The sequence below is a fragment of the Chiloscyllium punctatum genome, unplaced genomic scaffold, assembly GCF_047496795.1.
Source record: "Chiloscyllium punctatum isolate Juve2018m unplaced genomic scaffold, sChiPun1.3 scaffold_56, whole genome shotgun sequence".
Classification (NCBI taxonomy): Eukaryota; Metazoa; Chordata; class Chondrichthyes; order Orectolobiformes; family Hemiscylliidae; genus Chiloscyllium; species Chiloscyllium punctatum.
In genome coordinates, this window is record NW_027309791.1 from 4131536 (window position 1) to 4271068 (window position 139533).

Genomic DNA, 139533 nt, shown 5'->3' on the forward strand with positions numbered 1-139533 from the left:
AGCTGAAACAGAGGGCGAGAAACAGAGAGGCTGAAACAGAGGGCGAGAAACAGAGGGGCTGAAACAGAGGGCGAGAAACAGAGGGGCTGAAACAGAGGGGCTGAAACAGAGCGGCTGAAACAGAGGGCGAGAAACAGAGGGGCTGAAACAGAGGGGCTGAAACAGAGGGCGAGAAACAGAGGGGCTGAAACAGAGGGCGAGAAACAGAGGGTCTGAAACAGAGGGGCTGAAACAGTGGGGCTGAAACAGAGGGGCTGAAACAGAGGGGCTGAAACAGAGGGCGAGAAATAGAGGGGCTGAAACAGAGGGCGAGAAACAGAGGGGCTGAAACAGAGGGCGAGAAACAGAGGGGCTGAAACAGAGGGGCTGAAACAGTGTGGCTGAAACAGAGGGGCTGAAACAGAGGGCGAGAAATAGAGGGGCTGAAACAGAGGGCTTGAAACAGAGGGGCTGAAACAGAGCGCGAGAAACAGAGGGGCTGAAACAGAGGGCGCGAAACAGAGGGGCTGAAACAGAGGGGCTGGAACAGAGGGGCTGAAATAGAGGGCAAGAAACTGAGGGGCTGAAACAGAGGGCGAGAATCAGAGGGGCTGAAACAGAGTGCGAGAAACAGAGGGGCTGAATCAGAGGGGCTGAAACAGAGGGCGAGAAACAGAAAGACTGAAACAGAGGGCGAGAAACAGAGGGGCTGAAACAGAGGGGCTGAAACAGATGGTGAGAAACAGAGGGGATTAAACAGAGGGCGAGAAACAGAGGGGCTGAAACAGAGGGGCTGAAACAGAGGGGCTGAATCAGAGGGGCTGATTCAGAGGGGCTGAAACAGAGAGGCTGAATCAGAGGGGCTGAAACAGAGGGCGAGAAACAGAGGGGCTGAAACAGAGGGCGAGAAACAGACGGGCAGAAACAGAGGGCGAGAAACAGAGGGGCTGAAACAGAGGGGCTGAAACAGAGTGCGCGAAACAGAGGGACTGAAACAGAGGGCGAGAAACAGAGGGGCTGAAACAGACGGCGAGAAACAGAGGGGCTGAAACAGAGGGCGAGAAACAGAGGGGCTGAAACAGAGGGCGAGAAACAGCGGGGCTGAAACAGAGGGCGAGAAACAGAGGGGCTGAAACAGAGGGCGAGAAACAGAGGGGCTGAAACAGAGGGCGAGAAACAGAGGGGCTGAAACAGAGGGGCTGAAACAGACGGGCTGAAACAGAGGGCAAAAAACAGAGGGGCTGAAACAGAGGGCGAGAAACAGAGGGTGAGAAACAGAGGGCGAGAAACAGAGGTGCTGAAACAGAGTGCAAAAAACAGAGGGGCTGAAACAGAGGGCGAGAAACAGAGGGTGAGAAACAGAGGGCGAGAAACAGATGGGATGAAACAGAGGGGCTGAAACAGAGGGGCTGAAATAGAGGGGCTGAAACAAAGGGGCTGAAACGGAGGGGCTGCAACAGAGGGGCTGAATCAGAGGGGCTGACACAGAGTGCGAGAAACAGAGGGGCTGAATCAGAGGGGCTGAAACAGAGGGGCTGAAACAGAGGGCTAGAAACAGAGGGGCTGAAACAGAGTGCGAGAAACAGAGGGGCTGAAACAGAGGTGCTGAAACAGAGGGGCTGAAACAGAGGGGCTGAAACAGAGGCCGAGAAACAGAGGGGCTGAAACAGAGGGCGGGAAACAGAGGGTCTGAAACAGAGGGGCTGAAACAGAGGGGCTGAAACAGAGGGCGTGAAAAAGAGGGGCTGAAACAGAGGGGCTGAAACAGAGGGCGAGAAACAGAGGGGCTGAAACTGCGGGCGAGAAACAGAGGGCAAGAAACAGAGGGGCTGAAACAGAGGAGCTGAAACAGACGGGCTGAAACAGAGAGCCTGAAACAGAGGGCGAGAAACAGAGGGGCTGAAAGAGAGGGGCTGAATCAGAGGGGCGGAAACAGAGGGGCTGTATCAGAGTGGCTGAAACAGAGGGCGAGAAACAGAGGGGCTGAAACAGAGGGCGAGAAACAGAGGGGCTGAAACAGAGGGGCTGAAACAGAGGGCGAGAAACAGAGGGGCTGAAACAGAGGGCGAGAAACAGAGGGGCTGAAACAGAGGGGCTGAAACAGAGGGGCTGTATCAGAGGGGCTGAAACAGAGGGCGAGAAACAGAGGGGCTGAAACAGAGGAGCTGAAACAGACGGGCTGAAACAGAGAGCCTGAAACAGAGGGGCTGAATCAGAGTGGCTGAATCAGAGGGGCTGAATCAGAGGGGCGGAAACAGAGGGGCTGTATCAGAGGGGCTGAAACAGAGGGCGAGAAACAGAGGGGCTGAAACAGAGGGCGAGAAACAGAGGGGCTGAAACAGAGGGGCTGAAACAGAGGGCGAGAAACAGAGGGGCTGAAACAGAGGGCGAGAAACAGAGGGGCTGAAACAGAGGGGCTGAAACAGAGGGGCTGTATCAGAGGGGCTGAAACAGAGGGCGAGAAACAGAGGGGCTGAAACAGAGGGCGAGAAACAGAGGGGCTGAATCAGAGGGGCTGAAACAGAGGGCGAGAAACAGAGGGGCTGAAACAGAGGGCGAGAAACAGAGGGGCTGAAACAGAGGGCGAGAAACCGAGGGGCTGAAACAGAGGGGCAGAAATAGAGGGCGAGAAACAGAGGGGCTGAAACAGAGGGCGAGAAACAGAGGGACTGAAACAGAGGGGCTGAAACAGAGGGGCTGAAACAGAGGGCGAGAAACAGAGGAGCTGAAACAGAGGGCAAGAAACAGAGGGGCTGAAACACGGGGCGTGAAACAGAGGGGCTGAAACAGAGGCGCGGGAAACAGAGGGGCTGAATCAGAGGGGCTGAATCAGAGGGGCTGAAACAGAGGGTGAGAAAAAGAGGGGCTGAAACAGAGGGGCTGAAACAGATGGCGAGAAACAGAGGGGCTGAATCAGAGGGGCTGAAACAGAGGGGCTGAAACAGAGGGGCTGAAACTGAGGGCGAGAAACAGAGGGGCTGAAACTGAGGGTGGGAAACAGAGGGGCTGATACAGAGGGGCTGAAACAGAGGGCGAGAAACAGGGGGGCTGACACAGAGGGGCTAAAATAGAGGGGCTGAAACAGAGGGGCTGAAACAGAGGGCGAGAAACAGAGGGGCTGAATCAGAGGGGCTGTATCAGAGTGGCTGAATCAGAGGGGCTGAAACAAAGGATGAGAAAGAGAGGGGCTGAAACAGAGGGGCTGAAACAGAGGGACTGAAACAGAGGGCGAGAAACAGAGGGGCTGAATCAGAGGGGCTGAATCAGAGGGGCTGAATCAGAGGGGCTGAAACAGAGGGGCTGAAACAGAGGGGCTGAAACAGAGGGCGAGAAACAGAGGGGCTGAAACAGAGGGCGAGAAACAGAGGGGCTGACACAGAGGGCGAGAAACCGAGGGGCTGAAACAGATGGTCTGAAACAGAGGGGCTGAAACAGAGGGCTGAATCAGAGGGGCTGATTCAGAGGGGGTGAAACAGAGGGGCTGAATCAGCGGGGCTGAAACAGAGGGCGAGAAACAGAGGGGCCGAAACAGAGGGCGAGAAACAGAGGGGCAGAAACAGAGGGCGGGAAACAGAGGGGCTGAAACAGAGGGGCTGAAACAGAGGGCGAGAAACAGAGGGGCTGAAACCGAGGGCGAGAAACAGAGGGGCTGAAACAGAGGGGCTGAAACAGAGGGGCTGAAACAGTGGGCGAGAAACAGAGTGGCTGCAACAGACGGCGAGAAACAGAGGGGCTGAAACAGAGGGCGAGAAACAGAGGGGCTGAAACAGAGGGGCTGAAACAGAGGGGCTGAAACAGAGGGGCTGAAACAGAGGGCGAGAAACTGAGCGGCTGAAACAGAGGGCGAGAAACAGAGGGGCTGAAACAGAGGGCGAGAAACAGAGGGGCTGAAACAGAGGGGCTGAAACAGAGGGGCTGAAACAGAGGGGCTGAAACAGAGGGCGTGAAACAGAGGGGCTGAAACAGAGGGCGAGAAACAGAGGGGCTCAAACAGAGGGCGAGAAACAGAGGGGCAGAAACAGAGGGGCTGAAACAGAGGGGCTGAAACAGAGGGGCTGAAACAGAGGGCGAGAAACAGAGGGGCTGTATCAGAGGGGCTGAATCAGAGGGGCTGAAACAGAGGGGCTGAAACAGAAGGCGAGAAACAAAGGGGCTGAAACAGCGGGCGACAAACAGATGGCGAGAAACAGAGGGGCTGAAACAGAGGGCGAGTAACAGAGGCGCTGAAACAGAGGGCGATAAACAGAGGGACAGAAACAAAGGGGCTGAAAGAGAAGGGCTGAAACAGAGGGACTGAAACAGAGGGCGAGAAACAGTGGGGCTGAACCAGAGGGGCTGAATCAGAGCGGCTGAAACAGAGGGGCTGAAACAGAGGGCGAGAAACAGAGGGGCTGAAACAGAGGGCGAGAAACAGAGGGGCTGAAACAGAGGGGCTGAAACAGAGGGGAAGAAATGGATGGGCTGATAAAGAGGGCGAGAAACAGAGGGCGAGAAACAGAGGGGCTGAAACAGAGGGGCTGAAACAGAGGGCGAGAAACAGAGAGGCTGAAACAGAGGGCGAGAAACAGAGGGGCTGAAACAGAGGGCGAGAAACAGAGGGGCGGAATCAGAGGGGCTGAAACAGAGGGGCTGAAACAGAGGAGCTGAAACAGAGGGCGAGAAGCAGAGGGGCGGAATCAGAGGGGCTGAAACAGAGGGGCTGAAACAGAGGGCGAGAAAAGAGGGGCTGAAACAGAGGGGCTGAAACAGAGGGCGAGAAACAGAGGGGCTGAAACAGGGGGGCTGAAACAGAGGGGCTGAAACAGAGGGGCTGAAACAGAGGGCGAGAAACAGAGGGGCTGAAACAGAGAGCGCGAAACAGAGGGGCTGATACAGTGGGCGAGAAACAGAGGGGCTGAATCAGAGGGGCTGAATCAGAGGGGCTGAAACAGACGGGCTGAAACAGAGGGCGAGAAACAGAGGGGCTGAAACAGAGGGCGAGAAACAGAGGGGCTGAAACAGAGGGCGAGAAACAGAGGGGCTGAAACAGAGGGGCTGAAACATAGGCGCTGAAAGAGAAGGGCTGAAACAGAGGGACTGAAACAGAGGGCGAGAAACAGTGGGGCTGAACCAGAGGGGCTGAATCAGAGCGGCTGAAACAGAGGGGCTGAAACAGAGGGCGAGAAACAGAGGGGCTGAAACAGAGGGCGACAAACAGAGGGGCTGAAACAGAGGGGAAGAAATGGAGGGGCTGAAACAGAGGGCGAGAAACAGAGGGCGAGAAACAGAGGGGCTGAAACAGAGGGGCTGAAACAGAGGGCGAGAGACAGAGAGGCTGAAACAGAGGGCGAGAAACAGAGGGGCTGAAACAGAGGGCGAGAAACAGAGGGGCGGAATCAGAGGGGCTGAAACAGAGGGGCTGAAACAGAGGGGCTGAAACAGAGGGCGAGAAGCAGAGGGGCTGAATCAGAGGGGCTGAAACAGAGGGGCTGAAACAGAGGGCGAGAAAAGAGGGGCTGAAACAGAGGGGCTGAAACAGAGGGCGAGAAACAGAGGGGCTGAAACAGAGGGGCTGAAACAGAGGGGCTGAAACAGAGGGGCTGAAACAGAGGGCGAGAAAACGAGGGGCTGAAACAGAGAGCGCGAAACAGAGGGGCTGAAACAGTGGGCGAGAAACAGAGGGGCTGAATCAGAGGGGCTGAAACCGAGGGCGAGAAACAGAGGGGCTGAAACAGAGGGGCTGAATCAGAGGGGCTGAAACAGAGGGGCTGAAACAGAGGGCGAGAAACAGAGGGGCTGAAACAGAGGGCGAGAAACAGAGGGGCTGAAACAGAGGGCGAGAAACAGAGGGGCTGAAACAGAGGGGCTGAAACAGAGGGGCTGAAACCGAGGGCGAGAAACAGAGGGGCTGAAACAGACGGCAAGAAACAGAGGGGCTGAAACAGAGGGGCTGAAACAAAGGGTTTGAAACAGAGGGGCTGAAACAGAGGGCGAGAAACAGAGGGGCTGAAACAGAGGGGCTGAATCAGAGGGGCTGAAACAGAGGGGCTGAAACAGAGGGCTAGAAACAGAGGGGCTGAAACAGAGTGCGAGAAACAGAGGGGCTGAAACAGAGGTGCTGAAACAGAGGGGCTGAAACAGAGGGGCTGAAACAGAGGCCGAGAAACAGAGGGGCTGAAACAGAGGGCGGGAAACAGAGGGTCTGAAACAGAGGGGCTGAAACAGAGGGGCTGAAACAGAGGGCGTGAAAAAGAGGGGCTGAAACAGAGGGGCTGAAACAGAGGGCGAGAAACAGAGGGGCTGAAACTGCGTGCGAGAAACAGAGGGCAAGAAACAGAGGGGCTGAAACAGAGGAGCTGAAACAGACGGGCTGAAACAGAGAGCCTGAAACAGAGGGCGAGAAACAGAGGGGCTGAAAGAGAGGGGCTGAATCAGAGGGGCGGAAACAGAGGGGCTGTATCAGAGTGGCTGAAACAGAGGGCGAGAAACAGAGGGGCTGAAACAGAGGGCGAGAAACAGAGGGGCTGAAACAGAGGGGCTGAAACAGAGGGCGAGAAACAGAGGGGCTGAAACAGAGGGCGAGAAACAGAGGGGCTGAAACAGAGGGGCTGAAACAGAGGGGCTGTATCAGAGGGGCTGAAACAGAGGGCGAGAAACAGAGGGGCTGAAACAGAGGAGCTGAAACAGACGGGCTGAAACATAGAGCCTGAAACAGAGGGGCTGAATCAGAGTGGCTGAATCAGAGGGGCTGAATCAGAGGGGCGGAAACAGAGGGGCTGTATCAGAGGGGCTGAAACAGAGGGCGAGAAACAGAGGGGCTGAAATAGAGGGCGAGAAACAGAGGGGCTGAAACAGAGGGGCTGAAACAGAGGGCGAGAAACAGAGGGGCTGAAACAGAGGGCGAGAAACAGAGGGGCTGAAACAGAGGGGCTGAAACAGAGGGGCTGTATCAGAGGGGCTGAAACAGAGGGCGAGAAACAGAGGGGCTGAAACAGAGGGCGAGAAACAGAGGGGCTGAATCAGAGGGGCTGAAACAGAGGGCGAGAAACAGAGGGGCTGAAACAGAGGGCGAGAAACAGAGGGGCTGAAACAGAGGGCGAGAAACCGAGGGGCTGAAACAGAGGGGCAGAAATAGAGGGCGAGAAACAGAGGGGCTGAAACAGAGGGCGAGAAACAGAGGGACTGAAACAGAGGGGCTGAAACAGAGGGGCTGAAACAGAGGGCGAGAAACAGAGGGGCTGAAACAGAGGGCAAGAAACAGAGGGGCTGAAACACGGGGCGTGAAACAGAGGGGCTGAAACAGAGGCGCGGGAAACAGAGGGGCTGAATCAGAGGGGCTGAATCAGAGGGGCTGAAACAGAGGGTGAGAAAAAGAGGGGCTGAAACAGAGGGGCTGAAACAGATGGCGAGAAACAGAGGGGCTGAATCAGAGGGGCTGAAACAGAGGGGCTGAAACAGAGGGGCTGAAACTGAGGGCGAGAAACAGAGGGGCTGAAACTGAGGGTGGGAAACAGAGGGGCTGATACAGAGGGGCTGAAACAGAGGGCGAGAAACAGGGGGGCTGACACAGAGGGGCTAAAATAGAGGGGCTGAAACAGAGGGGCTGAAACAGAGGGCGAGAAACAGAGGGGCTGAATCAGAGGGGCTGTATCAGAGTGGCTGAATCAGAGGGGCTGAAACAAAGGATGAGAAAGAGAGGGGCTGAAACAGATGGGCTGAAACAGAGGGACTGAAACCGAGGGCGAGAAACAGAGGGGCTGAATCAGAGGGGCTGAATCAGAGGGGCTGAATCAGAGGGGCTGAAACAGAGGGGCTGAAACAGAGGGGCTGAAACAGAGGGCGAGAAACAGAGGGGCTGAAACAGAGGGCGAGAAACAGAGGGGCTGACACAGAGGGCGAGAAACCGAGGGGCTGAAACAGATGGTCTGAAACAGAGGGGCTGAAACAGAGGGCTGAATCAGAGGGGCTGATTCAGAGGGGGTGAAACAGAGGGGCTGAATCAGCGGGGCTGAAACAGAGGGCGAGAAACAGAGGGGCCGAAACAGAGGGCGAGAAACAGAGGGGCAGAAACAGAGGGCGGGAAACAGAGGGGCTGAAACAGAGGGGCTGAAACAGAGGGCGAGAAACAGAGGGGCTGAAACCGAGGGCGAGAAACAGAGGGGCTGAAACAGAGGGGCTGAAACAGAGTGGCTGAAACAGTGGGCGAGAAACAGAGTGGCTGCAACAGATGGCGAGAAACAGAGGGGCTGAAACAGAGGGCGAGAAACAGAGGGGCTGAAACAGAGGGGCTGAAACAGAGGGGCTGAAACAGAGGGGCTGAAACAGAGGGCGAGAAACTGAGCGGCTGAAACAGAGGGCGAGAAACAGAGGGGCTGAAACAGAGGGCGAGAAACAGAGGGGCTGAAACAGAGGGGCTGAAACAGAGGGGCTGAAACAGAGGGGCTGAAACAGAGGGTGTGAAACAGAGGGGCTGAAACAGAGGGCGAGAAACAGAGGGGCTCAAACAGAGGGCGAGAAACAGAGGGGCAGAAACAGAGGGGCTGAAACAGAGGGGCTGAAACAGAGGGGCTGAAACAGAGGGCGAGAAACAGAGGGGCTGTATCAGAGGGGCTGAATCAGAGGGGCTGAAACAGAGGGGCTGAAACAGAAGGCGAGAAACAAAGGGGCTGAAACAGCGGGCGACAAACAGATGGCGAGAAACAGAGGGGCTGAAACAGAGGGGCTGAAACAGACGGGCTGAAACAGAGAGCCTGAAACAGAGGGCGAGAAACGGAGGGGCTGAAACAGAGGGCGAACAACAGAGGGGCTGAAACAGAGGGCGAGAAACACAGGGGCTGAAACAGAGGGTGAGAAACTGAGGGCGATAAACAGAGGGACTGAAACAGAGGGGTTGAAACAGAGGGGCTGAATCAGAGGGGCTGAAACAGAGGTGCTGAATCAGAGGGGCTGAAACAGAGGGCGAGAAACAGAGGGGCTGAAACTGAGGGCGAAAAACAGAGGGGCTGAAACAGAGGGCGAGAAACAGAGGGGCTGAAACAGAGAGCGCGATACAGAGGGGCTGAAACAGAGGGGCTGAAACAGAGGGGCTAAATCAGAGGGGCTGAAACAGAGGGCGAGAAACAGAGGGTTTGAAATAGAGGGCGAGAAACAGAGGGGCTGAAACAGAGGGGCTGAAACAGAGGGGCTGAAACAGAGGGCGAGAAACAGAGGGGCTGAAACAGAGGGCGAGTAACAGAGGGGCTGAAACAGAGGGCGATAAACAGAGGGACAGAAACAAAGGGGCTGAAAGAGAAGGGCTGAAACAGAGGGACTGAAACAGAGGGCGAGAAACAGTGGGGCTGAACCAGAGGGGCTGAATCAGAGCGGCTGAAACAGAGGGGCTGAAACAGAGGGCGAGAAACAGAGGGGCTGAAACAGAGGGCGAGAAACAGAGGGGCTGAAACAGAGGGGAAGAAATGGAGGGGCTGAAACAGAGGGCGACAAACAGAGGGCGAGAAACAGAGGGGCTGAAACAGAGGGGCTGAAACAGAGGGCGAGAAACAGAGAGGCTGAAACAGAGGGCGAGAAACAGAGGGGCTGAAACAGAGGGCGAGAAACAGAGGGGCGGAATCAGAGGGGCTGAAACAGAGGGGCTGAAACAGAGGAGCTGAAACAGAGGGCGAGAAGCAGAGGGGCGGAATCAGAGGGGCTGAAACAGAGGGGCTGAAACAGAGGGCGAGAAAAGAGGGGCTGAAACAGAGGGGCTGAAACAGAGGGCGAGAAACAGAGGGGCTGAAACAGGGGGGCTGAAACAGAGGGGCTGAAACAGAGGGGCTGAAACAGAGGGCGAGAAACAGAGGGGCTGAAACAGAGAGCGCGAAACAGAGGGGCTGAAACAGTGGGCGAGAAACAGAGGGGCTGAATCAGAGGGGCTGAATCAGAGGGGCTGAAACAGACGGGCTGAAACAGAGGGCGAGAAACAGAGGGGCTGAAACAGAGGGCGAGAAACAGAGGGGCTGAAACAGAGGGGCTGAAACAGAGGGGCTGAAACAGAGGGGCTGAAACCGAGGGCGAGAAACAGAGGGGCTGAAACAGACGGCAAGAAACAGAGGGGCTGAAACAGAGGGGCTGAAACAGAGGGGCTGAAACATAGGGGCTGAAAGAGAAGGGCTGAAACAGAGGGACTGAAACAGAGGGCGAGAAACAGTGGGGCTGAACCAGAGGGGCTGAATCAGAGCGGCTGAAACAGAGGGGCTGAAACAGAGGGCGAGAAACAGAGGGGCTGAAACAGAGGGCGAGAAACAGAGGGGCTGAAACAGAGGGGAAGAAATGGAGGGGCTGAAACAGAGGGCGAGAAACAGAGGGCGAGAAACAGAGGGGCTGAAACAGAGGGGCTGAAACAGAGGGCGAGAAACAGAGAGGCTGAAACAGAGGGCGATAAACAGAGGGGCTGAAACAGAGGGCGAGAAAAGAGGGGCTGAAACAGAGGGGCTGAAACAGAGGGCGAGAAACAGAGGGGCTGAAACAGAGGGGCTGAAACAGAGGGGCTGAAACAGAGGGCGAGAAAACGAGGGGCTGAAACAGTGGGCGAGAAACAGAGGGGCTGAATCAGAGGGGCTGAAACCGAGGGCGAGAAACAGAGGGGCTGAAACAGAGGGGCTGAATCAGAGGGGCTGAAACAGAGGGGCTGAAACAGAGGGCGAGAAACAGAGGGGCTGAAACAGAGGGCGAGAAACAGAGGGGCTGAAACAGAGGGCGAGAAACAGAGGGGCTGAAACAGAGGGGCTGAAACAGAGGGGCTGAAACCTAGGGCGAGAAACAGAGGGGCTGAAACAGACGGCAAGAAACAGAGAGGCTGAAACAGAGGGGCTGAAACAGAGGGGCTGAAACAGAGGGGCTGAAACAGAGGGCGAGAAACAGAGGGGCTGAAACAGAGGGGCTGAATCAGAGGGGCTGAAACAGAGGGGCTGAAACAGAGGGCTAGAAACAGAGGGGCTGAAACAGAGTGCGAGAAACAGAGGGGCTGAAACAGAGGTGCTGAAACAGAGGGGCTGAAACAGAGGGGCTGAAACAGAGGCCGAGAAACAGAGGGGCTGAAACAGAGGGCGAGAAACAGAGGGTCTGAAACAGAGGGGCTGAAACAGAGGGGCTGAAACAGAGGGCGTGAAAAAGAGGGGCTGAAACAGAGGGGCTGAAACAGAGGGCGAGAAACAGAGGGGCTGAAACTGCGGGCGAGAAACAGAGGGCAAGAAACAGAGGGGCTGAAACAGAGGAGCTGAAACAGACGGGCTGAAACAGAGAGCCTGAAACAGGGGGCGAGAAACAGAGGGGCTGAAAGAGAGGGGCTGAATCAGAGGGGCGGAAACAGAGGGGCTGTATCAGAGTGGCTGAAACAGAGGGCGAGAAACAGAGGGGCTGAAACAGCGGGCGAGAAACAGAGGGGCTGAAACAGAGGGGCTGAAACAGAGGGCGAGAAACAGAGGGGCTGAAACAGAGGGCGAGAAACAGAGGGGCTGAAACAGAGGGGGTGAAACAGAGGGGCTGTATCAGAGGGGCTGAAACAGAGGGCGAGAAACAGAGGGGCTGAAACAGAGGAGCTGAAACAGACGGGCTGAAACAGAGAGCCTGAAACAGAGGGCGAGAAACAGAGGGGCAGAAACAGAGGGGCTGAATCAGAGGGGCGGAAACAGAGGGGCTGTATCAGAGGGGCTGAAACAGAGGGCGAGAAACAGAGGGGCTGAAACAGCGGGCGAGAAACAGAGGGGCTGAAACAGAGGGGCTGAAACAGAGGGCGAGAAACAGAGGGGCTGAAACAGAGGGCGAGAAACAGAGGGGCTGAAACAGAGGGGCTGAAACAGAGGGGCTGTATCAGAGGGGCTGAAACAGAGGGCGAGAAACAGAGGGGCTGAAACAGAGGGCGAGAAACAGAGGGGCTGAATCAGAGGGGCTGAAACAGAGGGCGAGAAACAGAGGGGCTGAAACAGAGGGCGAGAAACAGAGGGGCTGAAACAGAGGGCGAGAAACGGAGGGGCTGAAACAGAGGGGCTGAAATAGAGGGCGAGAAACAGAGGGGCTGAAACAGAGGGCGAGAAACAGAGGGACTGAAACAGAGGGGCTGAAACAGAGGGGCTGAAACAGAGGGCGAGAAACAGAGGGGCTGAAACAGAGGGCAAGAAACAGAGGGGCTGAAACACGGGGCGTGAAACAGAGGGGCTGAAACAGAGGCCCGGGAAACAGAGGGGCTGAATCAGAGGGGCTGAATCAGAGGGGCTGAAACAGAGGGTGAGAAAAAGAGGGGCTGAAACAGAGGGGCTGAAACAGATGGCGAGAAACAGAGGGGCTGAATGAGAGGGGCTGTAACAGAGGGGCTGAATCAGAGGGGCTGAAACAGAGGGCGAGAAACAGAGGGGCTGAAACAGAGGGTGGGAAACAGAGGGGCTGATACAGAGGGGCTGAAACAGAGGGCGAGAAACAGGGGGGCTGACACAGAGGGGCTAAAATAGAGGGGCTGAAACAGAGGGGCTGAAACAGAGGGCGAGAAACAGAGGGGCTGAATCAGAGGGGCTGAATCAGAGTGGCTGAATCAGAGGGGCTGAAACAAAGGATGAGAAAGAGAGGGGCTGAAACAGATGGGCTGAAACAGAGGGACTGAAACAGAGGGCGAGAAACAGAGGGGCTGAATCAGAGGGGCTGAATCAGAGGGGCTGAATCAGAGGGGCTGAAACAGAGGGGCTGAAACAGAGGGGCTGAAACAGAGGGCGAGAAACAGAGGGGCTGAAACAGAGGGCGAGAAACAGAGGGGCTGACACAGAGGGGAAGAAACCGAGGGGCTGAAACAGATGGTCTGAAACAGAGGGGCTGAAACAGAGGGCTGAATCAAAGGGGCTGATTCAGAGGGGGTGAAACAGAGGGGCTGAATCAGCGGGGCTGAAACAGAGGGCGAGAAACAGAGGGGCCGAAACAGAGGGCGAGAAACAGAGGGGCAGAAACAGAGGGCGGGAAACAGAGGGGCTGAAACCGAGGGCGAGAAACAGAGGGGCTGAAACAGAGGGGCTGAAACAGAGGGGCTGAAACAGTGGGCGAGAAACAGAGTGGCTGCAACAGACGGCGAGAAACAGAGGGGCTGAAACAGAGGGCGAGAAACAGAGGGGCTGAAACAGAGGGGCTGAAACAGAGGGGCTGAAACAGAGGGGCTGAAACAGAGGGGCTGAAACAGAGGGGCTGAAACAGAGGGCGAGAAACAGAGGGGCTGTATCAGAGGGGCTGAATCAGAGGGGCTGAAACAGAGGGCGAGAAACAAAGGGGCTGAAACAGCGGGCGACAAACAGATGGCGAGAAACAGAGGGGCTGAAACAGAGGGGCTGAAACAGACGGGCTGAAACAGAGAGCCTGAAACAGAGGGCGAGAAACGGAGGGGCTGAAACAGAGGGCGAACAACAGAGGGGCTGAAACAGAGGGCGAGAAACACAGGGGCTGAAACAGATGGTGAGAAACTGAGGGCGAGAAACAGAGGGACTGAAACAGAGGGGTTGAAACAGAGGGGCTGAATCAGAGGGGCTGAAACAGAGGTGCTGAATCAGAGGGGCTGAAACAGAGGGCGAGAAACAGAGGGGCTGAAACTGAGGGCGAAAAACAGAGGGGCTGAAACAGAGGGCGAGAAACAGAGGGGCTGAAACAGAGAGTGCGATACAGAGGGGCTGAAACAGAGGGGCTGAAACAGAGGGGCTAAATCAGAGGGGCTGAAACAGAGGGCGAGAAACAGAGGGTTTGAAATAGAGGGCGAGAAACAGAGGGGCTGAAACAGAGGGGCTGAAACAGAGGGGCTGAAACAGAGGGCGAGAAACAGAGGGGCTGAAACAGAGGGCGAGTAACAGAGGGGCTGAAACAGAGGGCGATAAACAGAGGGACAGAAACAAAGGGGCTGAAAGAGAAGGGCTGAAACAGAGGGACTGAAACAGAGGGCGAGAAACAGTGGGGCTGAACCAGAGGGGCTGAATCAGAGCGGCTGAAACAGAGGGGCTGAAACAGAGGGCGAGAAACAGAGGGGCTGAAACAGAGGGCGAGAAACAGAGGGGCTGAAACAGAGGGGAAGAAATGGAGGGGCTGAAACAGAGGGCGAGAAACAGAGGGCGAGAAACTGAGGGGCTGAAACAGAGGGGCTGAAACAGAGGGCGAGAAACAGAGAGGCTGAAACAGAGGGCGAGAAACAGAGGGGCTGAAACAGAGGGCGAGAAACAGAGGGGCGGAATCAGAGGGGCTGAAACAGAGGGGCTGAAACAGAGGAGCTGAAACAGAGGGCGAGAAGCAGAGGGGCGGAATCAGAGGGGCTGAAACAGAGGGGCTGAAACAGAGGGCGAGAAAAGAGGGGCTGAAACAGAGGGGCTGAAACAGAGGGCAAGAAACAGAGGGGCTGAAACAGGGGGGCTGAAACAGAGGGGCTGAAACAGAGGGGCTGAAACAGAGGGCGAGAAACAGAGGGGCTGAAACAGAGAGCGCGAAACAGAGGGGCTGAAACAGTGGGCAAGAAACAGAGGGGCTGAATCAGAGGGGCTGAATCATAGGGGTTGAAACAGACGGGCTGAAACAGAGAGCGAGAAACAGAGGGGCTGAAACAGAGGGCGAGAAACAGTAGGGCTGAAACAGAGGGCGAGAAACAGAGGGGCTGAAACAGAGGGGCTGAAACAGAGGGGCTGAAACCGAGGGCGAGAAACAGAGGGGCTGAAACAGACGGCAAGAAACAGAGGGGCTGAAACAGAGGGGCTGAAACAGAGGGGCTGAAACATAGGGGCTGAAAGAGAAGGGCTGAAACAGAGGGACTGAAACAGAGGGCGTGAAACAGTGGGGCTGAACCAGAGGGGCTGAATCAGAGCGGCTGAAACAGAGGGGCTGAAACAGAGGGCGAGAAACAGAGGGGCTGAAACAGCGGGCGAGAAACAGAGGGGCTGAAACAGAGGGGAAGAAATGGAGGGGCTGAAACAGAGGGCGAGAAACAGAGGGGCTGAAACAGAGGGGCTGAAACAGAGGGGCTGAAACAGAGGGCGAGAAACAGAGGGGCTGAAACAGAGGGGCTGAGACAGAGGGGCTGAAACAGAGGGGCTGAAACAGAGGGCGAGAAAACGAGGGGCTGAAACAGAGAGCGCGAAACAGAGGGGCTGAAACAGTGGGCGAGAAACAGAGGGGCTGAAACAGAGGGGCTGAAACAGAGGGGCTGAAACCGAGGGCGAGAAACAGAGGGGCTGAAACAGACGGCAAGTAACAGAGGGGCTGAAACAGAGGGGCTGAAACAGAGGGGCTGAAACAGAGGGGCTGAAACAGAGGGCGAGAAACAGAGGGGCTGAAACAGAGGGGCTGAATCAGAGGGGCTGAAACAGAGCGGCTGAAACAGAGGGGCTGAAACAGAGGGCGAGAAAACGAGGGGCTGAAACAGAGAGCGCGAAACAGAGGGGCTGAAACAGTGGGTGAGAAACAGAGGGGCTGAATCAGAGGGGCTGAAACCGAGGGCGAGAAACAGAGGGGCTGAAACAGAGGGGCTGAATCAGAGGGGCTGAAACAGAGGGGCTGAAACAGAGGGCGAGAAACAGAGGGGCTGAAACAGAGGGCGAGAAACAGAGGGGCTGAAACAGAGGGCGAGAAACAGAGGGGCTGAAACAGAGGGGCTGAAACAGAGGGGCTGAAACCGAGGGCGAGAAACAGAGGGGCTGAAACAGACGGCAAGAAACAGAGGGGCTGAAACAGAGGGGCTGAAACAGAGGGGCTGAAACAGAGGGGCTGAAACAGAGGGCGAGAAACAGAGGGGCTGAAACAGAGGGGCTGAATCAGAGGGGCTGAAACAGAGGGGCTGAAACAGAGGGCTAGAAACAGAGGGGCTGAAACAGAGTGCGAGAAACAGAGGGGCTGAAACAGAGGTGCTGAAACAGAGGGGCTGAAACAGAGGGGCTGAAACAGAGGCCGAGAAACAGAGGGGCTGAAACAGAGGGCGAGAAACAGAGGGTCTGAAACAGAGGGGCTGAAACAGAGGGGCTGAAACAGAGGGCGTGAAAAAGAGGGGCTGAAACAGAGGGGCTGAAACAGAGGGCGAGAAACAGAGGGGCTGAAACTGCGGGCGAGAAACAGAGGGCAAGAAACAGAGGGGCTGAAACAGAGGAGCTGAAACAGACGGGCTGAAACAGAGAGCCTGAAACAGAGGGCGAGAAACAGAGGGGCTGAAAGAGAGGGGCTGAATCAGAGGGGCGGAAACAGAGGGGCTGTATCAGAGTGGCTGAAACAGAGGGCGAGAAACAGAGGGGCTGAAACAGAGGGCGAGAAACAGAGGGGCTGAAACAGAGGGGCTGAAACAGAGGGCGAGAAACAGAGGGGCTGAAACAGAGGGCGAGAAACAGAGGGGCTGAAACAGAGGGGCTGAAACAGAGGGGCTGTATCAGAGGGGCTGAAACAGAGGGCGAGAAACAGAGGGGCTGAAACAGAGGAGCTGAAACAGACGGGCTGAAACAGAGAGCCTGAAACAGAGGGAGAGAAACAGAGGGGCTGAAACAGAGGGGCTGAATCAGAGGGGCGGAAACAGAGGGGCTGTATCAGAGGGGCTGAAACAGAGGGCGAGAAACAGAGGGGCTGAAACAGAGGGCGAGAAACAGAGGGGCTGAAACAGAGGGGCTGAAACAGAGGGCGAGAAACAGAGGGGCTGAAACAGAGGGCGAGAAACAGAGGGGCTGAAACAGAGGGGCTGAAACAGAGGGGCTGTATCAGAGGGGCTGAAACAGAGGGCGAGAAACAGAGGGGCTGAAACAGAGGGCGAGAAACAGAGGGGCTGAATCAGAGGGGCTGAAACAGAGGGCGAGAAACAGAGGGGCTGAAACAGAGGGCGAGAAACAGAGGGGCTGAAACAGAGGGCGAGAAACGGAGGGGCTGAAACAGAGGGGCTGAAATAGAGGGCGAGAAACAGAGGGGCTGAAACAGAGGGCGAGAAACAGAGGGACTGAAACAGAGGGGCTGAAACAGAGGGGCTGAAACAGAGGGCGAGAAACAGAGGGGCTGAAACAGAGGGCAAGAAACAGAGGGGCTGAAACACGGGGCGTGAAACAGAGGGGCTGAAACAGAGGCCCGGGAAACAGAGGGGCTGAATCAGAGGGGCTGAATCAGAGGGGCTGAAACAGAGGGTGAGAAAAAGAGGGGCTGAAACAGAGGGGCTGAAACAGATGGCGAGAAACAGAGGGGCTGAATCAGAGGGGCTGAAACAGAGGGGCTGAATCAGAGGGGCTGAAACAGAGGGCGAGAAACAGAGGGGCTGAAACAGAGGGTGGGAAACAGAGGGGCTGATACAGAGGGGCTGAAACAGAGGGCGAGAAACAGGGGGGCTGACACAGAGGGGCTAAAATAGAGGGGCTGAAACAGAGGGGCTGAAACAGAGGGCGAGAAACAGAGGGGCTGAATCAGAGGGGCTGAATCAGAGGGGCTGAATCAGAGGGGCTGAAACAAAGGATGAGAAACAGAGGGGCTGAAACAGATGGGCTGAAACAGAGGGACTGAAACAGAGGGCGAGAAACAGAGGGGCTGAATCAGAGGGGCTGAATCAGAGGGGCTGAATCAGAGGGGCTGAAACAGAGGGGCTGAAACAGAGGGGCTGAAACAGAGGGCGAGAAACAGAGGGGCTGAAACAGAGGGCGAGAAACAGAGGGGCTGACACAGAGGGCGAGAAACCGAGGGGCTGAAACAGATGGTCTGAAACAGAGGGGCTGAAACAGAGGGCTGAATCAGAGGGGCTGATTCAGAGGGGGTGAAACAGAGGGGCTGAATCAGCGGGGCTGAAACAGAGGGCGAGAAACAGAGGGGCCGAAACAGAGGGCGAGAAACAGAGGGGCAGAAACAGAGGGCGGGAAACAGAGGGGCTGAAACCGAGGGCGAGAAACAGAGGGGCTGAAACAGAGGGGCTGAAACAGAGGGGCTGAAACAGTGGGCGAGAAACAGAGTGGCTGCAACAGACGGCGAGAAACAGAGGGGCTGAAACAGAGGGCGAGAAACAGAGGGGCTGAAACAGAGGGGCTGAAACAGAGGGGCTGAAACAGAGGGGCTGAAACAGAGGGCGAGAAACAGAGGGGCTGTATCAGAGGGGCTGAATCAGAGGGGCTGAAACAGAGGGGCTGAAACAGAGGGCGAGAAACAAAGGGGCTGAAACAGCGGGCGACAAACAGATGGCGAGAAACAGAGGGGCTGAAACAGAGGGGCTGAAACAGACGGGCTGAAACAGAGAGCCTGAAACAGAGGGCGAGAAACGGAGGGGCTGAAACAGAGGGCGAACAACAGAGGGGCTGAAACAGAGGGCGAAAAACACAGGGGCTGAAACAGATGGTGAGAAACTGAGGGCGAGAAACAGAGGGACTGAAACAGAGGGGTTGAAACAGAGGGGCTGAATCAGAGGGGCTGAAACAGAGGTGCTGAATCAGAGGGGCTGAAACAGAGGGCGAGAAACAGAGGGGCTGAAACTGAGGGCGAAAAACAGAGGGGCTGAAACAGAGGGCGAGAAACAGAGGGGCTGAAACAGAGAGTGCGATACAGAGGGGCTGAAACAGAGGGGCTGAAACAGAGGGGCTAAATCAGAGGGGCTGAAACAGAGGGCGAGAAACAGAGGGTTTGAAATAGAGGGCGAGAAACAGAGGGGCTGAAACAGAGGGGCTGAAACAGAGGGGCTGAAACAGAGGGCGAGAAACAGAGGGGCTGAAACAGAGGGCGAGTAACAGAGGGGCTGAAACAGAGGGCGATAAACAGAGGGACAGAAACAAAGGGGCTGAAAGAGAAGGGCTGAAACAGAGGGACTGAAACAGAGGGCGAGAAACAGTGGGGCTGAACCAGAGGGGCTGAATCAGAGCGGCTGAAACAGAGGGGCTGAAACAGAGGGCGAGAAACAGAGGGGCTGAAACAGAGGGCGAGAAACAGAGGGGCTGAAACAGAGGGGAAGAAATGGAGGGGCTGAAACAGAGGGCGAGAAACAGAGGGCGAGAAACAGAGGGGCTGAAACAGAGGGGCTGAAACAGAGGGCGAGAAACAGAGAGGCTGAAACAGAGGGCGAGAAACAGAGGGGCTGAAACAGAGGGCGAGAAACAGAGGGGCGGAATCAGAGGGGCTGAAACAGAGGGGCTGAAACAGAGGAGCTGAAACAGAGGGCGAGAAGCAGAGGGGCGGAATCAGAGGGGCTGAAACAGAGGGGCTGAAACAGAGGGCGAGAAAAGAGGGGCTGAAACAGAGGGGCTGAAACAGAGGGCGAGAAACAGAGGGGCTGAAACAGGGGGGCTGAAACAGAGGGGCTGAAACAGAGGGGCTGAAACAGAGGGCGAGAAACAGAGGGGCTGAAACAGAGAGCGCGAAACAGAGGGGCTGAAACAGTGGGCAAGAAACAGAGGGGCTGAATCAGAGGGGCTGAATCAGAGGGGCTGAAACAGACGGGCTGAAACAGAGGGCGAGAAACAGAGGGGCTGAAACAGAGGGCGAGAAACAGTGGGGCTGAAACAGAGGGCGAGAAACAGAGGGGTTGAAACAGAGGGGCTGAAACAGAGGGGCTGAAACCGAGGGCGAGAAACAGAGGGGCTGAAACAGACGGCAAGAAACAGAGGGGCTCAAACAGAGGGGCTGAAACAGAGGGGCTGAAACATAGGGGCTGAAAGAGAAGGGCTGAAACAGAGGGACTGAAACAGAGGGCGAGAAACAGTGGGGCTGAACCAGAGGGGCTGAATCAGAGCGGCTGAAACAGAGGGGCTGAAACAGAGGGCGAGAAACAGAGGGGCTGAAACAGAGGGCGAGAAACAGAGGGGCTGAAACAGAGGGGAAGAAATGGAGGGGCTGAAACAGAGGGCGAGAAACAGAGGGCGAGAAACAGAGGGGCTGAAACAGAGGGGCTGAAACAGAGGGCGAGAAACAGAGAGGCTGAAACAGAGGGCGATAAACAGAGGGGCTGAAACAGAGGGCGAGAAACAGAGGGGCGGAATCAGAGGGGCTGAAACAGAGGGGCTGAAACAGAGGGGCTGAAACAGACGGCAAGAAACAGAGGGGCTGAAACAGAGGGGCTGAAACAGAGGGCGAGAAACAGAGGGGCTGAAAGAGAAGGGCTGAAACAGAGGGACTGAAACAGAGGGCGAGAAACAGTGGGGCTGAACCAGAGGGGCTGAATCAGAGCAGCTGAAACAGAGGGGCTGAAACAGAGGGCGAGAAACAGAGGGGCTGAAACAGAGGGCGAGAAACAGAGGGGCTGAAACAGAGGGGAAGAAATGGAGGGGCTGAAACAGAGGGCGAGAAACAGAGGGCGAGAAACAGAGGGGCTGAAACAGAGGGGCTGAAACAGAGGGCGAGAAACAGAGAGGCTGAAACAGAGGGCGATAAACAGAGGGGCTGAAACAGAGGGCGAGAAACAGAGGGGCGGAATCAGAGGGGCTGAAACAGAGGGGCTGAAACAGAGGGGCTGAAACAGAGGGCGAGAAGCAGAGGGGCTGAATCAGAGGGGCTGAAACAGAGGGGCTGAAACAGAGGGCGAGAAAAGAGGGGCTGAAACAGAGGGGCTGAAACAGAGGGCGAGAAACAGAGGGGCTGAAACAGAGGGGCTGAAACAGAGGGGCTGAAACAGAGGGGCTGAAACAGAGGGCCAGAAAACGAGGGGCTGAAACAGAGAGCGCGAAACAGAGGGGCTGAAACAGTGGGCGAGAAACAGAGGGGCTGAATCAGAGGGGCTGAATCAGAGGGGCTGAAACAGAGGGGCTGAAACAGAGGGCGAGAAACAGAGGGGCTGAAACAGAGGGCGAGAAACAGAGGGGCTGAAACAGAGGGCGAGAAACAGAGGGGCTGAAACAGAGGGGCTGAAAGAGAAGGGCTGAAACAGAGGGACTGAAACAGAGGGCGAGAAACAGTGGGGCTGAACCAGAGGGGCTGAATCAGAGCGGCTGAAACAGAGGGGCTGAAACAGAGGTCGAGAAACAGAGGGGCTGAAACAGAGGGGAAGAAATGGAGGGGCTGAAACAGAGGGCGAGAAACAGAGGGCGAGAAACAGAGGGGCTGAAACAGAGGGGCTGAAACAGAGGGCGAGAAACAGAGAGGCTGAAACAGAGGGCGAGAAACAGAGGGGCTGAAACAGAGGGCGAGAAACAGAGGGGCGGAATCAGAGGGGCTGAAACATAGGGGCTGAAACAGAGGGGCTGAAACAGAGGGCGAGAAGCAGAGGGGCTGAATCAGAGGGGCTGAAACAGAGGGGCTGAAACAGAGGGCGAGAAAAGAGGGGCTGAAACAGAGGGGCTGAAACAGAGGGCGAGAAACAGAGGGGCTGAAACAGAGGGGCTGAAACAGAGGGGCTGAAACAGAGGGGCTGAAACAGACGGCCAGAAAACGAGGGGCTGAAACAGAGAGCGCGAAACAGAGGGGCTGAAACAGTGGGCGAGAAACAGAGGGGCTGAAACAGAGGGGCTGAAAGAGAAGGGCTGAAACAGAGGGGCTGAAACAGAGGGCGAGAAACAGTGGGGCTGAACCAGAGGGCCTGAATCAGAGCGGTTGAAACAGAGGGGCTGAAACAGAGGGCGAGAAACAGAGGGGCTGAAACAGAGGGGAAGAAATGGAGGGGCTGAAACAGAGGGCGAGAAACAGAGGGCGAGAAACAGAGGGGCTGAAACAGAGGGGCTAAAACAGAGGGCGAGAAACAGAGAGGCTGAAACAGAGGGCGAGAAACAGAGGGGCTGAAACAGAGGGCGAGAAACAGAGGGGCGGAATCAGAGGGGCTGAAACAGAGGGGCTGAAACAGAGGGGCTGAAACAGAGGGCGAGAAGCAGAGGGGCTGAATCAGAGGGGCTGAAACAGAGGGGCTGAAACAGAGGGCGAGAAAAGAGGGGCTGAAACAGAGGGGCTGAAACAGAGGGCGAGAAACAGAGGGGCTGAAACAGAGGGGCTGAAACAGAGGGGCTGAAACAGAGGGGCTGAAACAGAGGGCCAGAAAACGAGGGGCTGAAACAGAGAGCGCGAAACAGAGGGGCTGAAACAGTGGGCGAGAAACAGAGGGGCTGAATCAGAGGGGCTGAATCAGAGGGGCTGAAACAGAGGGGCTGAAACAGAGGGCGAGAAACAGAGGGGCTGAAACAGAGGGCGAGAAACAGAGGGGCTGAAACAGAGGGCGAGAAACAGAGGGGCTGAAACAGAGGGGCAGAAACAGAGGGGCTGAAACCGAGGGCGAGAAACAGAGGGGCTGAAACAGACGGCAAGAAACAGAGGGGCTGAAACAGAGGGGCTGAAACAGAGGGGCTGAAACAGAGGGCGAGAAACAGAGGGGCTGAAACAGAGGGGCTGAATCAGAGGGGCTGTAACAGAGGGGCTGAAACAGAGGGCTAGAAACAGAGGGGCTGAAACAGAGTGCGAGAAACAGAGGGGCTGAAACAGAGGTGCTGAAACAGAGGGGCTGAAACAGAGGGGCTGAAACAGAGGCCGAGAAACAGAGGGGCTGAAACAGAGGGCGAGAAACAGAGGGTCTGAAACAGAGGGGCTGAAACAGAGGGCGTGAAAAAGAGGGGCTGAAACAGAGGGGCTGAAACAGAGGGCGAGAAACAGAGGGGCTGAAACTGCGGGCGAGAAACAGAGGGCAAGAAACAGAGGGGCTGAAACAGAGGAGCTGAAACAGAAGGGCTGAAACAGAGAGCCTGAAACAGAGGGCGAGAAACAGAGGGGCTGAAAGAGAGGGGCTGAATCAGAGGGGCGGAAACAGAGGGGCTGTATCAGAGGGGCTGAAACAGAGGGCGAGAAACAGAGGGGCTGAAACAGAGGGCGAGAAACAGAGGGGCTGAAACAGAGGGGCTGAAACAGAGGGCGAGAAACAGAGGGGCTGAAACAGAGGGCGAGAAACAGAGGGGCTGAAACAGAGGGGCTGAAACAGAGGGGCTGTATCAGAGGGGCTGAAACAGAGGGCGAGAAACAGAGGGGCTGAAACAGATGGCGAGAAACAGAGGGGCTGAATCAGAGGGCGAGAAACAGAGGGGCTGAAACAGAGGGGCTGAAACAGAGGGGCTGAAACAGTGGGCGAGAAACAGAGTGGCTGCAACAGACGGCGAGAAACAGAGGGGCTGATACAGAGGGCGAGAAACAGAGGGGCTGAAACAGAGGGGCTGAAACAGAGGGGCTGAAACAGAGGGCGAGAAACTGAGCGGCTGAAACAGAGGGCGAGAAACAGAGGGGCTGAAACAGAGGGCGAGAAACAGAGGGGCTGAAACAGAGGGGCTGAAACAGAGGGGCTGAAACAGAGGGGCTGAAACAGAGGGCGTGAAACAGAGGGGCTGAAACAGAGGGCGAGAAACAGAGGGGCTCAAACAGAGGGCGAGAAACAGAGGGGCTGAAACAGAGGGGCTGAAACAGAGGGGCTGAAACAGAGGGGCTGAAACAGAGGGCGAGAAAACGAGGGGCTGAAACAGAGAGCGCGAAACAGAGGGGCTGAAACAGTGGGCGAGAAACAGAGGGGCTGAATCAGAGGGGCTGAATCAGAGGGGCTGAAACAGAGGGGCTGAAACAGAGGGCGAGAAACAGAGGGGCTGAAACAGAGGGCGAGAAACAGAGGGGCTGAAACAGAGGGCGAGAAACAGAGGGGCTGAAACAGAGGGGCTGAAAGAGAAGGGCTGAAACAGAGGGACTGAAACAGAGGGCGAGAAACAGTGGGGCTGAACCAGAGGGGCTGAATCAGAGCGGCTGAAACAGAGGGGCTGAAACAGAGGGCGAGAAACAGAGGGGCTGAAACAGAGGGCGAGAAACAGAGGGGCTGAAACAGAGGGGAAGAAATGGAGGGGCTGAAACAGAGGGCGAGAAACAGAGGGCGAGAAACAGAGGGGCTGAAACAGAGGGGCTGAAACAGAGGGCGAGAAACAGAGAGGCTGAAACAGAGGGCGAGAAACAGAGGGGCTGAAACAGAGGGTGAGAAATAGAGGGGCGGAATCAGAGGGGCTGAAACAGAGGGGCTGAAACAGAGGGGCTGAAACAGAGGGCGAGAAACAGAGGGGCTGAAAGAGAGGGGCTGAATCAGAGGGGCGGAAACAGAGGGGCTGTATCAGAGGGGCTGAAACAGAGGGCGAGAAACAGAGGGGCTGAAACAGAGGGCGAGAAAAGAGGGGCTGAAACAGAGGGGCTGAAACAGAGGGCGAGAAACAGAGGGGCTGAAACAGAGGGGCTGAAACAGAGGGGCTGAAACAGAGGGGCTGAAACAGAGGGCCAGAAAACGAGGGGCTGAAACAGAGAGCGCGAAACAGACGGGCTGAAACAGTGGGCGAGAAACAGAGGGGCTGAATCAGAGGGGCTGAATCAGAGGGGCTGAAACAGAGGGGCTGAAACAGAGGGCGAGAAACAGAGGGGCTGAAACAGAGGGCGAGAAACAGAGGGGCTGAAACAGAGGGCGAGAAACAGAGGGGCTGAAACAGAGGGGCTGAAACAGAGGGGCTGAAACCGAGGGCGAGAAACAGAGGGGCTGAAACAGACGGCAAGAAACAGAGGGGCTGAAACAGAGGGGCTGAAACAGAGGGGCTGAAACAGAGGGGCTGAAACAGAGGGCGAGAAACAGAGGGGCTGAAACAGAGGGGCTGAATCAGAGGGGCTGTAACAGAGGGGCTGAAACAGAGGGCTAGAAACAGAGGGGCGGAAACAGAGTGCGAGAAACAGAGGGGCTGAAACAGAGGTGCTGAAACAGAGGGGCTGAAACAGAGGGGCTGAAACAGAGGGCGAGAAACAGAGGGTCTGAAACACAGGGGCTGAAACAGAGGGGCTGAAACAGAGGGGCTGAAACAGAGGGTGAGAAACAGAGGGGCTGAAACAGAGGGCGAGAAACAGAGGGGCTGAAACAGAGGGCGAGAAACAGAGGGGCTGAAACAGAGGGGCTGAAAGAGAAGGGCTGAAACAGAGGGACTGAAACAGAGGGCGAGAAACAGTGGGGCTGAACCAGAGGGGCTGAATCAGAGCGGCTGAAACAGAGGGGCTGAAACAGAGGGCGAGAAACAGAGGGGCTGAAACAGAGGGCGAGAAACAGAGGGGCTGAAACAGAGGGGAAGAAATGGAGGGGCTGAAACAGAGGGCGAGAAACAGAGGGCGAGAAACAGAGGGGCTGAAACAGAGGGGCTGAAACAGAGGGCGAGAAACAGAGAGGCTGAAACAGAGGGCGAGAAACAGAGGGGCTGAAACAGAGGGCGAGAAACAGAGGAGCGGAATCAGAGGGGCTGAAACAGAGGGGCTGAAACAGAGGGGCTGAAACAGAGGGCGAGAAGCAGAGGGGCTGAATCAGAGGGGCTGAAACAGAGGGGCTGAAACAGAGGGCGAGAAAAGAGGGGCTGAAACAGAGGGGCTGAAACAGAGGGCGAGAAACAGAGGGGCTGAAACAGAGGGGCTGAAACAGAGGGGCTGAAACAGAGGGGCTGAAACAGAGGGCCAGAAAACGAGGGGCTGAAACAGAGAGCGCGAAACAGAGGGGCTGAAACAGTGGGCGAGAAACAGAGGGGCTGAATCAGAGGGGCTGAATCAGAGGGGCTGAAACAGAGGGGCTGAAACAGAGGGCGAGAAACAGAGGGGCTGAAACAGAGGGCGAGAAACAGAGGGGCTGAAACAGAGGGCGAGAAACAGAGGGGCTGAAACAGAGGGGCTGAAACAGAGGGGCTGAAACCGAGGGCGAGAAACAGAGGGGCTGAACCAGACGGCAAGAAACAGAGGGGCTGAAACAGAGGGGCTGAAACAGAGGGGCTGAAACAGAGGGCGAGAAACAGAGGGGCTGAAACAGAGGGGCTGAATCAGAGGGGCTGTAACAGAGGGGCTGAAACAGAGGGCTAGAAACAGAGGGGCGGAAACAGAGTGCGAGAAACAGAGGGGCTGAAACAGAGGTGCTGAAACAGAGGGGCTGAAACAGAGGGGCTGAAACAGAGGCCGAGAAACAGAGGGGCTGAAACAGAGGGCGAGAAACAGAGGGTCTGAAACAGAGGGGCTGAAACAGAGGGGCTGAAACAGAGGGCGTGAAAAAGAGGGGCTGAAACAGAGGGGCTGAAACAGAGGGCGAGAAACAGAGGGGCTGAAACTGCGGGCGAGAAACAGAGGGCAAGAAACAGAGGGGCTGAAACAGAGGAGCTGAAACAGACGGGCTGAAACAGAGAGCCTGAAACAGAGGGCGAGAAACAGAGGGGCTGAAAGAGAGGGGCTGAATCAGAGGGGCGGAAACAGAGGGGCTGTATCAGAGGGGCTGAAACAGAGGGCGAGAAACAGAGGGGCTGAAACAGAGGGCGAGAAACAGAGGGGCTGAAACAGTGGGGCTGAAACAGAGGGCGAGAAACAGAGGGGCTGAAACAGAGGGCGAGAAACAGTGGGGCTGAACCAGAGGGGCTGAATCAGAGCGGCTGAAACAGAGGGGCTGAAACAGAGGGCGAGAAACAGAGGGGCTGAAACAGAGGGCGAGAAACAGAGGGGCTGAAACAGAGGGGCTGAAACAGAGGGGAAGAAATGGAGGGGCTGAAACAGAGGGCGAGAAACAGAGGGCGAGAAACAGAGGGGCTGAAACAGAGGGCGAGAAACAGAGAGGCTGAAACAGAGGGCGAGAAACAGAGGGGCTGAAACAGAGGGCGAGAAACAGAGGGGCGGAATCAGAGGGGCTGAAACAGAGGGGCTGAAACAGAGGGGCTGAAACAGAGGGGCTGAAACAGAGGGCGAGAAAAGAGGGGCTGAAACAGAGGGGCTGAAACAGAGGGCGAGAAACAGAGGGGCTGAAACAGAGGGGCTGAAACAGAGGGGCTGAAACAGAGGGGCTGAAACAGAGGGCGAGAAAACGAGGGGCTGAAACAGAGAGCGCGAAACAGAGGGGCTGAAACAGTGGGCGAGAAACAGAGGGGCTGAATCAGAGGGGCTGAATCAGAGGGGCTGAAACAGAGGGGCTGAAACAGAGGGCGAGAAACAGAGGGGCTGAAACAGAGGGCGAGAAACAGAGGGGCTGAAACAGAGGGCGAGAAACAGAGGGGCTGAAACAGAGGGGCTGAAAGAGAAGGACTGAAACAGAGGGACTGAAACAGAGGGCGAGAAACAGTGGGGCTGAACCAGAGGGGCTGAATCAGAGCGGCTGAAACAGAGGGGCTGAAACAGAGGGCGAGAAACAGAGGGGCTGAAACAGAGGGCGAGAAACAGAGGGGCTGAAACAGAGGGGAAGAAATGGAGGGGCTGAAACAGAGGGCGAGAAACAGAGGGCGAGAAACAGAGGGGCTGAATCAGAGGGGCTGAAACAGAGGGCGAGAAACAGAGAGGCTGAAACAGAGGGCGAGAAACAGAGGGGCTGAAACAGAGGGCGAGAAACAGAGGGGCGGAATCAGAGGGGCTGAAACAGAGGGGCTGAAACAGAGGGCTAGAAACAGAGGGGCTGAAACAGAGGGGCTGAAACAGAGGGGCTGAAACAGAGGTGCTGAAACAGAGGGGCTGAAACAGAGGGGCTGAAACAGAGGCCGAGAAACAGAGGGGCTGAAACAGAGGGCGAGAAACAGAGGGTCTGAAACAGAGGGGCTGAAACAGAGGGGCTGAAACAGAGGGCGTGAAAAAGAGGGGCTGAAACAGAGGGGCTGAAACAGAGGGCGAGAAACAGAGGGGCTGAAACTGCGGGCGAGAAACAGAGGGCAAGAAACAGAGGGGCTGAAACAGAGGAGCTGAAACAGACGGGCTGAAACAGAGAGCCTGAAACAGAGGGCGAGAAACAGAGGGGCTGAAAGAGAGGGGCTGAATCAGAGGGGCGGAAACAGAGGGGCTGTATCAGAGGGGCTGAAACAGAGGGCGAGAAACAGAGGGGCTGAAACAGAGGGCGAGAAACAGAGGGGCTGAAACAGAGGGGCTGAAACAGAGGGCGAGAAACAGAGGGGCTGAAACAGAGGGCGAGAAACAGTGGGGCTGAACCAGAGGGGCTGAATCAGAGCGGCTGAAACAGAGGGGCTGAAACAGAGGGCGAGAAACAGAGGGGCTGAAACAGAGGGCGAGAAACAGAGGGGCTGAAACAGAGGGGCTGAAACAGAGGGGAAGAAATGGAGGGGCTGAAACAGAGGGCGAGAAACAGAGGGGCTGAAACAGAGGGGCTGAAACAGAGGGCGAGAAACAGAGAGGCTGAAACAGAGGGCGAGAAACAGAGGGGCTGAAACAGAGGGCGAGAAACAGAGGGGCGGAATCAGAGGGGCTGAAACAGAGGGGCTGAAACAGTGGGGCTGAAACAGAGGGCGAGAAGCAGAGGGGCTGAATCAGAGGGGCTGAAACAGAGGGGCTGAAACAGAGGGCGAGAAAAGAGGGGCTGAAACAGAGGGGCTGAAACAGAGGGCGAGAAACAGAGGGGCTGAAACAGAGGGGCTGAAACAGAGGGGCTGAAACAGAGGGGCTGAAACAGAGGGCGAGAAAACGAGGGGCTGAAACAGAGAGCGCGAAACAGAGGGGCTGAAACAGTGGGCGAGAAACAGAGGGGCTGAATCAGAGGGGCTGAATCAGAGGGGCTGAAACAGAGGGCGAGAAACAGAGGGGCTGAAACAGAGGGCGAGAAACAGAGGGGCTGAAACAGAGGGGCTGAAAGAGAAGGACTGAAACAGAGGGACTGAAACAGAGGGCGAGAAACAGTGGGGCTGAACCAGAGGGGCTGAATCAGAGCGGCTGAAACAGAGGGGCGGAAACAGAGGGCGAGAAACAGAGGGGCTGAAACAGAGGGCGAGAAACAGAGGGGCTGAAACAGAGGGGAAGAAATGGAGGGGCTGAAACAGAGGGCGAGAAACAAAGGGCGAGAAACAGAGGGGCTGAATCAGAGGGGCTGAAACAGAGGGCGAGAAACAGAGAGGCTGAAACAGAGGGCGAGAAACAGAGGGGCTGAAACAGAGGGCGAGAAACAGAGGGGCGGAATCAGAGGGGCTGAAACAGAGGGGCTGAAACAGAGGGGCTGAAACAGAGGGCGAGAAGCAGAGGGGCTGAATCAGAGGGGCTGAAACAGAGGGGCTGAAACAGAGGGCGAGAAAAGAGGGGCTGAAACAGAGGGGCTGAAACAGAGGGCGAGAAACAGAGGGGCTGAAACAGAGCGGCTGAAACAGAGGGGATGAAACAGAGGGGCTGAAACAGAGGGCGAGAAACAGAGGGGCTGAAACAGAGGGCGAGAAACAGAGGGGCTGAAACAGAGGGGAAGAAATGGAGGGGCTGAAACAGAGGGCGAGAAACAGAGGGCGAGAAACAGAGGGGCTGAATCAGAGGGGCTGAAACAGAGGGCGAGAAACAGAGAGGCTGAAACAGAGGGCGAGAAACAGAGGGGCTGAAACAGAGGGCGAGAAACAGAGGGGCGGAATCAGAGGGGCTGAAACAGAGGGGCTGAAACAGAGGGCTAGAAACAGAGGGGCTGAAACAGAGGGGCTGAAACAGAGGGGCTGAAACAGAGGTGCTGAAACAGAGGGGCTGAAACAGAGGGGCTGAAACAGAGGTCGAGAAACAGAGGGGCTGAAACAGAGGGCGAGAAACAGAGGGTCTGAAACAGAGGGGCTGAAACAGAGGGGCTGAAACAGAGGGCGTGAAAAAGAGGGGCTGAAACAGAGGGGCTGAAACAGAGGGCGAGAAACAGAGGGGCTGAAACTGCGGGCGAGAAACAGAGGGCAAGAAACAGAGGGGCTGAAACAGAGGAGCTGAAACAGACGGGCTGAAACAGAGAGCCTGAAACAGAGGGCGAGAAACAGAGGGGCTGAAAGAGAGGGGCTGAATCAGAGGGGCGGAAACAGAGGGGCTGTATCAGAGGGGCTGAAACAGAGGGCGAGAAACAGAGGGGCTGAAACAGAGGGCGAGAAACAGAGGGGCTGAAACAGAGGGGCTGAAACAGAGGGCGAGAAACAGAGGGGCTGAAACAGAGGGCGAGAAACAGTGGGGCTGAACCAGAGGGGCTGAATCAGAGCGGCTGAAACAGAGGGGCTGAAACAGAGGGCGAGAAACAGAGGGGCTGAAACAGAGGGCGAGAAACAGAGGGGCTGAAACAGAGGGGCTGAAACAGAGGGGAAGAAATGGAGGGGCTGAAACAGAGGGCGAGAAACAGAGGGCGAGAAACAGAGGGGCTGAAACAGAGGGCGAGAAACAGAGAGGCTGAAACAGAGGGCGAGAAACAGAGGGGCTGAAACAGAGGGCGAGAAACAGAGGGGCGGAATCAGAGGGGCTGAAACAGAGGGGCTGAAACAGTGGGGCTGAAACAGAGGGCGAGAAGCAGAGGGGCTGAATCAGAGGGGCTGAAACAGAGGGGCTGAAACAGAGGGGGAGAAAAGAGGGGCTGAAACAGAGGGGCTGAAACAGAGGGCGAGAAACAGAGGGGCTGAAACAGAGGGGCTGAAACAGAGGGGCTGAAACAGAGGGGCTGAAACAGAGGGCGAGAAAACGAGGGGCTGAAACAGAGAGCGCGAAACAGAGGGGCTGAAACAGTGGGCGAGAAACAGAGGGGCTGAATCAGAGGGGCTGAATCAGAGGGGCTGAAACAGAGGGCGAGAAACAGAGGGGCTGAAACAGAGGGCGAGAAACAGAGGGGCTGAAACAGAGGGGCTGAAAGAGAAGGACTGAAACAGAGGGACTGAAACAGAGGGCGAGAAACAGTGGGGCTGAACCAGAGGGGCTGAATCAGAGCGGCTGAAACAGAGGGGCGGAAACAGAGGGCGAGAAACAGAGGGGCTGAAACAGAGGGCGAGAAACAGAGGGGCTGAAACAGAGGGGAAGAAATGGAGGGGCTGAAACAGAGGGCGAGAAACAAAGGGCGAGAAACAGAGGGGCTGAATCAGAGGGGCTGAAACAGAGGGCGAGAAACAGAGAGGCTGAAACAGAGGGCGAGAAACAGAGGGGCTGAAACAGAGGGCGAGAAACAGAGGGGCGGAATCAGAGGGGCTGAAACAGAGGGGCTGAAACAGAGGGGCTGAAACAGAGGGCGAGAAGCAGAGGGGCTGAATCAGAGGGGCTGAAACAGAGGGGCTGAAACAGAGGGCGAGAAAAGAGGGGCTGAAACAGAGGGGCTGAAACAGAGGGCGAGAAACAGAGGGGCTGAAACAGAGCGGCTGAAACAGAGGGGATGAAACAGAGGGCGAGAAACAGAGGGGCTGAAACGGAGGGCGAGAAACAGAGGGGCTGAAACAGAGGGGAAGAAATGGAGGGGCTGAAACAGAGGGCGAGAAACAGAGGGCGAGAAACAGAGGGGCTGAAACAGAGGGGCTGAAACAGAGGGCGAGAAACAGAGAGGCTGAAACAGAGGGTGAGAAACAGAGGGGCTGAAACAGAGGGCGAGAAACAGAGGGGCGGAATCAGAGGGGCTGAAACAGAGGGGCTGAAACAGAGGGCTAGAAACAGAGGGCGAGAAGCAGAGGGGCTGAATCAGAGGGGCTGAAACAGAGGGGCTGAAACAGAGGGCGAGAAAAGAGGGGCTGAAACAGAGGGGCTGAAACAGAGGGCGAGAAACAGAGGGGCTGAAACAGAGGGGCTGAAACAGAGGGGCTGAAACAGAGGGGCTGAAACAGAGGGCCAGAAAACGAGGGGCTGAAACAGAGAGAGCGAAACAGAGGGGCTGAAACAGTGGGCGAGAAACAGAGGGGCTGAATCAGAGGGGCTGAATCAGAGGGGCTGAAACAGAGGGGCTGAAACAGAGGGCGAGAAACAGAGGGGCTGAAACAGAGGGCGAGAAACAGAGGGGCTGAAACAAAGGGCGAGAAACAGAGGGGCTGAAACAGAGGGGCTGAAACAGAGGGGCTGAAACCGAGGGCGAGAAACAGAGGGGCTGAAACAGACGGCAAGAAACAGAGGGGCTGAAACAGAGGGGCTGAAACAGAGGGGCTGAAACAGAGGGGCTGAAACAGAGGGCGAGAAACAGTGGGGCTGAAACAGAGGGGCTGAATCAGAGGGGCTGTAACAGAGGGGCTGAAACAGAGGGCTAGAAACAGAGGGGCTGAAACAGAGTGCGAGAAACAGAGGGGCTGAAACAGAGATGCTGAAACAGAGGGGCTGAAACAGAGGGGCTGAAACAGAGGGCGAGAAACAGAGGGTCTGAAACAGAGGGGCTGAAACAGAGGGGCTGAAACAGAGGGCGTGAAAAAGAGGGGCTGAAACAGAGGGGCTGAAACAGAGGGCGAGAAACAGAGGGGCTGAAACTGCGGGCGAGAAACAGAGGGCAAGAAACAGAGGGGCTGAAACAGAGGAGCTGAAACAGACGGGCTGAAACAGAGAGCCTGAAACAGAGGGCGAGAAACAGAGGGGCTGAAAGAGAGGGGCTGAATCAGAGGGGCGGAAACAGAGGGGCTGTATCAGAGTGGCTGAAACAGAGGGCGAGAAACAGAGGGGCTGAAACAGAGGGCGAGAAACAGAGGGGCTGAAACAGAGGGGCTGAAACAGAGGGCGAGAAACAGAGGGGCTGAAACAGAGGGCGAGAAACAGTGGGGCTGAACCAGAGGGGCTGAATCAGAGCGGCTGAAACAGAGGGGCTGAAACAGAGGGCGAGAAACAGAGGGGCTGAAACAGAGGGCGAGAAACAGAGGGGCTGAAACAGAGGGGAAGAAATGGAGGGGCTGAAACAGAGGGCGAGAAACAGAAGGCGAGAAACAGTGGGGCTGAAACAGAGGGGCTGAAACAGAGGGCGAGAAACAGAGAGGCTGAAACAGAGGGCGAGAAACAGAGGGGCTGAAACAGAGGGCGAGAAACAGAGGGGCGGAATCAGAGGGGCTGAAACAGAGGGGCTGAAACAGAGGGGCTGAAACAGAGGGCGAGAAGCAGAGGGGCTGAATCAGAGGGGCTGAAACAGAGGGGCTGAAACAGAGGGCGAGAAAAGAGGGGCTGAAACAGAGGGGCTGAAACAGAGGGCGAGAAACAGAGGGGCTGAAACAGAGGGGCTGAAACAGAGGTGCTGAAACAGAGGGGCTGAAACAGAGGGCGAGAAAACGAGGGGCTGAAACAGAGAGCGCGAAACAGAGGGGCTGAAACAGTGGGCGAGAAACAGAGGGGCTGAATCAGAGGGGCTGAATCAGAGGGGCTGAAACAGAGGGGCTGAAACAGAGGGCGAGAAACAGAGGGGCTGAAACAGAGGGCGAGAAACAGAGGGGCTGAAACAGAGGGGCTGAAAGAGAAGGGCTGAAACAGAGGGACTGAAACAGAGGGCGAGAAACAGTGGGGCTGAACCAGAGGGGCTGAATCAGAGCGGCTGAAACAGAGGGGCTGAAACAGAGGTCGAGAAACAGAGGGGCTGAAACAGAGGGCGAGAAACAGAGGGGCTGAAACAGAGGGGAAGAAATGGAGGGGCTGAAACAGAGGGCGAGAAACAGAGGGCGAGAAACAGAGGGGCTGAAACAGAGGGGCTGAAACAGAGGGCGAGAAACAGAGAGGCTGAAACAGAGGGCGAGAAACAGAGGGGCTGAAACAGAGGGCGAGAAACAGAGGGGCGGAATCAGAGGGGCTGAAACAGAGGGGCTGAAACAGAGGGGCTGAAACAGAGGGCGAGAAGCAGAGGGGCTGAATCAGAGGGGCTGAAACAGAGGGGCTGAAACAGAGGGCGAGAAAAGAGGGGCTGAAACAGAGGGGCTGAAACAGAGGGCGAGAAACAGAGGGGCTGAAACAGAGGGGCTGAAACAGAGGGGCTGAAACAGAGGGGCTGAAACAGAGGGCCAGAAAACGAGGGGCTGAAACAGAGAGCGCGAAACAGAGGGGCTGAAACAGTGGGCGAGAAACAGAGGGGCTGAATCAGAGGGGCTGAATTAGAGGGGCTGAAACAGAGGGGCTGAAACAGAGGGCGAGAAACAGAGGGGCTGAAACAGAGGGCGAGAAACAGAGGGGCTGAAACAGAGGGCGAGAAACAGAGGGGCTGAAACAGAGGGGCTGAAACAGAGGTGCTGAAACCGAGGGCGAGAAACAGAGGGGCTGAAACAGACGGCAAGAAACAGAGGGGCTGAAACAGAGGGGCTGAAACAGAGGGGCTGAAACAGAGGGGCTGAAACAGAGGGCGAGAAACAGAGGGGCTGAAACAGAGGGGCTGAATCAGAGGGGCTGTAACAGAGGGGCTGAAATAGAGGGCTAGAAACAGAGGGGCTGAAACAGAGTGCGAGAAACAGAGGGGCTGAAACAGAGGGCGAGAAACAGAGGGGCTCAAACAGAGGGCGAGAAACAGAGGGGCTGAAACAGAGGGGCTGAAACAGAGGGGCTGAAACAGAGGGGCTGAAACCGAGAGCGAGAAACAGAGGGGCTGAAACAGACGGCAAGAAACAGAGGGGCTGAAACAGAGGGGCTGAAACAGAGGGGCTGAAACATAGGGGCTGAAAGAGAAGGGCTGAAACAGAGGGACTGAAACAGAGGGCGAGAAACAGTGGGGCTGAACCAGAGGGGCTGAATCAGAGCGGCTGAAACAGAGGGGCTGAAACAGAGGGCGAGAAACAGAGGGGCTGAAACAGAGGGCGAGAAACAGAGTGGCTGAAACAGAGGGGAAGAAATGGAGGGGCTGAAACAGAGGGCGAGAAACAGAGGGCGAGAAACAGAGGGGCTGAAACAGAGGGGCTGAAACAGAGGGCGAGAAACAGAGAGGCTGAAACAGAGGGCGAGAAACAGAGGGGCTGAAACAGAGGGCGAGAAACAGAGGGGCGGAATCAGAGGGGCTGAAACAGAGGGGCTGAAACAGAGGGGCTGAAACAGAGGGCGAGAAGCAGAGGGGCTGAATCAGAGGGGCTGAAACAGAGGGGCTGAAACAGAGGGCGAGAAAAGAGGGGCTGAAACAGAGGGGCTGAAACAGAGGGCGAGAAACAGAGGGGCTGAAACAGAGGGGCTGAAACAGAGGGGCTGAAACAGAGGGGCTGAAACAGAGGGCCAGAAAACGAGGGGCTGAAACAGAGAGCGCGAAACAGAGGGGCTGAAACAGTGGGCGAGAAACAGAGGGGCTGAATCAGAGGGGCTGAATCAGAGGGGCTGAAACAGAGGGGCTGAAACAGAGGACGAGAAACAGAGGGGCTGAAACAGAGGGCGAGAAACAGAGGGGCTGAAACAGAGGGCGAGAAACAGAGGGGCTGAAACAGAGGGGCTGAAACAGAGGGGCTGAAACCGAGGGCGAGAAACAGAGGGGCTGAAACAGACGGCAAGAAACAGAGGGGCTGAAACAGAGGGGCTGAAACAGAGGGGCTGAAACAGAGGGGCTGAAACAGAGGGCGAGAAACAGAGGGGCTGAAACAGAGGGGCTGAATCAGAGGGGCTGTAACAGAGGGGCTGAAACAGAGGGCTAGAAACAGAGGGGCGGAAACAGAGTGCGAGAAACAGAGGGGCTGAAACAGAGGTGCTGAAACAGAGGGGCTGAAACAGAGGGGCTGAAATAGAGGCCGAGAAACAGAGGGGCTGAAACAGAGGGCGAGAAACAGAGGGTCTGAAACCGAGGGGCTGAAACAGAGGGGCTGAAACAGAGGGCGTGAAAAAGAGGGGCTGAAACAGAGGGGCTGAAACAGAGGGCGAGAAACAGATGGGCTGAAACTGCGGGCGAGAAACAGAGGGCAAGAAACAGAGGGGCTGAAACAGAGGAGCTGAAACAGAGGGGCGGAATCAGAGGGGCTGAAACAGAGGGGCTGAAACAGAGGGGCTGAAACAGAGGGTGAGAAGCAGAGGGGCTGAATCAGAGGGGCTGAAACAGAGGGGCTGAAACAGAGGGCGAGAAAAGAGGGGCTGAAACAGAGGGGCTGAAACAGAGGGCGAGAAACAGAGGGGCTGAAACAGAGGGGCTGAAACAGAGGGGCTGAAACAGAGGGGCTGAAACAGAGGGCGAGAAAACGAGGGGCTGAAACAGAGAGCGCGAAACAGAGGGGCTGAAACAGTGGGCGAGAAACAGAGGGGCTGAATCAGAGGGGCTGAATCAGCGGGGCTGAAACAGAGGGGCTCAAACAGAGGGCGAGAAACAGAGGGGCTGAAACAGAGGGCGAGAAACAGAGGGGCTGAAACAGAGGGCGAGAAACAGAGGGGCTGAAACAGAGGGGCTGAAAGAGAAGGGCTGAAACAGAGGGACTGAAACAGAGGGCGAGAAACAGTGGGGCTGAACCAGAGGGGCTGAATCAGAGCGGCTGAAACAGAGGGGCTGAAACAGAGGGCGAGAAACAGAGGGGCTGAAACAGAGGGCGAGAAACAGAGGGGCTGAAACAGAGGGGAAGAAATGGAGGGGCTGAAACAGAGGGCGAGAAACAGAGGGCGAGAAACAGAGGGGCTGAAACAGAGGGGCTGAAACAGAGGGCGAGAAACAGAGAGGCTGTAACAGAGGGCGAGAAACAGAGGGGCTGAAACAGAGGGCGAGAAACAGAGGGGCGGAATCAGAGGGGCTGAAACAGAGGGGCTGAAACAGTGGGGCTGAAACAGAGGGCGAGAAGCAGAGGGGCTGAATCAGAGGGGCTGAAACAGAGGGGCTGAAACAGAGGGCGAGAAAAGAGGGGCTGAAACAGAGGGGCTGAAACAGAGGGCGAGAAACAGAGGGGCTGAAACAGAGGGGCTGAAACAGAGGGGCTGAAACAGAGGGGCTGAAACAGAGGGCGAGAAAACGAGGGGCTGAAACAGAGAGCGCGAAACAGAGGGGCTGAAACAGTGGGCGAGAAACAGAGGGGCTGAATCAGAGGGGCTGAATCAGAGGGGCTGAAACAGAGGGGCTGAAACAGAGGGCGAGAAACAGAGGGGCTGAAACAGAGGGGCTGAAACAGAGGGGCTGAAACAGAGGGCGAGAAACAGAGGGGCTGAAACTGCGGGCGAGAAACAGAGGGCAAGAAACAGAGGGGCTGAAACAGAGGAGCTGAAACAGACGGGCTGAAACAGAGAGCCTGAAACAGAGGGCGAGAAACAGAGGGGCTGAAAGAGAGGGGCTGAATCAGAGGGGCGGAAACAGAGGGGCTGTATCAGAGGGGCTGAAACAGAGGGCGAGAAACAGAGGGGCTGAAACAGAGGGCGAGAAACAGAGGGGCTGAAACAGAGGGGCTGAAACAGAGGGCGAGAAACAGAGGGGCTGAAACAGAGGGCGAGAAACAGTGGGGCTGAACCAGAGGGGCTGAATCAGAGCGGCTGAAACAGAGGGGCTGAAACAGAGGGCGAGAAACAGAGGGGCTGAAACAGAGGACGAGAAACAGAGGGGCTGAAACAGAGGGGCTGAAACAGAGGGGAAGAAATGGAGGGGCTGAAACAGAGGGCGAGAAACAGAGGGCGAGAAACAGAGGGGCTGAAACAGAGGGCGAGAAACAGAGAGGCTGAAACAGAGGGCGAGAAACAGAGGGGCTGAAACAGAGGGCGAGAAACAGAGGGGCGGAATCAGAGGGGCTGAAACAGAGGGGCTGAAACAGAGGGGCTGAAACAGAGGGCGAGAAGCAGAGGGGCTGAATCAGAGGGGCTGAAACAGAGGGGCTGAAACAGAGGGCGAGAAAAGAGGGGCTGAAACAGAGGGGCTGAAACAGAGGGCGAGAAACAGAGGGGCTGAAACAGAGGGGCTGAAACAGAGGGGCTGAAACAGAGGGCGAGAAAACGAGGGGCTGAAACAGAGAGCGCGAAACAGAGGGGCTGAAACAGTGGGCGAGAAACAGAGGGGCTGAATCAGAGGGGCTGAATCAGAGGGGCTGAAACAGAGGGGCTGAAACAGAGGGCGAGAAACAGAGGGGCTGAAACAGAGGGCGAGAAACAGAGGGGCTGAAACAGAGGGCGAGAAACAGAGGGGCTGAAACAGAGGGGCTGAAAGAGAAGGGCTGAAACAGAGGGACTGAAACAGAGGGCGAGAAACAGTGGGGCTGAACCAGAGGGGCTGAATCAGAGCGGCTGAAACAGAGGGGCTGAAACAGAGGGCGAGAAACAGAGGGGCTGAAACAGAGGGCGAGAAACAGAGGGGCTGAAACAGAGGGGAAGAAATGGAGGGGCTGAAACAGAGTGCGAGAAACAGAGGGCGAGAAACAGAGGGGCTGAATCAGAGGGGCTGAAACAGAGGGCGAGAAACAGAGAGGCTGAAACAGAGGGCGAGAAACAGAGGGGCTGAAACAGAGGGCGAGAAACAGAGGGGCGGAATCAGAGGGGCTGAAACAGAGGGGCTGAAACAGAGGGGCTGAAACAGAGGGCGAGAAGCAGAGGGGCTGAATCAGAGGGGCTGAAACAGAGGGGCTGAAACAGAGGGCGAGAAAAGAGGGGCTGAAACAGAGGGGCTGAAACAGAGGGCGAGAAACAGAGGGGCTGAAACAGAGCGGCTGAAACAGAGGGGATGAAACAGAGGGCGAGAAACAGAGGGGCTGAAACAGAGGGCGAGAAACAGAGGGGCTGAAACAGAGGGGAAGAAATGGAGGGGCTGAAACAGAGGGCGAGAAACAGAGGGCGAGAAACAGAGGGGCTGAAACAGAGGGGCTGAAACAGAGGGCGAGAAACAGAGAGGCTGAAACAGAGGGCGAGAAACAGAGGGGCTGAAACAGAGGGCGAGAAACAGAGGGGCGGAATCAGAGGGGCTGAAACAGAGGGGCTGAAACAGAGGGGCTGAAACAGAGGGCGAGAAGCAGAGGGGCTGAATCAGAGGGGCTGAAACAGAGGGGCTGAAACAGAGGGCGAGAAAAGAGGGGCTGAAACAGAGGGGCTGAAACAGAGGGCGAGAAACAGAGGGGCTGAAACAGAGGGGCTGAAACAGAGGGGCTGAAACAGAGGGGCTGAAACAGAGGGCCAGAAAACGAGGGGCTGAAACAGAGAGCGCGAAACAGAGGGGCTGAAACAGTGGGCGAGAAACAGAGGGGCTGAATCAGAGGGGCTGAATCAGAGGGGCTGAAACAGAGGGGCTGAAACAGAGGGCGAGAAACAGAGGGGCTGAAACAGAGGGCGAGAAACAGAGGGGCTCAAACAGAGGGCGAGAAACAGAGGGGCTGAAACAGAGGGGCTGAAACAGAGGGGCTGAAACCGAGGGCGAGAAACAGAGGGGCTGAAACAGACGGCAAGAAACAGAGGGGCTGAATCAGAGGGGCTGAAACAGAGGGGCTGAAACAGAGGGGCTGAAACAGAGGGCGAGAAACAGAGGGGCTGAAACAGAGGGGCTGAATCAGAGGGGCTGTAACAGAGGGGCTGAAACAGAGGGCTAGAAACAGAGGGGCTGAAACAGAGTGCGAGAAACAGAGGGGCTGAAACAGAGGTGCTGAAACAGAGGGGCTGAAACAGAGGGGCTGAAACAGAGGCCGAGAAACAGAGGGGCTGAAACAGAGGGGGAGAAACAGAGGGTCTGAAACAGAGGGGCTGAAACAGAGGGGCTGAAACAGAGGGCGTGAAAAAGAGGGGCTGAAACAGAGGGGCTGAAACAGAGGGCGAGAAACAGAGGGGCTGAAACTGCGGGCGAGAAACAGAGGGCAAGAAACAGAGGGGCTGAAACAGAGGAGCTGAAACAGACGGGCTGAAACAGAGAGCCTGAAACAGAGGGCGAGAAACAGAGGGGCTGAAAGAGAGGGGCTGAATCAGAGGGGCGGAAACAGAGGGGCTGTATCAGAGGGGCTGAAACAGAGGGCGAGAAACAGAGGGGCTGAAACAGAGGGCGAGAAACAGAGGGGCTGAAACAGAGGGGCTGAAACAGAGGGCGAGAAACAGTGGGGCTGAACCAGAGGGGCTGAATCAGAGCGGCTGAAACAGAGGGGCTGAAACAGAGGGCGAGAAACAGAGGGGCTGAAACAGAGGGCGAGAAACAGAGGGGCTGAAACAGAGGGGAAGAAATGGAGGGGCTGAAACAGAGGGCGAGAAACAGAGGGCGAGAAACAGAGGGGCTGAAACAGAGGGGCTGAAACAGAGGGCGAGAAACAGAGAGGCTGAAACAGAGGGCGAGAAACAGAGGGGCTGAAACAGAGGGCGAGAAACAGAGGGGCGGAATCAGAGGGGCTGAAACAGAGGGGCTGAAACAGAGGGGCTGAAACAGAGGGCGAGAAGCAGAGGGGCTGAATCAGAGGGGCTGAAACAGAGGGGCTGAAACAGAGGGCGAGAAAAGAGGGGCTGAAACAGAGGGGCTGAAACAGAGGGCGAGAAACAGAGGGGCTGAAACAGAGGGGCTGAAACAGAGGTGCTGAAACAGAGGGGCTGAAACAGAGGGCGAGAAAACGAGGGGCTGAAACAGAGAGCGCGAAACAGAGGGGCTGAAACAGTGGGCGAGAAACAGAGGGGCTGAATCAGAGGGGCTGAATCAGAGGGGCTGAAACAGAGGGGCTGAAACAGAGGGTGAGAAACAGAGGGGCTGAAACAGAGGGCGAGAAACAGAGGGGCTGAAACAGAGGGCGAGAAACAGAGGGGCTGAAACAGAGGGGCTGAAAGAGAAGGGCTGAAACAGAGGGACTGAAACAGAGGGCGAGAAACAGTGGGGCTGAACCAGAGGGGCTGAATCAGAGCGGCTGAAACAGAGGGGCTGAAACAGAGGGCGAGAAACAGAGGGGCTGAAACAGAGGGCGAGAAACAGAGGGGCTGAAACAGAGGGGAAGAAATGGAGGGGCTGAAACAGAGGGCGAAAAACAGAGGGCGAGAAACAGAGGGGCTGAAACAGAGGGGCTGAAACAGAGGGCGAGAAACAGAGAGGCTGAAACAGAGGGCGAGAAACAGAGGGGCTGAAACAGAGGGCGAGAAACAGAGGGGCGGAATCAGAGGGGCTGAAACAGAGGGGCTGAAACAGAGGGGCTGAAACAGAGGGCGAGAAGCAGAGGGGCTGAATCAGAGGGGCTGAAACAGAGGGGCTGAAACAGAGGGCGAGAAAAGAGGGGCTGAAACAGAGGGGCTGAAACAGAGGGCGAGAAACAGAGGGGCTGAAACAGAGGGGCTGAAACAGAGGGGCTGAAACAGAGGGGCTGAAACAGAGGGCCAGAAAACGAGGGGCTGAAACAGAGAGCGCGAAACAGAGGGGCTGAAACAGTGGGCGAGAAACAGAGGGGCTGAATCAGAGGGGCTGAATCAGAGGGGCTGAAACAGAGGGGCTGAAACAGAGGGCGAGAAACAGAGGGGCTGAAACAGAGGGCGAGAAACAGAGGGGCTGAAACAGAGGGGCTGAAACTGAGGGGCTGAAACCGAGGGCGAGAAACAGAGGGGCTGAAACAGACGGCAAGAAACAGAGGGGCTGAAACAGAGGGGCTGAAACAGAGGGGCTGAAACAGAGGGGCTGAAACAGAGGGCGAGAAACAGAGGGGCTGAAACAGAGGGGCTGAATCAGAGGGGCTGTAACAGAGGGGCTGAAACAGAGGGCTAGAAACAGAGGGGCTGAAACAGAGTGCGAGAAACAGAGGGGCTGAAACAGAGGGCGAGAAACAGAGGGGCTGAAACAGAGGGCGAGAAACAGAGGGGCTGAAACAGAGGGCGAGAAACAGAGGGGCTGAAACAGAGGGGCTGAAACAGAGGGGCTGAAACCGAGGTCGAGAAACAGAGGGGCTGAAACAGACGGCAAGAAACAGAGGGGCTGAAACAGAGGGGCTGAAACAGAGGGGCTGAAACAGAGGGGCTGAAACAGAGGGCGAGAAACAGAGGGGCTGAAACAGAGGGGCTGAATCAGAGGGGCTGTAACAGAGGGGCTGAAACAGAGGGCTCGAAACAGAGGGGCTGAAACAGAGGGCGAGAAACAGAGGGGCTGAAACAGAGGGCGAGAAACAGAGGGGCTCAAACAGAGGGCGAGAAACAGAGGGGCTGAAACAGAGGGGCTGAAACAGAGGGGCTGAAACAGAGGGGCTGAAACCGAGGGCGAGAAACAGAGGGGCTGAAACAGACGGCAAGAAACAGAGGGGCTGAAACAGAGGGGCTGAAACAGAGGGGCTGAAACATAGGGGCTGAAAGAGAAGGGCTGAAACAGAGGGACTGAAACAGAGGGCGAGAAACAGTGGGGCTGAACCAGAGGGGCTGAATCAGAGCGGCTGAAACAGAGGGGCTGAAACAGAGGGCGAGAAACAGAGGGGCTGAAACAGAGGGCGAGAAACAGAGTGGCTGAAACAGAGGGGAAGAAATGGAGGGGCTGAAACAGAGGGCGAGAAACAGAGGGTGAGAAACAGAGGGGCTGAAACAGAGGGGCTGAAACAGAGGGCGAGAAACAGAGAGGCTGAAACAGAGGGCGAGAAACAGAGGGGCTGAAACAGAGGGCGAGAAACAGAGGGGCGGAATCAGAGGGGCTGAAACAGAGGGGCTGAAACAGAGGGGCTGAAACAGAGGGCGAGAAGAAGAGGGGCTGAATCAGAGGGGCTGAAACAGAGGGGCTGAAACAGAGGGCGAGAAAAGAGGGGCTGAAACAGAGGGGCTGAAACAGAGGGCGAGAAACAGAGGGGCTGAAACAGAGGGGCTGAAACAGAGGGGCTGAAACAGAGGGGCTGAAACAGAGGGCGAGAAAACGAGGGGCTGAAACAGAGAGCGCGAAACAGAGGGGCTGAAACAGTGGGCGAGAAACAGAGGGGCTGAATCAGAGGGGCTGAATCAGAGGGGCTGAAACAGAGGGGCTGAAACAGAGGGCGAGAAACAGAGGGGCTGAAACAGAGGGCGAGAAACAGAGGGGCTGAAACAGAGGGCGAGAAACAGAGGGGCGGAATCAGAGGGGCTGAAACAGAGGGGCTGAAACAGAGGGGCTGAAACAGAGGGCGAGAAGCAGAGGGGCTGAATCAGAGGGGCTGAAACAGAGGGGCTGAAACAGAGGGCGAGAAAAGAGGGGCTGAAACAGAGGGGCTGAAACAGAGGGCGAGAAACAGAGGGGCTGAAACAGAGGGGCTGAAACAGAGGGGCTGAAACAGAGGGGCTGAAACAGAGGGCCAGAAAACGAGGGGCTGAAACAGAGAGCGCGAAACAGAGGGGCTGAAACAGTGGGCGAGAAACAGAGGGGCTGAATCAGAGGGGCTGAATCAGAGGGGCTGAAACAGAGGGGCTGAAACAGAGGGCGAGAAACAGAGGGGCTGAAACAGAGGGCGAGAAACAGAGGGGCTGAAACAGAGGGCGAGAAACAGAGGGGCTGAAACAGAGGGGCTGAAACAGAGGGGCTGAAACCGAGGTCGAGAAACAGAGGGGCTGAAACAGACGGCAAGAAACAGAGGGGCTGAAACAGAGGGGCTGAAACAGAGGGGCTGAAACAGAGGGGCTGAAACAGAGGGCGAGAAACAGAGGGGCTGAAACAGAGGGGCTGAATCAGAGGGGCTGTAACAGAGGGGCTGAAACAGAGGGCTCGAAACAGAGGGGCTGAAACAGAGGGCGAGAAACAGAGGGGCTGAAACAGAGGGCGAGAAACAGAGGGGCTCAAACAGAGGGCGAGAAACAGAGGGGCTGAAACAGAGGGGCTGAAACAGAGGGGCTGAAACAGAGGGGCTGAAACCGAGGGCGAGAAACAGAGGGGCTGAAACAGACGGCAAGAAACAGAGGGGCTGAAACAGAGGGGCTGAAACAGAGGGGCTAAAACATAGGGGCTGAAAGAGAAGGGCTGAAACAGAGGGACTGAAACAGAGGGCGAGAAACAGTGGGGCTGAACCAGAGGGGCTGAATCAGAGCGGCTGAAACAGAGGGGCTGAAACAGAGGGCGAGAAACAGAGGGGCTGAAACAGAGGGCGAGAAACAGAGTGGCTGAAACAGAGGGGAAGAAATGGAGGGGCTGAAACAGAGGGCGAGAAACAGAGGGTGAGAAACAGAGGGGCTGAAACAGAGGGGCTGAAACAGAGGGCGAGAAACAGAGAGGCTGAAACAGAGGGCGAGAAACAGAGGGGCTGAAACAGAGGGCGAGAAACAGAGGGGCGGAATCAGAGGGGCTGAAACAGAGGGGCTGAAACAGAGGGGCTGAAACAGAGGGCGAGAAGAAGAGGGGCTGAATCAGAGGGGCTGAAACAGAGGGGCTGAAACAGAGGGCGAGAAAAGAGGGGCTGAAACAGAGGGGCTGAAACAGAGGGCGAGAAACAGAGGGGCTGAAACAGAGGGGCTGAAACAGAGGGGCTGAAACAGAGGGGCTGAAACAGAGGGCGAGAAAACGAGGGGCTGAAACAGAGAGCGCGAAACAGAGGGGCTGAAACAGTGGGCGAGAAACAGAGGGGCTGAATCAGAGGGGCTGAATCAGAGGGGCTGAAACAGAGGGGCTGAAACAGAGGGCGAGAAACAGAGGGGCTGAAACAGAGGGCGAGAAACAGAGGGGCTGAAACAGAGGGCGAGAAACAGAGGGGCTGAAACAGAGGGGCTGAAACAGAGGGGCTGAAACCGAGGGCGAGAAACAGAGGGGCTGAAACAGACGGCAAGAAACAGAGGGGCTGAAACAGAGGGGCTGAAACAGAGGGGCTGAAACAGAGGGGCTGAAACAGAGGGCGAGAAACAGAGGGGCTGAAACAGAGGGGCTGAATCAGAGGGGCTGTAACAGAGGGGCTGAAACAGAGGGCTAGAAACAGAGGGGCTGAAACAGAGTGCGAGAAACAGAGGGGCTGAAACAGAGGTGCTGAAACAGAGGGGCTGAAACAGAGGCCGAGAAACAGAGGGGCTGAAACAGACGGCGAGAAACAGAGGGTCTGAAACCGAGGGGCTGAAACAGAGGGGCTGAAACAGAGGGCGTGAAAAAGAGGGTCTGAAACAGAGGGGCTGAAACAGAGGGCGAGAAACAGATGGGCTGAAACTGCGGGCGAGAAACAGAGGGCAAGAAACAGAGGGGCTGAAACAGAGGAGCTGAAACAGAGGGGCGGAATCAGAGGGGCTGAAACAGAGGGGCTGAAACAGAGGGGCTGAAACAGAGGGCGAGAAGCAGAGGGGCTGAATCAGAGGGGCTGAAACAGAGGGGCTGAAACAGAGGGCGAGAAAAGAGGGGCTGAAACAGAGGGGCTGAAACAGAGGGCGAGAAACAGAGGGGCTGAAACAGAGGGGCTGAAACAGAGGGGCTGAAACAGAGGGGCTGAAACAGAGGGCGAGAAAACGAGGGGCTGAAACAGAGAGCGCGAAACAGAGGGGCTGAAACAGTGGGCGAGAAACAGATGGGCTGAATCAGAGGGGCTGAATCAGAGGGGCTGAAACAGAGGGGCTGAAACAGAGGGCGAGAAACAGAGGGGCTGAAACAGAGGGCGAGAAACAGAGGGGCTGAAACAGAGGGCGAGAAACAGAGGGGCTGAAACAGAGGGGCTGAAAGAGAAGGGCTGAAACAGAGGGACTGAAACAGAGGGCGAGAAACAGTGGGGCTGAACCAGAGGGGCTGAATCAGAGCGGCTGAAACAGAGGGGCTGAAACAGAGTGCGAGAAACAGAGGGGCTGAAACAGAGGGCGAGAAACAGAGGGGCTCAAACAGAGGGTGAGAAACAGAGGGGCTGAAACAGAGGGGCTGAAACAGAGGGGCTGAAACAGAGGGGCTGAAACCGAGGGCGAGAAACAGAGGGGCTGAAACAGACGGCAAGAAACAGAGGGGCTGAAACAGAGGGGCTGAAACAGAGGGGCTGAAACATAGGGGCTGAAAGAGAAGGGCTGAAACAGAGGGACTGAAACAGAGGGCGAGAAACAGTGGGGCTGAACCAGAGGGGCTGAATCAGAGCGGCTGAAACAGAGGGGCTGAAACAGAGGGCGAGAAACAGAGGGGCTGAAACAGAGGGCGAGAAACAGAGTGGCTGAAACAGAGGGGAAGAAATGGAGGGGCTGAAACAGAGGGCGAGAAACAGAGGGCGAGAAACAGAGGGGCTGAAACAGAGGGGCTGAAACAGAGGGCGAGAAACAGAGAGGCTGAAACAGAGGGCGAGAAACAGAGGGGCTGAAACAGAGGGCGAGAAACAGTGGGGCGGAATCAGAGGGGCTGAAACAGAGGGGCTGAAACCGAGGAGCTGAAACAGAGGGCGAGAAGCAGAGGGGCGGAATCAGAGGGGCTGAAACAGAGGGGCTGAAACAGAGGGCGAGAAAAGAGGGGCTGAAACAGAGGGGCTGAAACAGAGGGCGAGAAACAGAGGGGCTGAAACAGAGGGGCTGAAACAGAGGGGCTGAAACAGAGGGGCTGAAACAGAGGGCCTGAAAACGAGGGGCTGAAACAGAGAGCGCGAAACAGAGGGGCTGAAACAGTGGGCGAGAAACAGAGGGGCTGAATCAGAGGGGCTGAATCAGAGGGGCTGAAACAGAGGGGCTGAAACAGAGGGCGAGAAACAGAGGGGCTGAAACAGAGGGCGAGAAACAGAGGGGCTGAAACAGAGGGCGAGAAACAGAGGGGCTGAAACAGAGGGGCTGAAACAGAGGGGCTGAAACCGAGGGCGAGAAACAGAGGGGCTGAAACAGACGGCAAGAAACAGAGGGGCTGAAACAGAGGGGCTGAAACAGAGGGGCTGAAACAGAGGGGCTGAAACAGAGGGCGAGAAACAGAGGGGCTGAAACAGAGGGGCTGAATCAGAGGGGCTGTAACAGAGGGGCTGAAACAGAGGGCTAGAAACAGAGGGGCTGAAACAGAGTGCGAGAAACAGAGGGGCTGAAACAGAGGTGCTGAAACAGAGGGGCTGAAACAGAGGGGCTGAAACAGAGGCCGAGAAACAGAGGGGCTGAAACAGAGGGCGAGAAACAGAGGGTCTGAAACAGAGGGGCTGAAACAGAGGGGCTGAAACAGAGGGCGTGAAAAAGAGGGGCTGAAACAGAGGGGCTGAAACAGAGGGCGAGAAACAGAGGGGCTGAAACTGCGGGCGGGAAACAGAGGGCAAGAAACAGAGGGGCTGAAACAGAGGAGCTGAAACAGACGGGCTGAAACAGAGAGCCTGAAACAGAGGGCGAGAAACAGAGGGGCTGAAACAGAGGGGCTGTATCAGAGGGTCTGAAACAGAGGGCGAGAAACAGAGGGGCTGAAACAGAGGGCGAGAAACAGAGGGGCTGAAACAGAGGGGCTGAAACAGAGGGCGAGAAACAGAGGGGCTGAAACAGAGGGCGAGAAACAGTGGGGCTGAACCAGAGGGGCTGAATCAGAGCGGCTGAAACAGAGGGGCTGAAACAGAGGGCGAAAAACAGAGGGGCTGAAACAGAGGGCGAGAAACAGAGGGGCTGAAACAGAGGGGTTGAAACAGAGGGGCTGAATCAGAGGGGCTGAAACAGAGGTGCTGAATCAGAGGGGCTGAAACAGAGGGCGAGAAACAGAGGGGCTGAAACTGAGGGCGAAAAACAGAGTGGCTGAAACAGAGGGCGAGAAACAGTGGGGCTGAAACAGAGAGCGCGAAACAGAGGGGCTGAAACAGAGGGGCTGAAACAGAGGGGCTGAAACAGAGGGGCTAAATCAGAGGGGCTGAAACAGAGGGCGAGAAACAGAGGGGCTGAAATAGAGGGCGAGAAACAGAGGGGCTGAAACAGAGGGGCTGAAACAGAGGGGCTGAAACCGACGGCGAGAAACAGAGGGGCTGAAGCAGACCGCAAGAAACAGAGGAGCTGAAACAGAGGGGCTGAAACAGAGGGGCTGAAACAGAGGGCGAGAAACAGAGAGGCTGAAACAGAGGGCGAGAAACAGAGGGGCTGAAACAGAGGGCGAGAAACAGAGGGGCGGAATCAGAGGGGCTGAAACAGAGGGGCTGAAACAGAGGGGCTGAAACAGAGGGCGAGAAGCAGAGGGGCTGAATCAGAGGGGCTGAAACAGAGGGGCTGAAACAGAGGGCGAGAAAAGAGGGGCTGAAACAGAGGGGCTGAAACAGAGGGCGAGAAACAGAGGGGCTGAAACAGAGGGGCTGAAACAGAGGGGCTGAAACAGAGGGGCTGAAACAGAGGGCCTGAAAACGAGGGGCTGAAACAGAGAGCGCGAAACAGAGGGGCTGAAACAGTGGGCGAGAAACAGAGGGGCTGAATCAGAGGGGCTGAATCAGAGGGGCTGAAACAGAGGGGCTGAAACAGAGGGCGAGAAACAGAGGGGCTGAAACAGAGGGCGAGAAACAGAGGGGCTGAAACAGAGGGCGAGAAACAGAGGGGCTGAAACAGAGGGGCTGAAACAGAGGGGCTGAAACCGAGGGCGAGAAACAGAGGGGCTGAAACAGACGGCAAGAAACAGAGGGGCTGAAACAGAGGGGCTGAAACAGAGGGGCTGAAACAGAGGGGCTGAAACAGAGGGCGAGAAACAGAGGGGCTGAAACAGAGGGGCTGAATCAGAGGGGCTGTAACAGAGGGGCTGAAACAGAGGGCTAGAAACAGAGGGGCTGAAACAGAGTGCGAGAAACAGAGGGGCTGAAACAGAGGTGCTGAAACAGAGGGGCTGAAACAGAGGGGCTGAAACAGAGGCCGAGAAACAGAGGGGCTGAAACAGAGGGCGAGAAACAGAGGGTCTGAAACAGAGGGGCTGAAACAGAGGGGCTGAAACAGAGGGCGTGAAAAAGAGGGGCTGAAACAGAGGGGCTGAAACAGAGGGCGAGAAACAGAGGGGCTGAAACTGCGGGCGGGAAACAGAGGGCAAGAAACAGAGGGGCTGAAACAGAGGAGCTGAAACAGACGGGCTGAAACAGAGAGCCTGAAACAGAGGGCGAGAAACAGAGGGGCTGAAACAGAGGGGCTGTATCAGAGGGTCTGAAACAGAGGGCGAGAAACAGAGGGGCTGAAACAGAGGGCGAGAAACAGAGGGGCTGAAACAGAGGGGCTGAAACAGAGGGCGAGAAACAGAGGGGCTGAAACAGAGGGCGAGAAACAGTGGGGCTGAACCAGAGGGGCTGAATCAGAGCGGCTGAAACAGAGGGGCTGAAACAGAGGGCGAAAAACAGAGGGGCTGAAACAGAGGGCGAGAAACAGAGGGGCTGAAACAGAGGGGAAGAAATGGAGGGGCTGAAACAGAGGGCGAGAAACAGAGGGCGAGAAACAGAGGGGCTGAAACAGAGGGGCTGAAACAGAGGGCGAGAAACAGAGAGGCTGAAACAGAGGGCGAGAAACAGAGGGGCGGAATCAGAGGGGCTGAAACAGAGGGGCTGAAACAGAGGGGCTGAAACAGAGGGCGAGAAGCAGAGGGGCTGAATCAGAGGGGCTGAAACAGAGGGGCTGAAACAGAGGGCGAGAAAAGAGGGGCTGAAACAGAGGGGCTGAAACAGAGGGCGAGAAACAGAGGGGCTGAAACAGAGGGGCTGAAACAGAGGGGCTGAAACAGAGGGGCTGAAACAGAGGGCGAGAAAACGAGGGGCTGAAACAGAGAGCGCGAAACAGAGGGGCTGAAACAGTGGGCGAGAAACAGAGGGGCTGAATCAGAGGGGCTGAATCAGAGGGGCTGAAACAGAGGGGCTGAAACAGAGGGCGAGAAACAGAGGGGCTGAAACAGAGGGCGAGAAACAGAGGGGCTGAAACAGTGGGCGAGAAACAGAGGGGCTGAAACAGAGGGGCTGAATGAGAAGGGCTGAAACAGAGGGACTGAAACAGAGGGCGAGAAACAGTGGGGCTGAACCAGAGGGGCTGAATCAGAGCGGCTGAAACAGAGGGGCTGAAACAGAGGGCGAGAAACAGAGGGGCTGAAACAGAGGGCGAGAAACAGAGGGGCTGAAACAGAGGGGAAGAAATGGAGGGGCTGAAACAGAGGGCGAAAAACAGAGGGCGAGAAACAGAGGGGCTGAAACAGAGGGGCTGAAACAGAGGGCGAGAAACAGAGAGGCTGAAACAGAGGGCGAGAAACAGAGGGGCTGAAACAGAGGGCGAGAAACAGAGGGGCGGAATCAGAGGGGCTGAAACAGAGGGGCTGAAACAGAGGGGCTGAAACAGAGGGCGAGAAGCAGAGGGGCTGAATCAGAGGGGCTGAAACAGAGGGGCTGAAACAGAGGGCGAGAAAAGAGGGGCTGAAACAGAGGGGCTGAAACAGAGGGCGAGAAACAGAGGGGCTGAAACAGAGGGGCTGAAACAGAGGGGCTGAAACAGAGGGGCTGAAACAGAGGGCCAGAAAACGAGGGGCTGAAACAGAGAGCGCGAAACAGAGGGGCTGAAACAGTGGGCGAGAAACAGAGGGGCTGAATCAGAGGGGCTGAATCAGAGGGGCTGAAACAGAGGGGCTGAAACAGAGGGCGAGAAACAGAGGGGCTGAAACAGAGGGCGAGAAACAGAGGGGCTGAAACAGAGGGGCTGAAACTGAGGGGCTGAAACCGAGGGCGAGAAACAGAGGGGCTGAAACAGACGGCAAGAAACAGAGGGGCTGAAACAGAGGGGCTGAAACAGAGGGGCTGAAACAGAGGGGCTGAAACAGAGGGCGAGAAACAGAGGGGCTGAAACAGAGGGGCTGAATCAGAGGGGCTGTAACAGAGGGGCTGAAACAGAGGGCTAGAAACAGAGGGGCTGCAACAGAGTGCGAGAAACAGAGGGGCTGAAACAGAGGGCGAGAAACAGAGGGGCTCAAACAGAGGGCGAGAAACAGAGGGGCTGAAACAGAGGGGCTGAAACAGAGGGGCTGAAACAGAGGGGCTGAAACCGAGGGCGAGAAACAGAGGGGCTGAAACAGACGGCAAGAAACAGAGGGGCTGAAACAGAGGGGCTGAAACAGAGGGGCTGAAACATAGGGGCTGAAAGAGAAGGGCTGAAACAGAGGGACTGAAACAGAGGGCGAGAAACAGTGGGGCTGAACCAGAGGGGCTGAATCAGAGCGGCTGAAACAGAGGGGCTGAAACAGAGGGCGAGAAACAGAGGGGCTGAAACAGAGGGCGAGAAACAGAGTGGCTGAAACAGAGGGGAAGAAATGGAGGGGCTGAAACCGAGGGCGAGAAACAGAGGGCGAGAAACAGAGGGGCTGAAACAGAGAGGCTGAAACAGAGGGCGAGAAACAGAGGGGCTGAAACAGAGGGCGAGAAACAGAGGGGCTGAATCAGAGGGGCTGAATCAGAGGGGCTGAAACAGAGGGGCTGAAACAGAGGGCGAGAAACAGAGGGGCTGAAACAGAGGGCGAGAAACAGAGGGGCTGAAACAGAGGGCGAGAAACAGAGGGGCTGAAACAGAGGGGCTGAAACAGAGGGGCTGAAACCGAGGGCGAGAAACAGAGGGGCTGAAACAAACGGCAAGAAACAGAGGGGCTGAAACAGAGGGGCTGAAACAGAGGGGCTGAAACAGAGGGGCTGAAACAGAGGGCGAGAAACAGAGGGGCTGAAACAGAGGGGCTGAATCAGAGGGGCTGTAACAGAGGGGCTGAAACAGAGGGCTAGAAACAGAGGGGCTGAAACAGAGTGCGAGAAACAGAGGGGCTGAAACAGAGGTGCTGAAACAGAGGGGCTGAAACAGAGGGGCTGAAACAGAGGCCGAGAAACAGAGGGGCTGAAACAGAGGGCGAGAAACAGAGGGTCTGAAACAGAGGGGCTGAAACAGAGGGGCTGAAACAGAGGGCGTGAAAAAGAGGGGCTGAAACAGAGGGGCTGAAACAGAGGGCGAGAAACAGAGGGGCTGAAACTGCGGGCGAGAAACAGAGGGCAAGAAACAGAGGGGCTGAAACAGAGGAGCTGAAACAGACGGGCTGAAACAGAGAGCCTGAAACAGAGGGCGAGAAACAGAGGGGCTGAAAGAGAGGGGCTGAATCAGAGGGGCGGAAACAGAGGGGCTGTATCAGAGGGGCTGAAACAGAGGGCGAGAAACCGAGGGGCTGAAACAGAGGGCGAGAAACAGAGGGGCTGAAACAGAGGGGCTGAAACAGAGGGCGAGAAACAGAGGGGCTGAAACAGAGGGCGAGAAACAGAGGGGCTGAAACAGAGGGGCTGAAACAGAGGGGCTGTATCAGAGGGGCTGAAACAGAGGGCGAGAAACAGAGGAGCTGAAACAGAGGGCGAGAAACAGAGGGGCTGAATCAGAGGGCGAGAAACAGAGGGGCTGAAACAGAGGGGCTGAAACAGAGGGGCTGAAACAGAGGGGCTGAAACAGAGGGCGTGAAACAGAGGGGCTGAAACAGAGGGCGAGAAACAGAGGGGCTCAAACAGAGGGCGAGAAACAGAGGGGCTGAAACAGAGGGGCTGAAACAGAGGGGCTGAAACAGAGGGCGAGAAACAGAGGGGCTGTATCAGAGGGGCTGAATCAGACGGGCTGAAACAGAGGGGCTGAAACAGAGGGCGAGAAACAAAGGGGCTGAAACAGCGGGCGAGAAACAGATGGCGAGAAACAGAGGGGCTGAAACAGAGGGGCTGAAATAGACGGGCTGAAACAGAGAGCCTGAAACAGAGGGCGAGAAACGGAGGGGCTGAAACAGAGGGCGAACAACAGAGGGGCTGAAACAGAGGGCGAGAAACACAGGGGCTGAAACAGAGGGTGAGAAACTGAGGGCGAGAAACAGAGGGACTGAAACAGAGGGGTTGAAACAGAGGGGCTGAATCAGAGGGGCTGAAACAGAGGTGCTGAATCAGAGGGGCTGAAACAGAGGGCGAGAAACAGAGGGGCTGAAACTGAGGGCGAAAAACAGAGGGGCTGAAACAGAGGGCGAGAAACAGAGGGGCTGAAACAGAGAGCGCGAAACAGAGGGGCTGAAACAGAGGGGCTGAAACAGAGGGGCTGAAACAGAGGGGCTAAATCAGAGGGGCTGAAACAGAGGGCGAGAAACAGAGGGGCTGAAATAGAGGGCGAGAAACAGAGGGGCTGAAACAGAGGGGTTGAAACAGAGGGCGAGAAAGAGAGGGGCTGAAACAGAGGGCGAGTAACAGAGGGGCTGAAACAGAGGGACAGAAACAAAGGGGCTGAAAGAGAAGGGCTGAAACAGAGGGACAGAAACAGAGGGCGAGAAACAGTGGGGCTGAACCAGAGGGGCTGAATCAGAGCGGCTGAAACAGAGGGGCTGAAACAGAGTGCGAGAAACAGAGGGGCTGAAACAGAGGGGCTGAAACAGAGGGGCTGAAACAGAGGGGCTGAAACAGAGGGCCAGAAAACGAGGGGCTGAAACAGAGAGCGCGAAACAGAGGGGCTGAAACAGTGGGCGAGAAACAGAGGGGCTGAATCAGAGGGGCTGAATCAGAGGGGCTGAAACAGAGGGGCTGAAACAGAGGGCGAGAAACAGAGGGGCTGAAACAGAGGGCGAGAAACAGAGGGGCTGAAACAGAGGGCGAGAAACAGAGGGGCTGAAACAGAGGGGCTGAAACAGAGGGGCTGAAACCGAGGGCGAGAAACAGAGGGGCTGAAACAGACGGCAAGAAACAGAGGGCCTGAAACAGAGGGGCTGAAACAGAGGGGCTGAAACAGAGGGGCTGAAACAGAGGGCGAGAAACAGAGGGGCTGAAACAGAGGGGCTGAATCAGAGGGGCTGTAACAGAGGGGCTGAAACAGAGGGCTAGAAACAGAGGGGCTGAAACAGAGTGCGAGAAACAGAGGGGCTGAAACAGAGGTGCTGAAACAGAGGGGCTGAAACAGAGGGGCTGAAACAGAGGCCGAGAAACAGAGGGGCTGAAACAGAGGGCGAGAAACAGAGGGTCTGAAACAGAGGGGCTGAAACAGAGGGGCTGAAACAGAGGGCGTGAAAAAGAGGGGCTGAAACAGAGGGGCTGAAACAGAGGGCGAGAAACAGAGGGGCTGAAACTGCGGGCGAGAAACAGAGGGCAAGAAACAGAGGGGCTGAAACAGAGGAGCTGAAACAGACGGGCTGAAACAGAGAGCCTGAAACAGAGGGCGAGAAACAGAGGGGCTGAAAGAGAGGGGCTGAATCAGAGGGGCGGAAACAGAGGGGCTGTATCAGAGGGGCTGAAACAGAGGGCGAGAAACAGAGGGGCTGAAACAGAGGGCGAGAAACAGAGGGGCTGAAACAGAGGGGCTGAAACAGAGGGCGAGAAACAGAGGGGCTGAAACAGAGGGCGAGAAACAGAGGGGCTGAAACAGAGGGGCTGAAACAGAGGGGCTGTATCAGAGGGGCTGAAACAGAGGGCGAGAAACAGAGGAGCTGAAACAGAGGGCGAGAAACAGAGGGGCTGAATCAGAGGGCGAGAAACAGAGGGGCTGAAACAGAGGGGCTGAAACAGAGGGGCTGAAACAGAGGGGCTGAAACAGAGGGGCTGAAACAGAGGGCGAGAAACTGAGCGGCTGAAACAGAGGGCGAGAAACAGAGGGGCTGAAACAGAGGGCGAGAAACAGAGGGGCTGAAACAGAGGGGCTGAAACAGAGGGGCTGAAACAGAGGGGCTGAAACAGAGGGCGTGAAACAGAGGGGCTGAAACAGAGGGCGAGAAACAGAGGGGCTGAAACAGAGGGCGAGAAACAGAGGGGCTGAAACAGAGGGGCTGAAACAGAGGGGCTGAAACAGAGGGCGAGAAACAGAGGGGCTGTATCAGAGGGGCTGAATCAGAGGGGCTGAAACAGAGGGGCTGAAACAGAGGGCGAGAAACAAGGGGGCTGAAACAGCGGGCGAGAAACAGATGGCGAGAAACAGAGGGGCTGAAACAGAGGGGTTGAAACAGAGGGGCTGAATCAGAGGGGCTGAAACAGAGGTGCTGAATCAGAGGGGCTGAAACAGAGGGCGAGAAACAGAGGGGCTGAAACTGAGGGCGAAAAACAGAGGGGCTGAAACAGAGGGCGAGAAACAGAGGGGCTGAAACAGAGAGCGCGAAACAGAGGGGCTGAAACAGAGGGGCTGAAACAGAGGGGCTGAAACAGAGGGGCTAAATCAGAGGGGCTGAAACAGAGGGCGAGAAACAGAGGGGCTGAAATAGAGGGCGAGAAACAGAGGGGCTGAAACAGAGGGGCTGAAACAGAGGGGCTGAAACAGAGGGCGAGAAACAGAGGGGCTGAAACAGAGGGCGAGTAACAGAGGGGCTGAAACAGAGGGCGATAAACAGAGGGACAGAAACAAAGGGGCTGAAAGAGAAGGGCTGAAACAGAGGGACTGAAACAGAGGGCGAGAAACAGTGGGGCTGAACCAGAGGGGCTGAATCAGAGCGGCTGAAACAGAGGGGCTGAAACAGAGTGCGAGAAACAGAGGGGCTGAAACAGATGGGCTGAAACAGAGGGGCTGAAACAGAGGGGCTGAAACAGAGGGCCAGAAAACGAGGGGCTGAAACAGAGAGCGCGAAACAGAGGGGCTGAAACAGTGGGCGAGAAACAGAGGGGCTGAATCAGAGGGGCTGAATCAGAGGGGCTGAAACAGAGGGGCTGAAACAGAGGGCGAGAAACAGAGGGGCTGAAACAGAGGGCGAGAAACAGAGGGGCTGAAACAGAGGGCGAGAAACAGAGGGGCTGAAACAGAGGGGCTGAAACAGAGGGGCTGAAACCGAGGGCGAGAAACAGAGGGGCTGAAACAGACGGCAAGAAACAGAGGGCCTGAAACAGAGGGGCTGAAACAGAGGGGCTGAAACAGAGGGGCTGAAACAGAGGGCGAGAAACAGAGGGGCTGAAACAGAGGGGCTGAATCAGAGGGGCTGTAACAGAGGGGCTGAAACAGAGGGCTAGAAACAGAGGGGCTGAAACAGAGTGCGAGAAACAGAGGGGCTGAAACAGAGGTGCTGAAACAGAGGGGCTGAAACAGAGGGGCTGAAACAGAGGCCGAGAAACAGAGGGGCTGAAACAGAGGGCGAGAAACAGAGGGTCTGAAACAGAGGGGCTGAAACAGAGGGGCTGAAACAGAGGGCGTGAAAAAGAGGGGCTGAAACAGAGGGGCTGAAACAGAGGGCGAGAAACAGAGGGGCTGAAACTGCGGGCGAGAAACAGAGGGCAAGAAACAGAGGGGCTGAAACAGAGGAGCTGAAACAGACGGGCTGAAACAGAGAGCCTGAAACAGAGGGCGAGAAACAGAGGGGCTGAAAGAGAGGGGCTGAATCAGAGGGGCGGAAACAGAGGGGCTGTATCAGAGGGGCTGAAACAGAGGGCGAGAAACAGAGGGGCTGAAACAGAGGGCGAGAAACAGAGGGGCTGAAACAGAGGGGCTGAAACAGAGGGCGAGAAACAGAGGGGCTGAAACAGAGGGCGAGAAACAGAGGGGCTGAAACAGAGGGGCTGAAACAGAGGGGCTGTATCAGAGGGGCTGAAACAGAGGGCGAGAAACAGAGGAGCTGAAACAGAGGGCGAGAAACAGAGGGGCTGAATCAGAGGGCGAGAAACAGAGGGGCTGAAACAGAGGGGCTGAAACAGAGGGGCTGAAACAGTGGGCGAGAAACAGAGTGGCTGCAACAGACGGCGAGAAACAGAGGGGCTGAAACAGAGGGCGAGAAACAGAGGGGCTGAAACAGAGGGGCTGAAACAGAGGGGCTGAAACAGAGGGGCTGAAACAGAGGGCGAGAAACTGAGCGGCTGAAACAGAGGGCGAGAAACAGAGGGGCTGAAACAGAGGGCGAGAAACAGAGGGGCTGAAACAGAGGGGCTGAAACAGAGGGGCTGAAACAGAGGGGCTGAAACAGAGGGCGTGAAACAGAGGGGCTGAAACAGAGGGAGAGAAACAGAGGGGCTGAAACAGTGGGCGAGAAACAGAGTGGCTGCAACAGACGGCGAGAAACAGAGGGGCTGAAACAGAGGGCGAGAAACAGAGGGGCTGAAACAGAGGGGCTGAAACAGAGGGGCTGAAACAGAGGGGCTGAAACAGAGGGCGAGAAACTGAGCGGCTGAAACAGAGGGCGAGAAACAGAGGGGCTGAAACAGAGGGCGAGAAACAGAGGGGCTGAAACAGAGGGGCTGAAACAGAGGGGCTGAAACAGAGGGGCTGAAACAGAGGGCGTGAAACAGAGGGGCTGAAACAGAGCGTGAGAAACAGAGGGGCTCAAACAGAGGGCGAGAAACAGAGGGGCTGAAACAGAGGGGCTGAAACAGAGGGGCTGAAACAGAGGGGCTGAAACAGAGGGCGAGAAACAAAGGGGCTGAAACAGCGGGCGAGAAACAGATGGCGAGAAACAGAGGGGCTGAAACAGAGGGGCTGAAACAGACGGGCTGAAACAGAGAGCCTGAAACAGAGGGCGAGAAACGGAAGGGCTGAAACAGAGGGCGAACAACAGAGGGGCTGAAACAGAGGGCGAGAAACACCGGGGCTGAAACAGAGGGTGAGAAACTGAGGGCGAGAAACAGAGGGACTGAAACAGAGGGGTTGAAACAGAGGGGCTGAATCAGAGGGGCTGAAACAGAGGTGCTGAATCAGAGGGGCTGAAACAGAGGGCGAGAAACAGAGGGGCTGAAACTGAGGGCGAAAAACAGAGTGGCTGAAACAGAGGGCGAGAAACAGTGGGGCTGAAACAGAGAGCGCGAAACAGAGGGGCTGAAACAGAGGGGCTGAAACAGAGGGGCTGAAACAGAGGGGCTAAATCAGAGGGGCTGAAACAGAGGGCGAGAAACAGAGGGGCTGAAATAGAGGGCGAGAAACAGAGGGGCTGAAACAGAGGGGCTGAAACAGAGGGGCTGAAACAGAGGGCGAGAAAGAGAGGGGCTGAAACAGAGGGCGAGTAACAGAGGGGCTGAAACAGAGGGCGATAAACAGAGGGACAGAAACAAAGGGGCTGAAAGAGAAGGGCTGAAACAGAGGGACTGAAACAGAGGGCGAGAAACAGTGGGGCTGAACCAGAGGGGCTGAATCAGAGCGGCTGAAACAGAGGGGCTGAAACAGAGGGCGAGAAACAGAGGGGCTGAAACAGAGGGCGAGAAACAGAGGGGCTGAAACAGAGGGGAAGAAATGGAGGGGCTGAAACAGAGGGCGAGAAACAGAGGGCGAGAAACAGAGGGGCTGAAACAGAGGGGCTGAAACAGAGGGCGAGAAACAGAGAGGCTGAAACAGAGGGCGAGAAACAGAGGGGCTGAAACAGAGGGCGAGAAACAGAGGGGCGGAATCAGAGGGGCTGAAACAGAGGGGCTGAAACAGAGGAGCTGAAACAGAGGGCGAGAAGCAGAGGGGCGGAATCAGAGGGGCTGAAACAGAGGGGCTGAAACAGAGGGCGAGAAAAGAGGGGCTGAAACAGAGGGGCTGAAACAGAGGGCGAGAAACAGAGGGGCTGAAACAGGGGGGCTGAAACAGAGGGGCTGAAACAGAGGGGCTGAAACAGAGGGAGAGAAACAGAGGGGCTGAAACAGAGAGCGCGAAACAGAGGGGCTGAAACAGTGGGCGAGAAACAGAGGGGCTGAATCAGAGGGGCTGAATCAGAGGGGCTGAAACAGACGGGCTGAAACAGAGGGCGAGAAACAGAGGGGCTGAAACAGAGGGCGAGAAACAGAGGGGCTGAAACAGAGGGCGAGAAACAGAGGGGCTGAAACAGAGTGGCTGAAACAGAGGGGCTGAAACCGACGGCGAGAAACAGAGGGGCTGAAGCAGACGGCAAGAAACAGAGGAGCTGAAACAGAGGGGCTGAAACAGAGGGGCTGAAACATAGGCGCTGAAAGAGAAGGGCTGAAACAGAGGGACTGAAACAGAGGGCGAGAAACAGTGGGGCTGAACCAGAGGGGCTGAATCAGAGCAGCTGAAACAGAGGGGCTGAAACAGAGGGCGAGAAACAGAGGGGCTGAAACAGAGGGCGAGAAACAGAGGGGCTGAAACAGAGGGGAAGAAATGGAGGGGCTGAAACAGAGGGCGAGAAACAGAGGGCGAGAAACAGAGGGGCTGAAACAGAGGGGCTGAAACAGAGGGCGAGAAACAGAGAGGCTGAAACAGAGGGCGAGAAACAAAGGGGCTGAAACAGAGGGCGAGAAACAGAGGGGCGGAATCAGAGGGGCTGAAACAGAGGGGCTGAAACAGAGGGGCTGAAACAGAGGGCGAGAAGCAGAGGGGCTGAATCAGAGGGGCTGAAACAGAGGGGCTGAAACAGAGGGCGAGAAAAGAGGGGCTGAAACAGAAGGGCTGAAACAGAGGGGCTGAAACAGAGGGGCTGAAACAGAGGGGCTGAAACAGAGGGCGAGAAACAGAGGGGCTGAAACAGAGGGGCTGAATCAGAGGGGCTGAAACAGAGGGGCTGAAACAGAGGGCTAGAAACAGAGGGGCTGAAACAGAGGGCGAGAAACAGAGGGGCTGAAACAGAGGTGCTGAAACAGAGGGGCTGAAACAGAGGGGCTGAAACAGAGGCCGAGAAACAGAGGGGCTGAAACAGAGGGCGAGAAACAGAGGGGCTGAAACAGAGGGGCTGAAACAGAGGGGCTGAAAAAGAGGGCGTGAAAAAGAGGGGCTGAAACAGAGGGGCTGAAACAGAGGGCGAGAAACAGAGGGGCTGAAAATGCGGGCGAGAAACAGAGGGCGAGAAACAGAGGGGCTGAAACAGAGGAGCTGAAACAGACGGGCTGAAACAGAGAGCCTGAAACAGAGGGCGAGAAACAGAGGGGCTGAAAGAGAGGGGCTGAATCAGAGGGGCGGAAACAGAGGGGCTGTATCAGAGGGGCTGAAACAGAGGGCGAGAAACAGAGGGGCTGAAACAGAGGGCGAGAAACAGAGGGGCTGAAACAGAGGGGCTGAAACAGAGGGCGAGAAACAGGGGGGCTGAAACACGGGGCGTGAAACAGAGGGGCTGAAACAGAGGGGCGGGAAACAGAGGGGCTGAATCAGAGGGGCTGAAACAGAGGGGCTGAATCAGAGGGGCTGAAACAGAGGGCGAGAAACAGAGGGGCTGAAACAGAGGGGCTGAAACAGAGGGGCTGTATCAGAGGGGCTGAAACAGACGGGCTGAAACAGAGAGCCTGAAACAGAGGGCGAGAAACGGAAGGGCTGAAACAGAGGGCGAACAACAGAGGGGCTGAAACAGAGGGCGAGAAACACCGGGGCTGAAACAGAGGGTGAGAAACTGAGGGCGAGAAACAGAGGGACTGAAACAGAGGGGTTGAAACAGAGGGGCTGAATCAGAGGGGCTGAAACAGAGGTGCTGAATCAGAGGGGCTGAAACAGAGGGCGAGAAACAGAGGGGCTGAAACTGAGGGCGAAAAACAGAGTGGCTGAAACAGAGGGCGAGAAACAGTGGGGCTGAAACAGAGAGCGCGAAACAGAGGGGCTGAAACAGAGGGGCTGAAACAGAGGGGCTGAAACAGAGGGGCTAAATCAGAGGGGCTGAAACAGAGGGCGAGAAACAGAGGGGCTGAAATAGAGGGCGAGAAACAGAGGGGCTGAAACAGAGGGGCTGAAACAGAGGGGCTGAAACCGACGGCGAGAAACAGAGGGGCTGAAGCAGACCGCAAGAAACAGAGGAGCTGAAACAGAGGGGCTGAAACAGAGGGGCTGAAACAGAGGGCGAGAAACAGAGAGGCTGAAACAGAGGGCGAGAAACAGAGGGGCTGAAACAGAGGGCGAGAAACAGAGGGGCGGAATCAGAGGGGCTGAAACAGAGGGGCTGAAACAGAGGGGCTGAAACAGAGGGCGAGAAGCAGAGGGGCTGAATCAGAGGGGCTGAAACAGAGGGGCTGAAACAGAGGGCGAGAAAAGAGGGGCTGAAACAGAGGGGCTGAAACAGAGGGCGAGAAACAGAGGGGCTGAAACAGAAGGGCTGAAACAGAGGGGCTGAAACAGAGGGGCTGAAACAGAGGGCCAGAAAACGAGGGGCTGAAACAGAGAGCGCGAAACAGAGGGGCTGAAACAGTGGGCGAGAAACAGAGGGGCTGAATCAGAGGGGCTGAATCAGAGGGGCTGAAACAGAGGGGCTGAAACAGAGGGCGAGAAACAGAGGGGCTGAAACAGAGGGCGAGAAACAGAGGGGCTTAAACAGAGGGGCTGAAACAGAGGGGCTGAAACAGAGGGGCTGAAACAGAGGGCGTGAAACAGAGGGGCTGAAACAGAGGGAGAGAAACAGAGGGGCTCAAACAGAGGGCGAGAAACAGAGGGGCTGAAACAGAGGGGCTGAAACAGAGGGGCTGAAACAGAGGGCGAGAAACAGAGGGGCTGAAATAGAGGGCGAGAAACAGAGGGGCTGAAACAGAGGGGCTGAAACAGAGGGGCTGAAACAGAGGGCGAGAAAGAGAGGGGCTGAAACAGAGGGCGAGTAACAGAGGGGCTGAAACAGAGGGCGATAAACAGAGGGACAGAAACAAAGGGGCTGAAAGAGAAGGGCTGAAACAGAGGGACTGAAACAGAGGGCGAGAAACAGTGGGGCTGAACCAGAGGGGCTGAATCAGAGCGGCTGAAACAGAGGGGCTGAAACAGAGGGCGAGAAACAGAGGGGCTGAAACAGAGGGCGAGAAACAGAAGGGCTGAAACAGAGGGGCTGAAACAGAGGGCGAGAAAAGAGGGGCTGAAACAGAGGGGCTGAAACAGAGGGCGAGAAACAGAGGGGCTGAAACAGGGGGGCTGAAACAGAGGGGCTGAAACAGAGGGGCTGAAACAGAGGGAGAGAAACAGAGGGGCTGAAACAGAGAGCGCGAAACAGAGGGGCTGAAACAGTGGGCGAGAAACAGAGGGGCTGAATCAGAGGGGCTGAATCAGAGGGGCTGAAACAGACGGGCTGAAACAGAGGGCGAGAAACAGAGGGGCTGAAACAGAGGGCGAGAAACAGAGGGGCTGAAACAGAGGGCGAGAAACAGAGGGGCTGAAACAGAGGGGCTGAAACAGAGGGGCTGAAACCGACGGCGAGAAACAGAGGGGCTGAAGCAGACGGCAAGAAACAGAGGAGCTGAAACAGAGGGGCTGAAACAGAGGGGCTGAAACATAGGCGCTGAAAGAGAAGGGCTGAAACAGAGGGACTGAAACAGAGGGCGAGAAACAGTGGGGCTGAACCAGAGGGGCTGAATCAGAGCGGCTGAAACAGAGGGGCTGAAACAGAGGGCGAGAAACAGAGGGGCTGAAACAGAGGGCGAGAAACAGAGGGGCTGAAACAGAGGGGAAGAAATGGAGGGGCTGAAACAGAGGGCGAGAAACAGAGGGCGAGAAACAGAGGGGCTGAAACAGAGGGGCTGAAACAGAGGGCGAGAAACAGAGAGGCTGAAACAGAGGGCGAGAAACAGAGGGGCTGAAACAGAGGGCGAGAAACAGAGGGGCGGAATCAGAGGGGCTGAAACAGAGGGGCTGAAACAGAGGGGCTGAAACAGAGGGCGAGAAGCAGAGGGGCTGAATCAGAGGGGCTGAAACAGAGGGGCTGAAACAGAGGGCGAGAAAAGAGGGGCTGAAACAGAGGGGCTGAAACAGAGGGCGAGAAACAGAGGGGCTGAAACAGAAGGGCTGAAACAGAGGGGCTGAAACAGAGGGGCTGAAACAGAGGGCCAGAAAACGAGGGGCTGAAACAGAGAGCGCGAAACAGAGGGGCTGAAACAGTGGGCGAGAAACAGAGGGGCTGAATCAGAGGGGCTGAATCAGAGGGGCTGAAACAGAGGGGCTGAAACAGAGGGCGAGAAACAGAGGGGCTGAAACAGAGGGCGAGAAACAGAGGGGCTTAAACAGAGGGGCTGAAACAGAGGGGCTGAAACCGAGGGCGAGAAACAGAGGGGCTGAAACAGACGGCAATAAACAGAGGGGCTGAAACAGAGGGGCTGAAACAGAGGGGCTGAAACAGAGGGGCTGAAACAGAGGGCGAGAAACAGAGGGGCTGAAACAGAGGGGCTGAATCAGAGGGGCTGAAACAGAGGGGCTGAAACAGAGGGCTAGAAACAGAGGGGCTGAAACAGAGGGCGAGAAACAGAGGGGCTGAAACTGCGGGCGAGAAACAGAGGGCAAGAAACAGAGGGGCTGAAACAGAGGAGCTGAAACAGAGGGGCTGAAACCGACGGCGAGAAACAGAGGGGCTGAAGCAGACGGCAAGAAACAGAGGAGCTGAAACAGAGGGGCTGAAACAGAGGGGCTGAAACATAGGCGCTGAAAGAGAAGGGCTGAAACAGAGGGCGAGAAACAGTGGGGCTGAACCAGAGGGGCTGAATCAGAGCGGCTGAAACAGAGGGGCTGAAACAGAGGGCGAGAAACAGAGGGGCTGAAACAGAGGGCGAGAAACAGAGGGGCTGAAACAGAGGGGAAGAAATGGAGGGGCTGAAACAGAGGGCGAGAAACAGAGGGCGAGAAACAGAGGGGCTGAAACAGAGGGGCTGAAACAGAGGGCGAGAAACAGAGAGGCTGAAACAGAGGGCGAGAAACAGAGGGGCTGAAACAGAGGGCGAGAAACAGAGGGGCGGAATCAGAGGGGCTGAAACAGAGGGGCTGAAACAGAGGGGCTGAAACAGAGGGCGAGAAGCAGAGGGGCTGAATCAGAGGGGCTGAAACAGAGGGGCTGAAACAGAGGGCGAGAAAAGAGGGGCTGAAACAGAGGGGCTGAAACAGAGGGCGAGAAACAGAGGGGCTGAAACAGAAGGGCTGAAACAGAGGGGCTGAAACAGAGGGGCTGAAACAGAGGGCCAGAAAACGAGGGGCTGAAACAGAGAGCGCGAAACAGAGGGGCTGAAACAGTGGGCGAGAAACAGAGGGGCTGAATCAGAGGGGCTGAATCAGAGGGGCTGAAACAGAGGGGCTGAAACAGAGGGCGAGAAACAGAGGGGCTGAAACAGAGGGCGAGAAACAGAGGGGCTTAAACAGAGGGGCTGAAACAGAGGGGCTGAAACAGAGGGGCTGAAACAGAGGGCGAGAAGCAGAGGGGCTGAATCAGAGGGGCTGAAACAGAGGGGCTGAAACAGAGGGCGAGAAAAGAGGGGCTGAAACAGAGGGGCTGAAACAGAGGGCGAGAAACAGAGGGGCTGAAACAGAAGGGCTGAAACAGAGGGGCTGAAACAGAGGGGCTGAAACAGAGGGCCAGAAAACGAGGGGCTGAAACAGAGAGCGCGAAACAGAGGGGCTGAAACAGTGGGCGAGAAACAGAGGGGCTGAATCAGAGGGGCTGAATCAGAGGGGCTGAAACAGAGGGGCTGAAACAGAGGGCGAGAAACAGAGGGGCTGAAACAGAGGGCGAGAAACAGAGGGGCTGAAACAGAGGGGCTGAAACAGAGGGGCTGAAACCGACGGCGAGAAACAGAGGGGCTGAAGCAGACGGCAAGAAACAGAGGAGCTGAAACAGAGGGGCTGAAACAGAGGGGCTGAAACATAGGCGCTGAAAGAGAAGGGCTGAAACAGAGGGACTGAAACAGAGGGCGAGAAACAGTGGGGCTGAACCAGAGGGGCTGAATCAGAGCGGCTGAAACAGAGGGGCTGAAACAGAGGGCGAGAAACAGAGGGGCTGAAACAGAGGGCGAGAAACAGAGGGGCTGAAACAGAGGGGAAGAAATGGAGGGGCTGAAACAGAGGGCGAGAAACAGAGGGCGAGAAACAGAGGGGCTGAAACAGAGGGGCTGAAACAGAGGGCGAGAAACAGAGAGGCTGAAACAGAGGGCGAGAAACAGAGGGGCTGAAACAGAGGGCGAGAAACAGAGGGGCGGAATCAGAGGGGCTGAAACAGAGGGGCTGAAACAGAGGGGCTGAAACAAAGGCGAGAAGCAGAGGGGCTGAATCAGAGGGGCTGAAACAGAGGGGCTGAAACAGAGGGGCTGAAACAGAGGGGCTGAAACAGAGGGCGAGAAACAGAGGGGCTGAAACAGAAGGGCTGAAACAGAGGGGCTGAAACAGAGGGGCTGAAACAGAGGGCCAGAAAACGAGGGGCTGAAACAGAGAGCGCGAAACAGAGGGGCTGAAACAGTGGGCGAGAAACAGAGGGGCTGAATCAGAGGGGCTGAATCAGAGGGGCTGAAACAGAGGGGCTGAAACAGAGGGCGAGAAACAGAGGGGCTGAAACAGAGGGCGAGAAACAGAGGGGCTTAAACAGAGGGGCTGAAACAGAGGGGCTGAAACCGAGGGCGAGAAACAGAGAGGCTGAAACAGACGGCAAGAAACAGAGGGGCTGAAACAGAGGGGCTGAAACAGAGGGGCTGAAACAGAGGGCGAGAAACAGAGGGGCTGAAACAGAGGGGCTGAATCAGAGGGGCTGAAACAGAGGGGCTGAAACAGAGGGCTAGAAACAGAGGGGCTGAAACAGAGGGCGAGAAACAGAGGGGCTGAAACTGCGGGCGAGAAACAGAGGGCAAGAAACAGAGGGGCTGAAACAGAGGAGCTGAAACAGAGGGGCTGAAACCGACGGCGAGAAACAGAGGGGCTGAAGCAGACGGCAAGAAACAGAGGAGCTGAAACAGAGGGGCTGAAACAGAGGGGCTGAAACATAGGCGCTGAAAGAGAAGGGCTGAAACAGAGGGACTGAAACAGAGGGCGAGAAACAGTGGGGCTGAACCAGAGGGGCTGAATCAGAGCGGCTGAAACAGAGGGGCTGAAACAGAGGGCGAGAAACAGAGGGGCTGAAACAGAGGGCGAGAAACAGAGGGGCTGAAACAGAGGGGAAGAAATGGAGGGGCTGAAACAGAGGGCGAGAAACAGAGGGCGAGAAACAGAGGGGCTGAAACAGAGGGGCTGAAACAGAGGGCGAGAAACAGAGAGGCTGAAACAGAGGGCGAGAAACAGAGGGGCTGAAACAGAGGGCGAGAAACAGAGGGGCGGAATCAGAGGGGCTGAAACAGAGGGGCTGAAACAGAGGGGCTGAAACAGAGGGCGAGAAGCAGAGGGGCTGAATCAGAGGGGCTGAAACAGAGGGGCTGAAACAGAGGGCGAGAAAAGAGGGGCTGAAACAGAGGGGCTGAAACAGAGGGCGAGAAACAGAGGGGCTGAAACAGAAGGGCTGAAACAGAGGGGCTGAAACAGAGGGCCAGAAAACGAGGGGCTGAAACAGAGAGCGCGAAACAGAGGGGCTGAAACAGTGGGCGAGAAACAGAGGGGCTGAATCAGAGGGGCTGAATCAGAGGGGCTGAAACAGAGGGGCTGAAACAGAGGGCGAGAAACAGAGGGGCTGAAACAGAGGGCGAGAAACAGAGGGGCTTAAACAGAGGGGCTGAAACAGAGGGGCTGAAACAGAGGGGCTGAAACAGAGGGCGAGAAGCAGAGGGGCTGAATCAGAGGGGCTGAAACAGAGGGGCTGAAACAGAGGGCGAGAAAAGAGGGGCTGAAACAGAGGGGCTGAAACAGAGGGCGAGAAACAGAGGGGCTGAAACAGAAGGGCTGAAACAGAGGGGCTGAAACAGAGGGGCTGAAACAGAGGGCCAGAAAACGAGGGGCTGAAACAGAGAGCGCGAAACAGAGGGGCTGAAACAGTGGGCGAGAAACAGAGGGGCTGAATCAGAGGGGCTGAATCAGAGGGGCTGAAACAGAGGGGCTGAAACAGAGGGCGAGAAACAGAGGGGCTGAAACAGAGGGCGAGAAACAGAGGGGCTTAAACAGAGGGGCTGAAACAGAGGGGCTGAAACAGAGGGGCTGAAACAGAGGGCGAGAAGCAGAGGGGCTGAATCAGAGGGGCTGAAACAGAGGGGCTGAAACAGAGGGCGAGAAAAGAGGGGCTGAAACAGAGGGGCTGAAACAGAGGGCGAGAAACAGAGGGGCTGAAACAGAAGGGCTGAAACAGAGGGGCTGAAACAGAGGGGCTGAAACAGAGGGCCAGAAAACGAGGGGCTGAAACAGAGAGCGCGAAACAGAGGGGCTGAAACAGTGGGCGAGAAACAGAGGGGCTGAATCAGAGGGGCTGAATCAGAGGGGCTGAAACAGAGGGGCTGAAACAGAGGGCGAGAAACAGAGGGGCTGAAACAGAGGGCGAGAAACAGAGGGGCTGAAACAGAGGGGCTGAAACAGAGGGGCTGAAACCGACGGCGAGAAACAGAGGGGCTGAAGCAGACGGCAAGAAACAGAGGAGCTGAAACAGAGGGGCTGAAACAGAGGGGCTGAAACATAGGCGCTGAAAGAGAAGGGCTGAAACAGAGGGACTGAAACAGAGGGCGAGAAACAGTGGGGCTGAACCAGAGGGGCTGAATCAGAGCGGCTGAAACAGAGGGGCTGAAACAGAGGGCGAGAAACAGAGGGGCTGAAACAGAGGGCGAGAAACAGAGGGGCTGAAACAGAGGGGAAGAAATGGAGGGGCTGAAACAGAGGGCGAGAAACAGAGGGCGAGAAACAGAGGGGCTGAAACAGAGGGGCTGAAACAGAGGGCGAGAAACAGAGAGGCTGAAACAGAGGGCGAGAAACAGAGGGGCTGAAACAGAGGGCGAGAAACAGAGGGGCGGAATCAGAGGGGCTGAAACAGAGGGGCTGAAACAGAGGGGCTGAAACAGAGGGCGAGAAGCAGAGGGGCTGAATCAGAGGGGCTGAAACAGAGGGGCTGAAACAGAGGGCGAGAAAAGAGGGGCTGAAACAGAGGGGCTGAAACAGAGGGCGAGAAACAGAGGGGCTGAAACAGAAGGGCTGAAACAGAGGGGCTGAAACAGAGGGGCTGAAACAGAGGGCCAGAAAACGAGGGGCTGAAACAGAGAGCGCGAAACAGAGGGGCTGAAACAGTGGGCGAGAAACAGAGGGGCTGAATCAGAGGGGCTGAATCAGAGGGGCTGAAACAGAGGGGCTGAAACAGAGGGCGAGAAACAGAGGGGCTGAAACAGAGGGCGAGAAACAGAGGGGCTTAAACAGAGGGGCTGAAACAGAGGGGCTGAAACAGAGGGGCTGAAACAGAGGGCGAGAAGCAGAGGGGCTGAATCAGAGGGGCTGAAACAGAGGGGCTGAAACAGAGGGCGAGAAAAGAGGGGCTGAAACAGAGGGGCTGAAACAGAGGGCGAGAAACAGAGGGGCTGAAACAGAAGGGCTGAAACAGAGGGGCTGAAACAGAGGGGCTGAAACAGAGGGCCAGAAAACGAGGGGCTGAAACAGAGAGCGCGAAACAGAGGGGCTGAAACAGTGGGCGAGAAACAGAGGGGCTGAATCAGAGGGGCTGAATCAGAGGGGCTGAAACAGAGGGGCTGAAACAGAGGGCGAGAAACAGAGGGGCTGAAACAGAGGGCGAGAAACAGAGGGGCTGAAACAGAGGGGCTGAAACAGAGGGGCTGAAACCGACGGCGAGAAACAGAGGGGCTGAAGCAGACGGCAAGAAACAGAGGAGCTGAAACAGAGGGGCTGAAACAGAGGGGCTGAAACATAGGCGCTGAAAGAGAAGGGCTGAAACAGAGGGACTGAAACAGAGGGCGAGAAACAGTGGGGCTGAACCAGAGGGGCTGAATCAGAGCGGCTGAAACAGAGGGGCTGAAACAGAGGGCGAGAAACAGAGGGGCTGAAACAGAGGGCGAGAAACAGAGGGGCTGAAACAGAGGGGAAGAAATGGAGGGGCTGAAACAGAGGGCGAGAAACAGAGGGCGAGAAACAGAGGGGCTGAAACAGAGGGGCTGAAACAGAGGGCGAGAAACAGAGAGGCTGAAACAGAGGGCGAGAAACAGAGGGGCTGAAACAGAGGGCGAGAAACAGAGGGGCGGAATCAGAGGGGCTGAAACAGAGGGGCTGAAACAGAGGGGCTGAAACAAAGGCGAGAAGCAGAGGGGCTGAATCAGAGGGGCTGAAACAGAGGGGCTGAAACAGAGGGGCTGAAACAGAGGGGCTGAAACAGAGGGCGAGAAGCAGAGGGGCTGAATCAGAGGGGCTGAAACAGAGGGGCTGAAACAGAGGGCGAGAAAAGAGGGGCTGAAACAGAGGGGCTGAAACAGAGGGCGAGAAACAGAGGGGCTGAAACAGAAGGGCTGAAACAGAGGGGCTGAAACAGAGGGGCTGAAACAGAGGGCCAGAAAACGAGGGGCTGAAACAGAGAGCGCGAAACAGAGGGGCTGAAACAGTGGGCGAGAAACAGAGGGGCTGAATCAGAGGGGCTGAATCAGAGGGGCTGAAACAGAGGGGCTGAAACAGAGGGCGAGAAACAGAGGGGCTGAAACAGAGGGCGAGAAACAGAGGGGCTTAAACAGAGGGGCTGAAACAGAGGGGCTGAAACAGAGGGGCTGAAACAGAGGGCGAGAAGCAGAGGGGCTGAATCAGAGGGGCTGAAACAGAGGGGCTGAAACAGAGGGCGAGAAAAGAGGGGCTGAAACAGAGGGGCTGAAACAGAGGGCGAGAAACAGAGGGGCTGAAACAGAAGGGCTGAAACAGAGGGGCTGAAACAGAGGGGCTGAAACAGAGGGCCAGAAAACGAGGGGCTGAAACAGAGAGCGCGAAACAGAGGGGCTGAAACAGTGGGCGAGAAACAGAGGGGCTGAATCAGAGGGGCTGAATCAGAGGGGCTGAAACAGAGGGGCTGAAACAGAGGGCGAGAAACAGAGGGGCTGAAACAGAGGGCGAGAAACAGAGGGGCTTAAACAGAGGGGCTGAAACAGAGGGGCTGAAACAGAGGGGCTGAAACAGAGGGCGAGAAGCAGAGGGGCTGAATCAGAGGGGCTGAAACAGAGGGGCTGAAACAGAGGGCGAGAAAAGAGTGGCTGAAACAGAGGGGCTGAAACAGAGGGCGAGAAACAGAGGGGCTGAAACAGAAGGGCTGAAACAGAGGGGCTGAAACAGAGGGGCTGAAACAGAGGGCCAGAAAACGAGGGGCTGAAACAGAGAGCGCGAAACAGAGGGGCTGAAACAGTGGGCGAGAAACAGAGGGGCTGAATCAGAGGGGCTGAATCAGAGGGGCTGAAACAGAGGGGCTGAAACAGAGGGCGAGAAACAGAGGGGCTGAAACAGAGGGCGAGAAACAGAGGGGCTGAAACAGAGGGGCTGAAACAGAGGGGCTGAAACCGACGGCGAGAAACAGAGGGGCTGAAGCAGACGGCAAGAAACAGAGGAGCTGAAACAGAGGGGCTGAAACAGAGGGGCTGAAACATAGGCGCTGAAAGAGAAGGGCTGAAACAGAGGGACTGAAACAGAGGGCGAGAAACAGTGGGGCTGAACCAGAGGGGCTGAATCAGAGCGGCTGAAACAGAGGGGCTGAAACAGAGGGCGAGAAACAGAGGGGCTGAAACAGAGGGCGAGAAACAGAGGGGCTGAAACAGAGGGGAAGAAATGGAGGGGCTGAAACAGAGGGCGAGAAACAGAGGGCGAGAAACAGAGGGGCTGAAACAGAGGGGCTGAAACAGAGGGCGAGAAACAGAGAGGCTGAAACAGAGGGCGAGAAACAGAGGGGCTGAAACAGAGGGCGAGAAACAGAGGGGCGGAATCAGAGGGGCTGAAACAGAGGGGCTGAAACAGAGGGGCTGAAACAGAGGGCGAGAAGCAGAGGGGCTGAATCAGAGGGGCTGAAACAGAGGGGCTGAAACAGAGGGCGAGAAAAGAGGGGCTGAAACAGAGGGGCTGAAACAGAGGGCGAGAAACAGAGGGGCTGAAACAGAAGGGCTGAAACAGAGGGGCTGAAACAGAGGGGCTGAAACAGAGGGCCAGAAAACGAGGGGCTGAAACAGAGAGCGCGAAACAGAGGGGCTGAAACAGTGGGCGAGAAACAGAGGGGCTGAATCAGAGGGGCTGAATCAGAGGGGCTGAAACAGAGGGGCTGAAACAGAGGGCGAGAAACAGAGGGGCTGAAACAGAGGGCGAGAAACAGAGGGGCTTAAACAGAGGGGCTGAAACAGAGGGGCTGAAACCGAGGGCGAGAAACAGAGAGGCTGAAACAGACGGCAAGAAACAGAGGGGCTGAAACAGAGGGGCTGAGACAGAGGGGCTGAAACAGAGGGGCTGAAACAGAGGGCGAGAAGCAGAGGGGCTGAAACAGAGGGGCTGAATCAGAGGGGCTGAAACAGAGGGGCTGAAACAGAGGGCTAGAAACAGAGGGGCTGAAACAGAGGGCGAGAAACAGAGGGGCTGAAACTGCGGGCGAGAAACAGAGGGCAAGAAACAGAGGGGCTGAAACAGAGGAGCTGAAACAGAGGGGCTGAAACCGACGGCGAGAAACAGAGGGGCTGAAGCAGACGGCAAGAAACAGAGGAGCTGAAACAGAGGGGCTGAAACAGAGGGGCTGAAACATAGGCGCTGAAAGAGAAGGGCTGAAACAGAGGGACTGAAACAGAGGGCGAGAAACAGTGGGGCTGAACCAGAGGGGCTGAATCAGAGCGGCTGAAACAGAGGGGCTGAAACAGAGGGCGAGAAACAGAGGGGCTGAAACAGAGGGCGAGAAACAGAGGGGCTGAAACAGAGGGGAAGAAATGGAGGGGCTGAAACAGAGGGCGAGAAACAGAGGGCGAGAAACAGAGGGGCTGAAACAGAGGGGCTGAAACAGAGGGCGAGAAACAGAGAGGCTGAAACAGAGGGCGAGAAACAGAGGGGCTGAAACAGAGGGCGAGAAACAGAGGGGCGGAATCAGAGGGGCTGAAACAGAGGGGCTGAAACAGAGGGGCTGAAACAGAGGGCGAGAAGCAGAGGGGCTGAATCAGAGGGGCTGAAACAGAGGGGCTGAAACAGAGGGCGAGAAAAGAGGGGCTGAAACAGAGGGGCTGAAACAGAGGGCGAGAAACAGAGGGGCTGAAACAGAAGGGCTGAAACAGAGGGGCTGAAACAGAGGGGCTGAAACAGAGGGCCAGAAAACGAGGGGCTGAAACAGAGAGCGCGAAACAGAGGGGCTGAAACAGTGGGCGAGAAACAGAGAGGCTGAATCAGAGGGGCTGAATCAGAGGGGCTGAAACAGAGGGGCTGAAACAGAGGGCGAGAAACAGAGGGGCTGAAACAGAGGGCGAGAAACAGAGGGGCTTAAACAGAGGGGCTGAAACAGAGGGGCTGAAACAGAGGGGCTGAAACAGAGGGCGAGAAGCAGAGGGGCTGAATCAGAGGGGCTGAAACAGAGGGGCTGAAACAGAGGGCGAGAAAAGAGGGGCTGAAACAGAGGGGCTGAAACAGAGGGCGAGAAACAGAGGGGCTGAAACAGAAGGGCTGAAACAGAGGGGCTGAAACAGAGGGGCTGAAACAGAGGGCCAGAAAACGAGGGGCTGAAACAGAGAGCGCGAAACAGAGGGGCTGAAACAGTGGGCGAGAAACAGAGGGGCTGAATCAGAGGGGCTGAATCAGAGGGGCTGAAACAGAGGGGCTGAAACAGAGGGCGAGAAACAGAGGGGCTGAAACAGAGGGCGAGAAACAGAGGGGCTGAAACAGAGGGGCTGAAACAGAGGGGCTGAAACCGACGGCGAGAAACAGAGGGGCTGAAGCAGACGGCAAGAAACAGAGGAGCTGAAACAGAGGGGCTGAAACAGAGGGGCTGAAACATAGGCGCTGAAAGAGAAGGGCTGAAACAGAGGGACTGAAACAGAGGGCGAGAAACAGTGGGGCTGAACCAGAGGGGCTGAATCAGAGCGGCTGAAACAGAGGGGCTGAAACAGAGGGCGAGAAACAGAGGGGCTGAAACAGAGGGCGAGAAACAGAGGGGCTGAAACAGAGGGGAAGAAATGGAGGGGCTGAAACAGAGGGCGAGAAACAGAGGGCGAGAAACAGAGGGGCTGAAACAGAGGGGCTGAAACAGAGGGCGAGAAACAGAGAGGCTGAAACAGAGGGCGAGAAACAGAGGGGCTGAAACAGAGGGCGAGAAACAGAGGGGCGGAATCAGAGGGGCTGAAACAGAGGGGCTGAAACAGAGGGGCTGAAACAAAGGGCGAGAAGCAGAGGGGCTGAATCAGAGGGGCTGAAACAGAGGGGCTGAAACAGAGGGCGAGAAAAGAGGGGCTGAAACAGAGGGGCTGAAACAGAGGGCGAGAAACAGAGGGGCTGAAACAGAAGGGCTGAAACAGAGGAGCTGAAACAGAGGGGCTGAAACAGAGGGCCAGAAAACGAGGGGCTGAAACAGAGAGCGCGAAACAGAGGGGCTGAAACAGTGGGCGAGAAACAGAGGGGCTGAATCAGAGGGGCTGAATCAGAGGGGCTGAAACAGAGGGGCTGAAACAGAGGGCGAGAAACAGAGGGGCTGAAACAGAGGGCGAGAAACAGAGGGGCTTAAACAGAGGGGCTGAAACAGAGGGGCTGAAACCGAGGGCGAGAAACAGAGGGGCTGAAACAGACGGCAAGAAACAGAGGGGCTGAAACAGAGGGGCTGAAACAGAGGGGCTGAAACAGAGGGGCTGAAACAGAGGGCGAGAAACAGAGGGGCTGAAACAGAGGGGCTGAATCAGAGGGGCTGAAACAGAGGGGCTGAAACAGAGGGCTAGAAACAGAGGGGCTGAAACAGAGGGCGAGAAACAGAGGGGCTGAAACTGCGGGCGAGAAACAGAGGGCAAGAAACAGAGGGGCTGAAACAGAGGAGCTGAAACAGAGGGGCTGAAACCGACGGCGAGAAACAGAGGGGCTGAAGCAGACGGCAAGAAACAGAGGAGCTGAAACAGAGGGGCTGAAACAGAGGGGCTGAAACATAGGCGCTGAAAGAGAAGGGCTGAAACAGAGGGACTGAAACAGAGGGCGAGAAACAGTGGGGCTGAACCAGAGGGGCTGAATCAGAGCGGCTGAAACAGAGGGGCTGAAACAGAGGGCGAGAAACAGAGGGGCTGAAACAGAGGGCGAGAAACAGAGGGGCTGAAACAGAGGGGAAGAAATGGAGGGGCTGAAACAGAGGGCGAGAAACAGAGGGCGAGAAACAGAGGGGCTGAAACAGAGGGGCTGAAACAGAGGGCGAGAAACAGAGAGGCTGAAACAGAGGGCGAGAAACAGAGGGGCTGAAACAGAGGGCGAGAAACAGAGGGGCGGAATCAGAGGGGCTGAAACAGAGGGGCTGAAACAGAGGGGCTGAAACAGAGGGCGAGAAGCAGAGGGGCTGAATCAGAGGGGCTGAAACAGAGGGGCTGAAACAGAGGGCGAGAAAAGAGGGGCTGAAACAGAGGGGCTGAAACAGAGGGCGAGAAACAGAGGGGCTGAAACAGAAGGGCTGAAACAGAGGGGCTGAAACAGAGGGGCTGAAACAGAGGGCCAGAAAACGAGGGGCTGAAACAGAGAGCGCGAAACAGAGGGGCTGAAACAGTGGGCGAGAAACAGAGGGGCTGAATCAGAGGGGCTGAATCAGAGGGGCTGAAACAGAGGGGCTGAAACAGAGGGCGAGAAACAGAGGGGCTGAAACAGAGGGCGAGAAACAGAGGGGCTTAAACAGAGGGGCTGAAACAGAGGGGCTGAAACAGAGGGGCTGAAACAGAGGGCGAGAAGCAGAGGGGCTGAATCAGAGGGGCTGAAACAGAGGCGCTGAAACAGAGGGCGAGAAAAGAGGGGCTGAAACAGAGGGGCTGAAACAGAGGGCGAGAAACAGAGGGGCTGAAACAGAAGGGCTGAAACAGAGGGGCTGAAACAGAGGGGCTGAAACAGAGGGCCAGAAAACGAGGGGCTGAAACAGAGAGCGCGAAACAGAGGGGCTGAAACAGTGGGCGAGAAACAGAGGGGCTGAATCAGAGGGGCTGAATCAGAGGGGCTGAAACAGAGGGGCTGATACAGAGGGCGAGAAACAGAGGGGCTGAAACAGAGGGCGAGAAACAGAGGGGCTGAAACAGAGGGGCTGAAACAGAGGGGCTGAAACCGACGGCGAGAAACAGAGGGGCTGAAGCAGACGGCAAGAAACAGAGGAGCTGAAACAGAGGGGCTGAAACAGAGGGGCTGAAACATAGGCGCTGAAAGAGAAGGGCTGAAACAGAGGGACTGAAACAGAGGGCGAGAAACAGTGGGGCTGAACCAGAGGGGCTGAATCAGAGCGGCTGAAACAGAGGGGCTGAAACAGAGGGCGAGAATCAGAGGGGCTGAAACAGAGGGCGAGAAACAGAGGGGCTGAAACAGAGGGGAAGAAATGGAGGGGCTGAAACAGAGGGCGAGAAACAGAGGGCGAGAAACAGAGGGGCTGAAACAGAGGGCGAGAAACAGAGAGGCTGAAACAGAGGGCGAGAAACAGAGGGGCTGAAACAGAGGGCGAGAAACAGAGGGGCGGAATCAGAGGGGCTGAAACAGAGGGGCTGAAACAGAGGGGCTGAAACAAAGGGCGAGAAGCAGAGGGGCTGAATCAGAGGGGCTGAAACAGAGGGGCTGAAACAGAGGGCGAGAAAAGAGGGGCTGAAACAGAGGGGCTGAAACAGAGGGCGAGAAACAGAGGGGCTGAAACAGAAGGGCTGAAACAGAGGGGCTGAAACAGAGGGGCTGAAACAGAGGGCCAGAAAACGAGGGGCTGAAACAGAGAGCGCGAAACAGAGGGGCTGAAACAGTGGGCGAGAAACAGAGGGGCTGAATCAGAGGGGCTGAATCAGAGGGGCTGAAACAGAGGGGCTGAAACAGAGGGCGAGAAACAGAGGGGCTGAAACAGAGGGCGAGAAACAGAGGGGCTTAAACAGAGGGGCTGAAACAGAGGGGCTGAAACCGAGGGCGAGAAACAGAGGGGCTGAAACAGACGGCAAGAAACAGAGGGGCTGAAACAGAGGGGCTGAAACAGAGGGGCTGAAACAGAGGGGCTGAAACAGAGGGCGAGAAACAGAGGGGCTGAAACAGAGGGGCTGAATCAGAGGGGCTGAAACAGAGGGGCTGAAACAGAGGGCTAGAAACAGAGGGGCTGAAACAGAGGGCGAGAAACAGAGGGGCTGAAACTGCGGGCGAGAAACAGAGGGCAAGAAACAGAGGGGCTGAAACAGAGGAGCTGAAACAGACGGGCTGAAACAGAGAGCCTGAAACAGAGGGCGAGAAACAGAGGGGCTGAAAGAGAGGGGCTGAATCAGAGGGGCGGAAACAGAGGGGCTGTATCAGAGGGGCTGAAACAGAGGGCGAGAAACAGAGGGGCTGAAACAGAGGGCGAGAAACAGAGGGGCTGAAACAGAGGGGCTGAAACAGAGGGCGAGAAACAGAGGGGCTGAAACAGAGGGCGAGAAACAGAGGGGCTGAAACAGAGGGGCTGAAACAGAGGGGCTGTATCAGAGGGGCTGAAACAGAGGGCGAGAAACAGAGGAGCTGAAACAGAGGGCGAGAAACAGAGGGGCTGAATCAGAGGGCGAGAAACAGAGGGGCTGAAACAGAGGGGCTGAAACAGAGGGGCTGAAACAGTGGGCGAGAAACAGAGTGGCTGCAACAGACGGCGAGAAACAGAGGGGCTGAAACAGAGGGGCTCAAACAGAGGGGCTGAAACAGAGGGGCTGAAACAGAGGGGCTGAAACAGAGGGGCTGAAACAGAGGGCGAGAAACTGAGCGGCTGAAACAGAGGGCGAGAAACAGAGGGGCTGAAACAGAGGGCGAGAAACAGAGGGGCTGAAACAGAGGGGCTGAAACAGAGGGGCTGAAACAGAGGGGCTGAAACAGAGGGCGTGAAACAGTGGGGCTGAAACAGAGGGAGAGAAACAGAGGGGCTCAAACAGAGGGCGAGAAACAGAGGGGCTGAAACAGAGGGGCTGAAACAGAGGGGCTGAAACAGAGGGCGAGAAACAGAGGGGCTGTATCAGAGGGGCTGAATCAGAGGGGCTGAAACAGAGGGGCTGAAACAGAGGGCGAGAAACAAAGGGGCTGAAACAGCGGGCGAGAAACAGATGGCGAGAAACAGAGGGGCTGAAACAGAGGGCGAGAAACAGAGGGGCTGAAACAGAGGGCGAGAAACAGAGGAGCTGAAACAGAGGGCGAGAAACAGAGGGGCTGAATCAGAGGGCGAGAAACAGAGGGGCTGAAACAGAGGGGCTGAAAGAGAAGGGCTGAAACAGAGGGACTGAAACAGAGGGCGAGAAACAGTGGGGCTGAACCAGAGGGGCTGAATCAGAGCGGCTGAAACAGAGGGGCTGAAACAGAGGGCGAGAAACAGAGGGGCTGAAACAGAGGGCAAGAAACAGAGGGGCTGAAACAGAGGGGAAGAAATGGAGTGGCTGAAACAGAGGGCGAGAAACAGAGGGCGAGAAACAGAGGGGCTGAAACAGAGGGGCTGAAACAGAGGGCGAGAAACAGAGAGGCTGAAACAGAGGGCGAGAAACAGAGGGGCTGAAACAGAGGGCGAGTAACAGAGGGGCTGAAACAGAGGGGCTGAAACAGAGGGGCTGTATCAGAGGGGCTGAAACAGAGGGGCTGAAACAGAGGGGCTGAAACAGAGGGCGAGAAACAGAGGGGCTGAATCAGAGGGCGAGAAACAGAGGGGCTGAAACAGAGGGGCTGAAACAGAGGGGCTGAAACAGTGGGCGAGAAACAGAGTGGCTGCAACAGACGGCGAGAAACAGAGGGGCTGAAACAGAGGGCGAGAAACAGAGGGGCTGAAACAGAGGGGCTGAAACAGAGGGGCTGAAACAGAGGCGCTGAAACAGAGGGCGAGAAACTGAGCGGCTGAAACAGAGGGCGAGAAACAGAGGGGCTGAAACAGAGGGCGAGAAACTGAGGGGCTGAAACAGAGAGCGCGAAACAGAGGGGCTGAAACAGAGGGGCTGAAACAGAGGGGCTGAAACAGAGGGGCTAAATCAGAGGGGCTGAAACAGAGGGCGAGAAACAGAGGGGCTGAAATAGAGGGCGAGAAACAGAGGGGCTGAAACAGAGGGGCTGAAACAGAGGGGCTGAAAAAGAGGGCGAGAAACAGAGGGGCTGAAACAGAGGGCGAGTAACAGAGGGACAGAAACAAAGAGGCTGAAAGAGAAGGGCTGAAACAGAGGGACTGAAACAGAGGGCGAGAAACAGTGGGGCTGAACCAGAGGGGCTGAATCAGAGCGGCTGAAACAGAGGGGCTGAAACAGAGGGCGAGAAACAGAGGGTCTGAAACAGAGGGCGAGAAACAGAGGGGCTGAAACAGAGGGGAAGAAATGGAGGGGCTGAAACAGAGGGCGAGAAACAGAGGGCGAGAAACAGAGGGGCTGAAACAGAGGGGCTGAAACAGAGGGCGAGAAACAGAGAGGCTGAAACAGAGGGCGAGAAACAGAGGGGCTGAAACAGAGGGCGAGAAACAGAGGGGCGGAATCAGAGGGGCTGAAACAGAGGGGCTGAAACAGAGGAGCTGAAACAGAGGGCGAGAAGCAGAGGGGCGGAATCAGAGGGGCTGAAACAGAGGGGCTGAAACAGAGGGCGAGAAAAGAGGGGCTGAAACAGAGGGGCTGAAACAGAGGGCGAGAAACAGAGGGGCTGAAACAGAGGGCGAGAAACAGAGGGGCTGAAACAGAGGGCGAGAAACAGAGGGGCAGAAACAGAGGGCGGGAAACAGAGGGGCTGAAACAGAGGGGCTGAAACAGAGGGCGAGAAACAGAGGGGCTGAAACAGAGGGCGAGAAACAGAGGGGCTGAAACAGAGGGGCTGAAACAGAGGGGCTGAAACCGAGGGCGAGAAACAGAGGGGCTGAAAGAGAGGGCGAGAACCAGAGGTGCTGAATCAGAGAGGCTGAAACATAGGGCGAGAAACAGAGGGGCTGAAACAGATGGCAAGAAACAGAGGGGCTGAAACACGCGGCGTGAAACAGAGGGGCTGAAACAGAGGGGCGGGAAACAGAGGGGCTGAATCAGAGGGGCTGAATCAGAGGGGCTGAAACAGAGGGTGAGAAACAGTGGGGCTGAAACAGAGGGGCTGAAACAGAGGGGCTGAAACAGAGGGCGAGAAACAGAGGGGCTGAATCAGAGGGGCTGAAACAGAGGGGCTGAATCAGAGGGGCTGAAACAGAGCGGCTGAATCAGAGGGGATGAAACAGAGGGCGAGAAACAGAGGGGCTGAAACAGAGGGGCTGAAACAGACGGCGAGAAACAGAGGGGCTGAAACAGAAGGCGAGAAACAGAGGGGCTGAAACAGAGGGGCTGAATCAGAGGGGCTGAGACCGAGGGCGAGAAACAGAGGGGCTGAAACAGAGGGCGAGAAACAGAGGGGCTGAATCATAGGGGCTGAAACAGAGGGCGAGAATTAGTGGGGCTGAAACAGAGGGCGAGAAAGAGAGGGACTGAAACAGAGGGGCTGAAACAGAGGGGCTGAATCAGAGGGGCTGAAACAGAGGGGCTGAAACAGAGGGGCTGAAACATAGGGGCTGAAAGAGAAGGGCTGAAACAGAGGGACTGAAACAGAGGGCGAGAAACAGTGGGGCTGAACCAGGGGGGCTGAATCAGAGCGGCTGAAACAGAGGGGCTGAAACAGAGGGCGAGAAACAGAGGGGCTGAAACAGAGGGCGAGAAACAGAGGGGCTGAAACAGAGGGGAAGAAATGGAGGGGCTGAAACAGAGGGCGAGAAACAGAGGGCGAGAAACAGAGGGGCTGAAACAGAGGGGCTGAAACAGAGGGCGATAAACAGAGAGGCTGAAACAGAGGGCGAGAAACAGAGGGGCTGAAACAGAGGGTGAGAAACAGAGGGGCGGAATCAGAGGGGCTGAAACAGAGGGGCTGAAACAGAGGGGCTGAAACAGAGGGCGAGAAGCAGAGGGGCTGAATCAGAGGGGCTGAAACAGAGGGGCTGAAACAGAGGGCGAGAAAAGAGGGGCTGAAACAGAGGGGCTGAAACAGAGGGCGAGAAACAGAGGGGCTGAAACAGAGGGGCTGAAACAGAGGGGCTGAAACAGAGGGGAAGAAATGGAGGGGCTGAAACAGAGGGCGAGAAACAGAGGGCGAGAAACAGAGGGGCTGAAACAGAGGGGCTGAAACAGAGGGCGATAAACAGAGAGGCTGAAACAGAGGGCGAGAAACAGAGGGGCTGAAACAGAGGGTGAGAAACAGAGGGGCGGAATCAGAGGGGCTGAAACAGAGGGGCTGAAACAGAGGGGCTGAAACAGAGGGCGAGAAGCAGAGGGGCTGAATCAGAGGGGCTGAAACAGAGGGGCTGAAACAGAGGGCGAGAAAAGAGGGGCTGAAACAGAGGGGCTGAAACAGAGGGCGAGAAACAGAGCGGCTGAAACAGAGGGGCTGAAACAGAGGGGCTGAAACAGAGGGGCTGAAACAGAGGGCGAGAAAACGAGGGGCTGAAACAGAGAGCGCGAAACAGAGGGGCTGAAACAGTGGGCGAGAAACAGAGGGGCTGAATCAGAGGGGCTGAATCAGAGGGGCTGAAACAGAGGGGCTGAAACAGAGGGTGAGAAACAGAGGGGCTGAAACAGAGGGCGAGAAACAGAGGGGCTGAAACAGAGGGCGAGAAACAGAGGGGCTGAAACAGAGGGGCTGAAACAGAGGGGCTGAAACAGAGGGCGAGAAACAGAGGGGCTGAAACAGACGGCAAGAAACAGAGGGGCAGAAACAGAGGGGCTGAAACAGAGGGGCTGAAACAGAGGGGCTGAAACAGAGGGCGAGAAACAGAGGGGCTGAAACAGAGAGCGCGAAACAGAGGGGCTGGAACAGTGGGCGAGAAACAGAGGGGCTGAATCAGAGGGGCTGAATCAGAGGGGCTGAAACAGAGGGGCTGAAACAGAGGGCGAGAAACAGAGGGGCTGAAACAGAGGGCGAGAAACAGAGGGGCTGAAACAGAGGGGCTGAAACAGAGGGGCTGAAACCGAGGGCGAGAAACAGAGGGGCTGAAACAGAGGGTGAGAAACAGAGGTGCTGAATCAGAGAGGCTGAAACATAGGGCGAGAAACAGAGGGGCTGAAACAGAGGGCAAGAAACAGAGGGGCTGAAACACGGGGCGTGAAACAGAGGGGCTGAAACAGAGGGGCGGGAAACAGAGGGGCTGAATCAGAGGGGCTGAATCAGAGGGGCTGAAACAGAGGGTGAGAAACAGTGGGGCTGAAACAGAGGGGCTGAAACAGAGGGGCTGAAACAGAGGGCGAGAAACAGAGGGGCTGAATCAGAGGGGCTGAAACAGAGGGGCTGAATCAGAGGGGCTGAAACAGAGCGGCTGAATCAGAGGGGCTGAAACAGAGGGCGAGAAACAGAGGGGCTGAAACAGAGGGCGGGAAACAGAGGGGCTGATACAGAGGGGCTGAAACAGACGGCGAGAAACAGAGGGGCTGAAACAGAAGGCGAGAAACAGAGGGGCTGAAACAGAGGGGCTGAATCAGAGGGGCTGAGACCGAGGGCGAGAAACAGAGGGGCTGAAACAGAGGGCGAGAAACAGAGGGGCTGAATCATAGGGGCTGAAACAGAGGGCGAGAATTAGTGAGGCTGAAACAGAGGGCGAGAAAGAGAGGGGCTGAAACAGAGGGGCTGAAACAGAGGGGCTGAATCAGAGGGGCTGATTCAGAGGGGCTGAAACAGAGGGGCTGATTCCGAGGGGCTGAAACAGAGGGGCTGAATCAGAGGGGCTGAAACACAGAGCGAGAAATAGAGTGGCTGAAACAAAGGGTGAGAAACAGAGGGGCAGAAACAGAGGGCGTGAAACAGAGGGGCTGAAACAGAGGGGCTGAAACAGAGTGCGCGAAACAGTGGGGCTGAAACAGAGGGCAAGAAACAGAGGGGCTGAAACAGAGGGGCTGAAACAGAGGGGCTAAATCAGAGGGGCTGAAACAGAGGGTGAGAAACAGAGCGGCTGAAACAGAGGGCGAGAAACAGAGGGGCTTAAACAGAGGGGCTGAAACAGAGGAGCTGAAACAGAGGGCGAGAAACAGAGGGGCTGAAACAGAGGGCGAGAAACAGAGGGGCTGAAACAGAGGGGCTGAAACCGAGGGCGAGAAACAGAGCGGCTGAAACAGAGGGCGAGAAACAGAGGGGCTTAAACAGAGGGGCTGAAACAGAGGAGCTGAAACTGAGGGCGAGAAACAGAGCGGCTGAAACAGAGGGCGAGAAACAGAGGTGCTGAAACAGAGGGGCTGAAACAGAGGGCGAGAAACAGAGGGGCTGAAACAGAGTGCGAGAAACACAGGGGCTGAAACAGAGGGGCTGAAACAGAGGGGCTGAAACAGAGGGGCTGAAACAGAGGGGCTGAATCCGAGGGGCTGAAACAGAGGGGCTGAAACAGAGGGCTAGAAACAGAGGGGCTGAAACAGAGTGCAAGAAACAGAGGGGCTGAAACAGAGGGCGAGAAACAGAGGGGCTGAAACAGAGGGGCTGAAACAGAGGCCGAGAAACAGAGGGGCTGAAACAGAGGGCGAGAAACAGAGGGGCTGAAACAGAGGGGCTGAAACAGAGGGGCTGAAACAGAGGGCGTGAAAAAGAGGGGCTGAAACAGAGGGGCTGAAACAGAGCGCGAGAAACAGAGGGGCTGAAACTGCGGGCGAGAAACAGAGGGCGAGAAACAGAGGGGCTGAAACAGAGGAGCTGAAACAGACCGGCTGAAACAGAGAGCCTGAAACAGAGGGCGAGAAACAGAGGGGCTGAAAGAGAGGGGCTGAATCAGAGGGGCGGAAACAGAGGGGCTGTATCAGAGGGGCTGAAACAGAGGGCGAGAAACAGAGGGGCTGAAACAGAGGGCGAGAAACAGAGGGGCTGAAACAGAGGGGCTGAAACAGAGGGCGAGAAACAGAGGGGCTGAAACAGAGGGCGAGAAACAGAGGGGCTGAAACAGAGGGGCTGAAACAGAGGGTGAGAAAAAGAGGGGCTGAAACAGAGGGGCTGAAACAGAGGGGCTGAAACAGATGGCGAGAAACAGAGGGGCTGAATCAGAGGGGCTGGAACAGAGGGGCTGAATCAGAGGGGCTGAAACAGAGGGGCTGAATCAGAGGGGCTGAAACAGAGGGCGAGAACCAGAGGGGCTGAAACAGAGGGTGGGAAACAGAGGGGCTGATACAGAGGGGCTGAAACAGAGGGCGAGAAACAGGTGGGCTGACACAGAGGGGCTAAAATAGAGGGTCTGAAACAGAGGGGCTGAAACAGAGGGCGAGAAACAGAGGGGCTGAATCAGAGGGGCTGAATCAGAGGGGCTGAATCAGAGGGGCTGAAACAAAGGATTAGAAACAGACGGGCTGAAACAGATGGGCTGAAACAGAGGGACTGAAACAGAGGGCGAGAAACAGAGGGGCTGAATCAGAGGGGCTGAATCAGAGGGGCTGAAACAGAGGGGCTGAAACAGAGGGGCTGAAAAAGAGGGCGAGAAACAGAGGGGCTGAAACAGAGGGCGAGAAACAGAGGTGCTGAAACAGAGGGCGAGAAACCGAGGGGCTGAAACAGATGGTCTGAAACAGAGGGGCTGAAACAGAGGGCTGAATCAGAGGGGCTGATTCAGAGGGGGTGAAACAGAGGGGCTGAATCAGCGGGGCTGAAACAGAGGGCGAGAAACAGAGGGGCCGAAACAGAGGGCGAGAAACAGAGGGGCAGAAACAGGGGGCGGGAAACAGAGGGGCTGAAACAGAGGGGCTGAAACAGAGGGCGAGAAACAGAGGGGCTGAAACCGAGGGCGAGAAACAGAGGGGCTGAAACAGAGGGGCTGAAACAGTGGGCGAGAAACAGAGTGGCTGCAACAGACGGCGAGAAACAGAGGGGCTGAAACAGAGGGCGAGAAACAGAGGGGCTGAAACAGAGGCGCTGAAACAGAGGGGCTGAAACAGAGGGGCTGAAACAGAGGGCGAGAAACTGAGCGGCTGAAACAGAGGGCGAGAAACAGAGGGGCTGAAACAGAGGGCGAGAAACAGAGGGGCTGAAACAGAGGGGCTGAAACAGAGGGGCTGAAACAGAGGGGCTGAAACAGAGGGCGTGAAACAGAGGGGTTGAAACAGAGGGCGAGAAACAGAGGGGCTCAAACAGAGGGCGAGAAACAGAGGGGCTGAAACAGAGGGGCTGAAACAGAGGGGCTGAAACAGAGGGCGAGAAAAAGAGGGGCTGTATCAGAGGGGCTGAATCAGAGGGGCTGAAACAGAGGGGCTGAAACAGAGGGCGAGAAACAAAGGGGCTGAAACAGCGGGCGAGAAACAGATGGCGAGAAACAGAGGGTCTGAAACAGAGGGGCTGAAACAGACGGGCTGAAACAGAGAGCCTGAAACAGAGGGCGAGAAATGGAGGGGCTGAAACAGAGGGCGAACAACAGAGGGGCTGAAACAGAGGGCGAGAAACACAGGGGCTGAAACAGAGGGTGAGAAACTGAGGGCGAGAAACAGAGGGACTGAAACAGAGGGGCTGAAACAGAGGGGCTGAATCAGAGGGGCTGAAACAGAGGTGCTGAATCAGAGGGGCTGAAACAGAGGGCGAGAAACAGAGGGGCTGAAACTGAGGGCGAAAAACAAAGGGGCTGAAACAGAGAGTGAGAAACAGAGGGGCTGAAACAGAGAGCGCGAAACAGAGGGGCTGAAACAGAGAGCGCGAAACAGAGGGGCTGAAACAGAGGGGCTAAATCAGAGGGGCTGAAACAGAGGGCGAGAAACAGAGGGGCTGAAATAGAGGGCGAGAAACAGAGGGGCTGAAACAGAGGGGCTGAAACAGAGGGGCTGAAACAGAGGGCGAGAAACAGAGGGGCTGAAACAGAGGGCGAGTAACAGAGGGGCTGAAACAGAGGAGCTGAAACAGACGGGCTGAAAGAGAGAGCCTGAAACAGAGGGCGAGAAACAGAGGGGCTGAAAGAGAGGGGCTGAATCAGAGGGGCGGAAACAGAGGGGCTGTATCAGAGGGGCTGAAACAGAGGGCGAGAAACAGAGGGGCTGAAACAGAGGGCGAGAAACAGAATGGCTGAAACAGAGGGGCTGAAACAGAGGGCGAGAAACAGAGGGGCTGAAACAGAGGGCGAGAAACAGAGGGGCTGAAACAGAGGGGCTGAAACAGAGGGGCTGTATCAGAGGGGCTGAAACAGAGTGCGAGAAACAGAGGGGCTGAAACAGAGGGCGAGAAACAGAGGGGCTGAATCAGAGTGGCTGAAACAGAGGGCGAGAAACAGAGGGGCTGAAACAGAGGGCGAGAAACAGAGGGGCTGTATCAGAGGGGCTGAAACAGAGGGCGAGAAACAGAGGGGCTGAAACAGAAGGCGAGAAACAGAGGGGCTGAATCAGAGTGGCTGAAACAGAGGGCGAGAAACAGAGGGGCTGAAACAGAGGGCGAGAAACAGAGGGGCTCAAACAGAGGGCGAGAAACCGAGGGGCTGAAACAGAGGGGCTGAAATAGAGGGCGAGAAACAGAGGGGCTGAAACAGAGGGCGAGAAACAGAGGGACTGAAACAGAGGGGCTGAAACAGAGGCGCTGAAACAGAGGGCGAGAAACAAAGGGGCTGAAACAGAGGGCAAGAAACAGAGGGGCTGAAACACGGGGCGTGAAACAGAGGGGCTGAAACAGAGGGGCGGGAAACAGAGGGGCTGAAACAGAGGGGCTGAAACAGAGGGGCTGTATCAGAGGGGCTGAAACAGAGGGCGAGAAACAGAGGGGCTGAAACAGAGGGCGAGAAGCAGAGGGGCTGAATCAGAGTGGCTGAAACAGAGGGCGAGAAACAGAGGGGCTGAAACAGAGGGCGAGAAACAGAGGGGCTGTATCAGAGGGGCTGAAACAGAGGGCGAGAAACAGAGGGGCTGAAACAGAGGGCGAGAAACAGAGGGGCTGAATCAGAGTGGCTGAAACAGAGGGCGAGAAACAGAGGGGCTGAAACAGAGGGCGAGAAACAGAGGGGCTGAAACAGAGGGCGAGAAACCGAGGGGCTGAAACAGAGGGGCTGAAATAGAGGGCGAGAAACAGAGGGGCTGAAACAGAGGGCAAGAAACAGAGGGACTGAAACAGAGGGGCTGAAACAGAGGCGCTGAAACAGAGGGCGAGAAACAAAGGGGCTGAAACAGAGGGCAAGAAACAGAGGGGCTGAAACACGGGGCGTGAAACAGAGGGGCTGAAACAGAGGGGCGGGAAACAGAGGGGCTGAATCAGAGGGGCTGAATCAGAGGGGCTGAAACAGAGGGTGAGAAAAAGAGGGGCTGAAACAGAGGGGCTGAAACAGAGGGGCTGAAACAGATGGCGAGAAACAGAGGGGCTGAATCAGAGGGGCTGAAACAGAGGGGCTGAATCAGTGGGGCTGAAACAGAGGGGCTGAATCAGAGGGGCTGAAACAGAGGGCGAGAAACAGAGGGGCTGAAACAGAGGTTGGGAAACAGAGGGGCTGATACAGAGGGGCTGAAAGAGAGGGCGAGAAACAGGGGGGCTGACACAGAGGGGCTAAAATAGAGGGTCTGAAACAGAGGGGCTGAAACAGAGGGCGAGAAACAGAGGGGCTGAATCAGAGGGGCTGAATCAGAGGGGCTGAATCAGAGGGGCTGAAACAAAGGATGAGAAACAGAGGGGCTGAAACAGATGGGCTGAAACAGAGGGACTGAAACAGAGGGCGAGAAACAGAGGGGCTGAATCAGAGGGGCTGAATCAGAGGGGCTGAATCAGAGGGGCTGAAACAGAGGGGCTGAAACAGAGGGGCTGAAACAGAGGGCGAGAAACAGAGGGGCTGAAACAGAGGGCGAGAAACAGAGGGGCTGAGACAGAGGGCGAGAAACCGAGTGGCTGAAACAGATGGTCTGAAACAGAGGGGCTGAAACAGAGGGCTGAATCAGAGGGGCTGATTCAGAGGGGGTGAAACAGAGGGGCTGAATCAGCGGGGCTGAAACAGAGGGCGAGAAACAGAGGGGCAGAAACAGAGGGCGGGAAACAGAGGGGCTGAAACAGAGGGGCTGAAACAGAGGGCGAGAAACAGAGGGGCTGAAACCGAGGGCGAGAAACAGAGGGACTGAAACAGAGGGGCTGAAACAGAGGGGCTGAAACAGTGGGCGAGAAACAGAGTGGCTGCAACAGACGGCGAGAAACAGAGGGGCTGAAACAGAGGGCGAGAAACAGAGGGGCTGAAACAGAGGCACTGAAACAGAGGGGCTGAAACAGAGGGGCTGAAACAGAGGGCGAGAAACTGAGCGGCTGAAACAGAGGGCGAGAAACAGAGGGGCTGAAACAGAGGGCGAGAAACAGAGGGGCTGAAACAGAGGGGCTGAAACAGAGGGGCTGAAACAGAGGGGCTGAAACAGAGGGCGTGAAACAGAGGGGCTGAAACAGAGGGCGAGAAACAGAGGGGCTCAAACAGAGGGCGAGAAACAGAGGGGCTGAAACAGAGGGGCTGAAACAGAGGGGCTGAAACAGAGGGGCTGAAACAGAGGGTGAGAAACAGAGGGGCTGAAACAGAGGGTGAGAAACCGAGGGGCTGAAGCAGAGGGGCTGAAATAGAGGGCGAGAAACAGAGGGGCTGAAACAGAGGGCGAGAAACAGAGGGACTGAAACAGAGGGGCTGAAACAGAGGCGCTGAAACAGAGGGCGAGAAACAAAGGGGCTGAAACAGAGGGCAAGAAACAGAGGGGCTGAAACACGGGGCATGAAACAGAGGGGCTGAAACAGAGGGGCGGGAAACTGAGGGGCTGAATCAGAGGGGCTGAATCAGAGGGGCTGAAACAGAGGGTGGGAAAAAGAGGAGCTGAAACAGAGGGGCTGAAACAGAGGGGCTGAAACAGATGGCGAGAAACAGAGGGGCTGAATCAGAGGGGCTGAAACAGAGGGGCTGAATCAGTGGGGCTGAAACAGAGGGGCTGAATCAGAGGGGCTGAAACAGAGGGCGAGAAACAGAGGGGCTGAAACAGAAGGTGGGAAACAGAGGGGCTGATTACAGAGGGGCTGAAACAGAGGGCGAGAAACAGGGGGGCTGACACAGAGGGGCTAAAATAGAGGGTCTGAAACAGAGGGGCTGAAACAGAGGGCGAGAAACAGAGGGGCTGAATCAGAGGGGCTGAATCAGAGGGGCTGAATCAGAGGGGCTGAAACAAAGGATGAGAAACAGAGGGGCTGAAACAGATGGGCTGAAACAGAGGGACTGAAACAGAGGGCGAGAAACAGAGGGGCTGAATCAGAGGGGCTGAATCAGAGGGGCTGAATCAGAGGGGCTGAAACAGAGGGGCTGAAACAGAGGGGCTGAAACAGAGTGCGAGAAACAGAGGGGCTGAAACAGAGGGCGAGAAACAGAGGGGCTGAAACAGAGGGCGAGAAACCGAGGGGCTGAAACAGATGGTCTGAAACAGAGGGGCTGAAACAGAGGGCTGAATCAGAGGGGCTGATTCTGAGGGGGTGAAACAGAGGGGCTGAATCAGCGGGGCTGAAACAGAGGGCGAGAAACAGAGGGGCCGAAACAGAGGGCGAGAAACAGAGGGGCAGAAACAGAGGGCGGGAAACAGAGGGGCTGAAACAGAGGGGCTGAAACAGAGGGCGAGAAACAGAGGGGCTGAAACCGAGGGCGAGAAACAGAGGGGCTGAAACAGAGGGGCTGAAACAGAGGGGCTGAAACAGTGGGCGAGAAACAGAGTGGCTGCAACAAATGGCGAGAAACAGAGGGGCTGAAACAGAGGGCGAGAAACAGAGGGGCTGAAACAGAGGCGCTGAAACAGAGGGGCTGAAACAGAGGGGCTGAAATAGAGGGCGAGAAACTGAGCGGCTGAAACAGAGGGCGAGAAACAGAGGGGCTGAAACAGAGGGCGAGAAACAGAGGGGCTGAAACAGAGGGGCTGAAACAGAGGGGCTGAAACAGAGGGGCTGAAACAGAGGGCGTGAAACAGAGGGGCTGAAACAGAGGGCGAGAAACAGAGGGGCTCAAACAGAGGGCGTGAAACAGAGGGGCTGAAACAGAGGGGCTGAAACAGAGGGGCTGAAACAGAGGGGCTGTATCAGAGGGGCTGAATCAGAGGGGCTGAAACAGAGGGGCTGAAACAGAGGGCGAGAAACAAAGGGGCTGAAACAGCGGGCGAGAAACAGATGGCGAGAAACAGAGGGGCTGAAACAGAGGGGCTGAAACAGACGGGCTGAAACAGAGAGCCTGAAACAGAGGGCGAGAAACGGAGGGGCTGAAACAGAGGGCGAGATACAGAGGGGCTGAAACAGAGGCGCTGAAACAGAGGGCGAGAAACAAAGGGGCTGAAACAGAGGGCAAGAAACAGAGGGGCTGAAACACGGGGCGTGAAACAGAGGGGCTGAAACAGAGGGGCGGGAAACAGAGGGGCTGAATCAGAGGGGCTGAATCAGAGGGGCTGAAACAGAGGGTGAGAAAAAGAGGGGCTGAAACAGAGGGGCTGAAACAGAGGGGCTGAAACAGATGGCGAGAAACAGAGGGGCTGAATCAGAGGGGATGAAACAGAGGGGCTGAATCAGTGGGGCTGAAACAGAGGGGCTGAATCAGAGGGGCTGAAACAGAGGGCGAGAAACAGAGGTGCTGAAACAGAGGGTGGGAAACAGAGGGGCTGATACAGAGGGGCTGAAACAGAGGGCGAGAAACAGGGGGGCTGACACAGAGGGGCCAAAATAGAGGGTCTGAAACAGAGGGGCTGAAACAGAGGGCGAGAAACAGAGGGGCTGAATCAGAGGGGCTGAATCAGAGGGGCTGAATCAGAGGGGCTGAAACAGAGGGGCTGAAACAGAGGGGCTGAAACAGAGGGTGAGAAACAGAGGGGCTGAGACAGAGGGCGAGAAACAGAGGGGCTGAATCAGAGGGGCTGAATCAGAGGGGCTGAAACAGAGGGGCTGAAACAGAGGGGCTGAAACAGAGGGGCTGAAACAGAGGGTGAGAAACAGAGGGGCTGAAACAGAGGGCGAGAAACCGAGGGGCTGAAGCAGAGGGGCTGAAATAGAGGGCGAGAAACAGAGGGGCTGAAACAGAGGGCGAGAAACAGAGGGACTGAAACAGAGGGGCTGAAACAGAGGCGCTGAAACAGAGGGCGAGAAACAAAGGGGCTGAAACAGAGGGCAAGAAACAGAGGGGCTGAAACACGGGGCGTGAAACAGAGGGGCTGAAACAGAGGGGCGGGAAACTGAGGGGCTGAATCAGAGGGGCTGAATCATAGGGGCTGAAACAGAGGGTGAGAAAAAGAGGAGCTGAAACAGAGGGGCTGAAACAGAGGGGCTGAAACAGATGGCGAGAAACAGAGGGGCTGAATCAGAGGGGCTGAAACAGAGGGGCTGAATCAGTGAGGCTGAAACAGAGGGGCTGAATCAGAGGGGCTGAAACAGAGGGCGAGAAACAGAGGGGCTGAAACAGAGGGTGGGAAACAGAGGGGCTGATACAGAGGGGCTGAAACAGAGGGCGAGATACAGGGGGGCTGACACAGAGGGGCCAAAATAGAGGGTCTGAAACAGAGGGGCTGAAACAGAGGGCGAGAAACAGAGGGGCTCAAACAGAGGGCGTGAAACAGAGGGGCTGAAACAGAGGGGCTGAAACAGAGGGGCTGAAACAGAGGGGCTGTATCAGAGGGGCTGAATCAGAGGGGCTGAAACAGAGGGGCTGAAACAGAGGGCGAGAAACAAAGGGGCTGAAACAGCGGGCGAGAAACAGATGGCGAGAAACAGAGGGGCTGAAACAGAGGGGCTGAAACAGACGGGCTGAAACAGAGAGCCTGAAACAGAGGGCGAGAAACGGAGGGGCTGAAACAGAGGGCGAGAAACAGAGGGGCTGAAACAGAGGCGCTGAAACAGAGGGCGAGAAACAAAGGGGCTGAAACAGAGGGCAAGAAACAGAGGGGCTGAAACACGGGGCGTGAAACAGAGGGGCTGAAACAGAGGGGCGGGAAACAGAGGGGCTGAATCAGAGGGGCTGAATCAGAGGGGCTGAAACAGAGGGTGAGAAAAAGAGGGGCTGAAACAGAGGGGCTGAAACAGAGGGGCTGAAACAGATGGCGAGAAACAGAGGGGCTGAATCAGAGGGGATGAAACAGAGGGGCTGAATCAGTGGGCTGAAACAGAGGGGCTGAATCAGAGGGGCTGAAACAGAGGGCGAGAAACAGAGGGGCTGAAACAGAGGGTGGGAAACAGAGGGGCTGATACAGAGGGGCTGAAACAGAGGGCGAGAAACAGGGGGGCTGACACAGAGGGGCCAAAATAGAGGGTCTGAAACAGAGGGGCTGAAACAGAGGGCGAGAAACAGAGGGGCTGAATCAGAGGGGCTGAATCAGAGGGGCTGAATCAGAGGGGCTGAAACAGAGGGGCTGAAACAGAGGGGCTGAAACAGAGGGTGAGAAACAGAGGGGCTGAAACAGAGGGCGAGAAACAGAGGGGCTGAATCAGAGGGGCTGAATCAGAGGGGCTGAAACAGAGGGGCTGAAACAGAGGGGCTGAAACAGAGGGGCTGAAACAGAGGGTGAGAAACAGAGGGGCTGAAACAGAGGGCGAGAAACCGAGGGGCTGAAGCAGAGGGGCTGAAATAGAGGGCGAGAAACAGAGGGGCTGAAACAGAGGGCGAGAAACAGAGGGACTGAAACAGAGGGGCTGAAACAGAGGCGCTGAAACAGAGGGCGAGAAACAAAGGGGCTGAAACAGAGGGCAAGAAACAGAGGGGCTGAAACACGGGGCGTGAAACAGAGGGGCTGAAACAGAGGGGCGGGAAACTGAGGGGCTGAATCAGAGGGGCTGAATCAGAGGGGCTGAAACAGAGGGTGAGAAAAAGAGGAGCTGAAACAGAGGGGCTGAAACAGAGGGGCTGAAACAGATGGCGAGAAACAGAGGGGCTGAATCGGAGGGGCTGAAACAGAGGGGCTGAATCAGTGGGGCTGAAACAGAGGGGCTGAATCAGAGGGGCTGAAACAGAGGGCGAGAAACAGAGGGGCTGAAACAGAGGGTGGGAAACAGAGGGGCTGATACAGAGGGGCTGAAACAGAGGGTGAGAAACAGGGGGGCTGACACAGAGGGGCTAAAATAGAGGGTCTGAAACAGAGGGGCTGAAACAGAGGGCGAGAAACAGAGGGGCTGAATCAGAGGGGCTGAATCAGAGGGGCTGAATCAGAGGGGCTGAAACAAAGGATGAGAAACAGAGGGGCTGAAACAGATGGGCTGAAACAGAGGGACTGAAACAGAGGGCGAGAAACAGAGGGGCTGAATCAGAGGGGCTGAATCAGAGGGGCTGAATCAGAGGGGCTGAAACAGAGGGGCTGAAACAGAGGGGCTGAAACAGAGGGCGAGAAACAGAGGGGCTGAAACAGAGGGCGAGAAACAGAGGGGCTGAAACAGAGGGCGAGAAACCGAGGGGCTGAAACAGATGGTCTGAAACAGAGGGGCTGAAACAGAGGGCTGAATCAGAGGGGCTGATTCTGAGGGGGTGAAACAGAGGGGCTGAATCAGCGGGGCTGAAACAGAGGGCGAGAAACAGAGGGGCCGAAACAGAGGGCGAGAAACAGAGGGGCAGAAACAGAGGGCGGGAAACAGAGGGGCTGAAACAGAGGGGCTGAAACAGAGGGCGAGAAACAGAGGGGCTGAAACCGAGGGCGAGAAACAGAGGGGCTGAAACAGAGGGGCTGAAACAGAGGGGCTGAAACAGTGGGCGAGAAACAGAGTGGCTGCAACAGACGGCGAGAAACAGAGGGGATGAAACAGAGGGCAAGAAACAGAGGGGCTGAAACAGAGGCGCTGAAACAGAGGGGCTGAAACAGGGGCTGAAATAGAGGGCGAGAAACTGAGCGGCTGAAACAGAGGGCGAGAAACAGAGGGGCTGAAACAGAGGGCGAGAAACAGAGGGGCTGAAACAGAGGGGCTGAAACAGAGGGGCTGAAACAGAGGGGCTGAAACAGAGGGCGTGAAACAGAGGGGCTGAAACAGAGGGCGAGAAACAGAGGGGCTCAAACAGAGGGCGTGAAACAGAGGGGCTGAAACAGAGGGGCTGAAACAGAGGGGCTGAAACAGAGGGGCTGTATCAGAGGGGCTGAATCAGAGGGGCTGAAACAGAGGGGCTGAAACAGAGGGCGAGAAACAAAGGGGCTGAAACAGCGGGCGAGAAACAGATGGCGAGAAACAGAGGGGCTGAAACAGAGGGGCTGAAACAGACGGGCTGAAACAGAGAGCCTGAAACAGAGGGCGAGAAACGGAGGGGCTGAAACAGAGGGCGAGAAACAGAGGGGCTGAAACAGAGGCGCTGAAACAGAGGGCGAGAAACAAAGGGGCTGAAACAGAGGGCAAGAAACAGAGGGGCTGAAACACGGGGCGTGAAACAGAGGGGCTGAAACAGAGGGGCGGGAAACAGAGGGGCTGAATCAGAGGGGCTGAATCAGAGGGGCTGAAACAGAGGGTGAGAAAAAGAGGGGCTGAAACAGAGGGGCTGAAACAGAGGGGCTGAAACAGAGGGGCTGAAACAGATGGCGAGAAACAGAGGGGCTGAATCAGAGGGGATGAAACAGAGGGGCTGAATCAGTGGGGCTGAAACAGAGGGGCTGAATCAGAGGGGCTGAAACAGAGGGCGAGAAACAGAGGGGCTGAAACAGAGGGTGGGAAACAGAGGGGCTGATACAGAGGGGCTGAAACAGAGGGCGAGAAACAGGGGGGCTGACACAGAGCGGCCAAAATAGAGGGTCTGAAACAGAGGGGCTGAAACAGAGGGCGAGAAACAGAGGGGCTGAATCAGAGGGGCTGAATCAGAGGGGCTGAATCAGAGGGGCTGAAACAAAGGATGAGAAACAGAGGGTCTGAAACAGATGGGCTGAAACAGAGGGACTGAAACAGAGGGCGAGAAACAGAGGGGCTGAATCAGAGGGGCTGAATCAGAGGGGCTGAATCAGAGGGGCTGAAACAGAGGGGCTGAAACAGAGGGTCTGAAACAGAGGGCGAGAAACAGAGGGGCTGAAACAGAGGGCGAGAAACAGAGGGGCTGAAACAGAGGGCGAGAAACCGAGGGGCTGAAACAGATGGTCTGAAACAGAGGGGCTGAAACAGAGGGCTGAATCAGAGGGGCTGATTCAGAGGGGGTGAAACAGAGGGGCTGAATCAGCGGGGCTGAAACAGAGGGCGAGAAACAGAGGGGCCGAAACAGAGGGCGAGAAACAGAGGGGCAGAAACAGAGGGCGGGAAACAGAGGGGCTGAAACAGAGGGGCTGAAACAGAGGGCGAGAAACAGAGGGGCTGAAACCGAGGGCGAGAAACAGAGGGGCTGAAACAGAGGGGCTGAAACAGAGGGGCTGAAACAGTGGGCGAGAAACAGAGTGGCTGCAACAGACGGCGAGAAACAGAGGGGCTGAAACAGAGGGCGAGAAACAGAGGGGCTGAAACAGAGGGGCTGAAACAGAGGGGCTGAAACAGTGGGCGAGAAACAGAGTGGCTGCAACAGACGGCGAGAAACAGAGGGGCTGAAACAGAGGGCGAGAAACAGAGGGCTGAAACAGAGGCGCTGAAACAGAGGGGCTGAAACAGAGGGGCTGAAACAGAGGGCGAGAAACTAAGCGGCTGAAACAGAGGGCGAGAAACAGAGGGGCTGAAACAGAGGGCGAGAAACAGAGGGGCTGAAACAGAGGGGCTGAAACAGAGGGGATGAAGCAGAGCGCGTGAAACAGAGGGGCTGAAACAGAGGGCGAGAAACAGAGGGGCTCAAACAGAGGGCGAGAAACAGAGGGGCTGAAACAGAGGGGCTGAAACAGAGGGGCTGGAACAGAGGGGCTGAAACAGAGGGCGAGAAACAGAGGGGCTGAAACAGAGGGCGAGAAACCGAGGGGCTGAAGCAGAGGGGCTGAAATAGAGGGCGAGAAACAGAGGGGCTGAAACAGAGGGCGAGAAACAGAGGGACTGAAACAGAGGGGCTGAAACAGAGGCGCTGAAACAGAGGGCGAGAAACAAAGGGGCTGAAACAGAGGGCAAGAAACAGAGGGGCTGAAACACGGGGCATGAAACAGAGGGGCTGAAACAGAGGGGCGGGAAACAGAGGGGCTGAATCAGAGGGGCTGAATCAGAGGGGCTGAAACAGAGGGTGAGAAAAAGAGGAGCTGAAACAGAGGGGCTGAAACAGAGGGGCTGAAACAGATGGCGAGAAACAGAGGGGCTGAATCAGAGGGGCTGAAACAGAGGGGCTGAATCAGTGGGGCTGAAACAGAGGGGCTGAATCAGAGGGGCTGAAACAGAGGGCGAGAAACAGAGGGGCTGAAACAGAGGGTGGGAAACAGAGGGGCTGATACAGAGGGGCAGAAACAGAGGGGCTGAAACAGAGGGCGAGAAACAGAGGGGCTGAAACCGAGGGCGAGAAACAGAGGGGCTGAAACAGAGGGGCTGAAACAGAGGGGCTGAAACAGTGGGCGAGAAACAGAGTGGCTGAAACAGACGGCGAGAAACAGAGGGGCTGAAACAGTGGGCGAGAAACAGAGGGGCTGAAACAGAGGCACTGAAACAGAGGGGCTGAAACAGAGGGGCTGAAACAGTGGGCGAGAAACAGAGTGGCTGAAACAGACGGCGAGAAACTGAGCGGCTGAAACAGAGGGCGAGAAACAGAGGGGCTGAAACAGAGGGCGAGAAACAGAGGGGCTGAAACAGAGGGGCTGAAACAGAGGGGCAGAAACAGAGGGGCTGAAACAGAGGGCGTGAAACAGAGGGGCTGAAACAGAGGGCGAGAAACAAGGGGCTCAAACAGAGGGCGAGAAACAGAGGGGCTGAAACAGAGGGGCTGAAACAGAGGGCTGAAACAGAGGGTGAGAAACAGAGGGGCTGAAACAGAGGGCGAGAAACGAGGGGCTGAAACAGAGGGGCTGAAATAGAGGGCGAGAAACAGAGGGGCTGAAACAGAGGGCGAGAAACAGAGGGACGACACAGAGGGGCTGAAACAGAGGCGCTGAAACAGAGGGCGAGAAACAAAGGGGCTGAAACAGAGGGCAAGAAACAGAGGGGCTGAAACACGGGGCGTGAAACAGAGGGGCTGAAACAGAGGGCGGGAAACAGAGGGGCTGAATCAGAGGGGCTGAATCAGAGGGGCTGAAACAGAGGGTGAGAAAAGGAGGAGCTGAAACAGAGGGGCTGAAACAGAGGGGCTGAAACAGATGGCGAGAAACAGAGGGGCTGAATCAGAGGGCTGAAACAGAGGGGCTGAATCAGTGGGGCTGAAACAGAGGGGCTGAATCAGAGGGGCTGAAACAGAGGGCGAGAAACAGAGGGTCTGAAACAGAGGGTGGGAAACAGAGGGGCTGATACAGAGGGGCTGAAACAGAGGGCGAGAAACAGGGGGGCTGACACAGAGGGGCTAAAATAGAGGGTCTGAAACAGAGGGGCTGAAACAGAGGGCGAGAAACAGAGGGGCTGAATCAGAGGGGCTGAATCAGAGGGGCTGAATCAGAGGGGCTGAAACAAAGGATGAGAAACAGAGGGGCTGAAACAGATGGGCTGAAACAGAGGGACTGAAACAGAGGGCGAGAAACAGAGGGGCTGAATCAGAGGGGCTGAATCAGAGGGGCTGAAACAGAGGGGCTGAAACAGAGGGGCTGAAACAGAGGGCGAGAAACAGAGGGGCTGAAACAGAGGGCGAGAAACAGAGGGCTGAAACAGAGGGCGAGAACCGAGGGGCTGAAACAGATGGTCTGAAACAGAGGGGCTGAAACAGAGGGCTGAATCAGAGGGGCTGATTCAGAGGGGGTGAAACAGAGGGGCTGAATCAGCGGGGCTGAAACAGAGGGCGAGAAACAGAGGGGCCGAAACAGAGGGCGAGAAACAGAGGGGCAGAAACAGAGGGCGGGAAACAGAGGGGCTGAAATAGAGGGGCTGAAACAGAGGGCGAGAACAGAGGGGCTGAAACAGAGGGCGAGAAACAGAGGGGCTGAAACAGAGGGGCTGAAACAGAGGGGCTGAAACAGTGGCGAGAAACAGAGTGGCTGCAACAGACGGCGAGAAACAGAGGGGCTGAAACAGAGGGCGAGAAACAGAGGGGCTGAAACAGAGGCGCTGAAACAGAGGGGCTGAAACAGAGGGGCTGAAATAGAGGGCGAGAAACTGAGCGGCTGAAACAGAGGGCGAGAAACAGAGGGGCTGAAACAGAGGGCGAGAAACAGAGGGGGCTGAAACAGAGGGGCTGAAATAGAGGGGCTGAAACAGAGGGGCTGAAACAGAGGGCGTGAAACAGAGGGCTGAAACAGAGGGCGAGAAACAGAGGGGCTCAAACAGAGGGCGTGAAACAGAGGGGCTGAAACAGAGGGGCTGAAACAGAGGGGCTGAACAGAGGGGCTGTATCAGAGGGCTGAATCAGAGGGGCTGAAACAGAGGGGCTGAAACAGAGGGCGAGAAACAAGGGGCTGAAACAGCGGGCGAGAAACAGATGGCCAGAAACAGAGGGGCTGAAACAGAGGGGCTGAAACAGACGGGCTGAAACAGAGAGCCTGAAACAGAGGGCGAGAAACGGAGGGGCTGAAACAGAGGGCGAGAAACAGAGGGGCTGAAACAGAGGGCGAGAAACAGGGGGGCTGACACAGAGGGGCCAAAATAGAGGGTCTGAAACAGAGGGGCTGAAACAGAGGGCGAGAAACAGAGGGGCTGAATCAGAGGGGCTGAATCAGAGGGGCTGAATCAGAGGGGCTGAAACAGAGGGGCTGAAACAGAGGGGCTGAAACAGAGGGTGAGAAACAGAGGGGCTGAAACAGAGGGCGAGAAACAGAGGGGCTGAATCAGAGGGGCTGAATCAGAGGGGCTGAAACAGAGGGGCTGAAACAGAGGGGCTGAAACAGAGGGGCTGAAACAGAGGGTGAGAAACAGAGGGGCTGAAACAGAGGGCGAGAAACCGAGGGGCTGAAGCAGAGGGGCTGAAATAGAGGGCGAGAAACAGAGGGGCTGAAACAGAGGGCGAGAAACAGAGGGACTGAAACAGAGGGGCTGAAACAGAGGCGCTGAAACAGAGGGCGAGAAACAAAGGGGCTGAAACAGAGGGCAAGAAACAGAGGGGCTGAAACACGGGGCGTGAAACAGAGGGGCTGAAACAGAGGGGCGGGAAACTGAGGGGCTGAATCAGAGGGGCTGAATCAGAGGGGCTGAAACAGAGGGTGAGAAAAAGAGGAGCTGAAACAGAGGGGCTGAAACAGAGGGGCTGAAACAGATGGCGAGAAACAGAGGGGCTGAATCGGAGGGGCTGAAACAGAGGGGCTGAATCAGTGGGGCTGAAACAGAGGGGCTGAATCAGAGGGGCTGAAACAGAGGGCGAGAAACAGAGGGGCTGAAACAGAGGGTGGGAAACAGAGGGGCTGATACAGAGGGGCTGAAACAGAGGGTGAGAAACAGGGGGGCTGACACAGAGGGGCTAAAATAGAGGGTCTGAAACAGAGGGGCTGAAACAGAGGGCGAGAAACAGAGGGGCTGAATCAGAGGGGCTGAATCAGAGGGGCTGAATCAGAGGGGCTGAAACAAAGGATGAGAAACAGAGGGGCTGAAACAGATGGGCTGAAACAGAGGGACTGAAACAGAGGGCGAGAAACAGAGGGGCTGAATCAGAGGGGCTGAATCAGAGGGGCTGAATCAGAGGGGCTGAAACAGAGGGGCTGAAACAGAGGGGCTGAAACAGAGGGCGAGAAACAGAGGGGCTGAAACAGAGGGCGAGAAACAGAGGGGCTGAAACAGAGGGCGAGAAACCGAGGGGCTGAAACAGATGGTCTGAAACAGAGGGGCTGAAACAGAGGGCTGAATCAGAGGGGCTGATTCTGAGGGGGTGAAACAGAGGGGCTGAATCAGCGGGGCTGAAACAGAGGGCGAGAAACAGAGGGGCCGAAACAGAGGGCGAGAAACAGAGGGGCAGAAACAGAGGGCGGGAAACAGAGGGGCTGAAACAGAGGGGCTGAAACAGAGGGCGAGAAACAGAGGGGCTGAAACCGAGGGCGAGAAACAGAGGGGCTGAAACAGAGGGGCTGAAACAGAGGGGCTGAAACAGTGGGCGAGAAACAGAGTGGCTGCAACAGACGGCGAGAAACAGAGGGGATGAAACAGAGGGCAAGAAACAGAGGGGCTGAAACAGAGGCGCTGAAACAGAGGGGCTGAAACAGGGGCTGAAATAGAGGGCGAGAAACTGAGCGGCTGAAACAGAGGGCGAGAAACAGAGGGGCTGAAACAGAGGGCGAGAAACAGAGGGGCTGAAACAGAGGGGCTGAAACAGAGGGGCTGAAACAGAGGGGCTGAAACAGAGGGCGTGAAACAGAGGGGCTGAAACAGAGGGCGAGAAACAGAGGGGCTCAAACAGAGGGCGTGAAACAGAGGGGCTGAAACAGAGGGGCTGAAACAGAGGGGCTGAAACAGAGGGGCTGTATCAGAGGGGCTGAATCAGAGGGGCTGAAACAGAGGGGCTGAAACAGAGGGCGAGAAACAAAGGGGCTGAAACAGCGGGCGAGAAACAGATGGCGAGAAACAGAGGGGCTGAAACAGAGGGGCTGAAACAGACGGGCTGAAACAGAGAGCCTGAAACAGAGGGCGAGAAACGGAGGGGCTGAAACAGAGGGCGAGAAACAGAGGGGCTGAAACAGAGGCGCTGAAACAGAGGGCGAGAAACAAAGGGGCTGAAACAGAGGGCAAGAAACAGAGGGGCTGAAACACGGGGCGTGAAACAGAGGGGCTGAAACAGAGGGGCGGGAAACAGAGGGGCTGAATCAGAGGGGCTGAATCAGAGGGGCTGAAACAGAGGGTGAGAAAAAGAGGGGCTGAAACAGAGGGGCTGAAACAGAGGGGCTGAAACAGAGGGGCTGAAACAGATGGCGAGAAACAGAGGGGCTGAATCAGAGGGGATGAAACAGAGGGGCTGAATCAGTGGGGCTGAAACAGAGGGGCTGAATCAGAGGGGCTGAAACAGAGGGCGAGAAACAGAGGGGCTGAAACAGAGGGTGGGAAACAGAGGGGCTGATACAGAGGGGCTGAAACAGAGGGCGAGAAACAGGGGGGCTGACACAGAGCGGCCAAAATAGAGGGTCTGAAACAGAGGGGCTGAAACAGAGGGCGAGAAACAGAGGGGCTGAATCAGAGGGGCTGAATCAGAGGGGCTGAATCAGAGGGGCTGAAACAAAGGATGAGAAACAGAGGGTCTGAAACAGATGGGCTGAAACAGAGGGACTGAAACAGAGGGCGAGAAACAGAGGGGCTGAATCAGAGGGGCTGAATCAGAGGGGCTGAATCAGAGGGGCTGAAACAGAGGGGCTGAAACAGAGGGTCTGAAACAGAGGGCGAGAAACAGAGGGGCTGAAACAGAGGGCGAGAAACAGAGGGGCTGAAACAGAGGGCGAGAAACCGAGGGGCTGAAACAGATGGTCTGAAACAGAGGGGCTGAAACAGAGGGCTGAATCAGAGGGGCTGATTCAGAGGGGGTGAAACAGAGGGGCTGAATCAGCGGGGCTGAAACAGAGGGCGAGAAACAGAGGGGCCGAAACAGAGGGCGAGAAACAGAGGGGCAGAAACAGAGGGCGGGAAACAGAGGGGCTGAAACAGAGGGGCTGAAACAGAGGGCGAGAAACAGAGGGGCTGAAACCGAGGGCGAGAAACAGAGGGGCTGAAACAGAGGGGCTGAAACAGAGGGGCTGAAACAGTGGGCGAGAAACAGAGTGGCTGCAACAGACGGCGAGAAACAGAGGGGCTGAAACAGAGGGCGAGAAACAGAGGGGCTGAAACAGAGGCGCTGAAACAGAGGGGCTGAAACAGAGGGGCTGAAACAGAGGGCGAGAAACTGAGCGGCTGAAACAGAGGGCGAGAAACAGAGGGGCTGAAACAGAGGGCGAGAAACAGAGGGGCTGAAACAGAGGGGCTGAAACAGAGGGGATGAAGCAGAGCGCGTGAAACAGAGGGGCTGAAACAGAGGGCGAGAAACAGAGGGGCTCAAACAGAGGGCGAGAAACAGAGGGGCTGAAACAGAGGGGCTGAAACAGAGGGGCTGGAACAGAGGGGCTGAAACAGAGGGCGAGAAACAGAGGGGCTGAAACAGAGGGCGAGAAACCGAGGGGCTGAAGCAGAGGGGCTGAAATAGAGGGCGAGAAACAGAGGGGCTGAAACAGAGGGCGAGAAACAGAGGGACTGAAACAGAGGGGCTGAAACAGAGGCGCTGAAACAGAGGGCGAGAAACAAAGGGGCTGAAACAGAGGGCAAGAAACAGAGGGGCTGAAACACGGGGCATGAAACAGAGGGGCTGAAACAGAGGGGCGGGAAACAGAGGGGCTGAATCAGAGGGGCTGAATCAGAGGGGCTGAAACAGAGGGTGAGAAAAAGAGGAGCTGAAACAGAGGGGCTGAAACAGAGGGGCTGAAACAGATGGCGAGAAACAGAGGGGCTGAATCAGAGGGGCTGAAACAGAGGGGCTGAATCAGTGGGGCTGAAACAGAGGGGCTGAATCAGAGGGGCTGAAACAGAGGGCGAGAAACAGAGGGGCTGAAACAGAGGGTGGGAAACAGAGGGGCTGATACAGAGGGGCAGAAACAGAGGGGCTGAAACAGAGGGCGAGAAACAGAGGGGCTGAAACCGAGGGCGAGAAACAGAGGGGCTGAAACAGAGGGGCTGAAACAGAGGGGCTGAAACAGTGGGCGAGAAACAGAGTGGCTGAAACAGACGGCGAGAAACAGAGGGGCTGAAACAGTGGGCGAGAAACAGAGGGGCTGAAACAGAGGCACTGAAACAGAGGGGCTGAAACAGAGGGGCTGAAACAGTGGGCGAGAAACAGAGTGGCTGAAACAGACGGCGAGAAACTGAGCGGCTGAAACAGAGGGCGAGAAACAGAGGGGCTGAAACAGAGGGCGAGAAACAGAGGGGCTGAAACAGAGGGGCTGAAACAGAGGGGCAGAAACAGAGGGGCTGAAACAGAGGGCGTGAAACAGAGGGGCTGAAACAGAGGGCGAGAAACAAAGGGGCTCAAACAGAGGGCGAGAAACAGAGGGGCTGAAACAGAGGGGCTGAAACAGAGGGGCTGAAACAGAGGGTGAGAAACAGAGGGGCTGAAACAGAGGGCGAGAAACCGAGGGGCTGAAACAGAGGGGCTGAAATAGAGGGCGAGAAACAGAGGGGCTGAAACAGAGGGCGAGAAACAGAGGGACTGACACAGAGGGGCTGAAACAGAGGCGCTGAAACAGAGGGCGAGAAACAAAGGGGCTGAAACAGAGGGCAAGAAACAGAGGGGCTGAAACACGGGGCGTGAAACAGAGGGGCTGAAACAGAGGGGCGGGAAACAGAGGGGCTGAATCAGAGGGGCTGAATCAGAGGGGCTGAAACAGAGGGTGAGAAAAGGAGGAGCTGAAACAGAGGGGCTGAAACAGAGGGGCTGAAACAGATGGCGAGAAACAGAGGGGCTGAATCAGAGGGGCTGAAACAGAGGGGCTGAATCAGTGGGGCTGAAACAGAGGGGCTGAATCAGAGGGGCTGAAACAGAGGGCGAGAAACAGAGGGGCTGAAACAGAGGGTGGGAAACAGAGGGGCTGATACAGAGGGGCTGAAACAGAGGGCGAGAAACAGGGGGGCTGACACAGAGGGGCTAAAATAGAGGGTCTGAAACAGAGGGGCTGAAACAGAGGGCGAGAAACAGAGGGGCTGAATCAGAGGGGCTGAATCAGAGGGGCTGAATCAGAGGGGCTGAAACAAAGGATGAGAAACAGAGGGGCTGAAACAGATGGGCTGAAACAGAGGGACTGAAACAGAGGGCGAGAAACAGAGGGGCTGAATCAGAGGGGCTGAATCAGAGGGGCTGAAACAGAGGGGCTGAAACAGAGGGGCTGAAACAGAGGGCGAGAAACAGAGGGGCTGAAACAGAGGGCGAGAAACAGAGGGGCTGAAACAGAGGGCGAGAAACCGAGGGGCTGAAACAGATGGTCTGAAACAGAGGGGCTGAAACAGAGGGCTGAATCAGAGGGGCTGATTCAGAGGGGGTGAAACAGAGGGGCTGAATCAGCGGGGCTGAAACAGAGGGCGAGAAACAGAGGGGCCGAAACAGAGGGCGAGAAACAGAGGGGCAGAAACAGAGGGCGGGAAACAGAGGGGCTGAAATAGAGGGGCTGAAACAGAGGGCGAGAAACAGAGGGGCTGAAACAGAGGGCGAGAAACAGAGGGGCTGAAACAGAGGGGCTGAAACAGAGGGGCTGAAACAGTGGGCGAGAAACAGAGTGGCTGCAACAGACGGCGAGAAACAGAGGGGCTGAAACAGAGGGCGAGAAACAGAGGGGCTGAAACAGAGGCGCTGAAACAGAGGGGCTGAAACAGAGGGGCTGAAATAGAGGGCGAGAAACTGAGCGGCTGAAACAGAGGGCGAGAAACAGAGGGGCTGAAACAGAGGGCGAGAAACAGAGGGGCTGAAACAGAGGGGCTGAAATAGAGGGGCTGAAACAGAGGGGCTGAAACAGAGGGCGTGAAACAGAGGGGCTGAAACAGAGGGCGAGAAACAGAGGGGCTCAAACAGAGGGCGTGAAACAGAGGGGCTGAAACAGAGGGGCTGAAACAGAGGGGCTGAAACAGAGGGGCTGTATCAGAGGGGCTGAATCAGAGGGGCTGAAACAGAGGGGCTGAAACAGAGGGCGAGAAACAAAGGGGCTGAAACAGCGGGCGAGAAACAGATGGCCAGAAACAGAGGGGCTGAAACAGAGGGGCTGAAACAGACGGGCTGAAACAGAGAGCCTGAAACAGAGGGCGAGAAACGGAGGGGCTGAAACAGAGGGCGAGAAACAGAGGGGCTGAAACAGAGGCGCTGAAACAGAGGGCGAGAAACAAAGGGGCTGAAACAGAGGGCAAGAAACAGAGGGGCTGAAACACGGGGCGTGAAACAGTGGGGCTGAAACAGAGGGGCGGGAAACAGAGGGGCTGAATCAGAGGGGCTGAATCAGAGGGGCTGAAACAGAGGGTGAGAAAAAGAGGGGCTGAAACAGAGGGGCTGAAACAGAGGGGCTGAAACAGATGGCGAGAAACAGAGGGGCTGAATCAGAGGGGATGAAACAGAGGGGCTGAATCAGTGGGGCTGAAACAGAGGGGCTGAATCAGAGGGGCTGAAACAGAGGGCGAGAAGCAGAGGGGCTGAAACAGAGGGTGGGAAACAGAGGGGCTGATACAGAGGGGCTGAAACAGAGGGCGAGAAACAGGGGGGCTGACACAGAGGGGCCAAAATAGAGGGTCTGAAACAGAGGGGCTGAAACAGAGGGCGAGAAACAGAGGGGCTGAATCAGAGGGGCTGAATCAGAGGGGCTGAATCAGAGGGGCTGAAACAAAGGATGAGAAACAGAGGGTCTGAAACAGATGGGCTGAAACAGAGGGACTGAAACAGAGGGCGAGAAACAGAGGGGCTGAATCAGAGGGGCTGAATCAGAGGGGCTGAATCAGAGGGGCTGAAACAGAGGGGCTGAAACAGAGGGGCTGAAACAGAGGGCGAGAAACAGAGGGGCTGAAACAGAGGGCGAGAAACAGAGGGGCTGAAACAGAGGGCGAGAAACCGAGGGGCTGAAACAGATGGTCTGAAACAGAGGGGCTGAAACAGAGGGCTGAATCAGAGGGGCTGATTCAGAGGGGGTGAAACAGAGGGGCTGAATCAGCGGGGCTGAAACAGAGGGCGAGAAAAAGAGGGGCCGAAACAGAGGGCGAGAAACAGAGGGGCAGAAACAGAGGGCGGGAAACAGAGGGGCTGAAACAGAGGGGCTGAAACAGAGGGCGAGAAACAGAGGAGCTGAAACCGAGGGCGAGAAACAGAGGGGCTGAAACAGAGAAACTGAAACAGAGGGGCTGAAACAGTGGGCGAGAAACAGAGTGGCTGCAACAGACGGCGAGAAACAGAGGGGCTGAAACAGAGGGCGAGAAACAGAGGGGCTGAAACAGAGGCGCTGAAACAGAGGGGCTGAAACAGAGGGGCTGAAATAGAGGGCGAGAAACTGAGCGGCTGAAACAGAGGGCGAGAAACAGAGGGGCTGAAACAGAGGGCGAGAAACAGAGGGGCTGAATCAGAGGGGCTGAATCAGAGGGGCTGAATCAGAGGGGCTGAAACAAAGGATGAGAAACAGAGGGTCTGAAACAGATGGGCTGAAACAGAGGGACTGAAACAGAGGGCGAGAAACAGAGGGGCTGAATCAGAGGGGCTGAATCAGAGGGGCTGAATCAGAGGGGCTGAAACAGAGGGGCTGAAACAGAGGGTCTGAAACAGAGGGCGAGAAACAGAGGGGCTGAAACAGAGGGCGAGAAACAGAGGGGCTGAAACAGAGGGCGAGAAACCGAGGGGCTGAAACAGATGGTCTGAAACAGAGGGGCTGAAACAGAGGGCTGAATCAGAGGGGCTGATTCAGAGGGGGTGAAACAGAGGGGCTGAATCAGCGGGGCTGAAACAGAGGGCGAGAAACAGAGGGGCCGAAACAGAGGGCGAGAAACAGAGGGGCAGAAACAGAGGGCGGGAAACAGAGGGGCTGAAACAGAGGGGCTGAAACAGAGGGCGAGAAACAGAGGGGCTGAAACCGAGGGCGAGAAACAGAGGGGCTGAAACAGAGGGGCTGAAACAGAGGGGCTGAAACAGTGGGCGAGAAACAGAGTGGCTGCAACAGACGGCGAGAAACAGAGGGGCTGAAACAGAGGGCGAGAAACAGAGGGGCTGAAACAGAGGCGCTGAAACAGAGGGGCTGAAACAGAGGGGCTGAAACAGAGGGCGAGAAACTGAGCGGCTGAAACAGAGGGCGAGAAACAGAGGGGCTGAAACAGAGGGCGAGAAACAGAGGGGCTGAAACAGAGGGGCTGAAACAGAGGGGATGAAGCAGAGCGCGTGAAACAGAGGGGCTGAAACAGAGGGCGAGAAACAGAGGGGCTCAAACAGAGGGCGAGAAACAGAGGGGCTGAAACAGAGGGGCTGAAACAGAGGGGCTGGAACAGAGGGGCTGAAACAGAGGGCGAGAAACAGAGGGGCTGAAACAGAGGGCGAGAAACCGAGGGGCTGAAGCAGAGGGGCTGAAATAGAGGGCGAGAAACAGAGGGGCTGAAACAGAGGGCGAGAAACAGAGGGACTGAAACAGAGGGGCTGAAACAGAGGCGCTGAAACAGAGGGCGAGAAACAAAGGGGCTGAAACAGAGGGCAAGAAACAGAGGGGCTGAAACACGGGGCATGAAACAGAGGGGCTGAAACAGAGGGGCGGGAAACAGAGGGGCTGAATCAGAGGGGCTGAATCAGAGGGGCTGAAACAGAGGGTGAGAAAAAGAGGAGCTGAAACAGAGGGGCTGAAACAGAGGGGCTGAAACAGATGGCGAGAAACAGAGGGGCTGAATCAGAGGGGCTGAAACAGAGGGGCTGAATCAGTGGGGCTGAAACAGAGGGGCTGAATCAGAGGGGCTGAAACAGAGGGCGAGAAACAGAGGGGCTGAAACAGAGGGTGGGAAACAGAGGGGCTGATACAGAGGGGCAGAAACAGAGGGGCTGAAACAGAGGGCGAGAAACAGAGGGGCTGAAACCGAGGGCGAGAAACAGAGGGGCTGAAACAGAGGGGCTGAAACAGTGGGCGAGAAACAGAGTGGCTGAAACAGACGGCGAGAAACAGAGGGGCTGAAACAGAGGGCGAGAAACAGAGGGGCTGAAACAGAGGCACTGAAACAGAGGGGCTGAAACAGAGGGGCTGAAACAGTGGGCGAGAAACAGAGTGGCTGAAACAGACGGCGAGAAACTGAGCGGCTGAAACAGAGGGCGAGAAACAGAGGGGCTGAAACAGAGGGCGAGAAACAGAGGGGCTGAAACAGAGGGGCTGAAACAGAGGGGCTGAAACAGAGGGGCTGAAACAGAGGGCGTGAAACAGAGGGGCTGAAACAGAGGGCGAGAAACAAAGGGGCTCAAACAGAGGGCGAGAAACAGAGGGGCTGAAACAGAGGGGCTGAAACAGAGGGGCTGAAACAGAGGGGCTGAAACAGAGGGTGAGAAACAGAGGGGCTGAAACAGAGGGCGAGAAACCGAGGGGCTGAAACAGAGGGGCTGAAATAGAGGGCGAGAAACAGAGGGGCTGAAACAGAGGGCGAGAAACAGAGGGACTGACACAGAGGGGCTGAAACAGAGGCGCTGAAACAGAGGGCGAGAAACAAAGGGGCTGAAACAGAGGGCAAGAAACAGACGGGCTGAAACACGGGGCGTGAAACAGAGGGGCTGAAACAGAGGGGCGGGAAACAGAGGGGCTGAATCAGAGGGGCTGAATCAGAGGGGCTGAAACAGAGGGTGAGAAAAGGAGGAGCTGAAACAGAGGGGCTGAAACAGAGGGGCTGAAACAGATGGCGAGAAACAGAGGGGCTGAATCAGAGGGGCTGAAACAGAGGGGCTGAATCAGTGGGGCTGAAACAGAGGGGCTGAATCAGAGGGGCTGAAACAGAGGGCGAGAAACAGAGGGGCTGAAACAGAGGGTGGGAAACAGAGGGGCTGATACAGAGGGGCTGAAACAGAGGGCGAGAAACAGGGGGGCTGACACAGAGGGGCTAAAATAGAGGGTCTGAAACAGAGGGGCTGAAACAGAGGGCGAGAAACAGAGGGGCTGAATCAGAGGGGCTGAATCAGAGGGGCTGAATCAGAGGGGCTGAAACAAAGGATGAGAAACAGAGGGGCTGAAACAGATGGGCTGAAACAGAGGGACTGAAACAGAGGGCGAGAAACAGAGGGGCTGAATCAGAGGGGCTGAATCAGAGGGGCTGAAACAGAGGGGCTGAAACAGAGGGGCTGAAACAGAGGGCGAGAAACAGAGGGGCTGAAACAGAGGGCGAGAAACAGAGGGGCTGAAACAGAGGGCGAGAAACCGAGGGGCTGAAACAGATGGTCTGAAACAGAGGGGCTGAAATAGAGGGCTGAATCAGAGGGGCTGATTCAGAGGGGGTGAAACAGAGGGGCTGAATCAGCGGGGCTGAAACAGAGGGCGAGAAACAGAGGGGCCGAAACAGAGGGCGAGAAACAGAGGGGCAGAAACAGAGGGCGGGAAACAGAGGGGCTGAAATAGAGGGGCTGAAACAGAGGGCGAGAAACAGAGGGGCTGAAACAGAGGGCGAGAAACAGAGGGGCTGAAACAGAGGGGCTGAAACAGAGGGGCTGAAACAGTGGGCGAGAAACAGAGTGGCTGCAACAGACGGCGAGAAACAGAGGGGCTGAAACAGAGGGCGAGAAACAGAGGGGCTGAAACAGAGGCGCTGAAACAGAGGGGCTGAAACAGAGGGGCTGAAATAGAGGGCGAGAAACTGAGCGGCTGAAACAGAGGGCGAGAAACAGAGGGGCTGAAACAGAGGGCGAGAAACAGAGGGGCTGAAACAGAGGGGCTGAAACAGAGGGGCTGAAACAGAGGGGCTGAAACAGAGGGCGTGAAACAGAGGGGCTGAAACAGAGGGCGAGAAACAGAGGGGCTCAAACAGAGGGCGTGAAACAGAGGGGCTGAAACAGAGGGGCTGAAACAGAGGGGCTGAAACAGAGGGGCTGTATCAGAGGGGCTGAATCAGAGGGGCTGAAACAGAGGGGCTGAAACAGAGGGCGAGAAACAAAGGGGCTGAAACAGCGGGCGAGAAACAGATGGCCAGAAACAGAGGGGCTGAAACAGAGGGGCTGAAACAGACGGGCTGAAACAGAGAGCCTGAAACAGAGGGCGAGAAACGGAGGGGCTGAAACAGAGGGCGAGAAACAGAGGGGCTGAAACAGAGGCGCTGAAACAGAGGGCGAGAAACAAAGGGGCTGAAACAGAGGGCAAGAAACAGAGGGGCTGAAACACGGGGCGTGAAACAGAGGGGCTGAAACAGAGGGGCGGGAAACAGAGGGGCTGAATCAGAGGGGCTGAATCAGAGGGGCTGAAACAGAGGGTGAGAAAAAGAGGGGCTGAAACAGAGGGGCTGAAACAGAGGGGCTGAAACAGATGGCGAGAAACAGAGGGGCTGAATCAGAGGGGATGAAACAGAGGGGCTGAATCAGTGGGGCTGAAACAGAGGGGCTGAATCAGAGGGGCTGAAACAGAGGGCGAGAAGCAGAGGGGCTGAAACAGAGGGTGGGAAACAGAGGGGCTGATACAGAGGGGCTGAAACAGAGGGCGAGAAACAGGGGGGCTGACACAGAGGGGCCAAAATAGAGGGTCTGAAACAGAGGGGCTGAAACAGAGGGCGAGAAACAGAGGGGCTGAATCAGAGGGGCTGAATCAGAGGGGCTGAATCAGAGGGGCTGAAACAAAGGATGAGAAACAGAGGGTCTGAAACAGATGGGCTGAAACAGAGGGACTGAAACAGAGGGCGAGAAACAGAGGGGCTGAATCAGAGGGGCTGAATCAGAGGGGCTGAATCAGAGGGGCTGAAACAGAGGGGCTGAAACAGAGGGGCTGAAACAGAGGGCGAGAAACAGAGGGGCTGAAACAGAGGGCGAGAAACAGAGGGGCTGAAACAGAGGGCGAGAAACCGAGGGGCTGAAACAGATGGTCTGAAACAGAGGGGCTGAAACAGAGGGCTGAATCAGAGGGGCTGATTCAGAGGGGGTGAAACAGAGGGGCTGAATCAGCGGGGCTGAAACAGAGGGCGAGAAACAGAGGGGCCGAAACAGAGGGCGAGAAACAGAGGGGCAGAAACAGAGGGCGGGAAACAGAGGGGCTGAAACAGAGGGGCTGAAACAGAGGGCGAGAAACAGAGGAGCTGAAACCGAGGGCGAGAAACAGAGGGGCTGAAACAGAGAAACTGAAACAGAGGGGCTGAAACAGTGGGCGAGAAACAGAGTGGCTGCAACAGACGGCGAGAAACAGAGGGGCTGAAACAGAGGGCGAGAAACAGAGGGGCTGAAACAGAGGCGCTGAAACAGAGGGGCTGAAACAGAGGGGCTGAAATAGAGGGCGAGAAACTGAGCGGCTGAAACAGAGGGCGAGAAACAGAGGGGCTGAAACAGAGGGCGAGAAACAGAGGGGCTGAAACAGAGGGGCTGAAACAGAGGGGCTGAAACAGAGGGGCTGAAACAGAGGGCGTGAAACAGAGGGGCTGAAACAGAGGGCGAGAAACAGAGGGGCTCAAACAGAGGGCGAGAAACAGAGGGGCTGAAACAGAGGGGCTGAAACAGAGGGGCTGAAACAGAGGGGCTGAAACAGAGGGCGAGAAACAGAGGGGCTGAATCAGAGGGTGAGAAACCGAGGGGCTGAAACAGAGGGGCTGAAATAGAGGGCGAGAAACAGAGGGGCTGAAACAGAGGGCGAGAAACAGAGGGACTGAAACAGAGGGGCTGAAACAGAGGCGTGAAACAGAGGGCGAGAAACAAAGGGGCTGAAACAGAGGGCAAGAAACAGAGGGGCTGAAACACGCGGCGTGAAACAGAGGGGCTGAAACAGAGGGGCGGGAAACAGAGGGGCTGAATCAGAGGGGCTGAATCAGAGGGGCTGAAACAGAGGGTGAGAAAAAGAGGAGCTGAAACAGAGGGGCTGAAACAGAGGGGCTGAAACAGATGGCGAGAAACAGAGGGGCTGAATCAGAGGGGCTGAAACAGAGGGGCTGAATCAGTGGGGCTGAAACAGAGGGGCTGAATCAGAGGGGCTGAAACAGAGGGCGAGAAACAGAGGGGCTGAAACAGAGGGTGGGAAACAGAGGGGCTGATACAGAGGGGCTGAAACAGAGGGCGAGAAACAGGGGGGCTGACACAGAGGGGCTAAAATAGAGGGTCTGAAACAGAGGGGCTGAAACAGAGGGCGAGAAACAGAGGGGCTGAATCAGAGGGGCTGAATCAGAGGGGCTGAATCAGAGGGGCTGAAACAAAGGATGAGAAACAGAGGGGCTGAAACAGAGGGCGAGAAACAGAGGGGCTGAAACAGAGGGCGAGAAACAGACGGGCTGAAACAGAGGGCGAGAAACCGAGGGGCTGAAACAGATGGTCTGAAACAGAGGGGCTGAAACAGAGGGCTGAATCAGAGGGGCTGATTCAGAGGGGGTGAAACAGAGGGGCTGAATCAGCGGGGCTGAAACAGAGGGCGAGAAACAGAGGGGCCGAAACAGAGGGCGAGAAACAGAGGGGCAGAAACAGAGGGCGGGAAACAGAGGGGCTGAAACAGAGGGGCTGAAACAGAGGGCGAGAAACAGAGGGGCTGAAACCGAGGGCGAGAAACAGAGGGGCTGAAACAGAGGGTGGGAAACAGAGGGGCTGATACAGAGGGGCTGAAACAGAGGGCGAGAAACAGGGGGGCTGACACAGAGGGGCTAAAATAGAGGGTCTGAAACAGAGGGGCTGAAACAGAGGGCGAGAAACAGAGGGGCTGAATCAGAGGGGCTGAATCAGAGGGGCTGAATCAGAGGGGCTGAAACAAAGGATGAGAAACAGAGGGGCTGAAACAGATGGGCTGAAACAGAGGGACTGAAACAGAGGGCGAGAAACAGAGGGGCTGAATCAGAGGGGCTGAATCAGAGGGGCTGAATCAGAGGGGCTGAAACAGAGGGGCTGAAACAGAGGGGCTGAAACAGAGGGCGAGAAACAGAGGGGCTGAAACAGAGGGCGAGAAACAGAGGGGCTGAAACAGAGGGCGAGAAACCGAGGGGCTGAAACAGATGGTCTGAAACAGAGGGGCTGAAACAGAGGGCTGAATCAGAGGGGCTGATTCAGAGGGGGTGAAACAGAGGGGCTGAATCAGCGGGGCTGAAACAGAGGGCGAGAAACAGAGGGGCCGAAACAGAGGGCGAGAAACAGAGGGGCAGAAACAGAGGGCGGGAAACAGAGGGGCTGAAACAGAGGGGCTGAAACAGAGGGCGGGAAACAGAGGGGCTGAAACCGAGGGCGAGAAACAGAGGGGCTGAAACAGAGGGGCTGAAACAGAGGGGCTGAAACAGTGGGCGAGAAACAGAGTGGCTGCAACAGACGGCGAGAAACAGAGGGGCTGAAACAGAGGGCGAGAAACAGAGGGGCTGAAACAGAGGCGCTGAAACAGAGGGGCTGAAACAGAGGGGCTGAAACAGAGGGCGAGAAACTGAGCGGCTGAAACAGAGGGCGAGAAACAGAGGGGCTGAAACAGAGGGCGAGAAACAGAGGGGCTGAAACAGAGGGGCTGAAACAGAGGGGCTGAAACAGAGGGGCTGAAACAGAGGGGCTGAAACAGAGGGGCTGAAACAGAGGGCGAGAAACAGAGGGGCTCAAACAGAGGGCGAGAAACAGAGGGGCTGAAACAGAGGGGCTGAAACAGAGGGGCTGAAACAGAGGGGCTGTATCAGAGGGGCTGAATCAGAGGGGCTGAAACAGAGGGGCTGAAACAGAGGGCGAGAAACAAAGGGGCTGAAACAGCGGGCGAGAAACAGATGGCGAGAAACAGAGGGGCTGAAACAGAGGGGCTGAAACAGACGGGCTGAAACAGAGAGCCTGAAACAGAGGGCGAGAAACGGAGGGGCTGAAACAGAGGGCGAACAACCGAGGGGCTGAAACAGAGGGCGAGAAACACAGGGGCTGAAACAGAGGGTGAGAAACTGAGGGCGAGAAACAGAGGGACTGAAACAGAGGGGCTGAAACAGAGGGGCTGAATCAGAGGGGCTGAAACAGAGGTGCTGAATCAGAGGGGCTGAAACAGAGGGCGAGAAACAGAGGGGCTGAAACTGAGGGTGAAAAACAAAGGGGCTGAAACAGAGGGCGAGAAACAGAGGGGCTGAAACAGAGAGCGCGAAACAGATGGGCTGAAACAGAGGGGCTGAAACAGAGGGGCTGAAACAGAGGGGCTAAATCAGAGGGGCTGAAACAGAGGGCGAGAAACAGAGGGGCTGAAATAGAGGGCGAGAAACAGAGGGGCTGAAACAGAGGGGCTGAAACAGAGGGGCTGAAACAGAAGGCGAGAAACAGAGGGGCTGAAACAGAGGGCGAGTAACAGAGGGGCTGAAACAGAGGGCGATAAACAGAGGGACAGAAACAAAGGGGCTGAAAGAGAAGGGCTGAAACAGAAGGCGAGAAACAGAGGGGCTGAAACAGAGGGCGAGAAACAGTGGGGCTGAACCAGAGGGGCGGAATCAGAGCGGCTGAAACAGAGGGGCTGAAACAGAGGGCGAGAAACAGAGGGGCTGAAACAGAGGGGAAGAAACAGAGGGGCTGAAACAGAGGGCGAGAAAAGAGGGGCTGAAACAGAGGGGCTGAAACAGAGGGGCTGAAACAGAGGGGCTGAAACAGAGGGGCTGAAACAGAGGGCGAGAAACAGAGGGGCTGAAACAGAGAGCGCGAAACAGAGGGGCTGAAACAGTGGGCGAGAAACAGAGGGGCTGAATCAGAGGGGCTGAATCAGAGGGGCTGAAACAAAGGGGCTGAAACAGAGGGCGAGAAACAGAGGGGCTGAAACAGAGGGCGAGAAACAGAGGGGCTGAAACAGAGGGCGAGAAACAGAGGGGCTGAAACAGAGGGGCTGAAACAGAGGGACTGAAACAGAGGGCGAGAAACAGAGGGGCTGAATCAGAGGGGCTGAATCAGAGGGGCTGAATCAGAGGGGCTGAAACAGAGGGGCTGAAACAGAGGGGCTGAAACAGTGGGCGAGAAACAGAGGGGCTGAAACAGAGGGCGAGAAAAAGAGGGGCTGAAACAGAGGGCGAGAAACAGAGGGGCTGAAACAGAGGGGCTGAAACAGAGGGACTGAAACAGAGGGCGAGAAACAGAGGGGCTGAATCAGAGGGGCTGAATCAGAGGGGCTGGAACAGAGGGGCTGAATCAGAGGGGCTGAAACAGAGGGGCTGAATCAGAGGGGCTGAAACAGAGGGCGAGAACCAGAGGGGCTGAAACAGAGGGTGGGAAAGAGAGGGGCTGATACAGAGGGGCTGAAACAGAGGGCGAGAAACAGGGGGGCTGACACAGAGGGGCTAAAATAGAGGGTCTGAAACAGAGGGGCTGTAACAGAGGGCGAGAAACAGAGGGGCTGAATCAGAGGGGCTGAATCAGAGGGGCTGAATCAGAGGGGCTGAAACAAAGGATGAGAAACCGAGGGGCTGAAACAGATGGTCTGAAACAGAGGTGCTGAAACAGAGGGCTGAATCAGAGGGGCTGATTCAGAGGGGGTGAAACAGAGGGGCTGAGTCAGCGGGGCTGAAACAGAGGCGAGAAACAGAGGGGCCGAAACAGAGGGCGAGAAACAGAGGGGCAGAAACAGAGGGCGGGAAACAGAGGGGCTGAAACAGAGGGGCTGAAACAGAGGGCGAGAAACAGAGGGGCTGAAACCGAGGGCGAGAAACAGAGGGGCTGAAACAGAGGGGCTGAAACAGAGGGGATGAAACAGTGGGCGAGAAACAGAGTGGCTGCAACAGACGGCGAGAAACAGAGGGGCTGAAACAGAGGGCGAGAAACAGAGGGGCTGAAACAGAGGCGCTGAAACAGACGGGCTGAAACAGAGGGGCTGAAACAGAGGGCGAGAAACTGAGCGGCTGAAACAGAGGGAGAGAAACAGAGGGGCTGAAACAGAGGGCGAGAAACAGAGGGGCTGAAACAGAGGGGCTGAAACAGAGGGGCTGAAACAGAGGGGCTGAAACAGAGGGCGTGAAACAGAGGGGCTGAAACAGAGGGCGAGAAACAGAGGGGCTCAAACAGAGGGCGAGAAACAGAGGGGCTGAAACAGAGGGGCTCAAACAGAGGGGCTGAAACAGAGGGGCTGAAACAGAGGGCGAGAAACAGAGGGGCTGTATCAGAGGGGCTGAATCAGAGGTGCTGAAACATAGGGGCTGAAACAGAGGGCGAGAAACAAAGGGGCTGAAACAGCGGGCGAGAAACAGATGGCGAGAAACAGAGGGGCTGAAACAGAGGGGCTGAAACAGACGGGCTGAAACAGAGAGCCTGAAACAGAGGGCGAGAAACGGAGGGGCTGAAACAGAGGGCGAACAAGAGAGGGGCTGAAACAGAGGGCGAGAAACACAGGGGCTGAAACAGGGGGTGAGAAACTGAGGGCGAGAAACAGAGGGACTGAAACAGAGGGGCTGAAACAGAGGGGCTGAATCAGAGGGGCTGAAACAGAGGTGCTGAATCAGAGGGGCTGAAACAGAGGGCGAGAAACAGAGGGGCTGAAACTGAGGGCGAAAAACAGAGGGGCTGAAACAGAGGGCGAGAAACAGAGGGGCTGAAACAGAGAGCGCGAAACAGAGGGGCTGAATCAGAGGGGCTGAAACAGAGGGGCTGAAACAGAGGGGCTAAATCAGAGGGGCTGAAACAGAGGGCGAGAAACAGAGGGGCTGAAATAGAGTGCCAGAAACAGAGGGGCTGAAACAGAGGGGCTGAAACAGAGGGGCTGAAACAGAGGGCGAGAAACAGAGGGGCTGAAACAGAGGGCGAGAAACAGAGGGGCTGAAACAGAGGGGCTGAAACAGAGGGCGAGAAACAGAGCGGCTGAAACAGAGGGCGAGAAACAGAGGGGCTGAAACAGAGGGGCTGAAACAGAGGGGCTGTATCAGAGGGGCTGAAACAGAGGGCGAGAAACAGAGGGGCTGAAACAGAGGGCGAGAAACAGAGGGGCTGAATCAGAGGGGCTGAAACAGAGGGCGAGAAACAGAGGGGCTGAAACAGAGGGCGAGAAACAGAGGGGCTGAAACAGAGGGCGAGAAACCGAGGGGCTGAAACAGAGGGGCTGAAATAGAGGGCGAGAAACAGAGGGGCTGAAACAGAGGGCGAGAAACAGAGGGACTGAAACAGAGGGGCTGAAACAGAGGGGCTGAAACAGAGGGCGAGAAACGGAGGGGCTGAAACAGAGGGCGAACAACAGAGGGGCTGAAACAGAGGGCGAGAAACACAGGGGCTGAAACAGGGGGTGAGAAACTGAGGGCGAGAAACAGAGGGACTGAAACAGAGGGGCTGAAACAGAGGAGCTGAATCAGAGGGGCTGAAATAAAAGGTGCTGAATCAGAGGGGCTGAAACAGAGGGCGAGAAACAGAGGGGCTGAAACTGAGGGCGATAAACAGAGGGGCTGAAACAGAGGGCGAGAAACAGAGGGGCTGAAACAGAGAGCGCGAAACAGAGGGGCTGAATCAGAGGGGCTGAAACAGAGGGGCTGAAACAGAGGGGCTAAATCAGAGGGGCTGAAACAGAGGGCGAGAAACAGAGGGGCTGAAATAGAGGGCCAGAAACAGAGGGGCTGAAACAGAGGGGCTGAAACAGAGGGGCTGAAACAGAGGGCGAGAAACAGAGGGGCTGAAACAGAGGGCGAGTAACAGAGGGGCTGAAACAGAGGGCGATAAACAGAGGGACAGAAACAAAGGGGCTGAAAGAGAAGGGCTGAAACAGAGGGACTGAAACAGAGGGCGAGAAACAGAGGGGCTGAAACAGAGGGCGAGAAACAGAGGGGCTGAAACAGAGGGCGAGAAACAGAGGGGCTGAAACAGAGGGGCTGAAACAGAGGGGCTGAAACCGAGGGCGAGAAACAGAGGGGCTGAAACAGACGGCAAGAAACAGAGGGGCTGAAACAGAGGGGCTGAAACAGAGGGGCTGAAACAGAGGGGCTGAAACAGAGGGCGAGAAACAGAGGGGCTGAAACAGAGAGCGCGAAACAGAGGGGCTGAAACAGTGGGCGAGAAACAGAGGGGCTGAATCAGAGGGGCTGAATCAGAGGGGCTGAAACAGAGTGGCTGAAACAGAGGGCGAGAAACAGAGGGGCTGAAACAGAGGGCGAGAAACAGAGGGGCTGAAAACGAGGGGCTGAAACAGAGGGGCTGAAACCGAGGGCGAGAAACAGAGGTGCTGAATCAGAGAGGCTGAAACATAGGGTGAGAAACAGAGGGGCTGAAACAGAGGGCATGAAACAGAGGGGCTGAAACACGGGGCGTGAAACAGAGGGGCTGAAACAGAGGGGCGGGAAACAGAGGGGCTGAATCAGAGGGGCTGAATCAGAGGGGCTGAAACAGAGGGTGAGAAACAGTGGGGCTGAAACAGAGGGGCTGAAACAGAGGGGCTGAAACAGAGGGCGAGAAACAGAGGGGCTGAATCAGAGGGGCTGAAACAGAGGGGCTGAATCAGAGGGGCTGAAACAGAGGGGCTGAATCAGAGGGGCTGAAACAGAGGGCGAGAAACAGAGGGGCTGAAACAGAGGGCGGGAAACAGAGGGGCTGATACAGAGGGGCTGAAAAGAACGGCGAGAAACAGAGGGGCTGAAACAGAAGGCGAGAAACAGAGGGGCTGAAACAGAGGGGCTGAATCAGAGGGGCTGAGACCGAGGGCGAGAAACAGAGGGGCTGAAACAGAGGGCGAGAAACAGAGGGGCTGAATCATAGGGGCTGAAACAGAGGGCGAGAATTAGAGGGGCTGAAACAGAGGGCGAGAAAGAGAGGGGCTGAAACAGAGCGGCTGCAACAGAGGGGCTGAATCAGAGGGGCTGATTCAGAGGGGCTGAAACAGAGGGGCTGATTCCGAGGGGCTGAAACAGAGGGGCTGAATCAGAGGGGCTGAAACACAGAGCGAGAAATAGAGGGGCTGAAACAAAGGGTGAGAAACAGAGGGGCAGAAACAGAGGGCGAGAAACAGAGGGGCTGAAACAGAGGGGCTGAAACAGAGAGCGCGAAACAGTGGGGTTGAAACAGAGGGCGAGAAACAGAGGGGCTGAAACAGAGGGGCTGAAACAGAGGGGCTAAATCAGAGGGGCTGAAACAGAGGGTGAGAAACAGAGGGGCTGAAACAGAGGTGCTGAAACAGAGGGGCTGAAACAGAGGGGCTGAAACAGAGGCCGAGAAACAGAGGGGCTGAAACAGAGGGCGAGAAACAGAGGGGCTGAAACAGAGGGGCTGAAACAGAGGGGCTGAAACAGAGGGCGTGAAACAGAGGGGCTGAAACAGAGGGGCTGAAACAGAGGGCGAGAAACAGAGGGGCTGAAACTGCGGGCGAGAAACAGAGGGCGAGAAACAGAGGGGCTGAAACAGAGGAGCTGAAACAGACGGGCTGAAACAGAGAGCCTGAAACAGAGGGCGAGAAACAGAGGGGCTGAAAGAGAGGGGCTGAATCAGAGGGGCGGAAATAGAGGGGCTGTATCAGAGGGGCTGAAACAGAGGGCGAGAAACAGAGGGGCTGAAACAGAGGGCGAGAAACAGAGGGGCTGAAACAGAGGGGCTGAAACAGAGGGCGGGAAACAGAGGGGCTGAAACAGAGGGCGAGAAACAGAGGGGCTGAAACAGAGGGGCTGAAACAGAGGGGCTGTATCAGAGGGGCTGAAACAGAGGGCGAGAAACAGAGGGGCTGAAACAGAGGGCGAGAAACAGAGGGGCTGAATCAGAGGGGCTGAAACAGAGGGCGAGAAACAGAGGGGCTGAAACAGAGGGCGAGAAACAGAGGGGCTGTAACAGAGGGCGAGAAACCGAGGGGCTGAAACAGAGGGGCTGAAATAGAGGGCGAGAAACAGAGGGGCTGAAACAGAGGGCGAGAAACAGAGGGACTGAAACAGAGGGGCTGAAACAGAGGGGCTGAAACAGAGGGCGAGAAACAGAGGGGCTGAAACAGAGGGCAAGAAACAGAGGGGCTGAAACACGGGGCGTGAAACAGAGGGGCTGAAACAGAGGCGCGGGAAACAGAGGGGCTGAATCAGAGGGGCTGAATCAGAGGGGCTGAAACAGAGGGTGAGAAAAAGAGGGGCTGAAACAGAGGGGCTGAAACAGATGGCGAGAAGCAGAGGGGCTGAATCAGAGGGGCTGAAACAGAGGGGCTGAATCAGAGGGGCTGAAACAGAGGGGCTGAATCAGAGGGGCTGAAACAGAGGGCGAGAAACAGAGGGGCTGAAACAGAGGGTGGGAAACAGAGGGGCTGATACAGAGGGGCTGAAACAGAGGGCGAGAAACAGGGGGGCTGACACAAAGGGGTTAAAATAAAGGGGCTGAAACAGAGGGGCTGAAACAGAGGGCGAGAAACAGAGGGGCTGAATCAGAGGGGCTGAATCAGAGGGGCTGAATCAGAGGGGCTGAAACAAAGGATGAGAAACAGAGGGGCTGAAACAGAGGGCGAGAAACAGAGGGGCTGAAACAGAGGGCGAGAAACAGAGGGGCTGAAACAGAGGGCGAGAAACAGAGGGGCTGAAACAGAGGGGCTGAAACAGAGGGGCTGAAACCGAGGGCGAGAAACAGAGGGGCTGAAACAGAGGAGCTGAAACAGACGGGCTGAAACAGAGAGCCTGAAACAGAGGGCGAGAAACAGAGGGGCTGAAAGAGAGGGGCTGAATCAGAGGGGCGGAAACAGAGGGGCTGTATCAGAGGGGCTGAAACAGAGGGCGAGAAACAGAGGGGCTGAAACAGAGGGGCTGAAACAGAGGGCGAGAAACAGAGGGGCTGAAACAGAGGGCGAGAAACAGAGGGGCTGAAACAGAGGGGCTGAAACAGAGGGGCTGTATCAGAGGGGCTGAAACAGAGGGCGAGAAACAGAGGGGCTGAAACAGAGGGCGAGAAACAGAGGGGCTGAATCAGAGGGGCTGAAACAGAGGGCGAGAAACAGAGGGGCTGAAACAGAGGGCGAGAAACAGAGGGGCTGAAACAGAGGGCGAGAAACCGAGGGGCTGAAACAGAGGGGCTGAAATAGAGGGCGAGAAACAGAGGGGCTGAAACAGAGGGCGAGAAACAGAGGGACTGAAACAGAGGGGCTGAAACAGAGGGGCTGAAACAGAGGGCGAGAAACAGAGGGGCAGAAACAGAGGGCAAGAAACAGAGGGGCTGAAACACGGGGCGTGAAACAGAGGGGCTGAAACAGAGGCGCGGGAAACAGAGGGGCTGAATCAGAGGGGCTGAATCAGAGGGGCTGAAACAGAGGGTGAGAAAAAGAGGGGCTGAAACAGAGGGGCTGAAACAGATGGCGAGAAGCAGAGGGGCTGAATCAGAGGGGCTGAAACAGAGGGGCTGAATCAGAGGGGCTGAAACAGAGGGCGAGAAACAGAGGGGCTGAAACAGAGGGTGGGAAACAGAGGGGCTGATACAGAGGGGCTGAAACAGAGGGCGAGAAACAGGGGGGCTGACAAAGAGGGGTTAAAATAGAGGGGCTGAAACAGAGGGGCTGTAACAGAGGGCGAGAAACAGAGGGGCTGAATCAGAGGGGCTGAATCAGAGGGGCTGAATCAGAGGGGCTGAAACAAAGGATGAGAAACAGAGGGGCTGAAACAGAGGGCGAGAAACAGAGGGGCTGAAACAGAGGGCGAGAAACAGAGGGGCTGAAACAGAGGGCGAGAAACAGAGGGGCTGAAACAGAGGGGCTGAAACAGAGGGGCTGAAACCGAGGGCGAGAAACAGAGGGGCTGAAACAGACGGCAAGAAACAGAGGGGCTGAAACAGAGGGGCTGAAACAGAGGGGCTGAATCATAGGCGCTGAAAGAGAAGGGCTGAAACAGAGGGACTGAAACAGAGGGCGAGAAACAGTGGGGCTGAACCAGAGGGGCTGAATCAGAGCGGCTGAAACAGAGGGGCTGAAACAGAGGGCGAGAAACAGAGGGGCTGAAACAGAGGGCGAGAAACAGAGGGGCTGAAACAGAGGGGAAGAAATGGAGGGGCTGAAACAGAGGGCGAGAAACAGAGGGCGAGAAACAGAGGGGCTGAAACAGAGGGCGAGAAACAGAGAGGCTGAATCAGAGGGCGAGAAACAGAGGGGCTGAAACAGAGGGCGAGAAACAGAGGGGCGGAATCAGAGGGGCTGAAACAGAGGGGCTGAAACAGAGGGGCTGAAACAGAGGGCGAGAAGCAGAGGGGCTGAATCAGAGGGGCTGAAACAGAGGGGCTGAAACAGAGGGCGAGAAAAGAGGGGCTGAAACAGAGGGGCTGAAACAGAGGGCGAGAAACAGAGGGGCTGAAACAGAGGGGCTGAAACAGAGGGGCTGAAACAGAGGGGCTGAAACAGAGGGCGAGAAAACGAGGGGCTGAAACAGAGAGCGCGAAACAGAGGGGCTGAAACAGTGGGCGAGAAACAGAGGGGCTGAATCAGAGGGGCTGAATCAGAGGGGCTGAAACAGAGGGGCTGAAACAGAGGGCGAGAAACAGAGGGGCTGATTCAGAGGGCGAGAAACAGAGGGGCTGAAACAGAGGGGCTGAAACAGAGGGGCTGAAACCGAGGGCGAGAAACAGAGGGGCTGAAACAGACGGCAAGAAACAGTGGGGCTGAAACAGAGGGGCTGAAACAGAGGGGCTGAAACAGAGGGGCTGAAACAGAGGGCGAGAAACAGAGGGACTGAAACAGAGGGCGAGAAACAGTGGGGCTGAACCAGAGGGGCTGAATCAGAGCGGCTGAAACAGAGGGGCTGAAACAGAGGGCGAGAAACAGAGGGGCTGAAACAGAGGGCGAGAAACAGAGGGGCTGAAACAGAGGGGAAGAAATGGAGGGGCTGAAACAGAGGGCGAGAAACAGAGGGCGAGAAACAGAGGGGCTGAAACAGAGGGGCTGAAACAGAGGGCGAGAAACAGAGAGGCTGAATCAGAGGGCGAGAAACAGAGGGGCTGAAACAGAGGGCGAGAAACAGAGGGGCGGAATCAGAGGGGCTGAAACAGAGGGGCTGAAACAGAGGGGCTGAAACAGAGGGCGAGAAGCAGAGGGGCTGAATCAGAGGGGCTGAAACAGAGGGGCTGAAACAGAGGGCGAGAAAAGAGGGGCTGAAACAGAGGGGCTGAAACAGAGGGCGAGAAACAGAGGGGCTGAAACAGAGGGGCTGAAACAGAGGGGCTGAAACAGAGGGGCTGAAACAGAGGGCGAGAAAACGAGGGGCTGAAACAAAGAGCGCGAAACAGAGGGGCTGAAACAGTGGGCGAGAAACAGAGGGGCTGAATCAGAGGGGCTGAATCAGAGGGGCTGAAACAGAGGGGCTGAAACAGAGGGCGAGAAACAGAGGGGCTGAAACAGAGGGGCTGAAACAGAGGGGCTGAAACCGAGGGCGAGAAACAGAGGGGCTGAAACAGACGGCAAGAAACAGAGGGGCTGAAACAGAGGGGCTGAAACAGAGGGGCTGAAACAGAGGGGCTGAAACAGAGGGCGAGAAACAGAGTGGCTGAAACAGAGGGGCTGAATCAGAGGGGCTGAAACAGAGGGGCTGAAACAGAGGGCTAGAAACAGAGGGGCTGAAACAGAGTGCGAGAAACAGAGGGGCTGAAACAGAGGTGCTGAAACAGAGGGGCTGAAATAGAGGGCGAGAAACAGAGGGGCTGAAACAGAGGGCGAGAAACAGAGGGGCTGAAACAGAGGGGCTGAAACAGAGGGGCTGAAACCGAGGGCGAGAAACAGAGGGGCTGAAACAGAGGGCGAGAAACAGAGGGACTGAAACAGAGGGGCTGAAACAGAGGGGCTGAAACAGAGGGCGAGAAACAGAGGGGCCGAAACAGAGGGCAAGAAACAGAGGGGCTGAAACACGGGGCGTGAAACAGAGGGGCTGAAACAGAGGCGCGGGAAACAGAGGGGCTGAATCAGAGGGGCTGAATCAGAGGGGCTGAAACAGAGGGTGAGAAAAAGAGGGGCTGAAACAGAGGGGCTGAAACAGATGGCGAGAAGCAGAGGGGCTGAATCAGAGGGGCTGAAACAGAGGGCGAGAAACAGAGGGGCTGAAACAGAGGGCGAGAAACAGAGGGGCTGAAACAGAGGGCGAGAAACAGAGGGGCTGAAACAGAGGGGCTGAAACAGAGGGGCTGAAACCGAGGGCGAGAAACAGAGGGGCTGAAACAGAGGAGCTGAAACAGACGGGCTGAAACAGAGAGCCTGAAACAGAGGGCGAGAAACAGAGGGGCTGAAAGAGAGGGGCTGAATCAGAGGGGCGGAAACAGAGGGGCTGTATCAGAGGGGCTGAAACAGAGGGCGAGAAACAGAGGGGCTGAAACAGAGGGGCTGAAACAGAGGGCGAGAAACAGAGGGGCTGAAACAGAGGGCGAGAAACAGAGGGGCTGAAACAGAGGGGCTGAAACAGAGGGGCTGTATCAGAGGGGCTGAAACAGAGGGCGAGAAACAGAGGGGCTGAAACAGAGGGCGAGAAACAGAGGGGCTGAATCAGAGGGGCTGAAACAGAGGGCGAGAAACAGAGGGGCTGAAACAGAGGGCGAGAAACAGAGGGGCTGAAACAGAGGGCGAGAAACCGAGGGGCTGAAACAGAGGGGCTGAAATAGAGGGCGAGAAACAGAGGGGCTGAAACAGAGGGCGAGAAACAGAGGGACTGAAACAGAGGGGCTGAAACAGAGGGGCTGAAACAGAGGGCGAGAAACAGAGGGGCAGAAACAGAGGGCAAGAAACAGAGGGGCTGAAACACGGGGCGTGAAACAGAGGGGCTGAAACAGAGGCGCGGGAAACAGAGGGGCTGAATCAGAGGGGCTGAATCAGAGGGGCTGAAACAGAGGGTGAGAAAAAGAGGGGCTGAAACAGAGGGGCTGAAACAGATGGCGAGAAGCAGAGGGGCTGAATCAGAGGGGCTGAAACATAGGGGCTGAATCAGAGGGGCTGAAACAGAGGGCGAGAAACAGAGGGGCTGAAACAGAGGGTGGGAAACAGAGGGGCTGATACAGAGGGGCTGAAACAGAGGGCGAGAAACAGGGGGGCTGACAAAGAGGGGTTAAAATAGAGGGGCTGAAACAGAGGGGCTGTAACAGAGGGCGAGAAACAGAGGGGCTGAATCAGAGGGGCTGAATCAGAGGGGCTGAATCAGAGGGGCTGAAACAAAGGATGAGAAACAGAGGGGCTGAAACAGAGGGCGAGAAACAGAGGGGCTGAAACACAGGGCGAGAAACAGAGGGGCTGAAACAGAGGGCGAGAAACAGAGGGGCTGAATCAGAGGGGCTGAAACAGAGGGCGAGAAACAGAGGGGCTGAAACAGAGGGCGAGAAACAGAGGGGCTGAAACAGAGGGCGAGAAACCGAGGGGCTGAAACAGAGGGGCTGAAATAGAGGGCGAGAAACAGAGGGGCTGAAACAGAGGGCGAGAAACAGAGGGACTGAAACAGAGGGGCTGAAACAGAGGGGCTGAAACAGAGGGCGAGAAACAGAGGGGCAGAAACAGAGGGCAAGAAACAGAGGGGCTGAAACACGGGGCGTGAAACAGAGGGGCTGAAACAGAGGCGCGGGAAACAGAGGGGCTGAATCAGAGGGGCTGAATCAGAGGGGCTGAAACAGAGGGAGAGAAAAAGAGGGGCTGAAACAGAGGGGCTGAAACAGATGGCGAGAAGCAGAGGGGCTGAATCAGAGGGGCTGAAACATAGGGGCTGAATCAGAGGGGCTGAAACAGAGGGCGAGAAACAGAGGGGCTGAAACAGAGGGTGGGAAACAGAGGGGCTGATACAGAGGGGCTGAAACAGAGGGCGAGAAACAGGGGGGCTGACAAAGAGGGGTTAAAATAGAGGGGCTGAAACAGAGGGGCTGTAACAGAGGGCGAGAAACAGAGGGGCTGAATCAGAGGGGCTGAATCAGAGGGGCTGAATCAGAGGGGCTGAAACAAAGGATGAGAAACAGAGGGGCTGAAACAGAGGGCGAGAAACAGAGGGGCTGAAACAGAGGGCGAGAAACAGAGGGGCTGAAACAGAGGGCGAGAAACAGAGGGGCTGAAACAGAGGGGCTGAAACAGAGGGGCTGAAACCGAGGGCGAGAAACAGAGGGGCTGAAACAGACGGCAAGAAACAGAGGGGCTGAAACAGAGGGGCTGAAACAGAGGGGCTGAATCATAGGCGCTGAAAGAGAAGGGCTGAAACAGAGGGACTGAAACAGAGGGCGAGAAACAGTGGGGCTGAACCAGAGGGGCTGAATCAGAGCGGCTGAAACAGAGGGGCTGAAACAGAGGGCGAGAAACAGAGGGGCTGAAACAGAGGGCGAGAAACAGAGGGGCTGAAACAGAGGGGAAGAAATGGAGGGGCTGAAACAGAGGGCGAGAAACAGAGGGCGAGAAACAGAGGGGCTGAAACAGAGGGGCTGAAACAGAGGGCGAGAAACAGAGAGGCTGAATCAGAGGGCGAGAAACAGAGGGGCTGAAACAGAGGGCGAGAAACAGAGGGGCGGAATCAGAGGGGCTGAAACAGAGGGGCTGAAACAGAGGGCGAGAAGCAGAGGGGCTGAATCAGAGGGGCTGAAACAGAGGGGCTGAAACAGAGGGCGAGAAAAGAGGGGCTGAAACAGAGGGGCTGAAACAGAGGGCGAGAAACAGAGGGGCTGAAACAGAGGGGCTGAAACAGAGGGGCTGAAACAGAGGGGCTGAAACAGAGGGCGAGAAAACGAGGGGCTGAAACAGAGAGCGCGAAACAGAGGGGCTGAAACAGTGGGCGAGAAACAGAGGGGCTGAATCAGAGGGGCTGAATCAGAGGGGCTGAAACAGAGGGGCTGAAACAGAGGGCGAGAAACAGAGGGGCTGATTCAGAGGGCGAGAAACAGAGGGGCTGAAACAGAGGGGCTGAAACAGAGGTGCTGAAACCGAGGGCGAGAAACAGAGGGGCTGAAACAGACGGCAAGAAACAGTGGGGCTGAAACAGAGGGGCTGAAACAGAGGGGCTGAAACAGAGGGGCTGAAACAGAGGGCGAGAAACAGAGGGACTGAAACAGAGGGCGAGAAACAGTGGGGCTGAACCAGAGGGGCTGAATCAGAGCGGCTGAAACAGAGGGGCTGAAACAGAGGGCGAGAAACAGAGGGGCTGAAACAGAGGGCGAGAAACAGAGGGGCTGAAACAGAGGGGAAGAAATGGAGGGGCTGAAACAGAGGGCGAGAAACAGAGGGCGAGAAACAGAGGGGCTGAAACAGAGGGGCTGAAACAGAGGGCGAGAAACAGAGAGGCTGAATCAGAGGGCGAGAAACAGAGGGGCTGAAACAGAGGGCGAGAAACAGAGGGGCGGAATCAGAGGGGCTGAAACAGAGGGGCTGAAACAGAGGGGCTGAAACAGAGGACGAGAAGCAGAGGGGCTGAATCAGAGGGGCTGAAACAGAGGGGCTGAAACAGAGGGCGAGAAAAGAGGGGCTGAAACAGAGGGGCTGAAACAGAGGGCGAGAAACAGAGGGGCTGAAACAGAGGGGCTGAAACAGAGGGGCTGAAACAGAGGGGCTGAAACAGAGGGCGAGAAAACGAGGGGCTGAAACAGAGAGCGCGAAACAGAGGGGCTGAAACAGTGGGCGAGAAACAGAGGGGCTGAATCAGAGGGGCTGAATCAGAGGGGCTGAAACAGAGGGGCTGAAACAGAGGGCGAGAAACAGAGGGGCTGAAACAGAGGGGCTGAAACAGAGGGGCTGAAACCGAGGGCAAGAAACAGAGGGGCTGAAACAGACGGCAAGAAACAGAGGGGCTGAAACAGAGGGGCTGAAACAGAGGGGCTGAAACAGAGGGGCTGAAACAGAGGGCGAGAAACAGAGTGGCTGAAACAGAGGGGCTGAATCAGAGGGGCTGAAACAGAGGGGCTGAAACAGAGGGCTAGAAACAGAGGGGCTGAAACAGAGTGCGAGAAACAGAGGGGCTGAAACAGAGGTGCTGAAACAGAGGGGCTGAAATAGAGGGCGAGAAACAGAGGGGCTGAAACAGAGGGCGAGAAACAGAGGGGCTGAAACAGAGGGGCTGAAACAGAGGGGCTGAAACCGAGGGCGAGAAACAGAGGGGCTGAAACAGACGGCAAGAAACAGAGGGGCTGAAACAGAGGGGCTGAAACAGAGGGGCTGAAACAGAGGGGCTGAAACAGAGGGCGAGAAACAGAGTGGCTGAAACAGAGGGGCTGAATCAGAGGGGCTGAAACAGAGGGGCTGAAACAGAGGGCTAGAAACAGAGGGGCTGAAACAGAGTGCGAGAAACAGAGGGGCTGAAACAGAGGTGCTGAAACAGAGGGGCTGAAATAGAGGGCGAGAAACAGAGGGGCTGAAACAGAGGGCGAGAAACAGAGGGACTGAAACAGAGGGGCTGAAACAGAGGGGCTGAAACAGAGGGCGAGAAACAGAGGGGCCGAAACAGAGGGCAAGAAACAGAGGGGCTGAAACACGGGGCGTGAAACAGAGGGGCTGAAACAGAGGCGCGGGAAACAGAGGGGCTGAATCAGAGGGGCTGAATCAGAGGGGCTGAAACAGAGGGTGAGAAAAAGAGGGGCTGAAACAGAGGGGCTGAAACAGATTGGGAGAAGCAGAGGGGCTGAATCAGAGGGGCTGAAACAGAGGGGCTGAATCAGAGGGGCTGAAACAGAGGGGCTGAATCAGAGGGCGAGAAACAGAGGGGCTGAAACAGAGGGCGAGAAACAGAGGGGCTGAAACAGAGGGGCTGAAACAGAGGGCGAGAAACAGAGGGGCTGAAACAGAGGGCGAGAAACAGAGGGGCTGAAACAGAGGGGCTGAAACAGAGGGGCTGTATCAGAGGGGCTGAAACAGAGGGCGAGAAACAGAGGGGCTGAAACAGAGGGCGAGAAACAGAGGGGCTGAATCAGAGGGGCTGAAACAGAGGGCGAGAAACAGAGGGGCTGAAACAGAGGGCGAGAAACAGAGGGGCTGAAACAGAGGGCGAGAAACCGAGGGGCTGAAACAGAGGGGCTGAAATAGAGGGCGAGAAACAGAGGGGCTGAAACAGAGGGCGAGAAACAGAGGGACTGAAACAGAGGGGCTGAAACAGAGGGGCTGAAACAGAGGGCGAGAAACAGAGGGGCTGAAACAGAGGGCAAGAAACAGAGGGGCTGAAACACGGGGCGTGAAACAGAGGGGCTGAAACAGAGGCGCGGGAAACAGAGGGGCTGAATCAGAGGGGCTGAATCAGAGGGGCTGAAACAGAGGGTGAGAAAAAGAGGGGCTGAAACAGAGGGGCTGAAACAGATGGCGAGAAGCAGAGGGGCTGAATCAGAGGGGCTGAAACAGAGGGGCTGAATCAGAGGGGCTGAAACAGAGGGGCTGAATCAGAGGGGCTGAAACAGAGGGCGAGAAACAGAGGGGCTGAAACAGAGGGTGGGAAACAGAGGGGCTGATACAGAGGGGCTGAAACAGAGGGCGAGAAACAGAGGGGCTGAATCAGAGGGGCTGAATCAGAGGGGCTGAATCAGAGGGGCTGAAACAAAGGATGAGAAACAGAGGGGCTGAAACAGAGGGCGAGAAACAGAGGGGCTGAAACAGAGGGCGAGAAACAGAGGGGCTGAAACAGAGGGCGAGAAACAGAGGGGCTGAAACAGAGGGGCTGAAACAGAGGGGCTGAAACCGAGGGCGAGAAACAGAGGGGCTGAAACAGAGGAGCTGAAACAGACGGGCTGAAACAGAGAGCCTGAAACAGAGGGCGAGAAACAGAGGGGCTGAAAGAGAGGGGCTGAATCAGAGGGGCGGAAACAGAGGGGCTGTATCAGAGGGGCTGAAACAGAGGGCGAGAAACAGAGGGGCTGAAACAGAGGGGCTGAAACAGAGGGCGAGAAACAGAGGGGCTGAAACAGAGGGCGAGAAACAGAGGGGCTGAAACAGAGGGGCTGAAACAGAGGGGCTGTATCAGAGGGGCTGAAACAGAGGGCGAGAAACAGAGGGGCTGAAACAGAGGGCGAGAAACAGAGGGGCTGAATCAGAGGGGCTGAAACAGAGGGCGAGAAACAGAGGGGGAGAAACAGAGGGGCTGAAACAGAGGGCGAGAAACCGAGGGGCTGAAACAGAGGGGCTGAAATAGAGGGCGAGAAACAGAGGGGCTGAAACAGAGGGCGAGAAACAGAGGGACTGAAACAGAGGGGCTGAAACAGAGGGGCTGAAACAGAGGGCGAGAAACAGAGGGGCTGAAACAGAGGGCAAGAAACAGAGGGGCTGAAACACGGGGCGTGAAACAGAGGGGCTGAAACAGAGGCGCGGGAAACAGAGGGCCTGAATCAGAGGGGCTGAATCAGAGGGGCTGAAACAGAGGGTGAGAAAAAGAGGGGCTGAAACAGAGGGGCTGAAACAGATGGCGAGAAGCAGAGGGGCTGAATCAGAGGGGCTGAAACAGAGGGGCTGAATCAGAGGGGCCGAAACAGAGGGCGAGAAACAGAGGGGCTGAAACAGAGGGTGGGAAACAGAGGGGCTGATACAGAGGGGCTGAAACAGAGGGCGAGAAACAGGGGGGCTGACAAAGAGGGGTTAAAATAGAGGGGCTGAAACAGAGGGGCTGAAACAGAGGGCGAGAAACAGAGGGGCTGAATCAGAGGGGCTGAATCAGAGGGGCTGAATCAGAGGGGCTGAAACAAAGGATGAGAAACAGAGGGGCTGAAACAGAGGGCGAGAAACAGAGGGGCTGAAACAGAGGGCGAGAAACAGAGGGGCTGAAACAGAGGGCGAGAAACAGAGGGGCTGAAACAGAGGGGCTGAAACAGAGGGGCTGAAACCGAGGGCGAGAAACAGAGGGGCTGAAACAGACGGCAAGAAACAGAGGGGCTGAAACAGAGGGGCTGAAACAGAGGGGCTGAATCATAGGCGCTGAAAGAGAAGGGCTGAAACAGAGGGACTGAAACAGAGGGCGAGAAACAGTGGGGCTGAACCAGAGGGGCTGAATCAGAGCGGCTGAAACAGAGGGGCTGAAACAGAGGGCGAGAAACAGAGGGGCTGAAACAGAGGGCGAGAAACAGAGGGGCTGAAACAGAGGGGAAGAAATGGAGGGGCTGAAACAGAGGGCGAGAAACAGAGGGCGAGAAACAGAGGGGCTGAAACAGAGGGGCTGAAACAGAGGGCGAGAAACAGAGAGGCTGAATCAGAGGGCGAGAAACAGAGGGGCTGAAACAGAGGGCGAGAAACAGAGGGGCGGAATCAGAGGGGCTGAAACAGAGGGGCTGAAACAGAGGGGCTGAAACAGAGGGCGAGAAGCAGAGGGGCTGAATCAGAGGGGCTGAAACAGAGGGGCTGAAACAGAGGGCGAGAAAAGAGGGGCTGAAACAGAGGGGCTGAAACAGAGGGCGAGAAACAGAGGGGCTGAAACAGAGGGGCTGAAACAGAGGGGCTGAAACAGAGGGGCTGAAACAGAGGGCGAGAAAACGAGGGGCTGAAACAGAGAGCGCGAAACAGAGGGGCTGAAACAGTGGGCGAGAAACAGAGGGGCTGAATCAGAGGGGCTGAATCAGAGGGGCTGAAACAGAGGGGCTGAAACAGAGGGCGAGAAACAGAGGGGCTGATTCAGAGGGCGAGAAACAGAGGGGCTGAAACAGAGGGGCTGAAACAGAGGGGCTGAAACCGAGGGCGAGAAACAGAGGGGCTGAAACAGACGGCAAGAAACAGAGGGGCTGAAACAGAGGGGCTGAAACAGAGGGGCTGAAACAGAGGGGCTGAAACAGAGGGCGAGAAACAGAGTGGCTGAAACAGAGGGGCTGAATCAGAGGGGCTGAAACAGAGGGGCTGAAACAGAGGGCTAGAAACAGAGGGGCTGAAACAGAGTGCGAGAAACAGAGGGGCTGAAACAGAGGTGCTGAAACAGAGGGGCTGAAACAGAGGGGCTGAAACAGTGGCCGAGAAACAGAGGGGCTGAAACAGAGGGCGAGAAACAGAGGGGCTGAAACAGAGGGGCTGAAACAGAGGGCGTGAAAAAGAGGGGCTGAAACAGAGGGGCTGAAACAGAGGGCGAGAAACAGAGGGGCTGAAACTGCGGGCGAGAAACAGAGGGCGAGAAACAGAGGGGCTGAAACAGAGGAGCTGAAACAGACGGGCTGAAACAGAGAGCCTGAAACAGAGGGCGAGAAACAGAGGGGCTGAAAGAGAGGGGCTGAATCAGAGGGGCGGAAACAGAGGGGCTGTATCAGAGGGGCTGAAACAGAGGGCGAGAAACAGAGGGGCTGAAACATAGGGCGAGAAACAGAGGGGCTGAAACAGAGGGGTTGAAACAGAGGGCGAGAAACAGAGGGGCTGAAACAGAGGGCGAGAAACAGAGGGGCTGAAACAGAGGGGCTGAAACAGAGGGGCTGTATCAGAGGGGCTGAAACAGAGGGCGAGAAATAGAGGGGCTGAAACAGAGGGCGAGAAACAGAGGGGCTGAATCAGAGGGGCTGAAACAGAGGGCGAGAAACAGAGGGGCTGAAACAGAGGGCGAGAAACAGAGGGGCTGAAACTGCGGGCGAGAAACAGAGGGCGAGAAACAGAGGGGCTGAAACAGAGGAGCTGAAACAGACGGGCTGAAACAGAGATCCTGAAACAGAGGGCGAGAAACAGAGGGGCTGAAAGAGAGGGGCTGAATCAGAGGGGCGGAAACAGAGGGGCTGTATCAGAGGGGCTGAAACAGAGGGCGAGAAACAGAGGGGCTGAAACAGAGGGCGAGAAACAGAGGGGCTGAAACAGAGGGGCTGAAACAGAGGGCGAGAAACAGAGGGGCTGAAACAGAGGGCGAGAAACAGAGGGGCTGAAACAGAGGGGCTGAAACAGAGTGGCTGTATCAGAGGGGCTGAAACGGAGGGCGAGAAACAGAGGGGCTGAAACAGAGGGCGAGAAACAGAGGGGCTGAATCAGAGGGCGAGAAACAGAGGGGCTGAAACAGAGGGGCTGAAACAGAGGGGCTGAAACAGTGGGTGAGAAACAGAGTGGCTGCAACAGACGGCGAGAAACAGAGGGGCTGAAACAGAGGGCGAGAAACAGAGGGGCTGAAACAGAGGGGCTGAAACAGAGGGGCTGAAACAGAGGGGCTGAAACAGAGGGCGAGAAACTGAGCGGCTGAAACAGAGGGCGAGAAACAGAGGGGCTGAAACAGAGGGCGAGAAACAGAGGGGCTGAAACAGAGGGGCTGAAACAGAGGGGCTGAAACAGAGGGGCTGAAACAGAGGGCGTGAAACAGAGGGGCTGAAACAGAGGGCGAGAAACAGAGGGGCTCAAACAGAGGGCGAGAAACAGAGGGGCTGAAACAGAGGGGCTGAAACAGAGGGGCTGAAACAGAGGGGCTGAAACAGAGGGCGAGAAACAGAGGGGCTGTATCAGAGGGGCTGAATCAGAGGGGCTGAAACAGAGGGGCTGAAACAGAGGGCGAGAAACAAAGGGGCTGAAACAGCGGGCGAGAAACAGATGGCGAGAAACAGAGGGGCTGAAACAGAGGGGCTGAAACAGACGGGCTGAAACAGAGAGCCTGAAACAGAGGGCGAGAAACGGAGGGGCTGAAACAGAGGGCGAACAACAGAGGGGCTGAAACAGAGGGCGAGAAACACAGGGGCTGAAACAGAGGGTGAGAAACTGAGGGCGAGAAACAGAGGGACTGAAACAGAGGGGTTGAAACAGAGGGGCTGAATCAGAGGGGCTGAAACAGAGGTGCTGAATCAGAGGGGCTGAAACAGAGGGCGAGAAACAGAGGGGCTGAAACTGAGGGCGAAAAACAGAGGGGCTGAAACAGAGGGCGAGAAACAGAGGGGCTGAAACAGAGAGCGCGAAACAGAGGGGCTGAAACAGAGGGGCTGAAACAGAGGGGCTGAAACAGAGGGGCTAAATCAGAGGGGCTGAAACAGAGGGCGAGAAACAGAGGGGCTGAAATAGAGGGCGAGAAACAGAGGGGCTGAAACAGAGGGGCTGAAACAGAGGGGCTGAAACAGAGGGCGAGAAACAGAGGGGCTGAAACAGAGGGCGAGTAACAGAGGGGCTGAAACAGAGGGCGATAAACAGAGGGACAGAAACAAAGGGGCTGAAAGAGAAGGGCTGAAACAGAGGGACTGAAACAGAGGGCGAGAAACAGTGGGGCTGAACCATAGGGGCTGAATCAGAGCGGCTGAAACAGAGGGGCTGAAACAGAGGGCGAGAAACAGAGGGGCTGAAACAGAGGGCGAGAAACAGAGGGGCTGAAACAGAGGGGAAGAAATGGAGGGGCTGAAACTGAGGGCGAGAAACAGAGGGCGAGAAACAGAGGGGCTGAAACAGAGGGGCTGAAACAGAGGGCGAGAAACAGAGAGGCTGAAACAGAGGGCGAGAAACAGAGGGGCTGAAACAGAGGGCGAGAAACAGAGGGGCGGAATCAGAGGGGCTGAAACAGAGGGGCTGAAACAGAGGAGCTGAAACAGAGGGCGAGAAGCAGAGGGGCGGAATCAGAGGGGCTGAAACAGAGGGGCTGAAACAGAGGGCGAGAAAAGAGCGGCTGAAACAGAGGGGCTGAAACAGAGGGCGAGAAACAGAGGGGCTGAAACAGGGGGGCTGAAACAGAGGGGCTGAAACAGAGGGGCTGAAACAGAGGGCGAGAAACAGAGGGGCTGAAACAGAGAGCGCGAAACAGAGGGGCTGAAACAGTGAGCGAGAAACAGAGGGGCTGAATCAGAGGGGCTGAATCAGTGGGGCTGAAACAGACGGGCTGAAACAGAGGGCGAGAAACAGAGGGGCTGAAACAGAGGGCGAGAAACAGAGGGGCTGAAACAGAGGGCGAGAAACAGAGGGGCTGAAACAGAGGGGCTGAAACAGAGGGGCTGAAACCGAGGGCGAGAAACAGAGGGGCTGAAACAGACGGCAAGAAACAGAGGGGCTGAAACAGAGGGGCTGAAACAGAGGGGCTGAAACATAGGGGCTGAAAGAGAAGGGCTGAAACAGTGGGACTGAAACAGAGGGCGAGAAACAGTGGGGCTGAACCAGAGTGGCTGAATCAGAGCGGCTGAAACAGTGGGGCTGAAACAGAGGGCGAGAAACAGAGGGGCTGAAACAGAGGGCGAGAAACAGAGGGGCTGAAACAGAGGGGAAGAAATGGAGGGGCTGAAACAGAGGGCGAGAAACAGAGGGCGAGAAACAGAGGGGCTGAAACAGAGGGGCTGAAACAGAGGGCGAGAAACAGAGAGGCTGAAACAGAGGGCGAGAAACAGAGGGGCTGAAACAGAGGGCGAGAAACAGAGGGGCGGAATCAGAGGGGCTGAAACAGAGGGGCTGAAACAGAGGGGCTGAAACAGAGGGCGAGAAGCAGAGGGGCTGAATCAGAGGGGCTGAAACAGAGGGGCTGAAACAGAGGGCGAGAAAAGAGGGGCTGAAACAGAAGGGCTGAAACAGAGGGCGAGAAACAGAGGGGCTGATACAGAGGGGCTGAAACAGAGGGGCTGAAACAGAGGGCGAGAAAACGAGGGGCTGAAACAGAGAGCGCGAAACAGAGGGGCTGAAACAGTGGGCGAGAAACAGAGGGGCTGAATCAGAGGGGCTGAATCAGAGGGGCTGAAACAGAGGGGCTGAAACAGAGGGCGAGAAACAGAGGGGCTGAAACAGAGGGCGAGAAACAGAGGGGCTGAAACAGAGGGCGAGAAACAGAGGGGCTGAAACAGAGGGGCTGAAACAGAGGGGCTGAAACCGAGGGCGAGAAACAGAGGGGCTGAAACAGACGGCAAGAAACAGAGGGGCTGAAACAGAGGGGCTGAAACAGAGGGGCTGAAACAGAGGGGCTGAAACAGAGGGCGAGAAACAGAGGGGCTGAAACAGAGAGCGCGAAACAGAGGGGCTGGAACAGTGGGCGAGAAACAGAGGGGCTGAATCAGAGGGGCTGAATCAGAGGGGCTGAAACAGAGGTGCTGAAACAGAGGGCGAGAAACAGAGGGGCTGAAACAGAGGGCGAGAAACAGAGGGGCTGAAACAGAGGGGCTGAAACAGAGGGGCTGAAACCGAGGGCGAGAAACAGAGGGGCTGAAACAGAGGGCGAGAAACAGAGGTGCTGAATCAGAGAGGCTGAAACATAGGGCGAGAAACAGAGGAGCTGAAACAGAGGGCAAGAAACAGAGGGGCTGAAACACGGGGCGTGAAACAGAGGGGCTGAAACAGAGGGGCGGGAAACAGAGGGGCTGAATCAGAGGGGCTGAATCAGAGGGGCTGAAACAGAGGGTGAGAAACAGTGGGGCTGAAACAGAGGGGCTGAAACAGAGGGGCTGAAACAGAGGGCGAGAAACAGAGGGGCTGAATCAGAGGGGCTGAAACAGAGGGGCTGAATCAGAGGGGCTGAAACAGAGCGGCTGAATCAGAGGGGCTGAAGCAGAGGGCGAGAAACAGAGGGGCTGAAACAGAGGGCGGGAAACAGAGGGGCTGATACAGAGGGGCTGAAACAGACGGCGAGAAACAGAGGGGCTGAAACAGAAGGCGAGAAACAGAGGGGCTGAAACAGAGGGGCTGAATCAGAGGGGCTGAGACCGAGAGCGAGAAACAGAGAGGCTGAAACAGAGGGCGAGAAACAGAGGGGCTGAATCATAGGGGCTGAAACAGAGGGCGAGAATTAGTGGGGCTGAAACAGAGGGCGAGAAAGAGAGGGGCTGAAACAGAGGGGCTGAAACAGAGGGGCTGAATCAGAGGGGCTGATTCAGAGGGGCTGAAACAGTGGGGCTGATTCCGAGGGGCTGAAACAGAGGGGCTGAATCAGAGGGGCTGAAACACAGAGCGAGAAATAGAGTGGCTGAAACAAAGGGTGAGAAACAGAGGGGCAGAAACAGAGGGCGAGAAACAGAGGGGCTGAATCAGTGGGGCTGAAACAGAGAGCGCGAAACAGTGGGGCTGAAACAGAGGGCGAGAAACAGAGGGGCTGAAACAGAGGGGCTGAAACAGAGGGGCTAAATCAGAGGGGCTGAAACAGAGGGTGAGAAACAGAGCGGCTGAAACAGAGAGCGAGAAACAGAGGGGCTTAAACAGAGGGGCTGAAACAGAGGAGCTGAAACAGAGGGCGAGAAACAGAGGGGCTGAAACAGAGGGCGAGAAACAGAGGGGCTGAAACAGAGGGGCTGAAACCGAGGGCGAGAAACAGAGCGGCTGAAACAGAGGGCGAGAAACAGAGGGGCTTAAACAGAGGGGCTGAAACAGAGGAGCTGAAACTGAGGGCGAGAAACAGAGTGGCTGAAACAGAGGGCGAGAAACAGAGGTGCTGAAACAGAGGGGCTGAAACAGAGGGCGAGAAACAGAGGGGCTGAAACAGAGTGCGAGAAACAGAGTGGCTGAAACAGAGGGGCTGAAACAGAGGGGCTGAAACAGAGGGGCTGAAACCGAGGGCGAGAAACAGAGGGGCTGAAACAGAGGGGCTGAATCAGAGGGGCTGAAACAGAGGGGCTGAAACAGAGGGCTAGAAACAGAGGGGCTGAAACAGAGTGCGAGAAACAGAGGGGCTGAAACAGAGGGCGAGAAACAGAGGGGCTGAAACAGAGGGGCTGAAACAGAGGCCGAGAAACAGAGGGGCTGAAACAGAGGGCGAGAAACAGAGGGGCTGAAACAGAGGGGCTGAAACAGAGGGGCTGAAACAGAGGGCGTGAAAAAGAGTGGCTGAAACAGAGGGTTGAAACAGAACGCGAGAAACAGAGGGGCTGAAACTGCGGGCGAGAAACAGAGGGCGAGAAACAGAGGGGCTGAAACAGAGGAGCTGAAACAGACGGGCTGAAACAGAGAGCCTGAAACAGAGGGCGAGAAACAGAGGGGCTGAAAGAGAGGGGCTGAATCAGAGGGCGAGAAACAGAGGGGCTGAAACAGAGGGCGAGAAACAGAGGGGCTGAAACAGAGGGCGAGAAACAGAGGGGCTGAATCAGAGGGGCTGAAACAGAGGGCGAGAAACAGAGGGGCTGAAACAGAGGGCGAGAAACAGAGGGGCTGAAACAGAGGGCGAGAAACCGAGGGGCTGAAACAGAGGGGCTGAAATAGAGGGCGAGAAACAGAGGGGCTGAAACAGAGGGCGAGAAACAGAGGGACTGAAACAGAGGGGCTGAAACAGAGGGGCTGAAACAGAGGGCGAGAAACAGAGGGGCAGAAACAGAGGGCAAGAAACAGAGGGGCTGAAACAGAGGGGCTGAAACAGAGGGCTGAATCAGAGGGGCTGATTCAGAGGGGGTGAAACAGAGGGGCTGAATCAGCGGGGCTGAAACAGAGGGCGAGAAACAGAGGGGCCGAAACAGAGGGCGAGAAACAGAGGGGCAGAAACAGAGGGCGGGAAACAGAGGGGCTGAAACAGAGGGGCTGAAACAGAGGGCGAGAAACAGAGGGGCTGAAACCGAGGGCGAGAAACAGAGGGGCTGAAACAGAGGGGCTGAAACAGAGGGGCTGAAACACTGGGCGAGAAACAGAGTGGCTGCAACAGACAGCGAGAAACAGAGGGGCTGAAACAGAGGGCGAGAAACAGAGGGGCTGAAACAGAGGCGCTGAAACAGAGGGGCTGAAACAGAGGGGCTGAAATAGAGGGCGAGAAACTGAGCGGCTGAAACAGAGGGCGAGAAACAGAGGGGCTGAAACAGAGGGCGAGAAACAGAGGGGCTGAAACAGAGGGGCTGAAACAGAGGGGCTGAAACAGAGGGGCTGAAACAGAGGGCGTGAAACAGAGGGGCTGAAACAGAGGGCGAGAAACAGAGGGGCTCAAACAGAGGGCGAGAAACAGAGGGGCTGAAACAGAGGGGCTGAAACAGAGGGGCTGAAACAGAGGGCGAGAAACAGAGGGGCTGTATCAGAGGGGCTGAATCAGAGGGGCTGAAACAGAGGGGCTGAAACAGAGGGCGAGAAACAAAGGGGCTGAAACAGCGGGCGAGAAACAGATGGCGAGAAACAGAGGGGCTGAAACAGAGGGGCTGAAACAGACGGGCTGAAACACAGAGCCTGAAACAGAGGGCGAGAAACGGAGGGGCTGAAACAGAGGGCGAACAACAGAGGGGCTGAAACAGAGGGCGAGAAACACAGGGACTGAAACAGAGGGTGAGAAACTGAGGGCGAGAAACAGAGGGACTGAAATAGAGGGGCTGAAACAGAGGGGCTGAATCAGAGGGGCTGAAACAGAGGTGCTGAATCAGAGGGGCTGAAACAGAGGGCGAGAAACAGAGGGGCTGAAACTGAGGGCGAAAAACAAAGGGGCTGAAACAGAGGGCGAGAAACAGAGGGGCTGAAACAGAGAGCGCGAAACAGAGGGGCTGAAACAGAGGGGCTGAAACAGAGGGGCTGAAACAGAGGGGCTAAATCAGAGGGGCTGAAACAGAGGGCGAGAAACAGAGGGGCTGAAATAGAGGGCGAGAAACAGAAGGGCTGAAACAGAGGGGCTGAAACAGAGGGGCTGAAACAGAGGGCGAGAAACAGAGGGGCTGAAACAGAGGGCGAGTAACAGAGGGGCTGAAACAGAGGAGCTGAAACAGACGGGCTGAAACAGAGAGCCTGAATCAGAGGGGCGGAAACAGAGGGGCTGTATCAGAGGGGCTGAAACAGAGGGCGAGAAACAGAGGGGCTGAAACAGAGGGCGAGAAACAGAGGGGCTGAAACAGAGGGGCTGAAACAGAGGGCGAGAAACAGAGGGGCTGAAACAGAGGGCGAGAAACAGAGGGGCTGAAACAGAGTGGCTGAAACAGAGGGGCTGTATCAGAGGGGCTGAAACAGAGGGCGAGAAACAGAGGGGCTGAAACAGAGGGCGAGAAACAGAGGGGCTGAATCAGAGGGGCTGAAACAGAGGGCGAGAAACAGAGGGGCTGAAACAGAGGGCGAGAAACAGAGGGGCTGAATCAGAGGGGCTGAAACAGAGGGCGAGAAACAGAGGGGCTGATACAGAGGGCGAGAAACCGAGGGGCTGAAACAGAGGGGCTGAAATAGAGGGCGAGAAACAGAGGGGCTGAATCAGAGGGGCTGAAACAGAGGGCGAGAAACAAAGGGGCTGAAACAGAGGGCAAGAAACAGAGGGGCTGAAACACGGGGCGTGAAACAGAGGGGCTGAAACAGAGGGGCGGGAAACAGAGGGGCTGAATCAGAGGGGCTGAAACAGAGGGGCTGAATCAGTGGGGCTGAATCAGAGGGGCTGAATCAGAGGGGCTGAAACAGAGGGCGAGAAACAGAGGGGCTGAAACAGAGGGTGGGAAACAGAGGGGCTGAATCAGAGGGGCTGAAACAGAGGGCGAGAAACAGAGGGGCTGAAACAGAGGGCGAGAAACAGAGGGGCTGAAACAGAGGGGCTGAAACAGAGGGCGAGAAACAGAGGGGCTGAAACAGAGGGCGAGAAACAGAGGGGCTGAAACAGAGTGGCTGAAACAGAGGGGCTGTATCAGAGGGGCTGAAACAGAGGGCGAGAAACAGAGGGGCTGAAACAGAGGGCGAGAAACAGAGGGGCTGAATCAGAGGGGCTGAAACAGAGGGCGAGAAACAGAGGGGCTGAAACAGAGGGCGAGAAACAGAGGGGCTGAATCAGAGGGGCTGAAACAGAGGGCGAGAAACAGAGGGGCTGATACAGAGGGCGAGAAACCGAGGGGCTGAAACAGAGGGGCTGAAATAGAGGGCGAGAAACAGAGGGGCTGAAACAGAGGGCGAGAAACAGAGGGACTGAAACAGAGGGGCTGAAACAGAGGCGCTGAAACAGAGGGCGAGAAACAAAGGGGCTGAAACAGAGGGCAAGAAACAGAGGGGCTGAAACACGGGGCGTGAAACAGAGGGGCTGAAACAGAGGGGCGGGAAACAGAGGGGCTGAATCAGAGGGGCTGAATCAGAGGGGCTGAAACAGAGGGTGAGAAAAAGAGGGGCTGAAACAGAGGGGCTGAAACAGAGGGGCTGAAACAGATGGCGAGAAACAGAGGGGCTGAATCAGAGGGGCTGAAACAGAGGGGCTGAATCAGTGGGGCTGAATCAGAGGGGCTGAATCAGAGGGGCTGAAACAGAGGGCGAGAAACAGAGGGGCTGAAACAGAGGGTGGGAAACAGAGGGGCTGATACAGAGGGGCTGAAACAAAGGGCGAGAAACAGGGGGGCTGACACAGAGGGGCTAAAATAGAGGGTCTGAAACAGAGGGGCTGAAACAGAGGGCGAGAAACAGAGGGGCTGAATCAGAGGGGCTGAATCAGAGGGGCTGAATCAGAGGGGCTGAAACAAAGGATGAGAAACAGGGGCTGAAACAGATGGGCTGAAACAGAGGGACTGAAACAGAGGGCGAGAAACAGAGGGGCTGAATCAGAGGGGCTGAATCAGAGGGGCTGAATCAGAGGGGCTGAAACAGAGGGGCTGAAACAGAGGGGCTGAAACAGAGGGCGAGAAACAGAGGAGCTGAAACAGAGGGCGAGAAACAGAGGGGCTGAAACAGAGGGCGAGAAACCGAGGGGCTGAAACAGATGGTCTGAAACAGAGGGGCTGAAACAGAGGGCTGAATCAGAGGGGCTGATTCAGAGGGGGTGAAACAGAGGGGCTGAATCAGCGGGGCTGAAACAGAGGGCGAGAAACAGAGGGGCCGAAACAGAGGGCGAGAAACAGAGGGGCAGAAACAGAGGGCGGGAAACAGAGGGGCTGAAACAGAGGGGCTGAAACAGAGGGCGAGAAACAGAGGGGCTGAAACCGAGGGCGAGAAACAGAGGGGCTGAAACAGAGGGGCTGAAACAGAGGGGCTGAAACAGTGGGCGAGAAACAGAGTGGCTGCAACAGACGGCGAGAAACAGAGGGGCTGAAACAGAGGGCGAGAAACAGAGGGGCTGAAACAGAGGCGCTGAAACAGAGGGGCTGAAACAGAGGGGCTGAAACAGAGGGCGAGAAACTGAGCGGCTGAAACAAAGGGCGAGAAACAGAGGGGCTGAAACAGAGGGGCTGAAACAGAGGGGCTGAAACAGAGGGGCTGAAACAGAGGGCGTGAAACAGAGGGGCTGAAACAGAGGGCGAGAAACAGAGGGGCTCAAACAGAGGGCGAGAAACAGAGGGGCTGAAACAGAGGGGCTGAAACAGAGGGCGAGAAACCGAGGGGCTGAAACAGAGGGGCTGAAATAGAGGGCGAGAAACAGAGGAGCTGAAACAGAGCGCGAGAAACAGAGGGACTGAAACAGAGGGGCTGAAACAGAGGCGCTTAAACAGAGGGCGAGAAACAAAGGGGCTGAAACAGAGGGCAAGAAACAGAGGGGCTGAAACACGGGGCGTGAAACAGAGGGGCTGAAACAGAGGGGCGGGAAACAGAGGGGCTGAATCAGAGGGGCTGAATCAGAGGGGCTGAAACAGAGGGTGAGAAAAAGAGGGGCTGAAACAGAGGGGCTGAAACAGAGGGGCTGAAACAGATGGCGAGAAACAGAGGGGCTGAATCAGAGGGGCTGAAACAGAGGGGCTGAATCAGTGGGGCTGAAACAGAGGGGCTGAATCAGAGG